Raw genomic sequence first — 144,179 nt, 5'->3', positions numbered from 1 at the left:
GCTAGCTGCCCCAGGATAGATAGAGGGTAGGTCTCTTCCGGGAGGGCACGTCATTGTCATGGAATCTGCGTGCAAACTGTTTTTAGAAGGTAAAGACTTACATTTGCTGCATCCGAATGCAAATTGTGTAATCTGCCCGTGTTTTGGGTTCTGCACATCTATGCAGCTGGTCAATTTGGGCGCAGCCTACATTTGAAACTGCTGCCATTTCCTCCTGTTGTACAAAACTGTCTACTTGTATCTAGCTGCATTCATGTGTATCAGTTTGCATTTAATTTGTCTAGACTAGGATTCAGTACATAGTTTACATCTGATTTGTATTCAAGGTGTGTAATTTAAGTCCCTGGGGTGCGCTGCACACCTCTGTTGGTTTCATTTCAGTTGCAACCTGATAGGAGTGCTGCCAATTTTTTTGTTGTTCTGTAGAACATACAGTATAGTGATCGCTAGCATCTTATAGAGGGAACAGCCCATAAATGTACCTTTTGGAATTCATGAATGGTTGCAAATTGTTAATTGAGCTGCAAAGAACATTTTTAATAACATGAAATTACAAAACGCATTTGGTTAACAGTGATGAAAGTTAGGTAAAATTTCATATTGGAGGTTAAATACCCATTTAGGCCTCGTTCACATTGCGTTACGCTTGCGCTCTCGCCTGCACTGAGCGATTTTTTTTTCAAATCGTTCTGCTCTGCATGTTATAAGTAGTGTTGGGCGAACATCTAGATGTTCGGGTTCGGGCCGAACAGGCCGAACATGGCCGCGATGTTCGGGTGTTCGACCCGAACTCCGAACATAATGGAAGTCAATGGGGACCCGAACTTTTGTGCTTTGTAAAGCCTCCTTACATGCTACATACCCCAAATTTACAGGGTATGTGAACCTTGGGAGTGGGTACAAGAGGTAAAAAAAATTTAGCAAAAAGAGCTTATAGTTTTTGAGAAAATCGATTTTAAAGTTTCAAAGGGAAAACTGTCTTTTAAATGCGGGAAATGTCTGTTTTCTTTGCACAGGTAACATGCTTTTTGTCGGCATGCAGTCATAAATGTAATACATATAAGAGGTTCCAGGAAAAGGGACCGGTAACGCTAACCCAGCAGCAGCACACGTGATGGAACAGGAGGAGGGTGGCGCAGGAGGAGAAGGCCACTCTTTGAGACACAACAACCCAGGCCTTGCATGAGGACAAGAAGCGTGCAGATAGCATGCTTTGTACCGCCATGCAGTCATAAATGTAATAAAGATAAGTGGTTCAATAAACAGGGACCACGCGGCAACGCTAACCCAGCAGCAGCAGACGTGATGGAACAGGAGGAGGCGCAGGAGGAGAAGGCCACGCTTTGTGAGACACAACAACCCAGGCCTTGCATGAGGACAAGAAGCGTGCGGATAGCATGCTTTGTACCACCATGCAGTCATAAATGTAATAAAGATAAGTGGTTCAATAAACAGGGACCACGCGGCAACGCTAACCCAGCAGCAGCAGACGTGATGGAACAGGAGGAGGCGCAGGAGGAGAAGGCCACGCTTTGTGAGACACAACAACCCAGGCCTTGCATGAGGACAAGAAGCGTGCGGATAGCATGCTTTGTACCGCCATGCAGTCATAAATGTAATAAAGATAAGAGGTTCCATAAACAGGGACCGGCAACGCTAACCCAGCAGCAGCAGCAGCAGCACACGTGATGGAACAGGAGGAGGCGCAGGAGGAGAAGGCCACGCTTTGTGAGACACAACAACCCAGGCCTTGCATGAGGACAAGAAGCGTGCGGATAGCATGCTTTGTACCGCCATGCAGTCATAAATGTAATAAAGATAAGAGGTTCCATAAACAGGGACCGGCAACGCTAACCCAGCAGCAGCAGCAGCAGCACACGTGATGGAACAGGAGGAGGCGCAGGAGGAGAAGGCCACGCTTTGTGAGACACAACAACCCAGGCCTTGCATGAGGACAAAAAGCGTGCGGATAGCATGCTTTGTACCGCCATGCATGCAGTCATAAATGTAATAAAGATAAGAGGTTCAATAAACAGGGACCGGGCGGCAACGCTAACCCAGCAGCAGCAGCACACGTTATGGAACAGGAGCAGGCGCAGCAGGAGAAGAAGGCCATGCTTTTTGAGACACAACAACCCAGGCCTTGCATGAGGACAAAAAGCGTGCGGATATAGCAGCAATGCTTTTTGCCGCCATGCAGTCATAAATGTAATACAGATGAGAGGTTCAATAAACAGGGACCGGAAACGCTAAACCATCCCAGATGTTCATTGGTCATGTTACTTGGTTGGGGTCCTGGAGTGTTGCGTAGTCGTTTCCAATCCAGGATTGATTCATTTTAATTTGAGTCAGACGGTCTGCATTTTCTGTGGAGAGGCAGATACGCCGATCTGTGACGATGCCTCCGGCAGCACTGAAACAGCGTTCCGACATAACGCTGGCTGCCGGGCAAGCCAGCACCTCTATTGCGTACATTGCCAGTTCGTGCCAGGTGTCTAGCTTCATGCCCGGTTTCAGGTCCAGCGGTGCCAGCCACAAATCCGTCTGTTCCTTTATTCCCCTCCAAATTTCCTCCCCTGTGTGCTGCTTATCCCCAAGGCAGATCAGCTTCAGCAACGCTTGCTGACGCATGCCAACAGCTGTGCTGCACTGCTTCCACGATCCTACTGCTGCTGGTGCTGGGTTAGCGTTTCCGGATGAGGTACAGCTTTGAGATGCGTTGGAGGAGAAGGAGTCAGAGAGGTAGGTGCTGCTGTTGTTATCCAGTGGGAGGGACGGCGGTGCAGCTGTTTGCGGCGTGGGCAACACCCGCGCCGTAGCAGGTGAGGAATCGCTGCCAGGCTCCACAAGGTTCACCCAGTGCGCGGTAAGGGAGATGTATCGACCCTGGCCGAACGCACTCGTCCAGGTGTCAGTGGTGAGGTGAACCTTGCAGGCAACGGCATTCTTCAAGCTTCGGGTTATTTAGCTGACCACGTGCTCATGCAACTCAGGCACTGCAGAGCGCGCAAAGTGGTAGCGGCTGGGAACCACGTAACGTGGGATGGCCACTGACATCATGCCCTTGAAGCTGTTTGTCTCCACCACTCGATATGGCAGCATTTCGCAGGCCAGAAGCTTGGCTATGCTGGCTGGCTGTTACTGCCACGGCCCGGGGGTCATTTGCTGGCAATTTCCTCTTGCGCTCAAACATCTCAGAGACAGACAACTCAACCGTAGGGCTGCACACCGAAGGGCTGTTGGTTGTTGTGTTTGATGAACACTGGGAGACCTCAAGAGCACTAGTCCGGAAAGTGACAGTGTCAGCATCGTCTGATGTTTGTGAATGTTGTGAACCACGCAATGGCTGGGCTACTGCTGCTGCTGAGGCGGGTCTGGTGGTGAGTCTGGTGAACCCAAGGGAGGCAGTGTTGCTGGTGGTACCCTGTCCTGCCGCGTATGCCCACAGAGTGGGATGTTTGGATAGAATGTGGCGGCTCATGCTGGTGGTGGAGAGGTTGTTAATACTTTTCCCCCTGCTCAGGCGGGTCTTGCACACCTTGCAAATCGCCATGGTAACATCCTCAGTGCAGTCTTCAAAGAAAGCCCAGACTTTGGAGCACCTGCCTTGCTGGCGATTTCTGTTTGCGCCTCTTTTGCCTCTCACTTGAACTTCCATGCTTGCGGTGCCTGAAATTGCGCGCCGCCTACCTTGTTTCACAAGGCGAACTCGTGCAGCAGTGGGTTCCTCAACAGACTCATCTGTGCTGCTGCTACGACGGCGATGTTCTCGTTCACAAACAAAATCTGGGTCTATGTCCACATTGTCCATACCCTCCTCTTCCATCTCCTCAAACTCGTCATATGTCATTGTGGGGGGCCGCCGCCGTGGAGTAGAGCTCCCCAGAACAACCTCTGCGCAGCTCACTCCAACGTCGTCTGGTTATCTGGCAGTTGTGTGCGTGGTGTCGCTGCCGGTTGTGTCAGCTTTGTGCCCACTGGCTCCTTGTAACTGGCTGAGGACTCGGACCTCGTGCGTGATGTGCTGGTGCTGCTTAACCCACTGCTGGACGCTTGAGAGGTCATCCAAGTAATTATCTGGTCCTGTTCTTTTGGATCTGTGAGGGTTGTTGTCCTGGACAACATGGGCGGTATTGAGTGGGTTTTCTTGGGTGCTCCCTTGTGGCCTGTACGTGAACCGTCAGGGGAAACACCTCTTCCCTTGCCCCTCCCTCTTTCACCGGATTTCTTCCTCATTTCACTTATCCTTAAAGTACACGCTGACTGGCAGCAGTACAGTGGCAGTACAGAAATGCTATACAGTGGTGGGTGAGCGGTGTACCACTATTGTCAGCAGCGACACAGAGCACAATGCTATACAGTGGCGGGTGAGCGGTGTACTACTGTTCCCAGCAGAAACAGAGTGGAAGTAAACACAATGCTATATAGTGTGGCTGAGCCGTGTACACAGAGTGGCATTAAACACAATGCTATATAGTCTGCTATATAGTCACCCCGAACAGGGTGATGTTCTGCAGAACCCGAACAGTGGCAAACACTGTTCGCCCAACACTACTGGGAGGGAACGCAGATTTTAGTACCTAAACACACGATACAACATGTTTTTCGGGGTCGGACTCTGAGGCACATACAGATGGTCCCGATCATCATCCTCATCATACAACTCTTCTCCTGAGTCTGACCCACCCACCACCTCTGCCACCCCAACATCCCCAGACACAGACCCCTTATCGTCCTCAACATTAACTTGGGATGCTGGCCTGAGCCAGACCTCCTCCTCCACATCAGGCCCCATCATCTCCTCAATGGCAGCCCTCATTAATCGCTCTGGCGACGGACCGATGGACACAACATTCTCCTCCGGGGAGGGCTGCTGCTGACCACTGGCTGCTGGGGTGGATGTTATAGCTTGCGTGGGGCGTTAGCTGTTGCTGTTGTTGGGAGTGCTGCTCACAGCGGAGGTCTCTGGGGAACTCATGTTGAGCTCATATAGTGGTTGACGGTGAGTGGAGTATTACTGATCCCAGCAATATACACACTGACTGGCAGAGTACGCAATGCTATATAGTGTGGCTGAGCGGTGTACACAGAGTGGCAGTAAACACAATGCTATATAGTCTGGCTGAGCGAGCGGTGTACTACTGTTCCCAGCAGAATCAGAGTGGCAGTAAACAATGGTATATAGTCTGGCTGAGCGGTGTACACAGAGTGTCAGTAAACAATGGTATATAGTCTGGCTGAGCGGTGTACACAGAGTGTCAGTAAACAATGGTATATAGTCTGGCTGAACGGTGTACACAGAGTGTCAGTAAACAATGGTATATAGTCTGGCTGAGCGGTGTACACAGAGTGTCAGTAAACAATGGTATATAGTCTGGCTGAGCGGTGTACACAGAGTGTCAGTAAACAATGCAATATAGTCTGGCTGAGCGGTGTACACAGAGTGTCAGTAAACAATGCTATATAATCTGGTTGAGCGGTGTACACAGAGTGTCAGTAAACAATGGTATATAGTCTGGCTGAGCGGTGTACACAGAGTGTCAGTAAACAATGGTATATAGTCTGGCTGAGCGGTGTACACAGAGTGTCAGTAAACAATGGTATATAGTCTGGCTGAGCGGTGTACACAGAGTGTCAGTAAACAATGGTATATAGTCTGGCTGAGCGGTGTACACAGAGTGTCAGTAAACAATGGTATATAGTCTGGCTGAGCGGTGTACACAGAGTGGCAGTAAACACAATGCTATATATAGCGTGGCTGAGCGAGGTGCACAGTGGCAGTACACACAATGCTATATAGTCAGGCTAAGCCGTGTATACAGAGTGTCAGAAAACACAATGCTATATATAGCGTGGCTGAGCGAGGTGCACAGTGGCAGTACACACAATGCTATATAGTCAGGCTAAGCCGTGTACACAGAGTGTCAGAAAACACAATGCTATATATAGCGTGGCTGAGCGAGGTGCACAGTGGCAGTACACACAATGCTATATAGCCAGGCTAAGCCGTGTACACAGAGTGTCAGAAAACACAATGCTATATATAGCGTGGCTGAGCGAGGTACACAGTGGCAGTAAACAATGCTATATATATAGTGTGGCTGAGCGAGCGGTGTACTACTGTTCCCAGCAGCGACACACAATGACTGGGGGGGACCATGGCTAGCGTGGCTGGAGAGCGAAATACCCTGCCTGCCTACCCAAAGCTAAACCCACAGAGAAATGGCGGAGATATGACGTGGTTCAGGTATTTATTTACCCGAACCACGTGACCGTTCGGCCAATCAGAGCGCGTTCGGGCCCGAACCACGTGACCCGTTTGGCCAATCACAGCGCTAGCTGAACGTTCGGGGAACGTTCGGCCATGCGCTCTTAGTTCGGCCATGTGGCCGAACGGTTTGGCCGAGCACCGTCAGGGTGATGTTCTGCAGAACCCGAACAGTGGCGAACACTGTTCGCCCAACACTAGTTATAAGCGCTTTTGTAAATGCTTTAGCAGAGCAATTATGTAAATCACTTCCTGACGTCAACATGTTTACTTTGCCGCCGGGAATGAATAAATACAATGTATTTATTCATTAAAGCACTGGGAAATCGCCATACAAAGTGCTTTTTCAAGCGCTTTAAAGAGACACTGAAGCGAAAAAAAAAACTATGATATTATGATTTATATGTGTAGTACAGCTAAGAAATAAAACATTAAGATAAGATACATCAGTCTAATTGTTTCCAGTACAGGAAGAGTTAAGAAACTCCAGTTGTTCTCTCTATACAAAAAAGCCATTATCTCTATGACTTTCAAAAGTCGTGGAGAGGGCTGTTTTCTGACTTTTATTATCTCAACTGTTAGTTAACTATTTACTTTTCCTCTGGCAGAGGAGAGTTCAATAGTTCACAGACTGCTCTGAAAGAATCATTTTGAATGCTGAGTGTTGTGTAATCTGCACATATTAGAGTATGATGCAATGTTAGAAAAAACACTATATACTTGAAAATAAAAATATGAGAATATTTTCTTTGCTGCTAATCTTCTAGTAACTATTCATAGTACACAACCAATTCATTATATCATATATTTTTTTTCGCTTCAGTGTCTCTTTAAGCGCTTTGTGATTTCCCTATGCCTTTCATTCAGGGCAAATCGCGCTGAAAATGGTACATGCAGCGCTTTTGTCAGCGGCAAGCAAACGCAAAGCCCCAATGAGAACAACTGTATCTCATTGGAAAGCATAATGTAAGCGCTTTTAGGGCAATTTGTACTAATTGCTTGCACTTAAAAAATCCAAAAACCCCTTTAGTGTGAACGAGCCTTTAAAGGGACTCCAAGCTCTGAATAAAACAAAATTGGTACTCACCTGGGGCTTTTTGCAGCCCACTGTAGGTTGGGAGGTCCCACGGCGTCCATCCGGCTTTTCTCCCATGGTCTGGCCAGAAATAGCTGCCCGGTGGCTCCCGGCGACACTGGGCCCGAGTGTCGGGCTCCTTCTTCTGCATATGTCACGTCTGACGTCACCACGTCATCCGCCTTGCATCATCACGGCGGCCGGCGTGACAGTACGGCGCATGCACAATTAAACCGCGCATGCACAGTACTGTTACGCCGGCCACCGTGATGACGTGAGGCGGCCGACGTGGTGATGTCAGACGTAACGTTTGCGGAAGAAGGAGCCCGACACTCGGGCCCAGTGTCACCGGGAGCTGTTTCTGGACAGGCCCAGGGAGAAGAGCCAGATGGACACCGTGGGACCTCCCGACCTACGGTGGGCTGCAGAAAGCCCCAGGTGAGTACCAATTTTGTTTTTACTCAGAGTCCCTTTAAGGATCAGTTAGTCAGATTTTGGAGATTAAACTTTTTTGTACTTGTTTCTCGATTTATCTTTGTTTCCATACATCCCTTTTATTCTTGTATTTTTATATACTGTATGTATGTATCTTTATGGGGAGAAGACATGAACAATGATAAAAGTTGTCATGTGTGTACGAGGCTTTGTTATTCAAGTGCATGTCACTAGCAGCATTTGACTAATCTTTGATATTAAAGTGGTAAGTGGGAGAACTTACTGTTTATTATTGTGGATAAGCTGACTTTTTGACACTCATATTTTAGGTACAGAGTGGGGAAATGGACATATCCACAAAAGGATATAAGGGGTGTGACCAATCAAACAGCAAAGTTAATTAACTCTTTGCACACTCGCACACACATTTACTCATTCAAACATAATGATAACCACTATATCTAGAGCTAATGAAACGCAGTTTTTGGCTTGTGTATGTGACTAACTATGTGGAATAATGCATCGTTTTGCAAACCAAAACAGTGTGAATGAATATTTGTGTGCAAGTGTGCAGAGTGTTAATTTAGTCTTGCTGTACTATCTACCCCAGGAGAGGAGCAATAAACATATGTCTGTTTGATAGGTTGATGCACTATATGTTTGCATGCTGCATTATGGTTGCATGCTGCCTGTCTCTATGACGTCAGAGCCATGTGAGTCAGTCAGGACCCGATTTCATTGGCTCCTGCTGTGTCTATCAATGTAAGCCACTCCTATTGGCTTACATTGATAGACACGGTCAGGAGGAGCCAATGAAAGCGTCTCCTGACTGACTCATGTGACTCTGCTGTCATAGAGACGGCAGAGTGGTTGTCAGGAGGATTGCGGCGTGCAGCGGTGACGGCGGTCCTTAAGGGGGCAGAGACCCCTGGTATTCAAGTGGTTAAAGGACCCCAATTGTGAAACATTGTAAAATTTGAAATCTGCGTGCACATACACAACAGGTGTACATTTCTCACTGAATCAAATGCACCATAAATTATTTTTCTCCTATGTTGCTGCCACTTATAGTAGGCAGCAAAAAATCTGCAGAGCTGACTGGTTTTGGACTACCCCATCTACTAATTGGGGATTCTTAGGGCTCGTTCACACTAGGGGCATTTTCCAGCCTTTTTTCAAAGCAATTTTTAAAATCGCCCCCAAAATGCTTGTGCAATGAATCTCTTTGAGAAGGTTCACATCAGCATGTTGCGCCCGTTTTGTGGTCGGCAAAGCGGTGCCTGTACCATTTTGGTTCCGCTTTAAAAAAAATCTGTAATGAAAAAAACTCCTCTGGGGTGGGGGGGGGGGGGGGGGGGGTACTCACCTCGGGTGGGGGGGGGGCCTCCGGATCCTATTGAGGCTTCCCCCGTCCTCCTGTGTCCTCCCGGAGCGGCGTCAATGTAAATATTTACCCCTTGGGCTCCAGCGCAGGTGCAGTATCGATACCGATTTCCGTCGGGCCGCTCTACTGCGCAGGCGCAAGTCTCCTATTTATAGAAATAGGAAAAATAGGTATAGAAAAAATGCAAAACGCTCACAAAATCACTTTGTGCAATGATTGCGCTCACGTTTTTAAGAATGAATACATTGTATTCATTCTTTTCCGGGTCGTAGACTTCACATCCTGACTTGCGTCAGGAAGTGAATGAAAAAAAAACGCTCTGTAAAAGCGCTTACAAAGGCGCTTTTAACATAAACACAGCACCCAGTGGAGTGCCAGTAGGCGCTAACAAAAAACAGTGCACAAAAATGCTAAATTCTTGCGTTTGCGTTTTCATTTTTAGGTGTGAATGAGGCCTCAGTAAATATTTTATCATTTACAAAAGCACTTTATAGAAATAATCTATGTAAGGATGAATTTTATAGCAAAATGATTCAGCGCTGACAAAGAGGTAAATAAGTGATAAATAAATAGTTAAGGTAGAAATTTTCACTATACCGGTAGTGAAGCTTATGCAGAGCGCTCTCCCAGACAGTTGTGAAACTAGCAGAAATTGAGTAAAAGCAGCAGTAAGGAGACAAAAGCACTAGTTGCAACGTATTCAAGTCAGTTCACACCAACTAATGCAATTCAACGTAAATAAATGCAGTTCAACATTCAAGTCCTGTTCAGAAAACTTGTGCTGGCCACACTGGTAATCTGGGGCTAGTTATCACCACACCCCCCTTTCCTTCCTGACTCACCACCAGATGTTGCAGCCTAAGATGGGCCCGTGATCGCCTCTGGAGTATTGGCCACCCTACAGCCTCTCTGGCGAGTTGGCAACTTCTTTCGGAGGTGGCCCATCCCCACCTCCCAAAAGATAGGACCTACCTCTTTAAAAATTTTGCGATGAGTTAGTTGGCAAAATCCTGCATATCCTGGCATGCAAATGCAGATTTGCTTGAGCGGTGTCTCATAAATAAGCTAATTAGGCCTTATCTGCAGAGCCAGGTATATAAGGGTTCGCTTGGTGTTTGAGCACACAACCTTTTTGCAAAAAATAAGGCTATGTCATGCCTTATTTTGGTTTAACTTACTCTTCTGCTTCTTCTTTTCTAGGACTCTTGCTAACACCCCGTGGCAATGCTACCTCTGATCTTATTTCCATTCTTCCTCCCGTTGGCATTGTCCACCATCACTCCACCCATCCTCACATCAGGCTGTAGGCTTGGGACTAAAGCAGAATGCGAGAAGGCCATGTTTGTTCCAGGCCACACCCTTCTTGGAGAAGGTGTTAACATTGTGACAATGAAGACCACTGGTAGTTTCTTAATTGACATGCAGCACGTAAAAAGGAATTGCACATTGTGCAATAACCCATTCAGCAACAATGTTATGCAAAAGCTCCCTAGGGCCATGGTGGACTGGAGGCCTCAGACCTCTTGCTCCAGAAACATTGCCAGCTCTACCTCTCACTCTAAAGTATCAATGGCCAACGAAGCATCATCTGAGGTGACAAATGACTGGAAGACTTCGCTGGATGTAAACGTCCCTACCCAAGGTGGTGGATCAGTTTCTGTAGGTGGTTCACACTCAGATTTGGCAAAATTCGCTGACAGCAAAACTGTGACTGACAAGTATACATTCTACAGTCAGAAGATGCATTGTACTCAGTACAGGTATGGATTTTATTGAAGTCCTGGTGGATGCTTTTCTGATTGAACTCAGTGGATATGTGCCTGCTTCAACCCAACTATGTGTATGTAACTATTATTTACCATAAATGTGAAAAAAATGGACCTCAGAGTTGTCAATGAGATGCAAATGATTCTGATTTGCATGAAGATTTCAGATTTTAATGCAAATTGCCTGCAGCTTGAAATTGGACCAATCAGATTTACTTCCTGTAAAACATGATTGGTTCAGTTTCAAGCAGCATACAGTTTACATGGAATCGACATGCAAGCTGAAACTACTTGCCTCTCATTTACCAACTCTGATGCACATACTACTTCCACATTTTTTGTTGACAGTGGCAGGGCAATGCCTAAAAAAGAGGGAATCTCACCAACATACAGGGGTTGGACAAAATAATGGAAGCACCTTGAAAATCAACAAAATATATTTTAATATGGTGTAGGTCCACCTTTTTTGGCAATTACAGCCTCAATTATCTGAGGTATTAATTCATACAAATTGTGAATTGTTTCCAAGGGAATTTTAGCCCATTCTTCAGTTAAAACACCCTCCAGTTCTTTTAGAGACGATGGCGGCGGAGATCGACTTCTTACTTGAATCTCTAATAACGACCATAAATGCATAATAATGTTGAGGTCTGGGGACTGTGGTGGCCAGATGAGATGCTCAACTTCATTAGAATATTCCTTGTGCCATTCTTTAACAATTTTAGCTGTATGGATTGGGGCATTATTATCTTGAATGATGGCATTCCCCTCCGGAAACAGTTCTTGAACCATAGGATGAACTTGGTCGCCCAAAATTCCTAAATAGTCTCGGCTGTTAATTCTTCCATGAAGGGAAATCCTTGGCCTGGTGGATTTCCAAGAAATAGCACCCCAGATCATCACAGAACCCCCGCCATGTTTTACGGTTGAGAGAAGGCAGTCTGGATAAAATGCTTCTTTCGGCTGTCTCCAAACATACACTCAGCCGCAGGATATTTTTCCACTGCTCGAGGGACCAATTCTGGTGGTTTCTACACCACTGTAAACACTTTGAAACATTTGTCTTTGAGAGCAGAGGTTTTCTAATTGCAGTCCTTCCGTGAAATCCAGATTTTTGCAGCTCCCGACGAACGTGGAAACTGGGTTCTGTAGGTGTTCATTCAGCTCTGCAGTGATTTTAGGAGCTGTGGTCTTGCAAGCTTTTCTAACAATTCGATTTAGAGTCCGACGGTCTCTCTCAGACATCTTCGACTTTCGGCCACAACTGTGCTTTGGTGAGGACATTTTTTCTTCTCTTTCAAAGGCAGTCATTACTTTTGAGACAGTACTTCTTGAAATGCCAAGCATTCGGGCAGTTTCTGTTACAGTAGTGGCTGCCATATGAGCACCAACAATTTGGTGATTGAAAGTCTGAGAGATCTGCCATTTTTATAAATTATAACCAACTTTAGTTTAAATATCTGTAAAAAAAAACAATTATTTTAATTAAACATATCAGATACCAAAAATAATAAACAAAAAAAAATTAACATTTGTCAAGTTTTGATTACTTAAATCATGTTCAAAGATTATGATTCCAAAATGTTAGGTGTTTCCATTATTTTGTCCAATCCCTGTATATTCCACATTATAAACAACCAGTAAGTTATGGCTTGATAGGTCAGTTATTAAAGAGGAACTTTAACCAAGGATTGAAATGTATTCCAATCAGTAGCTAATACTCCTTTTCCAAAATAAATCTTTTCCTTTTCTCAAACGGATCATCAGGGGGCTCTGTATGGCTGATATTGTGGTGAAACCCCTCCCACAGAGTGATGTCATGATCAAGGTCCTGACAGTTTGCTGTCTGTGAACCTTGTTGAATTGTGGGAAATTATGGCTTTTTCCAACTGCCAAGAAGGCAATATCTCCCTAGGCGCATAGAAATAACGAACATTCTGTACAGATCACTTGGCAGAACTAAATATGTCACCCTCAGTGATACATTCCTGAATGTAAATCAGGGAGAGGAAAGATTTTACAATGGGCAAACACTGACTAAAAAAAAATCTGTACATGAATATGGTAAACAATAAGACATATTATTTCACTATGCTATTTTCACTACAGTTCCACTTTAAATATATTATACAAAAGAGTGTTTAACCCACTTTTTTGTGTTGTGTTAACCTCCTTGGCGGTAATCCCGAGCTAGGGTTGGGGCGGAAAACCGCAGCTCTGAGCGGTAATCCCGACCTGTGCTCGGGGTAGCCGCCGGAGGCTGTGTGCAGAGCAATGTGCGCAGCGGGCATTTCAACATACCGCAATCTGAAGTGTATCTGCCCGCCTCAGGAAAAATTCAATTATGTTGGGGAGTCCTATCAGGGTTAGAGGTCCATCACTCCTCTTAGAAAATCCAAACTGCAAACGACATTCCCAGTAGGACTCAACCCAGCACGGATATATATCCAATCTTTATTGCATGTGGGTATATCAGTAGCAGTAGTACAAAAGCATCACAACAGCATACATGACGTTTCGGGCAAAGGCCCTTTGCCCGAAACGTCATGTATGCTGTTGTGATGCTTTTGTACTACTGCTACTGATATACCCACATGCAATAAAGATTGGATATATATCCGTGCTGGGTTGAGTCCTACTGGGAATGTCGTTTGCAGTTTCAACATACCGCCCAGGGGATCTCGACGTCAGCCGCCGTTCTTCTTCTTCTGCTCCTCCGAGGCTCTGCTTCACCCTAGTGAGATTGCCAGCTGTTGTCATGATGACAGCCGGCAATCTTACTTAAAGTGGAACTGTAACGGCAAAACGTCCTCTGGGGGGTACTCACCTCGGGTGGGGGAAGCCTCAGGATCCTAATGAGGCTTCCTACGCCGTCCTGCGTCCCTCGGGGGTCTCGCTGCAGTCCTCCGTACAGCCGTGACGTAATATTTACCTTCCTGGCTCCTACGCAGGCGCTCTGACGGCTGTCGGCTCCGAAGTAGGCGGAAATACCCGATCGCCGTCGGGTCCGCTCTACTGCGCAGGAGCAAGTCTCCGGCGCCTGCGCAGTAGAGCGGACCCGACGGAGATCGGGTATTTCCGTCTATTTCCGAGCCGAATGCAGCCACAGCGCCCCCGCTGGAGCCAGCAAAGGTAAATATTGAAATTACAGTCGGGCCTGTCGCCGGCTGTTCAGAGGGCTGCAGCGAGACCCCCGTGGGATGCAGGACGGCGTGGGAAGCCTCATTAGGATCTGGAGGCTTCCCCCACCCGAGGTGAGTACCCCCCAGGGGATGTTTTTAAAGTTACAGAGTCTCTTTAAGGGTTGCAGTGCCACTTGGAGGATGGAGGGAAAACTGCAGTGCTGAAGCCAGGGTGGTAAGTGATTGCAGAACTGCTGCAGATCTCCCTGGCAGCAGGATTTTTTCCAGGTTTTAGGGTCTGAAAGGGTGCAAAAAAATGGCACCGCTTTTAAACCCTAAAATCTGGAGAGAATCATACCGCCAAGGGGGTTAAACCAAAGGGAGTCCACGTGTGGTTATAAAACACCACTTAAAATAGCCACACCACAAGTGTTTCATACACACGTATGGATCTGCATCATGAATCACACAACTGGCTGCACGACAGCCATGCACGCATACTGCATCATACCAGTAGCACACTCCTAACTGACCCCGAGGTTCCCTATGCGTTCTGCCACATGATGTCCTCACTCATTAAAACCCTTTTTATCAGCACAAGAATTAAAAAGAATTATGGCAAAGAGTGATGCCATAATTATTTTTAGCCTCTTGAGGACCACAGTTTTATCCCCCCCCCCCCCCCCCCCGTGACCAGGAGAACACTCCGCCACTTTAACAATGTATTCTCAGTACACAACTTAGCACCCAAATGAATTTTACCTCCTTTTCTTGCCACTAATAGAGCTTTTTTTTTGGGTGGTCTCTGATTCCTGCTACAATTTTTATTTTTTGCTAAATTTAATTTTTTTTATAACCCCCCCCCTTTTTTTTATTTCCCTTCATCCCCCCTAAATTGGCCCTGACTGTGATCCATACACTACACTACGCTCTCATAGGCATTAGCCTAAGAGAGGGATTAGATGGTGAGTCACTCTTGGGGACAGTTAAGTGACAGGGCTGTCCTCTGTACAGCACTGCACTAGATTGCAGTGCTGTACAAATGTAAATAGCTTGTTTTTCTCAGTTAGAGCCTGCCAGCTCCGATCGCTGGCTGGCAGGCTGATCACGGATCCCCGCTGTGTTGTTGTGCAGGGAATGCGAGGCCGCATTTCCTGCTAATCTCGCCCACCGCACTCTGACACCAATCAGCGTTAGGCAGTCCCCAGCTAACCTCTCTCCCACCGCCCATAGGCATTAGGCAGTTGGGAGAGGGTTAATTCTTGTGCTATTAAGAAGGTTTTTAAAACCTACAATTTGCTTTAGCCTATAACAAACATTATATGTAGCCTGACCAAGTGACGTTTGAATGAGTAACAAGGTCTCCTCATCACAATCATCCTCATCACAGACTGTGGAATGTGATGGTTAACCAAACAAGTGGTCTTATCTTTTGGTCATAAATTAGCTGGCATCCCTGTGAGACCCTCTTCATGCTGTAATTAAGGCACCCAGTGAGATTTATTGCAGAACAATGGCACAATGTATCTCCGGTGTATATAAACTGTGTTCTAAATTTTGTCAGTATACAGGAACCATTCTGACAAGGGCTCTATAGCCGAAAGCTTACTTCTCTTCTTCTAATTTAGCCAAGAAATGGTATCATCCCGATCCAAATCTTCTTGCATTTACTGATGGCTAGCACAGTACAACACTCTACTGCTTTTACCATAGTTTTAGACATTAGTCTTTTTTAAAGGGGAACTTCAGCCTAAACAAACATACTGTCACTAAGTTACATTAGGTACGTTAATTAGAATAGATAGATAATATAATCTTTTACCCACCATGTTTTAAAAGAACAGGCAAATGTTTGTGATTCATGGGGGCTGCCATCTTTGTCATGGGGGCAGCCATCTTTTTGGTTGAAAGAAGGTGACAGGGAGCATGAGACACAGTTCCAACTGTCCTGTGTCCTGATAACCCCTCCCAGCTGCACACCCTAGGCTTCAAATGTCAAATTCAAAATGTCAAAAAAAAAAATTGCACCAAAACAGCAGAACGAGAACAACAACATCAGAAATCCCATCATGCTTTGCACAGCATCAGGGGAAAAAAGCCCGGGCAGTTTTCTTCTGTGCAGCTTGTATAAGAGAAACAAAGTTCTGATGCTGTGAAACTGTTAAAGAAACACCAGGCCTTTTCAGTGCTGCTGAGTCGATTTTTAGTCCGGAGGTTCACTTTAAGCACCGTTACTAACTTGAGAAAGGGACATTGTGGCTTACCAGTAAGTTTGTCTACTTGGTGCTGAATAAATTGGCATTGTGACAACTGTCAAATGTCATACAACTGGAGGTAAACCAACACTTGCCCCCATCCATCTTTATCATCATCATCATCATCATCATCATGCATCTCTTAGTGTTGTTTACCTACAGATTCTTATCATTCTTAGTCTGTATCAATTATACTTCTTATCATCCTTAATCATCATCCTAGTTCTTATAATTCATAATCCAGGTTTGTTAATACCTCTATTTTTTATATTTAAGATTTATCTTATATGGAGAACGTGAATTGCTTCCTGAGATAGATGATCTCATTGATTGTATGCAGTAGGGCTGTTTTAGGAGGAGGAAACAAGTTTTTTTCAAGAAAGAGCAAGTGTTGCCTTAGTTGCAAGACATATGTGACCTAGAAATATGTTCTGACCTTTAGATAAGGAGAGTATAGACTTGTGGAAAAGAGTGACCCATGGATCTGGGCTGATTATGGTGTCCAGAATCTCTGAGCCCAAGGAGATGATTCACCTAAAATCTTCTGTCGCTGGGCATGACTACAGCTATGTAGATGATCCACTGAGGAACCACAACCCCTAAAACATATGTCTGTAGGACAGAGACCCCATTGTTTAACCACTTCCGGATTCTCGGTGCGTATATATACGCCCCTGAATCCTGAAGTGTATTCCATGGAAACGGCCGCTCGTACGTGCGGCTGTTCCATGTCAGTTCACGGAGGGTGTCTCCGTGAACACCCTGCGAGCCGATCGGCGGCTCGCAGGGTAAATGTAAACATGCGGGGAAGATCTTCCCCGGTGTTTACATGTAAACGGCGCTGCTGTGCAGCAACGCCGTAGAGGAGATCGGCGATCCCCGGCCTCTGATTGGCCGGGGATCGCCGGCATCTGATAGGCTAAAGCCTATCCCATCAGGCGCAGGACGGAAATCCGTCCTGCGCCGCTCACAGGGGGAGGGAGAGGGAGGGAAGGGGAAGGTGGCCAGGAAGCGCTGCGGAGGGGGGCTTTGAAGAGCCCCCCCCCCCCCCCCCCCCCCCGCAAGCGCAAGCAGCCGGCGGCGATCAGACCCCCCCAGCAGGACATCCCCCTAGTGGGGAAAAAAGGGGGGAAGTCTGATCGGCCTGGCTGCTATCTGATCTGTGCTGTGGGCTGGAGAGCCCACGCAGCACAGATCAGCACAAAATTTAATGGTATAGAAGTGGTTAAGACATTCAGGGGTTCTGTACCAATCATAAAAAAAAAAAATGTATGACCCGCAGTTAGTAGTGACAAGGATTGTTTGATGTACAATATAGAGTGCTATGAAAATGTCAGCACTATATCACTATATAATAACAATGAGTAATTTCAGTGCTGATCAGGGAATGATTTGGCATGTTTATCTCATTTTTCCTTTTAGTTTTGGTACTTCCATAAACCCTCCATTGACAACTCATTTTAATCAAGCTGTAAAGCAGCTTCCTGCCTCCTATAACAGTGACACAAAAAGCGTGTTTAAAAATTTTATCAGCCTTTACGGTACCCACTACATCACTAAGGCAGAAGCTGGAGGTCGGATCAAGGAGGTCACTGCTGTGAAGACATGCCAAGTGGCTTTGAGCGGCATGAAGATGGACGATGTCAAGAATTGTCTTAATGCTGAAGCTTCCATTACAGCGGATAAAGGGGCAGCATCAGCAACCCTCAGCTCAGAAGTTGCACACTGCAAACAGAAAGCAGAACAAGCCAGCCGAGGCCACAGCTTCCACCACATGTACAATGAAAGATGGTTTGAGGTGAGGAGAGTGACACTTCTTGTTTCCCCTTTTTCAAATCTTGTGTATATCATAGTTTACATGATTACATGATGGATGCCAGATTAATGTGTCCTTGAAGGACACCCGAGGTGAAAATCAACTAATTCAATAAACTATTTGATCTATCTTCCTTCTCCTAAAAATGACTTTTTAAGATATTCCAAAGTTTTATTTTATATTGAAATCTACTTTTCAAGTTTTTATTGTTTTATTGTTTTTACTCAATGACACATTTATTGAAGTATGCCAGAGCTAAAATCTATGAACTATTAACCCTTTTATCTCTTTCCTGCGCTCAGAAGCCATTTTCTGTTAGCAAAGTGTTTTAAGTTGAATCCACACTATAGGCGATTTTCTGAGCACTTGCTGAGCACTTGTGATTGCCGAGCGCTTTTTAAAAATCACCCCCATTTACTTTCATTACAATCGAGGTAAAAATCCCATAAAAATCACTGTGATTGCATAAGGTGTGGTTTTTACCTAGTATAAGGGGTGAAAATCACCCTGTATGCAATTAGCGCATTCACAGTGATTTTTTTGTGATTTTTACCTTGATTGTAATGAAAGTGAATGGGAGTGATTTTTAAAAAGTGCTTAGAAAGCACTCAGCAAGCGCTCAGAAAAGCACTTATAGTCTGGATCCACCCTAATAGTTGTAATTTCTTATCAGCGAGGATCACACTGTAGTCTGACCCAGTCCTAACAGGAACTGCCACTTACATACCGGATGTTTAACTCTTTCAGGCAGAGAAAGAAAAAAAGGAACACAGCATAGTTATTTGTGTGCTAGGCACTGTACATACACACGTCTATCTCATCATGTCACCTCGGGTATTCTTTAAGATAGCCATACATCTAGCGATGAAGGGAAGATTTGACCAAGAGACCAATCTCTCTCCGCTTAAATCTGATTAAATAGAGATCTGTCGGCAGTCCATGCACCCGATTTCATACTGAAATTGAACCAGAATTGACCTTGTGACAAAGCATCCGCCACCTCGCCAGCCATACACTGTCCCCTTCCAATATTCTCCCGTCACACACCTTTTCAGGCCTATAGCTAGACCTCCGTGCCGGTGCCCACCTCCTGCAGGTACACCACTCCTGCACAATCGTAGTACAATAGCACAAATGGAGACGGCACACAAATGGCTTCAGTAGAAAACTGTATTGAATAGAATGCAGAGGCACACACATGACATGTTTCGGGTGGAGCCCTTCCTCAGGTGTGCCACACCCATCACCTGTGAAACCTAAATACCCAAATACCCATCCAACAGGAATTCATGAGACCCACACAGTCACATGACCCATAGTGCAGATACAACAAGAATATAATAATTTCCATCTGGAAAACTACACTAAACAGTGTCTACCCCAGCTAACTGAGGATTAGGTCACCCAGGTACTGTCATAACAACATATACATTTTAAACTACTCATTAACAAAGTCTTAAATATAATTTTTTTCTCAAAACGACACCACTCTTGAACAAAGTCCTGTTTCTGTGCAGATTATTTGAAACAGGACTTTGTTCAAGAATGGTATGGGTCATGTGACTATGTGGGTCTCATGACTTCCTGTTGGGTGGGTATTTAGGTGTCACAGGTGATGGGTGTGGCACACCTGAGGAAGGAAACAGGTTGTGTGTGTGCCTCTGCATGTTATTCAATACAGTTTTCTACTGAAGCCATTTGTGTGCCGTCTCCATTTGTGCTATTGTACATACACTGTCCCCCCTAATGTTAAATGTGCCCCCCTTACTTAGTGACTTACTTTCTTGAAAATCAAGGTGCTCTTGTAAAGGCAAATAAGTATTTTCCATTATATGGAGAACATTTTTGAGAAAATAAGTCAACATTCTAAAATAATTATTGTGTCTGTATATCTGTATATTGTATTATTGTATCTGAGACAAGCTTTAGGTTCTATGGGAGAAAAGTGCTTTACAAATGTTTTGTTATTGTTGTTATATTTGAATTTAACTTTTTTTTTTGTTGTCAAAAATGTACGTTTGCATTTTACATCAAAGTCAATGGCCACCAACTTTAGCGGTTAATAGCAAAGTCCCCCATATGTGCTAGAAACACCAAATTTGCAGGGTATGTTTAAGGAGGACAGTGCGAATAAAAAGTAAAACCTTTTCAAAAAGATCTTGTAGTTTTTGAGAAATCGATGAAGTTAGAGGAAAAAAGTTGTAATTTAAATGTGGTAAATGACAGAAAATGTATCAACCTAACTGTAGTGTAAATTTACATATATTAAAAGAAAGAACAGTGAATTTCATGACAGGATTTCCAGGGGGTCAGTATGCAGTGCTTACAGACCCCCTAGAAACCCCATGGAAGTGGCAATACTTTGGCCAGGGATCGCTATATAGCCACAATGTGGCTGTATAAGGATCCCTGGCAACTGTACCTATTTTTGGAACATTGTTTTTTGTTCAGAGTGTGGGAAATCTAAAAGAAAAAATAGAGTGCTGTGGATGCTTCTGGGTGATGGCATGGGTGAGCGCTATAAGTGCGGTGGGCGGGTAGGAGAGCGAAAGCCATGCAAGAGCATGGAGTGGAGCCCTTAGAGCAAAAGGCATCTTTAAATGGGAATCCTACAGATTCCCATTGGTCTGGTAATAGACCAAAGGGGAGCCTTGAAGCCAAATTTAAAGATGTTTTTGGCAGAGCTCCTGGGACACTGGATATGGGAAGAGCTAATGGTCCATAGATCGGACAAGGGCTCTGTGGGAGAAGGGGAGGCTTAGCCACCCCTCCCCCCCAGAGCCCCCCCATACCATAGACCATGCAGGCTGGTATAGCTCAGGGTGCAATGCTGCAGATGGCCAGGGCTCCGAATTCTAGCTATCATCAGCCTGCATTGGGGACAAGGAGTTAAATAGACTTGGGAGGGGTGACCCCACAGAATTATTTTTTCAAAATTTCACACACTATGAAAAAGTTTCAAAAAAATAGGCAAGTTGCCAGGGATCCTTATACAGCCATATTACAGGTATAGCCCAGGGTGCAAAGCCCCACTCAGCTGGTGCACCACATTTTGGCTATCCCAGCCTGCATAAGGGACAAGGGATTAACAAATCTTGGGTGAGGGGACCCCACATCATTTTTGTTTATATTTCCCACATTCTGAACATATAAATATTAAAAATAAATATATTTATATACATGTTAAGACATTATCTGTCATTTTACCTTTCCTTTAACTTTTACATAGATTTTCTCAAAAAATGACAAGATCTTTTTGAAAACATATTTTCCTCTCGTTCCCATTGTCCTCCTTAACATATCCTGCAAATGTAGTGTCTCTAACACGTATAGGGGCTTTTATATTAACTGATAAATTTGGCCGCCATTTAACTTTAAAAATAACCATTAAAAAAGCTTTTGAGCAAAATATGTATTTTTTGGTGACTATTTCGCAGTTGATTCTCCTCTGCCATTCCACTGTCCAGGTTTTAGTACACTATTTATGCTTTTTTAAAAGAAATTGTGACTGCAGAGATGCCCTGAAAGTTTTAATGTTCAAGTGTTAATGCCCAAGTTTATGGAGCCCGACACGAACAGCTTGTTTGCAAACGTGTGGCAAAAATTTGCTTTCGTGAACACACAATTTGATGTTTGCTACATCACTAGTCCCTTCTATTAACCAGTACAGCAGCACTGTACAGGCTAATTAGATGGCATCTAACAGTCTCCAAGAAGCTATCGCTATCGCTGCTGGGAAACTGAAGGCAGAGCAGAACTCCGCCTACCAAGAGGAGATGCGCGCGCAGCAGCGCACACGATTCCCTGCAAAAACCAGCCCCAAGACTTAACGCTAATTGGCGTTAGGCGGTCCTGCCGCCACGGTCATACCCATTGGCGTGACACTGGTCCTTAAGCAGTTAAAGCGGTATAAAACCCTGACATAATATTCAATAAAAACACGTTTTCCTACTTTTTATATGCCATACGGATATTATATTTGCATTTGTGCATAAGTATAATTATTCATTTGGAAATTATACATTCCTAAAGTACACTAATTTTACTTTGAGAGTTGACTTTGCATTTTATTTATAACTGCTTTATTCATCCTCTAACTTAATCAGAAAGCATCAGAAAACATTTATGCGTGTCTGACTTTGTTTGTTTGTTTGTTTGTTTGTTTGTTTGTTTTTTGTTTTGTTTTTTGTTTTTATTTCATATATACAACACAAAAATTATTTTCTATTTTAGGTAAAAGGTGGAAAGGCTACTTTTCAACTTCTTTCTGGGGAACAAGACTCTGCAGCTTTCCAAAAGTGGATGGAGAGCCTCAAGACCGAGCCTGGTCTTGTGTCTTATGCCCTGGAGCCCATCCACAACTTGGTAAAACCTAGTCAGCAACAGAATCTCCGCAAGGCAGTAAGTGACTATATCAAGGAAATGGCCTTGACCATGAAATGTCCCTGTTCTTCGCAGCCATCTGCCAATGGAGATTGTTCCTGTGGCTGCACTTCTAGTAAATACACCAATTCTGACTGCTGTCCAACAAGGAAAGGAGAGGCCACCTTAGAGGTGACCATAAAATATGCTAACAATCTCTATGGGGATTTCACTTCTCAGACAGATGCTTATGTCAAAGTCGTATTTGATGTAGCACAACAACAAACTCAAATAATTGACAATAATAATAACCCAAAATGGAATAAGCTTCTCGGTTTTGGAACAGTAGAACTAGACTCCTTCAAAAAAATCAAAGTAGAGGTTTGGGATAAGGATATGCGATATGATGACCTACTTGGGATGTGTCAGGAAAAAGTGACGTCAGGCAGTGTGGATAAGACCTGCAAACTGAATTATGGAACACTCTACTATTCTATTAATGTCAAGTGTTCCTCTTATCTCATGGGAGAATACTGTCGGGATTATAGCCCTGTTCCTCCAAAATAAATGGAAACATATTTCAGTATGTTCCTTCCTATAATGTCATCCTCCACAAATGATGCCATTTTTATTTTCACGTTTTCAGATCTGTCTTATATAACCATGCTTCCAAACAACATGAGACATTGTTTAAAGTAAACCTGAGATAACAGAAAGCTGGGGCTTCCTCCAGCCCCCTTCAAGCTGCTTGACCCCTAGCCATCCTCCTGCACCACCTGGATCTTCCACAGTTCCGCCCAGTAATCCCGTCAGTTGACATGTGCTGTGCATGCACACGTCCAGTGGCACTCCCTTCGTGTGAGAGTTCTAGGCCGGCCTAGGATGCCGCAGGAGCACAACGGGGAGCGTGCACGGCCAGACTGTGTATGACTGGTGTGGACTGAAGGGATAACTGAGAGAATCCAGGTGGCTTGGGCGAGGGATAAGTCATCCTGAAGAGGGCCGGAGGATGCCCCAGGTATATATATATATATATATATATATATATATATATTTTTTTTTTTTTTTTAATATATTTTTTTTTCTGGCATCTCAGGCAACCTTTAAGAGGTAAGTAAAAACAGAATGCAATGATTTGCAAAGATTAAAGCGTTATTGTTTTTTCACATAAATAGACCATGACACAGGGCTTGATTCACTAAAGGGTGCTAAAACAGTTAGCACGCCTAAAAGCTTTGCATGTGCAAACTAGGGTGCTAAGTAGTTTACACGGCAAAGCTGTTACTGTTCGCGTGCTAGTTTTCTAGTTTGTGCGCTCTACTTAGTGTGCAAGATCAGCTGCTTCACATGCAAAGTATGCTTATCACGCTACTAAGCATGCGAAGCAGCTGATTTTGCATGCAAAGTAGTGCGCGCAAAACTCTATTTGTGCTAAACTTTATGCGCGAAGAGGCAGTTTGCACGTGATAAGCGGCTTTTCACTGGCATGCTAACAGTTAGCAATCAAGCCCATAATGTGTATTTCTAGTAGAAAGTTGTAATTTTCACAGAGTACACAATCTTACCATGTCATGACTCATCAGTGTTTTCTACATTATCCCTATTAGTGATTATTGTAATGTGTTCATTTAATGTACACAAAATTTTGCATCACATTTCTCACTTACATGGCCATCATAAATGTTCTTTTGTCTAAATTGCAAAAATGTGTTTGTGCAAACCAGAAGCAGGTAGGAACAAGCTAATATATATTTTTTTCAAAAACACCTTGAAGTTTTTGAGAAATTTAATTTTAAAAAATTTAATGAAAACATGTTTTTTAAAACTTGGTAAAATGACATTTTGCTGTGGTACACTTTAATATTAAACTGAGTTTTGAGTTCTGCATACACGTTATACATTGTAACCGCTTGCCAATTGCTGTATAGAACATAAACACCCCTCTAGACTTCACTTCAGGGGTGTAGATACAAGTATCCTACTGTTTATGAGCAGCGTGTGTATGCACACACAATCTCATGTGTTAGAGTACTGATCGGTGAATGGGAACATGTGTTCCCAAAGCCAACCATAGCGCCTGCAATGAATGATCACTGAGAGCAGCGAGATGCCCATGGGGATTTAAATGAAAATAAACACACATTAACATCCTGTGTACTGAATTGTACACCAAGTGCGGAGCCATTTAGTGGACAAACAGTAAAAATACACTTGCATACAATAACTTCTTGCTGCACAGCATGCAGTATATCTACACCCTGCAGGACTTCATCTGAAGTTCCAGGGATGTAGACATTCATCTGCCGATCTGCCGCTCTTCGCTTTCCGCTACACATGCTTCTACACGCGTTCTCGTTGTTGCCTGTTAGTGAAGAGATCAATGAATGGGAACACGTGTCAATGATCCGGACGGAACGGACGCATGTGAACGGATGCATAGACTTTCATTGCTATGCCGTGCGTCCGTTCCGTCCGTTCCGCATGCGGTCCGGCTCCGGCACGGCGATTCCGGACGGCGACCGCCAATGTGAACCGGGCCTAACCTGGACCTTTAAGAAAATGTTCAGACACCAATATCCTCAGAAATGCCTCACGCCAATGTCCTTCAATCTTGCAAGCTTGATTGTAGCTGAAGATCAAACACGTGCACGTGCCGCCTCACACCACCGATCACATCGCATCTTAACATTTTGGCTCCAATGCCTCCCATGGGTCTAGTAACAGACAAATGGGGCTTGGGGGGGGGGGGGTCATTTTTTTATGAAAATTTTCCACACCCTGAAAATTAAAAAAAAAAAAAAAGTTTCAAAAAATAGGTAACATTGCCAGGTATCATTATACAGCCATTTCAATGGGGTTTCCAGGGGTGAAATTCATTGCTCTTTCTTTTAGTATATGTAAATGTAAATTTATACTACTGTTAGGTTGCTACATTATCTGTAATTTACCGCATTTAAGTGCATTCTTTTTTTTTCCTGTTGCACCTTTAAAATCGATTATCTCAAAACCTGTAAGGTCTTCTTGATTTTGTTTTCCTGTTGTACCCACTGTCCTCCTCCACATACCCTGCATTTGGTGGTTCTAGCATGTAAGGGGGCTTTGCTATTAACCGCTAAAGTCGTTGGCCATTTGCCTGCCATACAAGTCTATGGAGCCTGTTTGCGATTATTTGCGGGAATTCACATTGGGTTCCCAAACAGAAAATTTGATGCTTGGGCCATCTCTAGTTAACTAGTTAAAATACATAATAACAAAATATCCCCTATTATCTAACACCTTCTATTTCCCCTGCCATAGTCACCAAAATAAAACAGCATTTAAAAATTCATAAATAGTTACCTTAGGAACTCAACTTTTTTAATATGGGCATCATGAGGCTATAGTACTGTTATTTTTGCAAATAAGCGCTTGTGATTAGTGTTATAGTATAAAGAAACACAATGGAAAAAATGTACCTTTATTACCAAATAATACATTGTAATATACTGTCACCATACATTATACTAGGGACATCATTTAAATGATGTAATAAACAAGTTGGCAAATAAAATGTGTAGGTTTTATTTTTAATAGCACTTTTTATTTTCAATCTATAATGGTTAGAAACAGAGAAATAATAAGGCTGCCCCCTCCCTGAAGATCACAGTTAACGTGAGTGTACTGAAACTGCTGTGTAAAGCGGACAACAAACTTTGTTTACACACGGCCGGAAGCTGTAAGTGTTACCGCTGTTGACCGATTCTTTTAGAGAAACTTTTTACTGAAGCAGCGAAGAGCTGAATGTGATCAAGTATAAGAAGCACAGTGAATTAAATGATGAATATCACTATTGAGTGATTGTTTTTAATGATCTTTTTTTAACCAGTTCGCATTCAGTCGTTTTTCGCTTCATGCATCCGAACAATGTTCACCTCCCATTCATTAGCCTATAACTTTATTACTACTTATCACACTGAACTGATCTATATCTTGTTTTTTCCGCCACCAATTAGGCTTTCTTTGGGGGGTACATTTTACTAAGAGCCACTTTACTGTAAATGCATTTGAAAAGGAAGAATAAGAAAAAAATGGAAACAAATCATTATTTCTCACTTTTCGGCAATTATAGTTTTAAAATAATACATGCCTCCATAATTAAAACCCACGTATTGTACATGCCCATTTGTCCCGGTTATTACACCATTTAAATTATGTCCCTATCACAATGTATGGCGACAATATTTTATTTGGAAATAAAAGTGCATTTTTTCCGTTTTGCATTCATCACTATTTACAAGCTTATAATAAAAAAAAAAAAGAAATATTTCATCTTTACATAGATATTTAAAAAGTTTAGACCCTTAGGTAAATATTTGTGTTTTTTTTTTTTTTTATTGTAATGTTTTTTTGTTTTTTTTAATTAAACATTTTATGTGGGTATTTTTGGGAGGATGGGATTGAAATTGTATTTTTTTTTTTGTAAATATGTGTATTTTTATTTTTATTTAACATTTAGATGTAGTTTACTTTTTGGCCACAAGATGGCAGCCATGAGTTGTTTACAGTGACGTCACTCTAAGCGTACCACGTACGCTTAGAGCGACATAGGAAGCAGAAAAAGCGTAGCTTCCGAGAGAAGCTGTCGCTTTTTCTGCGGGGGAGAGGAATCAGTGATCGGGCACCGTTGCCCGATTCACTGATTCACTGGCTAACAAACCGCCGGCCGGGAGCGCGCGTGCACGCGCGCGATCGGCCGCGTGGACGCGCAGGAGCGCACATGGCTTCCTGGACGTGAGTTTCACGTCCAGGAATGTCAAATAGTTAATGAACTTCCTATTGGAGCAGCAAGGAGCTGAGAATATAGGGTGCAATATACCGAGTGCAGCGCACACATAGCAGACCAGTGTATGATGAACTGAACCGCTGTGACTACATAGGGCTTGATTCACAAAAGAGTGCTAACTGTTAGCATGGCTGTTTTCGCGTGAATTTTCGCATTGTGCGTGGTCGTGAATTTTTGCGCGAAACAATAAAGTTTTCACGCGCAAACGCGAATTTTTGCACAAAATCGATATTGTTTTCGCATAAAATTTTGCATTTGCGTGCGGAAATGTTATCATTTTGCGTGAAAATTCGCGAGCGCTCGCAATGCGAAAATTCACGCGAAAATGCCCGTGCTAACAGTTAGCACTCTTTTGTGAATCAAGCCCATAGGATTAGATAAGACATCAAGCAGTAGAGTTGGGCCGAACAGTTCGCCTGCGAACGGTTCCATGCGAACTTCAGTGGTTCGCGTTCGCGTCCCGCAGGCGAACTTTTGCGGAAGTTCGGTTCACCCCATAATGCACCATGAGGGTCAACTTTGACCCTCTACATCACAGTCAGCAGGCCCAGTGTAGCCAATTAGGCTACACTAGCCCCTGGAGCCACTCCCCCCCCCCCAATAAAAGGCAGGCAGCCGCGGCCATTACGCTCACTCGTGTGCCTGTGTTAGTGAGAGTAGGGCGAGCTGCTGCAGACTGTCTCTCATAGGGAAAGATTAGTTAGGCTTAGCTTGTTCCTGGCTGCATACCTGTTCTGTGAACCCACCACTGCATACCTGTTCTGTGAACCCACCACTGCATACCTGTTCAGTGAACCCACCACTGCATACCTGTTCAGTGAACCCACCACTGCATACCTGTTCAGTGAACCCACCACTGCATACCTGTTCTGTGAACCCACCACTGCATACCTGTTCAGTGAACCCGCCACTGCATACCTGTTCAGTGAACCCGCCACTGCATACCTGTTCTGTGAACCCACCACTGCATACCTGTTCAGTGAACCCACCACTGCATACCTGTTAAGTGAACCCACCACTGCATACCTGTTCAGTGAACCCACCACTGCATACCTGTTCAGTGAACCCGCCACTGCATACCTGTTCTGTGAACCCACCACTGCATACCTGTTCAGTGAACCCGCCACTGCATACCTGTTCAGTGAACTCGCCACTGCATACCTGTTCTGTGAACCCACCACTGCATACCTGTTCAGTGAACCCACCACTGCATACCTGTTCAGTGAACCCACCACTGCATACCTGTTCAGTGAACCCGCCACTGCATACCTGTTCTGTGAACCCACCACTGCATACCTGTTCAGTGAACCCACCACTGCATACCTGTTCAGTAAACCCACCACTGCATACCTGTTCAGTGAACCCACCACTGCATACCTGTTCAGTGAACCCGCCACTGCATACCTGTTCTGTGAACCCACCACTGCATACCTGTTCAGTGAACCCACCACTGCATACCTGTTCAGTGAACCCACCACTGCATACCTGTTCAGTGAACCCACCACTGCATACCTGTTCAGTGAACCCGCCACTGCATACCTGTTCTGTGAACCCGCCGCTGCATACCTGTTCTGTGAACCCACCACTGCATACCTGTTCTGTTCAGTGAACCCGCCACTGTATACCTGTTCTGTTCAGTGAACCCGCCACTGAGTACCTGTTCTGTTCAGTGAACCCGCCACTGTATACCTGTTCTGTTCAGTGAACCCGCCACTGTATACCTGTTCTGTTCAGTGAACCCGCCACTGTATACCTGTTCTGTTCAGTGAACCCGCCACTGTATACCTGTTTGGTGTGTCAGTGTGAAGCAGTACCTTAATTACACTACCTGATTGATGTATACACATGCAAGATGTTTTAAAGCACTTTAGGCCTGTCATTTAGCATTCAATGTGATTTCTGCCCTTAAAACGCTGCTTTGCGTCAAATCCAGATTTTTCCCGGGGACTTTTGGCATGTATCCCACTCCTCCACCTGGGGGTCCAGGTGTTAGACCCCTTGAAACATCTTTTCCATCATTATTGTGGCCAGCATAATTTTTTTTTTTCAAAGTTCGCATCCCCATTGAAGTCTATTGCGGTTCGCGAACTTTTACGCAAACCGACCTTACGCGGAAGTTCGCGAACCTAAAATTGGAGGTTCGGCTCAACTCTATCAAGCAGCAGTAACGCTATCTAATCAAACACAGTTAGGGGTCAGTGCGCATGAGGTATGTGATTGCGTGTGGACATCTGGCCAGATAGGTAGCTGTGGATGGTATCAAATCCATTTTATGCAACTGTAATCTTATTCAATTTTAGTGAATACATTTGTGTGAAGATTGGTTCACTGGCGCAAGAAACATTTTTTTATTTTTGCACTGTCTATGGAAGCGGGTAGGAGTAAGCGCGGCAATTTAGTGTTATATCATATTCGTATGTGTTTACATGTGTTTTAAATTTTACAATTGTTTGGTCCTTTAAAATGCATACAATCTATATGCAGAACTCAGAACTTGATATTTATTAAAGTGTATCAGAACATCTCATATTATTGCAGAGCAGCTATGATCTTCATCTTGCTTTAAGCTAATTGTATATGTTTAAAAATGTCCTGCAATTTATTTGAGTAGATTTCAAGATTTCATGTTTGTGAAATTAAGAAGAGTTATTCTTTAACCAGAGCTAGATTGCAGATTAGAATGTCCCTTTATGTTCTTCTCTCCAGAAGCCTGTGTGTCTCCTAGTAGGCCATGTTTGTACTAAGATAGCACTGAAGAGATGTTTTGATTTCACTCAGTTCTTGCTGCAAATGCAAATGCTTAGCAAGGCACAATAACATACAGCAGAATGCTAAGGCTTGCTATGAGCTGATGTAAGGCTTATTATATGGAATACTTACTTATAGAACTATTAGTTAATGATTTCTATAGTTTAATGTGAATTAAAATGAATGGCTGTTTGCTACTAGCTAAATAAAACCACAATATCCCCATCAATTAGTGATGATGAACATACCAACTTCAAAGAACTAAAGATAAACTCTGGATATTACGTGATACTTTTTAGCTGACCTCAATTCAATTAAGAGTATCAGATCTAAATTGATGTTATAGAACATCACCTGTGTCATAAGATCTAATTCAAATGTTTATTGATGTCATTGTGACTAAACATTTTGCGAAGAAAATGTCAATATATACGCACCTGTTCCAATTATCTAATCATTAGAAATGTCACAATTTAGAGACTGTATCAATTAAAATTAAGTAACAATAACAATTGCCTGAGTCCTTCTCTTTTTGTGGCTATAATATCATATGATATACAAGTATTCCCACACAGCTTTTTGGGATCCTCCATAGTACCTTACAACCTCTATACTCCTTTGGGAACATTTATTAAGTTGTTATACATTTGTTTACTATATATTTGTTTGACATTGTTGCTTGAATGCTGATGTGACAGATATTTCTTCACCCTCGACCTATGTTGGTTTAGCCAGGAGCAAAGTCTATTGTAATCTGTATTCCTCTGCTACATAGATCTACCGGTACAATGACCAACAATGCAGATACATTCCTGTCATTCATACTGTCTGCTATCATTGAACACTAGTATTATTTTCTTTTTTCTGTTTCAGCTTGAACAAACAATTATTTCATGAGCTTATGTTGATGCATACGTTGATGCATCTTCTCTGTTATGTTTACAGAACATTAATAAAAACTGATAGTATTAAAAAAAAAGTAATAATTGTAATATATCACAGAAAATCCCCTAAAAAGCCACCATCTGTTAACCATTTATTATATAAGGCCTAGCAGCCTGGCTTAGCATTATTATTCAGCCAGAAACCCTACGAAGATCGACTAAGGCCTAACTAAAAGATTGACTACCTTCCACAGTGATTCCAGAATCCAAGAGAGGTAATATTCATTTTATTCTGGGTGACTTGGTGACTTCTCGGTGACTTGGTAAACGTATTATTTTAAGGCGTCAGCAGTTTAAGTCTTTATTAGATAGTATTTTATGTCATTTGTATGTATTTTTATTATATACCAATCAGTAAGCGCTATATAAGTGCAAATAAAAGCTTTGGGACAACTACCTAGCTTTGTCTAATTAACAGGGCCGGATTTGTACTCTTTACCACCCAAGTCCACTGTCACCAGCTGTCCCCCTTCAGTATAGGTAGTGAGATGACCCCTTCCAGCAAGTATAAGTAGCCAGATGACCCCTCCTCCGTTCTCTCCAGTATAAGAAGCCAGATGACCCCTCCCCTCTAGAATAGGTGGCCTAATGACTCCTTCCCCTACCCCTCCAGTATAGGTAGCTAGATTATATATAGGCAGCTAGCAGCAGAGTACCGCAGTCAGGCGCTCACCTGATCTCCCTGCACTGCTGCATGCAGCATTTGCAAGCTTGCAAATGCTGCATTTGTAAGCTTACAAATGCTGCACCGGTTTAGCCTGCTGCTTTGGTGCCCTTGCTCCTGTGGTGCCCTAGGCCATGGCCTTGGCCTTGGCCTAAATCCGGCCCTGCTAATTTAGAGATATCTACTTTAAGTTTTTTATACAAGAATAAAACTCTATATACTACTAGTAAGGATAAAGCTATATATTTTTGTACACCATTAATTTTACAATCTAGAAGTCAACTATTATCGATGGAGGTTAAAACCTATAGAAGTGTAGGTGATATTGATTTATTTTGCAAATAGAACTTTGACAATGTATATCAGATGATGGATAACAACTAAAGAGATGTAAATACATTTCTGTATATATGCTATATATATACACTGGCTTGCAAAAGTATTCGGCCCCCTTGAAGTTTTCCACATTTTGTCACATTACTGCCACAAACATAAATCAATTAAATTGGAATTCCGCATGAAAGACCAATACAAAGTGCTGTACACGTGAGAAGTGGAACGAAAATCATACATGATTCCAATCATTTTTTACAAATAAATAACTGCAAAGTGGGGTGTGCGTAATTATTTGGCACCCTGAGTCAATACTTTGTAGAACCACCTTTTGCTGCAATTACAGCTGCCAGTCTTTTAGGGTATGTCTCTACCAGCTTTGCACATCTAGAGACTGAAATTCTTACCCATTCTTCTTTGCAAAACAGCTCCAGCTCAGTCAGATTAGATGGACAGCGTTTGTGAACAGCAGTTTTCAGATCTTGCCACAGATTCTCGATTGGATTTAGATCTGGACTTTGGCTGGACCATTCTAAGACATGGATATGTTTTGTTTTAAACCATTTCATTGTTGCTCTGGCTTTATGTTTAAGGTTGTTGTCCTGCTGGAAGGTGAACCTCCACCCCAGTCTCAAGTCTTTTGCAGACTCCAAGAGGTTTTCTTCCAAGATTGCCCCGTATTTGGCTCCATCCATCTTCCCATCAACTCTGACCAGCTTCCCTGTCCCTGCTGAAGGGAAGCACCCCCAGAGCATGATGTTGCCACCACCATATTTGACAGTGGGGATGGTGTGTTCAGAGTGATGTGCAGTGTTAGTTTTCCGCCACCCATAGCGTTTTGCATTTTGGTCAAAAAGTTCCATTTTGGTCTCATCTGACCAGAGAGCCATCTTCCACATGTTTGCTGTGTCCCCCACATGGCTTGTGGCAAACTGCAAACGGGACTTCTTATGCTTTTCTGTTAACAATGGCTTTCTTCTTGCCACTCTTCCATAAAGGCCAACTTTGTGCAGTGCACGACTAATAGTTGTCCTATGAACAGATTCCCCCACCTGAGCTGTAGATCTCTGCAGCTCGTCCAGAGTCACCATGGGTTTCTTGATTGCATTTCTGATCAGCGCTCTCCTTGTTTGGCCTGTGAGTTTAGGTGGACGGCCTTGTCTTGGTAGGTTTGCGGTTGTGCCATACTCCTTCCATTTCTGAATGATCGCTTGAACAGTGCTCCGTGGGATGTTCAAGGCTTTGAAAATGTTTTTGTAGCCTAAGCCTGCTTTAAATTTCTCAATAACTTTATCCCTGACCTGTCTGGTGTGTTCTTTGGACTTCATGGTGTTGTTGCTCCCAATATTCTCTTAGACAACCTCTGAGGCCGTCACAGAGCAGCTGTATTTGTACTGACATTAGATTACACACAGGTGCACTCTATTTAGTCATTAGCACTCATCAGGCAACTGACTGCACTCAGACCAAAAGGGGCTGAATAATTACGCACAGCCCACTTTTCAGTTATTTATTTGTAAAAAATGTTTGGAATGATGTATGATTTTCATTCCACTTCTCATGTGTACACCACTTTGTATTGGTCTTTCATGTGAAATTCCAAGAAACTTGATTCATGTTTGTGGCAGTAATGTGACAAAATGTGGAAAACTTCAAGGGGGCCGAATACTTTTGCAAGCCACTGTACATACCTGAGGCTTCCTCCAGCCCCCTCCAGGCTGATCGCCCCCGAGTCATCCTACTGAGCCATCTGGATCTTAATGGTTTTAATGCATGTTAATGATTTTTTTAAACGCTCAGAAAGCTCAAATGGTCAGAAAAGCACTCAGAAAATGCTCACAGTGTATCTACAGCCTGAGGGCTCAAACCCTCTATCAGCCTTTTCTTCTAAGAGCTAGTCATTTGAAAAAGCCGTTGCTAATGCAATGCTATGGGGGATTGTAATAAAATTACATCGCTCAAGTGGGATCTCACCCATAGCTTTACATTAGCAAGAGCTTTGCAAATCACAAGCGCTTAGTAACGGACCTATGTAGCAATTTTGGTGTAAATATCATGTATGGGAGCTTTTCTATTCACTGCTAAAGACGGCACAAAATTACGCAAAATTTCGCAAAATTTTATGCGAAATTATGAATGACTACATGAAATCAATTGAATTTGCAAATCGTAATTACGTATTAGCGTAATTGCAGAAATGTATGTGAAATCTAGCGAAATCGTAATTTGTTGATTATGACATCACTACACTCATTGTTTTTTCTGTATGAGTTGTCTGAGGCTGGGAACACACTTAGCAGAATCGCATGTGTTTTCCACTATGTGCTATGGGAAAAATGCATGCAATTCTGCTAAGTGTGTTCCCTGCCTGACAGTTTTGTATTGCTGTCAATTGTTTTTCTGCATATGAAAAACGCATTCATGTGTGAACTAGCTCATCGATTAACATTGGTTGCAGTTTTCCTGTGTACAAAATGCACAGAAACACTGACGAGTGGAGGCAGGTCCTTAGTAATATATTGCTAGTAGGTTCCAGGCCTTAGGGCCTCATACCTCCCAACTTTTTGAGATGAGAAAGAGGGACACTTAAGCCACACCCATGCCACAACTGTAACCACACACCCCGACACACCCCTAGTCACGCATACTATAAAGATTGAAAATAAGAGACACATCAATTTAAAGGATTTGAATAAAGTTTACAGTTGAAACACATTTTTCTATAGAAAAATACATATATTCATATAGATCTGTACAGGAGTCCTGAAAGAGGGACACATGAGGAAGAAAGAGAGATGGAGGGATTTGGTTCCCAAAGAGGGACAGTCCCTCAAAAAGAGAGATAGTTGGGAGCTATGAATTAATCAGGGTTGCTCGTAAACTACGCCAGTGCGAATCTACGTGTCGTAGTCCGCAACTACGCATCATAGTTCATAGAAGAAGTTTAAAAACTTGCCATACGTATTTCCGCATAGTCATAGTCCCGCTATGCGAAGCTTCGCCCACTACACGTAGTTGACGTATGTATGGCGAAGTCAACTACGCGTGCAGTAACTGCGTCTATACGGATCATTGCGCATGCGCAGAAATATTATTGCCCTTCTATACATGTACAATTCCGCGTTGGAAGGTGGAATGTACGCATATATTAGTTCACCCATGCACATTTTTAGTGGATTATTGCGGAAATTTTTCCGCATAAGGGCATAAGCGTCCACATCAACTACGCTTTGCACTACGCGAAGTTTCCGTATTTTAACACATAGTCTACAAAATTCAAACGTAGCAAAGTTTCTGATTTCGTAGCCGTAGTTTGCGAAGCGTAATTTGCGGAAAACTACGCGTAGTTCCAGCGTAGCGAAGTTGGCTGACTACGACCATCCCTAGAATTAATATAGCGGAAAATTGATCAATAGGCTCAGCAAACAAATGTATCAAATAAACCAAGTGGAAAAGCAAAGATAAATAAGTGAAAGAGGGAAGAATTGTTCCAGAGAAGGGAGAACAAGGTGTCTGTGCAAAACAGAGAGGGGGCAATGAAAATGCCAATAAGGTGCTAGGTGAAAATTAGATAAGGAGTGTTAACAGGGCTATGCAGGACCTCAGGGACAACACAAAAGTAAGAAGCAGATTGCTGATAAGAGTAGAGAGCGAGCCGTATAATTACCCAGTGAGAGGATAATGATCAGCGAGGAACATCGAGCTGCGTAGAACCCCAGCCAGAATCAACAAGAAACAGACTCGGGCAGGAAAGTGTAGAAAGGAGAGAGAGCAAAGCAACAGCGAGACGACTGAGGAGGGGAAGTTATCGAGAGGAGCCCCTGATCTATGCAGGGTGAAGGGGACCTGCATGTCAGCTGATATTTCAGACTCCAGCAGCACAATCTGCCCACAGCTGCCTGCAGCAATAGCACACAGTGAGCAGAATGATGCGGTCGGCGGTAGTCGGTCGTTTACTCCTCCTGGTGGGGTGGCAAGCCGGGATTCTGACAACAGGGGGCGGGACCCGGGATAGAACGCCCAAAAAAGGTAGAATCCCACGAAAATCGGGACTCTTGTGGCCTATAGGGCCTATCTCCACTAGTGCATGTGAGTGATGCTGGGAATGCGCTGCCAATCTAAATAGTCACTTGCCAACCAGATCACGCTGCAGTGCAATTCTGGATGGCATGCTGCAATTTTTGCAGCATGCAGCAAAATCCCTATGCCCTGCATGGCGCGGCTTTGCATATTTAGGCCATGGCTGCGCAGCACAACAGGAGCTGTGACCGTATCGGAAAAGGCTGTGGATCCCAGTGGAGAGTGGTCCTAAAGCTGGCCATACATGTATAGATTTCCACTTAAGGCTCCAAGTCGATGGATTCTTTTAAAAAAAAATAGTTTCAACAGGAATCGATTTCTACCATAAACTGCACATCAATTTCCAATAGATGCCAGCAGGGAATCTATTGAAAATGAATTTAACTGCAGAATTGAACGGTTCGATGCAGTGCAAAACTATAGGCCGTCAATCTGCCAATGCTCTCGCCCCACCCCCGATTGTTCTACATTTTCCATCCTGTCCGATCGATTCTTTCAATCAATTTTCTGTTTAAAATGAATCAAAAATCGATCAATCGGATGTTTTTGGGAATTGATTTCCAGCAGAGGAATCAAATGAGAAAATTGAATTGGCGACTTGGTGGCTGATCGACCATCCGTTTCCGGTTATAAGTGCATGCCCGACCCACATTGTGACCAATTTTGGGCCGAAATTGGTCGTGTTAGTCGATCGGACATGCTGCAAGATGTTGGGCCATTGCGTTCAGTCGGGTGCGTGGTGGAATGGCGAGCGATATTGGGACAAGCAGCAAAAATCCCAGTGCTGTTTATTATTATTATTTACTATTTATATAGTGCCTACATCTTCCGCAGCACTGTACAGAGTATATTGTCTTGTCACTTAACTGTCCTCACAGGAGCTCACAATCTAAAGGTCCGTACACATGCCTGATCAAAGGCAACGACGGGTCCATTGTCACCTACTGCTGGGCGTGTTTTCAACAGACAGTACAGCGTGTGTACAGTCTGTCGATGGACTGATAAGGCTGTTTCTGAGAGATCCGCCCGGCTGTACACACGCTGTACTGTGTGCTGAAAACACGGCCAGCGGGAGGTGACGATGGACCCATCGTTGCCTTTCATCAGGCGTGTGTACGGACCTTAATCCCTACCATAGCCATATGTCTATGTATGTATCATGTAGTGTATGTATCGTAGTCTAGGGCCAATTTAGGGGAAAGCCAATTAACTTGCCTGTATGTTTTTGGGATGTGAGAGGAAACTAGAGTACTTGAAAAAGGGATCCACACCCGAAACGTCATGCTTATCTGTATGTGCGATATAACCGCTGCAAATAAACTAAAATTCTTGGAGTACTTCCTGGCTTTGATTGATTGAACCTGAATTGGTATTGCAATTTGGACTTTACACTGGAGGTTTAATGGACCCTCTTTCCAATCTGTGACTCCCAATGATAAAGTGTTTGCTACCGAGGCCTGCAGACTATGTGTTTCATTGGTGCGGAAACTACAGTACCCAGAGGAAACCCACACAGACACAGGGAGAACATTCAAACTCCATGCAGATGTTGATCTGGCTGGGATTCAAACTGGAGTCCCAGTGCTGCAAAGCAAGAGTGCTAACCACTACACCACCATGCTATATATGTATAAATCTGTGTATAGGTATGTGTATGAGCATGTGTACATTACCTGTCCTGTGTCGCAGTGCCTGTCTTTTTCTGAGTCTGCCGATACACTTCCCATACCATTGCCAGCGTGCTTGTAACTTCACACACGGGCTAAGCTGCCCGGCGTGTATAGGGAAGAGCAGTGAATTTGAAGACAGATGGGCACCGAAGATGGACACAGTAGTGGTAATGTTTAAATCCAGTGCTGCATAATACGTTGGCACTTTATAAATACAATAAATAAATAAATTAAATAATAAATAAATAAATTCACATACACAGACATGTATATACACATTTACATAGGGGAACAGTGGCAAGGCGGCAAATGCTGCGGACAAATAGTTTGTGTATGCAGGCAGCGGCAGATACATACCTTCCGTGTGCTCCAGCGTGGACGTTTCTCCCTCTAGTGTCTGACGCGACTTCCTGTATAAACAGGAAGTCGTGTCAGAGGCTAGAGAGAGGTATTTCTGCAGGAGGGCCTGGTGGGACCATGTTACACCCCTGCCTGCAGCGTATGGACAGCTGACAGAACTCTCTCTTTAATCAGATTCGATCAGAGAGAGATTTGTCTCTTACTCAAATCTGTCCATCATCGCCTGATGTACGGCCACCTTATCTGTTTGCAATATATGGGAAACTGGAGTGCAGCAACATTTACTGGTATACAGAACCCAGCCTCTTGGAATATCCAGGAAGTGGGAGAGCAGCAATAGTTACTGGTATGCAGAGAGATAGTATCAACAAACTAAACTCTTCTAACCTTTGATTTGTTTGCAGTTAACTTCTGTTAAAACTTTGCTTACAGATGAAGATACTTAAGTTGTACAAACAAAAACTGTTTGGTAACCCTATAAAAGATGAAGAGGGACAGTTCACAGATTTAAAACTTTAGTCATTCAGTACTTGTGACAGGAATAGCTGCTGTACAACAGACAAAGGTTTCCAAAGCAGAATCATCACCTCTACAAGACAAATGTTACTCCATCACTGTATTGGGATGTTCGTAAGTGGATTCCTGGCATTTCTTACACTTTCTCTGATCTCTGCTCCAGCCACAGTGACTGGTGAGTGAGGGGGCTGATCCACAAAGCTTTTCTGTTTATTAATTATCTCACCTTACTTGTTAATTCACAATGTATCTCTCCTCAAATGACTTTTTATTTATTTATTTAAGTATTAGTAGAAATAGGGGGTACAGAGGTAGCGACCGCATCGGGGCCCTTTGACTAGAGGGGCCCCGAAGGGCCCACCCCTCAACCACAGTATTAGCTCTTTATTGGTCCTATGCTGATAATAATCACTTCTATAGATGATTAGAATAGCAGTGATCATTAACACACTGTTTCCCATACCCTTCTTGCACCTCTGACACTGTGGTTGTCCTTGATTGGTTTTGGTGTGGCGTATCAATTTTTATGTGGGGGGCCCCAATGCAAAACTTGCATGGGGCCCACAGGTTCTTAGCTACACCACTGAGCGCAGACATATTACGCAGCATTGTACTTATATATTTTCTTGAAACTAACTGTCAGGGTTGCTCGGATAGTCCTGATCATGAGTATGAGTGATCATTAGCATGACTCTGGGCAGCACGGTGGCGTAGTGGTTAGCTCTCTCGCCTTGCAGCGCTGGGTCCCTGGTTCGAATCCCAGCCAGGGCACTATCTGCAAAGAGTTTGTATGTTCTCTCTGTGTCTGTGTGGGTTTCCTCCGGGCACTCCGGTTTCCTCCCACATTCCAAAAACATACGGATAAGTTAATTGGCTCCCCCTAAAATTGGCCCTAGACTACAATACATACACTACATAATATAGCCATATGGCAATGGTAGGGACTAGATTGTGAGCTCCTTTGAGGGACAGTTAGCGACAAGATATATATATACACTGTGCAGCGCTGCGTAATATGTCGGCGCTATATAAATACTAAATAATAATAAAAAAAAAATGACTCTGCCCACTTCTGAATTGACTCATCATGATCACGAGTAGAAAGGGATATCCGACTCAAGTGTGGTTTTGAGTCGAATAATCGCATGTAATCTCTAATCACAAGTCGGTATTCGTGATTAAAAACCCGCCGACTTTAGAAGTTAATAGCAAAGCCCCTTTACATGCTAGAAACACCACATTTGCAGGGCATGTTAAGAAGAACAGTGGGAATAAGGGGAACTTTTTTTTTTCAAAAAGACCTTATAGTATTTGAGAAAATCGATTTTAAAGTTTCAAAGGAAAAAAGTATACATTTAAATGCAGTAAAAGGCAGTTGATGTGGCAAACCTAACGGTAGTGTTAATTTACATATATCAAAAAAAAAGAGCAATGAATTTCCTGATGGGGTTTCGAGGGGTCCAGACCGTACACAGTGGGTACGGACCCCCTAGAAACCCATCCGTAGCCGCAATGCTTTGGCCAGGGATCGCTGTACAACCTCAATATGGCTGTATAAAGATCCCTGACATCTTTTCCTATTTTTTTAAACTTTTTTTATGTTCAGAGGGTGGGAAATTAAAAAAAATTACTTAGGGTCCTCCCTACCAAGCATATTTAACCCCTTATGCCCCAGGCAGGCTGGAATAGCCAGAATGCAGAGCCCGGCCGACTGAGGCTTTGCACCCTGAGCTATACCAGCCTGCATGAGGTATGGGGGGGGGGGGGGGGCTCCGGGGGAGAGCGGGGCCAAGCCTTCCCCTACCACCCGGAGTTTTAATAAATAGGAAAAGATGCCAGGGATCTTTATACAGCCATATTGCAGCTGTATAGCGATCCCTGGCCAAAGCGTTGCAGCTCTGGAGGGGTTTTCAGGGGGTCTGTAAGAACTGTGTATGGACCTCCTGGAAAACCCCGTCAGGAAATGCATTGCTCTTTCTTTTGATATATGTAAATTAACCCTATCGTTAGGTTTGCTACATTAACTGTCATTTACTGCAGTTAAATGTATACTTTTTTCTTTTGAAACTTTGAAATCGATTTTCCCAAAAACTATAAGGTCTTTTTGAAAAAAAAAAATCTTCTTGTTCCCACTGTTCTTCTTAACATTTTGGTGTTTCTAGCATGTAAGGGGGCTATTAACCGTTAAAGTCGGCAGATTTTTAATCGCGAATACCGACTCATTATCTCAAGTAACTCGTGATCATGAGTGAGGTAACGATTGCAATCACGAGTGCAAAAAAACAGCTCGTGATCACGAGTTACTGGTGATCATGAGCTTGTGATGAGTACCACTGCTAACTGTCCCTCAGAGGGGCTCACAATCTAATCCCTACCATAGTCATATTTCTATGAATGTAACGTGTAGTGCATGTATCATAGTCTAGGGCCAATTTAGAGGGAAGCCAATGAACTTATCTGTATGATTTTGGGATGTGGGAGGAAACTGGAATGCCTGGAGGAGACACAGACACAGAGAGAACATACAAACTCCTTGCAGATGTTGACCTGGCTGGGATTTCAAAGGCAAAGGTGAAAGCGCTAACCACTAACCACTACGCCACCGTGCTGACTTAAAGTAAGCCTGATATGGGGCAGGAGAGAAAATGTATACTTACCTGGGGCTTCCACCAGCCCCCTCTGTCCTGATCACTCTTTTGCTGTCCTTTCACCGCCTCCTTGTTCATCCACAATCGGCTCTTGAAAGTCTGCCGGTCTGGGACCAACTGCACATGCGTGGCCTGGTGGCATGCGCACACCCATTGCACTCCTGTCACTGGGAGCATTCTGTGCCTGCGCAAGCATACAATGCTCCCGGCCGCAGAAGCATGACGGCCATTTGCTGGGGAACGAGGAGGAGGTGGAGGGTGGCAAGGGAGCGATCAGGCTGGAGGGAGCTGGAGTAAGGCTCGGGTATGTATACATTTTCTCTCCATCCCTCTCTATCTCAGGTACACTTTAACCAGCTCCCGGCCACCTCACATCGATGAGCGGTGGGAGTGTGGCTCTCTGGCGATTGCCTTACGCCAATTTTTTTATTTCTCAGACAATCAGGAAGAGAACTCTTTGACCTGAAACAGAATTTCTTAAATGTAATTTGTGAGAAAAAGCGCTCACAAAATTGCTTAGCCAAGTGCTTTTTAAAGTGCTTAACAATTTTCCTATACCTTCCATTGAAGCACAAATTCTCTGAAAATGGTGCAGAATCCGTGTTTTTGATTGTAAAGAAAGCTCAACGCTCATTGGAGAACCCTCACATGTAAAATCATTGCTCAAGCGTTTTTAAAGTACTTTTTTTTTTAAATTGCCAGCGTTTTAAAAAACTCAAAGCGCTCATAGGGGTTGATTCACTAAACTGTGCTATGACGAATATCACACCTTATCAAGGATATCACACCTTTTCAAAGTTAACATGCCTTATCAGAGTAGCATAGCGAGCGTTACAAACCCACAGGGGTTTAGGGCTGGATGAGTGCCATTGCCAATTAGCAGGCATAAGTTTGTAGCACTCGTTTTTCTACTCTAATAAGGCATGTATCCGTGTTTTTGATTGTAAAGAAAGCTCAACGCTCATTGGAGAACCCTCACATGTAAAATCATTGCTCAAGCGTTTTTAAAGTACTTTTTTTTTTAAATTGCCAGCGTTTTAAAAAACTCAAAGCGCTCATAGGGGTTGATTCACTAAACTGTGCTATGACGAATATCACACCTTATCAAGGATATCACACCTTTTCAAAGTTAACATGCCTTATCAGAGTAGCATAGCGAGCGTTACAAACCCACAGGGGTTTAGGGCTGGATGAGTGCCATTGCCAATTAGCAGGCATAAGTTTGTAGCACTCGTTTTTCTACTCTAATAAGGCATGTTAACTTTGATAAAGCGCTAATAGTGGTGCTTGTAAGGACTTGGTAATTAGGTCATTTTGTAATTGGCGATTTCGAGATTGTAATTGAAATTCATAATCAATCGGAATTACGGGTAGCAACTACAAGTGTACTCAAAATTACACTTGTTATTTCATTTATGAATCGTTATTTCGAGTGCGTTGAGTAATTATGGAAGTGCAATTTTTGATCAATCACAGTGCCTAGCATGTTCCTAGCAACCAATAGGATTGAGCTGAGTTTGGGCCCACCATTCCTATAAAGGCAGACGCCATTTTGGAGGAACACTTTGCTGTGTACTCAGTAGTACTGTGAGAGGTTGTATTGGAGAAAGCAGTGTGGTGTAGTTGTAAATAGCAATACCGTTGTTCTGTAGCTTATATGCACACAGGACCATTGCACAATCCAGAACAGCCAGTATGCTAGTGCAGCGCTGCTATTGGCAGCAAAGGCTGTTCAGGCAGGCTTTCAGAAATTCCCTACAAATATATACTACGTGGTATATGCTGCATGACAGACAACATTTTGGGCCAATCACATCTTGTGGTAGGAGCGGTCATAAATTAAAGGGAACACACGTTATTTAGGAGCGCGCGCTATGCTGCACTACCGCGCGTAGTATGTGGCGCTGTATTTCGCGGGAAATTGGTGTTACATAGTTATTTGGGTTGAAAAAGGACATACGTCCATCCAGTTCAACCAGAAAATAAAGCTCAGCGCAGCTTAATGTATCAACCCCTTAGTTTGTGACTGAGTTTCTTTAGGTATATTCTGTACACAGAGCCGGGACCAGGTCCTCCTGCACCCAAAGCTAAGACACCAAAGTGCGCCCCTCCATCCCTCCCACCCCAGCCGTCACACACTGATTGCTGTTAGACTAAGAGGCGCCACAGGGCCCACAACCTCCCCAACACCTTAATCTCTAGTTATCTGGCTTGCAGTCACTGCCATGTATCCCCTTTTCTTATTTCCCTCTGCTTCAAACACAACAGGGGAATGATAGCCGAGTGAGTTGGGCACCCCTTCTACACTGCACCCTGAGGCTGGAGCCTCTCTCGCCTCTGCCTCTGCCCGGCCCTGTCTGTACAGTTTGTGTTGCTATTACTTTAGACAGTACTAGTAGTAATCTAGTCACAGACAGTCACTGTCTCTATAGTCAGTGTGTGTGTCACTCCATATATTTTTTTTTTCGGTGTCAGTGAGCTAGCATAGTCAGTGTAGCACTTTGTGTACTAGCAGATTGCTTAGTGGTAATCAGTGACTAACTTAGTCAGTGTTCACATGCTAGGAAGGTTCTGTGTGCTATTTGTTGTTTGTCCGTTTCAGTCCGCTTTCTGTTTATCAGTTAGTGATTTTTTTCTTTTTATCTCTTTATTTTTGAAAGAAATCTTCTTCTGTATTCTTGTGCTTAGTGTGTCCTCTCTAGTCTCGTCTCTATTTTTTTTTCTTTTGCACGTGTTATGTGCGATTGTTTGTGTGCTAAGTGTAAAAACATTAAACAAACTCTTTTGAGCTACTTGTCTGGTTAAAGGAATACTATCGATGTATGCATTTATTCTTAAATGCTGTATGTTGTAGCACACATTAGGACAAGTACTAGGAGCAATTTGATTCCTCACACAGCTGTTCCTCTCAGCTGTAAAATCCTCCCTCAGTTTTGGCGTCAGTGTTGTATCTAAAAACTGAGGGCTCCCAGAGGGCTAAGACCATGTCTGCACAGGGGAGTTGCTATCAACTCCTCAGTTTATAGTTTAATTATCACCTTGCTGAAAGAATCTTGTTGATGTGGTGGTAAGGGGTTAAAGATTCTAGCAATGTGTGTTTATTATCTTTGCTTCTCTTGACTGATAAAGATACTAATAATGCTAATTGTAAACAGTGGTCTGCCCCTCTCAGCAGCTTGTAAAGTGGATGCAGCCTGGAGTGAATCACCTCAAGCAGGCAGCCAGTCTGAGTGTAAGCACAGACTCGTGGTATAGCTTGTTATATTCCAGCTCATTTAGTTACCTGTTACCACCTCAGATCAGCCTATTTCTCCTCATATCTGCTGCATGCTGTGAGTGACACAGTGAAATATATTTGTGAGCTGTGTGACAGAGTAACCAAGCAGCTCAGGGTGACCCAAACTACTATGAGCTGTGTGAGAAATGAATTTTTAAGCAGGGATAGCAAGAGAGAGAGACCTGGGTGAATAAATAAAGTGCCCCTAGCACTAGTAGCAATGTGTACACTAATATAGAGTATTAAAAAAAAAGTTGTTTCAATCAATAGTATTCCTTTAAGTACTTTTCTTCTCTTGTAAGCTACTTGCCTATTTTTTGCTAGTATTTAGAAGGCATATTTGCTTCAGTTTAAAGAACAACTGTAGTGAGAAGAATATGGAGGCTGCCATATTTACAGTTATTTCCTTTTAAACAATACCAGTTGCCTGGGAGCCCTGCTGATCAATGTGGCTGCAGTAATGCCTGAATAACACCAGACACAAGCATGTAGCTAACCTTGTCAGAGAGTTGGCAATAATCGACTCTATTCACAAAACTTCTCACAAATGATTTATGTATCACCTACTGTATTTTTGGACTATAAGACTCACTTTTTCTCCCCCAAAAGTGGGGAAAAAGGTCACTGCATCTTATAGTCCAAATGCAGGGAGTTCCTGACTTGTGAATGTCTGGCAATACGAACCTCCAATGTGCAATGTGCCCATGCAGAGGAGGACACGGGGGACAAACAAAGGGAAATGAGACACAGGAGGACACAAGGGGGACAGAGGAGGACACACAAAGAGGTACAAGGGGGACATAATCCACAAGATGCCCCTTCACCATGCATACACCAGGTTTAGTATATATATTTTCCCCCTGGCTTTTGTCCTCTAAACCTAGGTGCGTCTTATGGTCAGGAGCGTCTTATAGTCCGAAAAATACAGTAAAAATACGAAATATGAAAAATACGGTAATTGATAAAAAAATAACCTAATCAACAACATAATCACTCAAAGTAAGTTGTTCCTGATTAACTTAATTTCAATATTACTTTTTGTACCATAATTACATTATATTTTTGTTCTTTATGAGCTTAAAAAAGTTACATAGATAAGGTGAAAAGAGAGGAAAACAGCTGAAAAATCTTTGTGAATCATGCTCAATGTCAGAAACATCTGATCTGCTAGATGCTTGTTCAGGGCGTATGGCTAAAAGTATTAGAGGCAAATGATCAGCAGGACAGCCAGGCAACTGGTATTGCTTAAAAGGAAATAAATATGACAGCCTCCATATCCCTTTCATATCAGTTGTCCTTTACACGTAGATGATTAGTTGCGGTTATAGTATTATTTGTAAATATCTGGTGGGGCAGAGGCAGGTGACAGGGGTGTCACCTCCCTGGCTGATCCACCGCCAGCCAGTGGGCGCTCAGCTATGGTGGAAGGAGGTGGAAGGAGCTGAGAGGAGAGGCACAGAGGCGCAAAGCATTGCTTCCTCTTTTGCCCCCCCCCATGATGGTTGCCCCAGTGTGGAGAGCCGTGGCGTAAATAAAGAGCTTGGGGCCCCAATCACTTGATATGGTGCCAAAACCCCACCAAGGACAACTGCAGCGCCAGAGAGGTGTAAATAGAGTTTGAGTTAGAGTAAGGAGAGTTTGTTAAGGATTACCATTATGCAATGCACAATATATAGAGGTGTTCATTACCAGCATAGCACCAATGAAAAGCTAATACGGAGGAGAATGAAGAAGGGCCCCTTTCATGCTGGGGCCCTGGTGTGGTCAAAACTTCTGCATCCCCTATTGCTGCTAGTGTTGGGCGAACACCTGGATGTTCGGGTTCGGGCCGAACAGGCCGAACATGGGCCAGATGTTCGGCATGTTCGGCCCGAACGCCGAACTCAATAGAAGTCAATGGGACCCCCGAACATGCCCATTTTGGGGGCCCTATGGGGTCGCAGGCATAAGGGGGGAGCATGCCCCGATTGCGGGGGGGGTCGGAAATTCCCCCCACCCCCTCCGCTAGCGCTCCCCCCTCTGCCCGCTTCCCCATAAAAAAGTTTAAGGCAAGTTAAATAGTACTTGGTGGCTGGCCTGGCACTGGCAGTGGAGTGAGGAGGAGGAGGAGTCCGAGTAGCAGAGTGACGCTTTGAGGCCGGGCAGCGGGCGGTTCAGCGGTAGTACCCTTGTGGTACTTCCGCCCTTTCTCTGACCTCACGTCCTCTACGTGATGACGCATACGAGGGTACGCATGACGCGTACCCTCGTATGCAGAGGACGTGAGGTCAGAGAAAGGGCGGAAGTACCACAAGGGTACTACCGCTGAACCGCCCGCTGCCTGGCCTCAAAGCGTCACTCTGCTACTCGGACTCCTCCTCCTCCTCACTCCACTGCCAGTGCCAGGCCAGCCACCAAGTACTATTTAACTTGCCTTAAACTTTTTTTATGGGGAAGCGGGCAGAGGGGGGAGCGCTAGCGGAGGGGGTGGGTGGAATTTCCGACCCCCCCGCGATCGGGGCATGCTCCCCCCTTATGCCTGCGACCCCATAGGGGGGCCGTATTGCGGCATGTTCGGGCGAACAGGGCCCTGTTCGGCCGAACAGGGGCCCTGTTCGGCCCTGTTCGGCGGCCATTCAGTAGTTCGGGGCGAACCCGAACTTAAAAGGCCGAACACCATCAGGTGTTCGGCCGAACTCGAACATCACCCGAACAGGGTGATGTTCTGCAGAACCCGAACAGTGGCGAACACTGTTCGCCCAACACTGATTGCTGCACCACTGGAGGAGAGCTGATGTCGCAGCAACAGTCCTCCACCCAGGGCCGGGTTAACCATAAGGCACTGTAGGCACGTGCCTATAGGAGCCTGATGACGGAAAGGCGTCTCACTCTCCTCCCTGAGCACCTCCCTCCCTATGCAGAGTCCTGATGAGAGTGTAGATGAGAGGTTACTCACCCAGCTCTCAGCATTCCACTGACCAGATCTCCCTTCAGTCGGAGGTACTCCTAGCTACTTAACCACTTGAATACCCTGGACTTAAACCCTCCTAGTGGCCAGGCTATTTTTGACAAGATAGGCCACTGCAGTTTAGGCCTTGCTGCAGGGCTGTACAACTCAGCACACAAGTTATCCCCCCCCACCCACCCTTTTTTGCCCACCAACAGAGCTTTCTGTTGGTAAGGTCTGATTGCTCTCCAGATATTTGTGTTTTTTTTTGTTTAACCTATTTTGGTTCCTGGACGTAGTTTCTACGTCCAGGAACCATGCGCGCTCCTGCGTGCACGCGCACTCCCGGCCGTGGATTCGGTAGCCAAGGAATCAATGTATCGGGCTATGGAGCCCGATCACTGATTCCTCTCCCCCGCTGAAAAAGCGACAGCTTCTCTCGGAAGCTGGGCTTTTTCTGGCCGTCTCCTTCCCGTTGCGTCACTCTAAGCGCGTGCTACGCTTAGAGTGACGTCATGTAAACAAACTCATGGCCGCCATCTTGTGGCCAAAAAGTAATACTACACCTGAAAAAAAAAAAGAAAGAATTAACACATTTACATTATAAATCTATTGTTTACCTCCCACCCTCCCAAAAGTACCCAAATAAAATGTTTAGTATAAAAAAAAAACATTACAATTAAAAAACAAACAAACATGTAAATATTTACCTAAGGGTCTAAACTTTTTAAATATCAATGTAAAGATGAAATATTTCTATATTTTTTTTATTTTAAACTTGTTAATAGTGATAGATGCAAAATGGAAAAAATGCACCTTTATTTCCAAATAAAATATTGTCGCCATACATTGTGATAGGGACATAATTTTAACGGTGTAATAACCGGGACATATGGGCATATACAATACGTGAGTTTTAATTATGGAGGCATGTATTATTTTAAAACTATAATGGCTGAAAACTGAGAAATAATGAATTTTTCAATTTTTTTCTTATTCTTCCTGTTAAAAATGCGTTTACAGTAAAGTGGCTCTTAGCAAAATGTACCCCCCAAAGAAAGCCTAATTGGTGGCGGAAAAAACAAGATATAGATCAGTGCATTGTGATAAGTAGTGATAAAGTTATAGGCTAATGAATGGGAGGTGAACATTTCTCTCGTGAAAACCACGGAACCTGAATGGGTTAATAAATATTTATTTGTTTTTGTTTTTTTCATAATAAATATTACTATTTATATCTTTTTTTATCACCCCTCCCACTCTCCCCCACCCAGCCAATCACAGTGATTGGCTCTCGTAGACATCAGCCTATGAGAGCCAATCACTCTCTGTGCCTCTAAAGTGGACACGGCTGTCTGCAGTACAGCACTGCCATAGATAGCAGCGCTGTACGGTGTAAATAGACGGCAGTTTTGCCTCTAACAGTCTCCTAGCACGATCACCATTCAAGCGGAGATTCGTGCAAAACATGCCCCGAGGACTGCATGCCAATTGACGTTAGTCAGTCCTAGGGCTGCTGCCGCATCCACGCCCATCGGGGTGACGTGGTCGTCTAGTAGTTAATACTGAGGGTACAATTTAAAAAACACAAAATCCAGACTCCTCACCTTGAGCTAGGATATTTAAACACTTGCAGATTTAATGGGGAGGTGCTTGAAGGGAAGCAAAACAGCAAAATCAAAATGAACTTCCGCACACTCATGCAAATCCTCATGCAAATCCATTCATGAAAATCAAGCAGCAATCAATGCTGTCCCTACAGCTAAGTTAAAAGCTGGGATCCCAGCTTTTACCTTAGCTGTAGGGACAGCATTGATTGCTGCATGATTTTTGGGAATGGATTTGCATGAGGATTTGCAAGAGTGTGCGGAAGTTAATACTGAGGGTACCTCTGGCTACTTAATGCTAAGGGACACCTGTGACGGGCAAGGAAAGTAAGGGAGAAGTGACTGCTGGGACAGCCAGCACACTTGCATTGAGGTTGAGCAGGCGTTTGTAGCAGGCTTGCTCTCCAGGAATCCCGAATGCGAATTTACCCGAATTATTCGGGTAAATTTCAGCGTTCCTGAAGTCGAAGCCGAATGCACTGGACCCGAAGCCGAAGGTGGAAGAATGTACGCATTTGAATTCGGCCGGATGACGCGTTGGATTCGGTTTTGGGATTCGGGAGTGACGCGTGCCAAACAGAATTCCTCCTGCCGAGTAGAGTTGAGCTGAAATTTTCGTAATTTCGCATTACTAAAATTACGCATGCGAAATTTGCGATTACGATGCGAAATTACAGTAGCGTAATTGCCATTAAAATCGTAATTGAAAATACCGTAAGCGTAATTTTCAACGCGTAATAGCCTCGGAAATGTTCTATCAGTTACAATGTAACAAAGTTATTACAATGTAACAACTTTGTTACATTGTAACTACGCCGCACCCGACGTCACTCGCCGCTCAGCCGCCGCATACGCGTCTGCGCTGCACGGACCCGACAGAGCTCTGAGCTATATAGCTCAGAGCTCTCTAAAGCATCTTTGTATTTTGGCTCCAAGGAGCCCCATTGGTCCTTAGCAGACCAATGGGGTTCCTTCAAATCAGAAGGAACCCCATTGGTCTGCTAAGGACCAATGGGGCTCCTTGGAGCCCAAATACAAAGATGCTTAGAGAGCTCTGAGCTATATAGCTCAGAGCTCTGTCGGGTCCGTGCAGGACGCTAAGTCCCCGCAGCTCCCGCTGCCCTCCCCGCCTCTCCCACATGTCACCCACATGTCACTCACATGTGGGTGACAGATGTGGGCGGGGAGGACAGCGGGAGCTGCAGGGACTTAGCGTCCTGCACGGACGCGTAAGTGTATGCTGCGGCGGCTAAGCGGCGAGTGACGTCGAGTGCGGCGTAGTTACAATGTAACAAAGTTGTTACATTGTAATAACTTTGTTACATTGTAACTGATAGAACATTTCCGAGGCTATTTCGAGGGATCATTTATTTAAAGGGACAGGTAAGTATTAATGGTTAATTAAGAATATTAAAGGACTTTTTTCGTGGTTATGTTTTTTGTTCAATTAAAATACTTTTTCTAAGTGTTTGTGTGTTTATTTACTTTTAACTCTTAAAGGAAATGGGTAAGGGGTACAAGTACCTCTATACTCATTTCTCCTGGGAGGGGGGGTGGGCATCTGGGGGACCCCTTTTTAAAGGGGACTCCCAGATTCCACCATGACCCCCCCCCCAGGAAATCGCGGCCTCCACCTCCACCGCCCATCGGAGGTGGAGAAGAGCCCCTTGTCCTTGGATTGGACAAGGGCTCGGAGGGGGAGGGGAAAGCTTGGCTGCCCCTCCCCTTCCGAGACCCCCCAATCCATGGACCATGCGGGCTGGTATAGTCAGGGTGCGGAGCCCCACGCGGCCGGTGCTCTGCATTCTGGCTATCCCAGCCTGCATGGGGGACAAGGGGTTAAAGAGGTCTGGGAGGGGGGACCCCACGTCGTTTTTTTTTTATATTTCCCACACTCAGAACGAAGTAAGTAAAACTCTTCCCACTTGGGGGAATCTATGAAAATAATACACTATTGTTACCTGTGCAAAAAAAACATTTTCCGCATTTAAAAGACATTTTCGCCCTTGAAACTTAAAAATCGATTTTCTCAAAAACTATAAGGTCTTTTTGAAAAAAAAAATTTCCTCTTATTCCCACTGATCCCCTTAATATACCCTGGGGATTTGGTGTTCCTAAACTTTAAGCAGGCTTTGCTATTAACCGTTAAAGTCGGCGGGTTTTTAAATGTTTACATTTTTCCTTTGAAACTTTAACATCAATTTCCTCAAAAACTATAAGGTCTTTTTGAAAAAAAAATGTTTCCTCTTATTCCTTCTGATCTCCTTAATATATTCTCCAAATTTGAGGCTCTTAGCATTTAAGGGGGCTTTGCTATTAACCCTTAAAGTCGGCGGCTACCTAACATTGATCCATGCGTCAACTTTTCCACTTCGGGAGCATGGCCATACGCATTAATTTCGTAATACCCGTTGCAATGCGAAAATTACGCGAAAATTACGCTTACGCGAAATCTCGCGAAATCCTTCTTCATTACGATTATGTACTTACGGCCATAAATGTAATTACACTAATTACGCGAAATTTCGCAAAATCGTAATTACGCCATTACGCTCATCTCTACGAGTCCCTGGCAACGGTAGCAACCAATCAGAGAAGGGGAGCCTGGCCCTCCCCTCCTCTATATAAGGCGGCAGCCATTTTGCGGAGCTACGCACTTGTGTGACTGAGCTGGTACTGAGAGCATCTCCAGTGCTGTGCTGTGTGTCTGATCAAGTGTATTCTGTGCTAAACCTAGCGTTTTGCTTCGTAAACACCTCCTAAACACATTCATTGTACTGTTATATAGATAGATAGTAATTTGATTGTTTGTAGTCAGCTAGTGTGTACTGTATACTGTGCTAGGCTAGTGTTAGTCTGTGTGCAGGCTAGGCCTGCTAGCCTAGGTAGCCTTAGCCTACTACTAGCTTAGGTAGGTTAGGGATTCTAGTTAGTTGTGTACTATAGTAGTTTAGTTAAATTGTACTGCTGCTGTTTGCTGTAGTCTGTTAGTTTATAGCTTCAGTCAGGGGCGTAGCAATAGGGGTTGCAGAGGTAGCGACCGCATCGGGGCCCTTGGGCCAGAGGGGCCCCGAAGGGCCCTCCCCCAACTACAGTATTAGCTCTCTATTGGTCCTGTGCCCATAATAATGACTTCTATAGATACTTTGAATACAGGTAATCCTTAAGAAACTGTTTCCCATGCTTTTTTTTGCACCTCTGACACTGTAGTTGCCATTGGCAGGATTTGGTGCGCCGTATCAATTGTTATGTATAGAGTGCTTTGGGGGGCCCCATTGTCAAACTTGCACCGGGGCCCACAGCTCCTTAGCTACGCCACTGGCTTCAGTACTGTTAGTTAATACTAGTTAGTTACTGATTGACTGTGTACAGGCCAGCATCCCTTGTTGTCACCTGCTGTGATTGTCATTTGCCGGCGCACCCTATTGATTGCGTCTGACCGTGTGTGACCGACCGACTGTAATTGGTCACCCACTGTCTGGCTATTAGTTATATTGTTTACTGTTTAGTACAGCAGGCGTTTCATAGTTACTTACTACCTGCGCGTACAACCGTACTACTACTAGGTAGGTGGTAGTCTTCCACTACTACTACCACCACCCACCCCTTCATTTAATTTTTTCCATTTTTTACTGTGTGATTTATTACCTTTCTGTAGTAAATTGTGACATTTGCAGGCCAGCATCCCTTGTTGTCACCTGCTGTGACTGCCATTTGCCGGCGCACCCTATTGATTGCGTCTGACCGTGTGTGACCGACCGTAATTGTCACCCACTGTCACATGAGATAGTACTGTAGAGACTCACTGTTAGTAGTACTATTACTACTACCACTACTACTACTTCTACTATTACTCAAAAACATTTTTTTTTTCATTTTTTGTTGACACTTACCACCAGTCAGTCACCACCACCACCAGACTTAATTAAAGTTTACACCCTTTCCTGCCGTTTTCTACACATTTTTTTTTTTTTTTTTTTTTTACTGTATTCAAATATAAGTGCAAAATGACTGGTAGAGGTAGAGGACGAGGCACCACCAGGAGAGGCAGCCCCATTGCAGCAGCCACTGCCAGCAGCAGCAGCAGCAGGTCTGTGAGTGGTCCGCCGCCAGCCACTGACCGCAGAGTTGTGGAGGAGGGAGCAGAGGCGCAACAGCAGCACGCTGCGCCCATTTTTGAGACGGGTCGTCGCCCCTGGCCCATTCTGGAGAGTCAAGCGCAGGCTGTGGTGGAAATGATGGCGGCGCAGGAAGCCACCGTTTCCAGCCAGGCCTCCAGCACCAGCGAGACCAGTGCCACCATAACCAGCACTCCACCACCGCTTGAGGTCATGGTCACGGTGACCCCACCGACCAGCCTGCCCTCACTGAGCTCAGTCTTCACCCCAGTGACTGCAGCCGTGTACAGGGATGTTCTCGAGAATTTTGAGCAGGAGATCATGCAAGGAGGAGGAGTTGGAGGTGGAGCAGTTTATTGTTGGTGCTGATGAGGAGGGGCGTGATGCAGGGGATTTTGGGCCACCGGATGTGGTTGAGGCAGGCTCAGAGGACATGTTTGGGGATGATGATGACGTGCTGGATCCTTCCTATGTGCCACCACCAGTACCACCAGCACACTTGCTTGAAGGCAGCTCGTCATCGGAGGAGGAGGTGTCTCTGGTGCAGAGGCATGGCAGCAGCAAGGCGGCAAGCACAGGTCGTGGAAGGCAGGAGCCACAGCCTGCTGCTTCAGCCGCTACCACCACCCGCAGCAAACCTCCAACCAAACCAAAAAAGGCACAAGCCTCCAAGGGCACCAAAAAACCCCAGCCCTCAAGCTCAAAGGGCAGGTTGAAGTCCCCAGTCTGGCGCCTGGCGGTTCTTCACTAAGTGCACAGAGGACCCGACCCGTGCAATTTGCAACAGTTGCAAGGTCAGTCCCAGCAGAGGTCGCGATCCCCTCAAGCTGAGTACCTTGTGCCTGTCGACCCACTTACAGACCAGGCATTTTGAGGACTTTTGTAAGTATGAGAAGCTGATGCAAAGTGGCGCGGGCAGTGGTCAGAGCCAGAGAGCCACTGCACAGATTTCAGCAGCAGCAGCAGCATCCCACCCAGCAGCAGGAGGGCAGCAGCAGCAACTCACTCCTCACCTTCCCGGGCAGCCAGTCCTCAGTTGCCTCATCAGCTCCCTCCACAGTGGCCTCCTCATCCTCCCGCGCAGGCAAATGCCGACAGACCCTGCTCAGCGAGTCCTTTCCCGGTGTGACCAAGGTGTTGCCTCCCGCTCACTGGCGCATCCGGGTGCTGAATGGGTTGCTTGCCCGGGCCATGTGCTCCCAGCTCCTGACATATTCCTTTGTGCAGGAGGGGAGTGACATGAGAGAGCTGCTGCATTTTGGGATCCCAGGGTGGCAAGTCCCCAGCCGCCACTACTTCTCCCGCACGGCGATCCCAGCACTGCACCGGTTTGCCATGGCGAACGTGGGCCGCGCACTCGATCACGCTGTGAGTGCACGGATCCACATAACCATGGATTCATGGAGCAGCAGTTTTGGGACAGAATGCTATCTGTCCTTTACGGCACACTGGGTCAGCCTGGTGGAAAGCCCAAGCCAGGAAGCAGCAGGTCCACCCTCGGGCGCAGCAGCAGCGGCACCAGTCACCCACTATGTGGTGCCACCACACGGGGTCAGGGGAGAAGCAGTAGCTCCCGCCGCCAAGCGACAACGCAACAGCAGTGTGAAGGCCCGCCACTGCCAAGCGCTGCTGGAGATGGTGACCCTGGGGAAGAACAGTCTGACAGCAGCCAACGTGCTCCGCTACCTGAGGGAGCAGGAGAAGACGTGGCTGACCCCCAGAGGCCTCCGAGTCGGATTGGTGGTGTCCGACAATGCGGCCAACCTGCTGACTGCCATCAGCAGGGGACACTTATCCCACATCCCCTGCTTGGCTTACGTCCTGAACCTGGTGGTGCAGAAGTTCCTGCGCACCTACCAGGGGGTGAAAGAGCTGTTGGAAGCGGTGCGGAAAATTGTGCGCACTTTCCGCCGCTCAGCTGCTGCTACATCAAAGCTGGCAGAGATCCAGCAACGCAAGGGCCTGCCACCACACCGCCTTGTCATCGATGTGCCGACTCGCTGGAACTCCACCCTGGCGATGTTGGAGCGGCTGGTTGAGCAGAGGAGGGCTGTCAACCGGTACATCGTGGAGGGCACTCTCGAAGGCACCACCAAACTCCAGCTCCTCACCAACACACAGTGGGGGCAGATGCAGCAGGTCTGCTTGGTGTTGGCTCTCTTCCTGCAGGGAACCAACCTGGTGAGCCAGGAGCGGGCATCCCTCTGCCAGTGGGTGCCCTTTGTTTGTCTGCTGGACAGGGCACTTGGCGATTTGGTGGATTTGGGGGAGGAACCAGCTGGAACAGCAGCCGCCTGCGCAGTCCACTGCTGTGCAGGAATTTGAATCGCTGGAGGAGGGTGAGGAGGAGTTGGAGGTGCTGGAGGTCGCTGCTGAGGGGGAACAGCGGAGCTGCCATACGTCACTACTCCTCCTCTTCCTCCTCCTCCTGCTGCTGCTGCTACTACAGTTATCCTCCTGCCTGTCTGTGTTCCCACCGCCAGGGTCCACAGAATTATGCGCTGCTGCCATGCGCCACTAGCTATTACGCCACTACAATAGCTATACTGTTGTAAAAAAAAAAAATTCTGAGGTGTCTGGGTTGAAAACCGTGCTGTCTCAGTTGTGCATCGGGCACAATGTGGGCTGCACGACTGCTGTCCGGAACCTCCTCCTCCTGCTCTTTGCTGTTTATTTTCAGCCATGGTACCAACGCTAGGTACCATTGGCCTGTGACATTGCCTGCTGCCATTCGCCACTCCTCCTCCTGCTGAGTTTATCCTCCTGCCTGTCTGTGTTCCCACCACCAAGGTCCACAGAATTATGTGCTGCTGCCATGCGCCGCCACTAGCTATTGCACCACTACAATAGCTATACTGTTGTATAAAAAAAATTAATTCTGAGGTGTCTGGGTTGAAAACTGTGCTGTCCCAGTTGTGCATTGGGCACAATGTGGGCTGCACGACTGCTGTCCGGAACCTCCTCCTGCTCTTTGCTGTTTATTTTCAGCCATGGCACCAACGCTAGGTACCATTGGCCTGTGACATTGCCTGCTGCCATACGTCACTCCTCCTCCTCCTCCTCCTCCTGCTACTACAGTTATCCTCCTGCCTGTCTGTGTTCCCACTGCCAGGGTCCACAGAATTATGCGCTGCTGCCATGCACCACTAGCTATTACGCCACTACAATAGCTATGCTGGTGTTGAAGATAACATTTTACAACAGTACAGTTCTGTAAGGGAAAAAACAAAGAATGTTGGTGGTGGACGGTGAAGAAGAAGAAGAAGAACCATGTGAAGAAGAAGAAGAAGAAGAACCAGGTGAAGAAGAAGAACCAGGTGACGAAGAAAAGAACCAGGTGAAGACGAAAAGAACCAGGTGAAGAAGAACCAGATGATGTTGATGAAGAATAAGAAGATGAAGAAGAACAAGGTGAAGAAGAAGAAGAGAAGAACCTGGTGAAGAAGAAAAAGAGAAAAACCAGGTGAAGAAGAAGAAGAATAGAAGAACCAGGTGAAGAAGAAGAAGAAGAGAAGAACCAGGTGAAGATGAAGAAGAGAAGAACAAGGTGAAGATGAAGAAGAGAAGAACCAGGAGAAGAAGAAGAAGAGAAGAACCAGGTGAAGAAGAACCAGATTATGTTGATGAAGAAGGAGAATAAGAAGACGAAGAAGAACCAGGTGAAGAAGAAGATGAAAAAAAAATTGAAGATGAACCAGGTAAAGAAGAAGAAGAACTTAAAGAACCAGATGCCAGTGAAGAAGAAGATGATGAAGATGATAGTAATGAATGATTGATGACGAGAAACAAAAAGAGGGTAAAACAGAAAAGAAGATGATGAAGAAAAAGATGGAGAGAAAAAAAAAAAGAAGACGGTGATGATGAATAAACAAGAAATGCTGAAAAAAAAGTTTTCCATCACATTTTTTTTTTCAGCCATGGTACCAACGCTAGGTACCATTGGCCTGTGACATTGCCTGCTGCCATACATCACTCCTCCTCCTCCTCCTCCTCCTGCTACTACAGTTATCCTCCTGCCTGTCTGTGTTCCCACTGCCAGGGTCCACAGAATTATGCTGCCATGCACCACTAGCTATTACGCCACTACAATAGCTATGCTGGTGTTGAAGATAACATTTTACAACAGTACAGTTCTGTAAAGGAAAAAACAAAGAATGTTGGTGGTGGACGGTGAAGAAGAAGAAGAAGAACCATGTGAAGAAGAAGAAGAAGAAGAAGAACCAGGTGAAGAAGAAGAAACAGGTGACGAAGAAAAGAACCAGGTGAAGACGAAAAGAACCAGGTGAAGAAGAACCAGATGATGTTGATGAAGAATAAGAAGATGAAGAAGAACAAGGTGAAGAAGAAGAAGAGAAGAACCTGGTGAAGAAGAAAAAGAGAAAAACCAGGTGAAGAAGAAGAAGAATAGAAGAACCAGGTGAAGAAGAAGAAGAAGAGAAGAACCAGGTGAAGATGAAGAAGAGAAGAACAAGGTGAAGATGAAGAAGAGAAGAACCAGGAGAAGAAGAAGAAGAGAAGAACCAGGTGAAGAAGAACCAGATTATGTTGATGAAGAAGGAGAATAAGAAGACGAAGAAGAACCAGGTGAAGAAGAAGATGAAAAAAAAATTGAAGATGAACCAGGTGAAGAAGAAGAAGAACTTAAAGAACCAGATGCCAGTGAAGAAGAAGATGATGAAGATGATAGTAATGAATGATTGATGACGAGAAACAAAAAGAGGGTAAAACAGAAAAGAAGATGATGAAGAAAAAGATGGAGAGAAAAAAAAAGAAGACGGTGATGATGAATAAACAAGAAATGCTGAAAAAAAAGTTTTCCATCACAATTTTTTTTTTCAGCCATGGTACCAACGCTAGGTACCATTGGCCTGTGACATTGCCTGCTGCCATACATCACTCCTCCTCCTCCTCCTCCTCCTCCTGCTACTACAGTTATCCTCCTGCCTGTCTGTGTTCCCACTGCCAGGGTCCACAGAATTATGCTGCCATGCACCACTAGCTATTACGCCACTACAATAGCTATGCTGGTGTTGAAGATAACATTTTACAACAGTACAGTTCTGTAAAGGAAAAAACAAAGAATGTTGGTGGTGGACGGTGAAGAAGAAGAAGAAGAACCATGTGAAGAAGAAGAAGAAGAACCAGGTGAAGAAGAAGAAACAGGTGACGAAGAAAAGAACCAGGTGAAGACGAAAAGAACCAGGTGAAGAAGAACCAGATGATGTTGATGAAGAATAAGAAGATGAAGAAGAACAAGGTGAAGAAGAAGAAGAGAAGAACCTGGTGAAGAAGAAAAAGAGAAAAACCAGGTGAAGAAGAAGAAGAATAGAAGAACCAGGTGAAGAAGAAGAAGAAGAGAAGAACCAGGTGAAGATGAAGAAGAGAAGAACAAGGTGAAGATGAAGAAGAGAAGAACCAGGAGAAGAAGAAGAAGAGAAGAACCAGGTGAAGAAGAACCAGATTATGTTGATGAAGAAGGAGAATAAGAAGACGAAGAAGAACCAGGTGAAGAAGAAGATGAAAAAAAAATTGAAGATGAACCAGGTGAAGAAGAAGAAGAACTTAAAGAACCAGATGCCAGTGAAGAAGAAGATGATGAAGAAAAAGATGGAGAGAAAAAAAAAGAAGACGGTGATGATGAATAAACAAGAAATGCTGAAAAAAAAGTTTTCCATCACATTTTTTTTTTTAATATTAGACCTATTTACATGTGATTTCCCTTTAAAAAAAAAACCCATCCGAATTTGCGAACACGAATTTTTCCCGAATTCTTTTACGCAACTCGAACCAAATTCGAATCCGAACTGAATTCGACGATCACATCCGAATCCGAATTTTCCGTGGGTCTGAATTCGAATGTACCCGAATCGAATTTTGGTACATTCGAGCAACCCTGGTTTGTAGCTCCATGGAGGGTGAAGTAGAGGGTGCCAGGATATCTGTGCCTACAGGCTCTTGTAATGTAAATTCAGGCCTGCCTCCTCCTACTAGCAGCAGCAGGCAGCCCATGTTTGTTTCTTTTACAGCAACACAGAATATGTATATTGGTGTTTTCTAAAACAATTGTGTGTGTGTTTATTCTATATTTTACTATAAATGTACTCTATTTTTATATGTTGAACTATATTATTCTAGCTGAACAAACTTTTGTCTGCCTTTTATTTTTACAGGTGAAATTTGTAACACACCCGAAGTTGACAATGGCTTTTTCCTGTCCCATCTTTTCTTCCAAAGATCAAGTAAAAGTGGTACATACTGGTGTAAAGATGGGTTTGTAACTGCAAGCCGACAAGAACGTGTACAAACATCCTGTACAAACAATGTATGGAATCCTGAGCCTAAATGTTACAGTAAGTTTAAAAAATTTCCATTAACTACTTGACCCCTGAGGGGCTTTACCCCTCTATGACCAGAGCAATTTTCACCTGTCAGCACTCCTCCCATTCTTTCGCCAATAACTTAATCACAACTAATCACAACTACATGATCTATATCATGTTTTTTCCGCCACCAATTAGGTTTTCTATGGGAGGTACATTATTCTAAGAATTATTTTATTCCAAACACATTTTAATTGAAATAATAAGAAAAAAAATGGAAGAAATTAATTATTTCTCGGTTTTCGGCCATTATAGTGTTAAAATAAAACGTTCTACTGTGAATAAACCCACACATTTCATTTGCCCATTTGTCCCGGTTATTGCAACATTTAAAATTTTCCCCAGAACAATGTATGGCGCCAGTATTTTATTTGGAAATAAAGGTGCATTTTTTTCAATTTTGCGTCCATCACTATTTATAAGCCTGCAAATTAAAAAATAACAGTTATATACCCCCTTGACATACCTATTAAAAACAATCAGTCCCTAATGCAACTATTTGGGTATTCTCTTTTATATATATATATATATATATATATATATATACATACTAGCTGGTCGCCCGGCGTTGCCCGGGTATGTAATTGGCTAGTGTTACCTCTGCCCACTTTTTCTAATCCTAACACACAATTACTCAAGGATGACCTAGTTTGTGAGCTTTGCGGTCTTTGGCATCAATAATTGGCATTGAAATGAAATAAATCTAATTGGCTGTGGCTCCACTCCTTTGAAAATCAATAGGTAAATTTTGATTAGCTTTTGTAGGCTTCACCCACTTTTCTGAATATTAATCTCAGTCACCCAGTGACCAACTGTGCAAAGTTTAAGAAACCTGCCATTGACAGAGTAAGACAAACAAAACTTTGCTGTCTTAAAACAGAAAGAATTTGCAATAATTCAGGTTGGAGTGAGCTTGAGATGTCTCCCAGGGCATCACTGCTGAATATATGCAAATTAACCATGGTTACCCTTAAAAGCTTAACACACCTCCAGAACTGCTGGAATGCAATGATGTGTCAGTTTGTTAATTTGTACAGAGCCATAATAATCCAAACTGCATACAGACTGTTTTGGATTTTTTGATCATCATCAGTGCATGGCATGGATTAATTTGGCTCTATGCAGTAGGGCTTGTAACACCGAGAGGTACAGACTGACCCAGAACTCATTGGAGTGTGTAAGGGACTACAATGGTCCTAAAAGCCCCCTTACTAAGATGTTAAAAAAAACAAAAGTTTGCTTTCTTAAAACAGAAAGAATTTGCGATAATTCAAGTTGGAGTGAGCTTGAGATGTCTCCCAGTGCATCACTGCTGAATATATGCAAATTAACCATTGTTACCCTTAGAAGCTAAACACACCTCCAGTGTAACAGTGTAAGAATGGCTGCAGTTTACATTTTCCAGTGAAATTTGTATTTGTCTCCGCCCACTTTTTGGTTATGGGAATAAAAAGTATCCTATACTTTATTCCAGGCAATGTACTATGTGTGTGCCAAATTTCAGTTTACATTCCAGCAGTGTAATTTGTATTTTTCTCCACCCACTGATGTCCTAATGTTTCCCGGGTATGTATTTGGCTGCTGTTGGCTGTGGCCACTTTTTCTAACCCTAACACACAATTGTCAATAGTCAATGACCAAGTTTGTGAGATTTGTGGTCTTTGGCATGAATAATTTTCATTGAAATGAAACACATCTGATTCGCTGTTTGTGGTCCCACCCCTTTTCTAAATAATTAACCCCAGTCACCCAATGATCAACTGTACCAGGTTTGGGGCTTGTGCCATTAACAATTAAATATTTGCCTTGAAAATCAATAGGTGAATTGTGATTGTTTTTTGTAGGCTCCACCCACTTTTCTGAATATTAATCCCAGTCACCCAGTGACCAACTGTGCAAAGTTTTAGAACCCTACAATTAATAGTGTATGAATGGCTGCAGTTTACATTTTCCCAGTGAAATTTGTGTTTGTCTCCGCCCACTGATGACTTGGCATTGCCCAGGTATGTATTTGGCTGGTTTTTGGCTCCGCCCACTTTTTCTAACCCTAACACAAAATTACTTAATGACCAAGTTTGTGAGCTTTGTGGTCTTTGGCATCAATAATTTGCATTGAAATAAAATAAATATGATTGGCTGTGGCTCCACCCCTTTTCTGAATTTAAACCCCAATTACCCAATGGCCAACTGTACCAGGTACAGGTGATTAACAGTGCAAGAGGCTTGTGCCATTAACAGTGCAAGAATGGCATCAATTAAATATTCCCCTTAAAGATTAATAGGTGGATTTTGATTGGCTTTTGTAGGCTCCACCCACTTTTCTGAATATTAATCTCAGTCACCCAGTGACCAACTGTGCAAAGTTTGAGAACCCTACCATTAATAGTGTAAGAATTGCTGCAGTTTACATTTTCTCAGTGAAATTTGTATTTGTCTCCGCCTACCGAGTATGTATTTGGCTGGTGTTTGCTCCGCCCACTTTTCCTAACCCTAAAACACAATTACTCAATGACCAAGTTTGTGAGCTTTGCGGTCTTTGGCATCAATAACCTGCATTAAAGTGAAACAAATCAGATTGGCTGTTTGGGGCTCCATCCCCTTATATAAATTTAAACCCCAGTCACGCAATGATCAACTGTACCAGGTTTGAGGCTTGTGCCATTAACAGTGCAAGAATGGCAGCAATGAAATATTCCCCTGAAAAATCAATAGGTAATTTTTGATTGTTTTTTGCAGGCTCCACCCACTTTTCTGAATATTAATCCCAGTCACCCAGTAACCAACTGTGCAAAGTTTGAGAACCCTACCATTAACAGTGTAAGAATGGCTGCTGTTTACATTTTCCCAGTAAAATTTGTATTTGTCTCCGCCCACTTATGACCCTGCGTTGCCCGCTTATGTATTTGGCTGGTGTTGGCTGTGCCCACTTTCCTAACCCTAACACACAATTAATAAATTACTCAATTACCAAGTTTGTGAGCTTTGCGGTGTTTGGCAACAATAATTTGCATTGGAATTAAACAAATCTGATTGGCTATTTGTGGCTCCACCCCCTTTCTGAAATTGAACCCCAGTCACCTAATGATCAACTATACCAGGTTTGAGGCTTGTGCCATTAACAGTGCAAGAATGGCAGAAATATCCCCCTTGAAAATCAACCAACTGTGCAACGTTTGAAAACCCTACCATTAACAGTGTAAGAAAAACAAAAGTTTACTTTTTAAAAACAGAAAGAATTTGCGATAATTCAGGTTGGAGTGAGCTTAAAATGTCTCCCAGTGCATCACTGTTGAATATATGCAAATTAACCATTGTTACCCTTAAAAGCTAAACACACCTCTAGAACTGCTGGAATGCAATGATGTGTCAGTTTATTAATTTGTACAGAGTCATAATAATCCTGCATGCAGACTGTTTTGGATTGCTTGATCCTCATCAGTACATGGCATGGATTAATCTGGCTCTATGCTGTAGGGCTTGTAACACCGAGAGGTACAGACTAACCAGAAAGCTCATGGTGACCCAGAACTCATTGGAGTGTGTAAGGGACTACAATGGTCCTAAAAGCCCCCTTACTAAGATGTTAAGAAAAACAAATGTTTGCTTTCTTAAAACAGAAAGAATTTGCGATAATTCAGGTTGGAGTGAGCTTGACATGTCTCCCAGTGCATCACTGCTGAATATATGCAAATTAACCATTCTACCCTTAGGGTATCATTCATAAAGCATTTCCGCATGCGGAAATGCTAAAAACAGCTGACTTTACCGACCACTCGGCAAAGTCAGCATTCATAAAGGCTCTTTCCGCATGAAAAAAAGACATACCGATCAGAGTGATAAATCACCGCCTTGTGCGGTGATTAACGGAACAAATGTAGCAAAATGTTAATTCATAAAGAATACCGCCAGCGGTGTCAGGTCGGTCCGCTCCCTCTGATGTGGCGATACCAATGCAAGTGTATGGAGACACACAGACCTCCCAGGCAGCTGCAGCAGAGCGGAACACGGAGAATTGTATCAACTCGGCAGCTTCCGTGTCTCCGCCTGCCTACCGCCAGCCTAGTTCGGGGAATCTCCGCACTACCACCGCACCTACACACTTCTTTATGAATGCCCACCCAGAAGTCTAAAGTACCGGTTGCGGAGAAGAACGGTGGTTTCCCGCACTACCGACAGCCTCTTTATGAATGATACCCTTAGAAGCTAAACACACCTCCAGTGTAACAGTGTAAGAATGGCTGCAGTTTACATTTTCCAGTATTTGTCTCTTTTTGGTTATGGGAATAAAAAGTATCCTATACTTTATTCCAGGTAATGTACTATGTGTGTGCCAAATTTCATTTAAATCCGTTCAGCCGTTTTTGCGTGATCGAGTAACAAACATCCAAACATCCGAACTTTCCCATTTATTATATTAGTAGGATATCCTACTAATATAATAAATGGGAAAGTTTGGATGTTTGGATGTTTGGATGTTTGTTACTCGATCACGCAAAAACGGCTGAATGGATTTGAATGAAATTTGGCACACACATAGTACATTACCTGGAATAAAGTATAGGATACTTTTTATTCCCATAACCAAAAAGAGACAAATACAAATTTCACTGGAAAATGTAAACTGCAGCCATTCTTACACTGTTACACTGGAGGTGTGTTTAGCTTCTAAGGGTAGAATGGTTAATTTGCATATATTCAGCAGTGATGCACTGGGAGACATCTCAAGCTCACTCCAACCTGAATTATCGCAAATTATTTCTGTTTTAAGAAAACAAACTTTTGTTTTTCTTAACATCTTAGTAAGGGGACTTTTAGGACCATTGTAGTCCCTTACACACTCCAATGAGTTCTGGGTCACCATGAGCTTTCTGGTTAGTCTGTACCTCTCGGTGTTACAAGCCCTACTGCATAGAGCCAAATTAATTCATGCCATGCACTGATGAGGATCAAACAATCCAAAACAGTCTGTATGCATGTTGGATTATTATGGCTCTGTACAAATTAACAAGCTAATACATTATTGCATTCCAGCGGTTCTGGAGGTGTGTTTATCTTCTAAGGGTAATAATGGTTAATTTGCATATATTCAACAGTGATGCACAGGGAGACATCTCAAGCTCACTCCAACCTGAATTATCGCAAATTCTTTCAGTTTTAAGAAAGCAAACTTTTGTTTTTCTTACAGTGTTAATGGTAGGGTTGTCAAGCTTTGCACAGTTGGTCTTTGGGTGACTAGGATTATTATTCAGAAAAGTGGTTGGAGCCTATAAAAGCCAATCAAAATTGACCTATTAATTTTCAAGGGGAATATTTACATTTCTGCCATTCTTGCACTGTTAATGGCACAAGCCTCAAACCTGGTAGAGTTGATCATTGGGTGACTGGGGTTCAATTTCAGAAAGGGGTGGAGCCACAAATTGCCAATCAGATTTGTTTCATTCCAATGCAAATGATTGTAGCCAAACACCGCAAAGCTCACAAGCTTGGTAATTGAGTAATTGATTAATTCTGTGTTAGGGTTAGGAAAGTGGGCACAGCCAACACCAGCCAAATACATAAGCGGGCAACGCAGGGTCATAAGTGGGCGGAGACAAATACAAATTTTACTGGGAAAATGTAAACAGCAGCCATTCTTACATTGTTAATGGTAGGGTTCTCAAACTTTGCACAGTTGGTTACTGGGTGACTGGGATTAATATTCAGAAAAGTGGGTGGAGCCTACAAAAAACAATCAAAAATTACCTATTGATTTTTCAGGGGAATATTTCATTGCTGCCATTCTTACACTGTTAATGGCACAATACTCAAACCTGGTACAGTTGATCATTGCGTGACTGGGGTTTAAATTTATATAAGGGGGTGGAGCCCCAAACAGCCAATCTGATTTGTTTCATTTTAATGCAGGTTATTGATGCCAAAGACCGCAAAGCTCACAAACTTGGTCATTAAGTAATTTTGTGTTAGGGTTAGAAAAAGTGGGCAGAGCCAACACCAGTCAAATACATACATGGGCAATGCCGAGTCTTCAGTGGGCGGAGACAAACACAAATTTCACAGGGAAAATGTAAACTGCAGCCATTCTTTCACTATTAATTGTAGGGTTCTAGAACTTTGCACAGTTGGTCACTGAGTGACTGGGATTAATATTCAGAAAAGTGGGTGGAGCCTACAAAAACCAATTACAATTCTTCTATTGATTTTCAAGGCAAATATTTAATTGCTGCCATTTTTGCACTGTTAATGGCACAAGCCTCAAACCTGGTACAGTTGATCATTGGGTGACTGGGGTTAAATATTTAGAAAAGGGGTGGGGCCACAAACATCGAATCAGATGTGTTTCATTTCAATGAAAATTATTCATGCCAAAGACCACATATCTCACAAACTTGGTCATTGACTATTGACAATTGTGTGTTAGGGTTAGAAAAAGTGGCCACAGCCAACAGCAGCCAAATACATACCCTTGAAACATTATGACATCAGTGGGTGGAGAAAAATACAAATTTCACTGCCAGAATGCACACTGCAGCCATTCTTAAGGTGCGTACACACATGCGACTATAGTCGTTTGTAACGATCGTTCCCCGATCTTTACCAACGACGATCGTTACAAAAAACGAAGCACCGACTATTAAGGCAAACGACGAACGAGCCAAATCGCTACAAAAGAAAGTTCTGTCTCGGCGGATTTTAACCAACGACGATCGTTTGCAAAAGTAGTACATCGTTGGAAACGATCGTTCGTACTAGGCTTGACATGCGCATTTCACTATTTCTCCATGGAACTTCTCATTTTTATGCGCAGGCGCAATAGTTGCTTTCTGTGATGTAACGTTCGTTCTAACGATCAGATCGTTACACACATTTTAAAACTACCTTTACTTAGGTCGTTCTTTCATCAATTAAAAGTTCGTTCGTCGTTCTTAACGAACGATCGTTGTCGCATGTGTGTACGTAGCATGACACTGTCTGTCAATGGCAGGGTTCTTGAACTTTGCACAGTTGGTCACTGGATGACTGGGATTAATATTCAGAAAAGTGGGTGGAGCCTACAAAAGCTAATCAAAATTCACCTATTGATTTTCAAAGGAGTGGAGCCACAGCCAATTAGATTTATTTCATTTCAATGCCAATTATTGATGACAAAGACCGCAACGCTCACAAACTAGGTCATCATTGAGTAATTGGGTGTTAGGATTAGAAAAAGTGGGCAGAGCTAACCTTAGCCAATTACATACCCGGGCAACGCCGGGCGACCAGCTAGTATATATATATATATATATGTTTGTGTACTGTGGGGGAGTGTGGGAGGGAAATGGTTAATTTTAGAAGTAAATAATGTGTGGCAGTGTAACAGCCGGAAGATACATCTAATAGATGCCAGCGTTTATTGATTCAGGGACTTAGATTTATAAATGGGAACTATGTTCCCATTTATTCAACTATGTTCCCATTCATTCATAACCCTGCCAACCTGCGGCAATGGTAGTCAAATGACTTCAAATGAAGTTTCCCAGGGCATGATTATACTGCACCTGGTGCAGTAAGTAGTTACATTAACCACTTAAGGACCGGGCTCACTTTCAGCTTTCTGTGCTGAGTGGACTCTACAGCCCACAGCACAGATCGTAATTGAGCCAGGGCGACCAGACTTCCCCCCTTCTTTCCCCACTAGGGGGATGTCCTGTAGGGGGGGTCTGATCGCCGCCGGCTATTATGGTTTAGCGGGGGGGGCTCCTCAAAGCCCCCATCCGCAGCGATTTCCGCCCTCCCTCTACTTCCCTACCTCTCCCGTGGCTTGTGGGCTGCGCAGGACGGATATCCGTCCTGCGCCGTGTAGTATGGGCTTCAGCCTATCAGAATGCGGTGATGCATGTTTACATTACGCGTGCGAGCCGCGATCGGCGGCTCGCACACTGTTCACGGAGACACCCTCCGTGAACTAGCATGGAAAGGCCATGGGAAACCACTAACGACCCGCCGACGCCTATCGGCGTTAGACGGTCGTTAAGTGGTTAATTAGCTTCAGCATGCACAGAAGTATGAAGAACAAAAGTCCAAAGTAGGTTAGCACACCATGTTTAGTGCAAAAGTAGTGTAATGTATTTGTCAACATAAGTTTGACAATTGCTTCGGGGCCACAGAGGATTCCCTTCTTCAGAAAGTGCAGACAAGACATTTTGTCTGCACTTTCTGAAGGAGACCCTCTGTGGCCTCAAAACATTTGTCAATTGTCAAACTTGTGTTCAACTAAAAATCTTTGGAACCAGAGCTTTCTGTCATGCTGCCCCTATCCTTTTGGAAAGCATTGCCAAGCTTACACTGCACACCTCATCCTCTACTGCTTCTGCTGAGAATGTTGACTGGTCTTAAAAGCACACTCAGGTCAGGTATATCCCCTTCACTGCCCACTGAGTAAACCTGCTGATGGCTGGGAAGCATAGAATGCATGGCTCTACAGTGGAGTTGGTGTCACCACCATAAATTGCATGCAGGCCTGCTACCACCTTTTTCCTAATACTCCTTCTCCATCCTCTTCACAATCATCCTCGGCTAAGTACTCCTCTGCAGCTGTGCCTTCCTCTGCTACAACTGCACCATTAGAAGGAGCCTAGGGCTTGATTTACTAAGACAAATAGCATTCCTTATCCGAGTTAACATGCCTTATCAGAGATACCACACCTTATCAGAGTTAACATGCCTTATCAGAGATAATACGCCTTATCAGAGTCAGGATAACACGCCTTTTTAAACTTAACACACCTCATCAGAGTATCATAGCAAGCACTACGAACGTGCAGGAGCTCTGTGGAGCTTTCACCATTGCCAATTAGCAGGCATAAGTTCATAGCGCTCGCTATGCTACTCTGATAAGGCGTGCTAACTTCGATAAGGCGTGCTATCTCTGGTAAGGTGTGTTAACTAGGATAAGGTGTGTTATCGCTGGAAAGGCATGTTAACTTGGATAAGGCATGCTATTCGTCTTAATGAATCAAGCTCCTTGTCACCTTCTGTATAGTAATGTCAGAAAACAATTTCCCCCCCCCCAAAAAAAAACATATGTATGTATGTACAGTATATGCCATGGCAACATTGTTCTGGCCTCTGCTACAGCGGCTGCAACAAACAATTTATTTTCCAAAATAAATTACATTTATGCCAATGCCAACATCATTCTGGCTTCTGCTACAATAGCTGCTGATTTTTTTTCTTTTTTGTTTAAATAAACTAAATTTTTGTATGTAATGTACTGTATATGCCAATGACAAAAACATTCTGACCTCTGCTACAGCGGCTGCAACAAGCATAAAAAAATGTATGTAATGTATATGCCATTCCCAACATCGTTCTGGCCTCTGCTACAGCGGCTGCAACAAACATAAAAAAATGTATGTAATGTATATGCCATTCCCAACATCGTTCTGGCCTCTGCTACAGTGGCTGCAACAAATATGTTTTTTTTCAAAATAAATACATTTTGTATGTAATGTATATGCCAAGACAAAATCACTCTGGCCTCCACTGCAGGGGCTGCAACAAACAACATCTTGAAAAACAGATAAAAGTGTTTTGGCCTCTGCTGCTGCAGCTTCAAGATTTTTTTTAAATAGATAAACTAAATCTCTTTGTGTTTTTTTTTTGCTGTGCAGTAAACATGGCTTTTCATCTGTCAGTGTGAACCGAGCCTAACCCTTACACCGCCTGATCAACGTGTACACATGCTGGATGTTTTAAAACACTTTATTACATAAATTTAGGAGTGTAATGTGATTTCTGCCCTTTGCAGATGAACCACTTCACCACTGAGCGATTTTACATCTTGAGCACCAGAGCAATTTTCACCTTTCAGCGCTCCTTCCATTCATTCGTCTATACCTTTATTATTACTTATCGCAATGAAATGAACTATATCTTGTTTTTTTTGCCACCAATTAGGCTTTCTTTAGGTGGGACATTATGCCAAGATTTATTTTATTCTAAATGTGTTTGAATGACAACATAGAAAAAAATGTGGGAAAAAAATAATTATTTTTCAGTTTTCAGCCATTATAGTTTTTAAATAATGCATGCTACTGTAATTAAAATCCATGAAATTTATTTACCCATTTGTCCTGGTTATTACACCATTTAAAGTATGTCCCTATCACAATGTTTGGGGCCATTATTTTATTTGGAAATAAAGGTGCATTTTTTTCAGTTTTGCGTCCATCCCTAATTACAAGCCCATAGTTTATAAAGTAACAGTGTTATACCCTCTTGACATAAATATTTAAAGAGTTCAGTCCCTAAGGTAACTATTTATGTTTTTTTTTGGTGGGAGGTAATGAGTTAATTTATAGTGTAAAAGTAAGTATTTGTATATGAAAAATGTTTTGGGTGTAGTTTTACTATTTGGCCACAAGATGGCCACAGTAATTTTTTGTAAATGCGTCCTGTAAGCGTAGGAAGTACGCTTACAGGAAGTTCAACGAGGCTGGGAAACTTTTTTTTTTCACAATGATTGCGCTGCTTCTCATAGAAGCAGCCGATCATTGCTGGGGGCTGAGATCAATGAACGGGAATGGTTTTTCCCATTCACTGATCTCCGGGCGAGCGGCCGGTGGTGTGCATGAGTGCAGGAGCGTGCGAGCAGGAGCGCGGACAGCGGTGGAAGGTGCGTATATCTATGCTCCTGGTAGGCAAAGGGTGTTAAAAGGAGCGTAGATATACGCACCTGTGGTGGTAAAGTGGTTAAAACATGACTCTGTGTAAACTACATCATTTTTCGTGGAACCTTTGCCCTGGGTCCCCCTCCAGCATGCCACTGTCCAGGTGTTAGGGCTTTTAAAGTGTACCAGAGCTTAAATAAATAAAAAGATTTATACATGACTGGGGCTTCCTCCAGCTCCATCCATTCGGATCGCTCCCAGCGCCTGCTGGAGAGATACGTAAAGCACGCACTTCTGCGTAGACTGGCTCCGACTGATGAAAGTGACAGGACCAGGTATCGAAGCTGCTGGCAGCAGAAGAAGGTGGCGTTCAAGCGATCCGAGTGGATGGTGCTGGAGGAAGCCCCAAGTATGTATACATCTTTTCATTTATTTAAAGGACACCCGAGTTGAAAATAATCTAATGAAATAAACAACTGTATCTATCTTCCTTCTCCTAAAAATGACTTTTTAAGATATTTCATAGTTTTATGTTATGTTTAAATCAACTTTTTAAGTTTTAACTGTTTCATTGCTTTTGTATTGCTTTTGCTCAATGACACATTCATTGAAGTATGCCAAAGCTATAATCTATGAACTATTAACCCCTTTTTATCTCTGTTCTGCTCTCAGAAGCCATTTTCTGCTAGGAAAGTGTTTTATAGTTGGAATTTCTTATCAGTGAGGGTCACACTGTAGTCACTTCCTGCCCGAGTCAGGACTGAGTCAGCCACTTACATACCTGATATTTAACTCTTTCAGGAGGAGAAAGAAAAAAAGGAACACAGCATAGTTATTTGTGTGCTAGGCACTGTACATACACATGTCTATCTCATCCCATCACATGTCACCTCGGGTATGCTTTAAGCTTTGGTTTCCTTTAAACAATTTTTCCATTCGTTGTGTGGGCAGAAACAGCCCCTATAGGTGTTAGAATTTGCCTGGCCATTGAAGTCTACAGTGGTTCACACTGTTCACAAAAGTTTGAGGAAGATTCATTTTGCGAACCAAAAATGTGATGTTCGCGACATCACTACCCCGGGCACGTTTAAGTTAAAACTGAAAAGCCACCTGTTCAGTCTGGCATTTATGACCATATAACATTTACCCCTATACACATCACTATGTGCTGATCTGAGATAAGCTTCCACGCTTTAGGTCCTATGGGAAAAAAAACACTTTACAAATGTGTTGTTGTTGTTGCTGTAAAACTGCTTTTGCACTAAACATGGTGTGCTCATCTACTTTGGACTTTTGTTCTTCACTCTGAGGTGCATGCAGAAGCCAATTAATTTATTTAAAGACTTTTGATGATTACGATGGGCGACATTGACATTGAAAATGTTATGTAAATTAACAGGCTGCCTGTTAATCTATTCGGTGCTAGGTACACACAATGCAATTTTCTGTCAGGTTGGCAACCAAATAGATTATTTCTGACAGGTCTGATCTGATTTCCGATTGACTTCCTATTCACAAAATTTATCGGAAAACCAATCACAAATCAGATTAGACCTTTCTGAAATAATCATTTTGCCCGTCAATCACACAGAAAATTTGCCTTGCATGTACCTAGCATAAGACATTCCACATCACAGAACTTGCTGCTGACTGAGCCTGAACACAGAGCACATCACTTTGTTTGCCTTAAAGTGGACCTGAACTCAGAACTTCCTGCTTTCCTGGAAGCAGACAAAGGGTTAAAGTCCTGTGCTTAAAAATTAGCTGAGTCTGCCGAAGCTGTGGAGATTCCTGTGCTGACACAGCTGAGAGCTCAAATTAAAGTTGTGATTACTCACAGATGAGCAGAAATTAGACAGGCTCTTCTCTCTAAATACATACAGGGTGGATTTGCTTATGTTTTACTTATGTCCTGTGCATGAGTACAGGTCCACCTTAAAGAGACACTGAAGCGAACTTATTTTGAACATGTTACCTTATAAGTCGCTTCAGTGCTCTCATAACAAGTAATCTGCCATGTCCTCGCCGCTAAATGAGGGCTGCAGAGCCCCCAAATCCCCGGAGGGCAATCCGAACGGCATTTCCTCAAAGAGGCAGAGCTTTCACCTTTAGCTCTGCCCCTCCTGATGTCAATCGCGGCGCATCGCCACCTCTCCCCGCCCCTCTTACTCTTCCTTCACAGAGAGGGGTGGGGAGAGGCGGCGTTACACGCGGCGATTGATGTCAGGAGGGGCAGAGCTACAGCTGGAAGCTCTGCCTCTAAGCACAGCAAAATCCACGACCAAGTTGGTCATGGAAGTTTGCAGAGGGATTTGGGGGCTCTGCAGCCGTCGTTTAGCAGCGAGGACACAACGGATTACTTGTTATGAGAGCACTGAAACGACTTATAAGGTAACATGTACAAAATAAGTTTGCTTCAGTGTCCCTTTAAGGCCTGTACACATGCCTGACTTAAGTCATCTGAGGTGGCTGATGATGACTGCCTCAATCAAGGCATCACTGTTTTTTTTACTGATCTGAGGAAGTGGACTGTGAATCGCAAAACGCATCATCAGCTAAGTGTCCGCTACTCTATGTAATAAACGTGTTAACCATTTGTGGGTTTTCCCTTTGTTGCAGAGGTAAGCCAATTGTATCTTTCTATGCCATTATTTTTATTATTTTTGGGGTGCCTCCTCCCTCCAAGTGTTCCTGCCATTGAGGGGAGGGGACTTAAGTCAATAAAAGTTGGAAGACATTGCAAAGACACATAAAAATCTGGGGTCATACCATATAAGCTTTTTAGATCAGACACACACTACACATTTGAGATCTGGAACATGCTACATTTTTTGGGAGGGGCTACTGGAAAGCAGAAAAACACTTTGGGGCGTTGATAGAAAACTATACTACATCGACACATTGTGCTAAGGCTCACTGGAAGGGGTCTTTGGGGGTACCGCAATACTGACACAAATCACAGGGCACACTATAAAGCTGCAACGTCACATAATAGTGCTGTGAATTTACTTACTAAACTAACTCTTGGTTGATTTCTAATTTTACAGGTAAAAGGTGTAGGAATCATAGGGTAAACAATGGAACCTTCTACGGATTATTTCGATTCTATTTTTCACGTACCACAGAACTAGACCAGCATGCTACATATGGATGTGATGACGGTTTTGTAACTCCTGAGAGAAAACAACTACGACGATCATATTGTACAATCAATGGTTGGAATCCTGAGCCAAGATGTTTAAGTAGGTTTGAATAAAATAATATTAATAGTAATTCAATAAAAGAGTAAATATAAGAATAAGTAGGACCATTGGCTCTGTCGTGCTAGAACAGCCAGGAGACTTGTACTACTACTGACAACAATACTAACAACAACACAAGGTGTTCGAAGGCCAGATAATCTGCCAATGGTTGCCATAGCATTTGTAGATATTATTTATGACGTGCAATAACAGTTGATTTTGTTTTTTTGTTGAAGAACCACTTATCACAGCCCCTTCATCTTCAATCATTTTTATGGTCAACAAATGACCAAATGCACCGTATATACTTGAGTATAAGTCTAGACATTTAGGTATGACTCACTAAATATAAGTATTGGGGTCGACTTATACACGAGTCACAAGCAACACTGAGTAATGTGTGTACTATTAGTGACATTCCCATTTTCAGCAATGTACCCTGTGGTAAGTTTTTGATAATGAAAATGCCAGGAAAGCACAGGTCTGAACGTCCTGACCACAACAATTAACAAGGTAAGGAGGGGGGGGGGATACCAAGATGCAGGAAGGGGAGTGAAATAATGCTGCACTTGGGAGAGGAGGGGGGTCCTGGGGGAGTTATTGGCTGCACTTAAGGGACTGGAGGTGTTAATGGCTGCAATACTGTATGCAGTGCAGACATTAAGCCCTCCTGGGCCCCAAGTGCAGCCATTAACTTTGCTGGGTAGACTTATACTTGAGTCAATTAAAAAAAATCCAGCTTAAGAGAGTTGAATATTAAAGTTGACTTACACACAAGGTCGACATATATTCCAGTATATGCGGGTAATTATGTTTTGTTTCATTTGTTCAATCGGATTTGATTCATCTGCTTCTAGGACTTATTTGAATATGATGATGTGTTAAGACAGCCATATACTGTATATCTTTAGAGTGGGGTGAAACTCCATTAACTGAAGTAAAAAAAACATACAATGAGAAATTACTGATTTGGCTTACCTATCACATTGTTTTTAGTGTTTTAGGATAAATGTGATATGACAAAAAAAAGAAAAAATATTTCTGCCGGTTTACATCTTTACTGTTTCTCTGTGGTGCCATCACTTCTGCCTTTCTTTCTTTCTTTCTTTCTTTCTTTCTTTCTTTCTTTCTTTCTTTCTTTCTTTCTTTCTTTCTTTCTTACCTAGTTCAGTGTTCACCCACAGCAATTATTATTATTACTGATTTATAAAGCACCAACATATTCTGTGGTGCTGTACAAAGTAAGAAACAAACATGGTGTCCCTAATAATACTTAACTTAATCCTGTGTCTCCCACTGGAGCAAAGGGCTTCAACAAATGTGTGCCACCGGTTTCTGTCCTGGGCGATTTTTTTCTATCTCAGTCCATGTTGCCCCTGCCTTCTTTATTTCTTCCTCTACACTTCTTCTCCAAGTTATCTTTGGTCTTCCTCTTTTTCTGCTGCCTTGAGGATTCCATTTTAAGGCTTCTGTCTCAATTGACTTGTCCTTGCGAAGAGTATGGCCAATCCATCTTCACTTTCTGCGTTTGATCTGCAAGTCCACTTGTTGTTCTTGGGTTCTTTCCCACAACTCTTTATTTGAAATTACATTTGGCCACCAGATATTTAGTATTCTTCGAAGGCAGCGGTTTATAAAGGTTTGGAGGCTTTTTGTTATCTCTGCTGTCACCTTCCATGTCTCACATCCATACAGGAGGACTGTCTTCACATTACTTTGGAGTATTCTCAGTTTGGTTTTCGTGGAAATATCATGGGATCTCCAAATTTGGTACAGTTGTACGGAGGCTGCGTTTGCCTTTTTGATTCGACTTTTGACATCCGCACTGGCACCACCATTCATTGTCATCAGGCTGCCCAGATACTGAAACTCAGTCACAGTATCTATAGGTTTTCCATACACCTGGAACTTTCGTTTAGGATCAACGTTGCTGTTTAATCTCATCTCTTTAGTTTTCTTGCAGTTAATCATCAGACCTACCCTCTTGCTCTCCTCTAGTAGATGGGCTAACTTTATTTCCATATGTTGGAAACTTTGTGAGAGTAAGCAAAGATCGTCTGCAAAGTCGAGATCCTCTATATGTTGTGTCAGCCCCCATTGTAGTCCAGTTCTGTTTCCAAGACATGTCTTCGGCATGACCAGATCCATTACTATCAGGAATATAGTGGGGGAGAGGGCGCACCCCTGTGTTGACTTCTATTGGATTGCTTAGCATGCCATTGTGAACAACTTGACATGTATAGTCCTCATAAAATTGTTTTATAAGAATTATGAGGTTTCTTGGTATTCTGTATTTCTCTAAGGATTTCCACATAGACATTCTTTCTAAGGAGTCAAATGCCCTGAGAAAATCTATGAAGACCAAATACAGTGGGACTCCTAGTTCCAGACATTGCTCTATTATAACGCGCAGTGTGTTTATTTGGTCTGTGCAAGATCTGTTTTTGCAGAAACCAGCTTGTTCACTCCTGAGTTTTTGATCGAGGTGGTCTTTCAGTCGATCTAGTAAAATTCTTGTGAATACTTTGCTGGGAATAGATAGTAATATGATCCCCCGCCAATTATCACACACCGTTGTCACATCACCCTTTTTTGGCAGCTTCACAAGGACACCCTTTTTCCAGTCAGCGGGAATTTGATGTTCCTCCCAGATTTTCTCAAACAGTGGCTGTAAAAGTGCAGCTGAAATTTCAACATCTTCTTTTAACATTTCTGCTGTAATGTTATCAAGCCCGGGAGCTTTTCCGCTTTTCAGCTTCTCAATGGCCTTGATGATTTCTTATTTCCTTGGTGCTTCGGTGTTTATGTTTGGGTCGCGTTCCTTGCATTCTGGGTGTTCTTGTTCAAATTGTTGGCCGCTTTCTCTACAATCCTTATTCAAAACTTTCTGGAAGTTTTCCTTCCATCTTTGAAGCTGTTCTATCTCATTTGTAAGGATTGCTCCACCTTTATCCTTGACATGACTTCCTGTTCTGTCTTTCCTCTTTGAGAGAACTTTAGTTATATTGTACAGTGTTCTAAGGTCTCCTATTTTTGCTGCCTTTTCAGCTTTTTGGGTCTGTTCATCTACCCAGAGCCGTCCTTCTCTTCTGGCACTTTTTTTGATTTCTCGATCTTGTTCGTTGTATTTCCCTTGGAGGATTGCCTTTTGGCCTCCTGTTTTGCAGGAATTTAGTTACATAGTTACATAGTTATTTTGGTTAAAAAAAGACATACGTCCATCGAGTTCAACCAGTATAAAGTACAACACCAGCCTGCTCCCTCACATATCCCTGTTGATCCAGAGGAAGGCGAAAAAACCCTTACAAGGCATGGTCCAATTAGCCCCTAAAGGGAAAAATTCCTTCCCGACTCCAGATGGCAATCAGATAAAATCCCTGGATCAACATCATTAGGCATTACCTAGTAATTGTAGCCATGGATGTCTTTCAACGCAAGGAAAGCATCTAAGCCCCCTTTAAATGCAGGTATAGAGTTTGCCATAACGACTTCCTGTGGCAATGCATTCCACATCTTAATCACTCTTACTGTAAAGAACCCTTTCCTAAATAAATGGCTAAAACGTTTTTCCTCCATGCGCAGATCATGTCCTCTAGTCCTTTGAGAAGGCCTAGGGACAAAAAGCTCATCCGCCAAGGTATTATATTGCCCTCTGATGTATTTATACATGTTAATTAGATCCCCTCTAAGGCGTCTTTTCTCTAGACTAAATAAACCCAGTTTATCTAATCTTTCTTGATAAGTGAGACCTTCCATCCCACGCATCAATTTTGTTGCTCGTCTCTGCACCTGCTCTAAAACTGCAATATCTTTTTTGTAATGTGGTGCCCAGAACTGAATTCCATATTCCAGATGTGGCCTTACTAGAGAGTTAAACAGGGGCAATATTATGCTAGCATCTCGAGTTTTTATTTCCCTTTTAATGCATCCCAAAATTTTGTTAGCTTTAGCTGCAGCTGCTTGGCATTGAGTATGATTATTTAACTTGTTGTCAATGAGTACTCCTAAGTCCTTCTCCAAGTTTGATGTCCCCAACTGTATCCCATTTATTTTGTATGGTGCTAGACCATTAGTACATCCAAAATGCATGACCTTACATTTGTCAACATTGAATTTCATCTGCCATGTATGTGCCCATATAGCCATCCTATCCAGATCCTGTTGCAATATGACACTATCTTCCTGAGAGTTAATGATTCTGCACAATTTTGTATCATCTGCAAAAATAGCAACATTGCTCACTACTGCATCTACTAGGTCATTAATAAATAAATTGAAGAGCACTGGACCCAGAACAGACCCCTGTGGGACCCCACTGCTAACAGTCTCCCATTTTGAGTATGATCCATTGACCACAACTCTTTGTTTTCTGTCCATTAGCCAGTTCCCTATCCATGAACACAGACTCTTCCCCAGTCCTTGCATCCTCAACTTTTGCACCAGACTTTTGTGGGGAACAGTGTCGAAGGCCTTTGCAAAGTCCAAGTATATCACATCTACAGCATTCCCAATATCCATATTAGCATTCACTACCTCATAAAAGCTGAGCATGTTAGTCAAACAGGACCTGTCTTTAGTAAACCCATGTTGATGCTGAGAAATAAGATTATTTTCTACTATGAAGTCATGTATAGTATCTCTTAGTAACCCCTCAAATAGTTTGCATACAACTGATGTTAAACTTACAGGTCTATAATTTCCTGGATCAGATTTTTTGCCCTTCTTAAATAATGGGAAAACGTGGGCTGTACGCCAATCCACTGGGACTCTGCCAGTTGCAAGAGAGTCACAAAAGATAAGATAAAGGGGTTTATCTATAACTGAACTTAATTCCCTTAGGACCCGAGGATGCATGCCATCCGGGCCAGGTGCCTTGTCTATTTTTAATTTATTTAGTCTTGCCTTCACTTCTTCCTGCGTTAAGTATTTAATATTACAGTTAGAAGATTGAGACTCTTCCGCCTCTGTAGTTTGCAACAGTGCTGTTTCTTTTGTGAAGACAGAAGCAAAGAAAGCATTTAATAACTCTGCCTTACCTTGGTCATCCACCATTGAGTTCCCATCCTCATCCTTTAGGAGTCCTATACAGTCAACCTTTCTTTTTTTAGAGTTAATGTACTTGTAAAACTTTTTTGGGTTAGATTTGATATCCTTAGCGATTTGTTTTTCAGCTTCAATCTTTGCCTGCCTAATTTCTTTTTTACAATTTTTATTGCACTCCTTATAATTGCTTAGTGCAGCCTCGGTCCCCTCCTGTTTTAAGACCTTATAGGCATTCTTTTTCCTCTTCATTTTATCTTTAACCTTTCTATTCATCCATAGAGGCCTTTTTTTATTCCTAGACATTTTGTTTCCATATGGGATATACATACTACAGTATTGATTGAGTATAAGTTTAAAAGCTTGCCATTTCCCTTCAGTGTCTTCCCCTTGTAGTACATTATCCCAGTTCACCAAACTTAGTGCCTGCCTAATTTGAGTGAACTTTGCTTTTTTAAAGTTCATAGTTTTAGTGGTCCCGCTGCCCCTTGGCCTATCAGTCACCAGCTCAAACGTTATCATGTTGTGATCACTATTTCCCAAATGTTCTTGAACCTGCACATTTGATACATTATCTGGTCTATTAGAAATGATCAGATCCAGTAACGCATTCCCCCTAGTTGGTTCAGTTACCATTTGAGTCAAGTAATTGTCCTGTAGTGCTGCCAGAAATCTGCTGCTTTTACCAGAATGGGTAGCCTCAATACTCCAGTCAATGTCTGGAAAGTTGAAGTCGCCCATAATTATGACCTCATTTTTACCTGCAGCTTTTTCAATCTGCTGTAGTAATCTCAGTTCTGCAGCTTCATTAACAAGAGGTGGCCTGTAGCATACCCCAATAAGCAATTGGCAACTTTTATTTCCACCATGAATATTTACCCAAACGGACTCCACATCTTCGCAATCTTCCTCCATCTCATCGTTGAGGACAGCTGTAAGAGAATTCTTAACAAAGAGACAAACCCCTCCACCTTTTTTCCCTGTTCTATCCCTCCTAAACACATTGTATCCTTTTAAATTAGCTATCCAGTCATGGCTTTCATCCATCCATGTCTCGGTTATTCCCACAATGTCATAGCCTTTGTCATTCAGAATTAACTCTAGTTCGTCTATTTTATTTGCAAGGCTCCGAGCATTGGTTACCATGCACTTTATATTTTTACCACCACATTTACCAATTTTGTTTACATGAAATTGGCTACTTGAATTTTTACCAACCTCCTTAATCTTTACACTGTCCCCACCCCCCTCTCCACCCTCCATAATGATAGGTTCCCACTGTCTTTTTACCTCATCTTGTCTATGTATTGAGACTTTATCCTCCCGCCTCCCCCCAGATCCTAGTTTAAAATCTCCTCCAACCGTTTAGCCATCTTCTCCCCCAATGCAGCTGCACCCTCCCCATTAAGGTGCAGCCCATCCCTGCTGTAGAACCTGTAGCCGACTGCAAAGTCTGCCCAGTTCTCCAGGAACCCAAACCCTTCCTTCCTACACCAATTTCTCAGCCACTTATTTAACTCCCTAAGCTCCCTCTGTCTCTCAGATGTAGCACGTGGCACTGGCAGTATTTCAGAAAACACCACCTTGGAGGTCCTTGCTTTAAGTTTATCTCCAAGTACCTGAAAATCATTTTTGAGGACCTTCCATCTCCCACTAACTTTGTCATTGGTGCCAATGTGTACCATGACAGCCGGGTCTTCCCCAGCCCCACCCAGTAATCTGTCAATTCTTTCCGCTACATGCCGAACCCGAGCACCCGGGAGGCAACAGACTGTACGGCATTCGCGGTTTCTTCGACAGATTACCCTATCTGTGCGCCTAATAATTGAATCCCCTACCACCAGTACCTGTCTAGCCTTAGCTGCACTCCTATTCCCTTTCTCGTTACAGCAGTCTGCCCCTTGGTTGCTAAGGAGCACATCCTGCTGCAGCATTGCTACTCCTGAATCATCCTCCCCAATATTACGCAAACAAGCATACTTATTAGTGAGGGACAACTCGGGACTAGCCTCCCTGCCACTTTTTCCCCTACCCCTTCTAACTGTGACCCAACTAGCGGCTGCCTCTGCTTCTTGGTCTGGCTGTACTCCACCCTCCTCATCTTCAACGGTTCCATCCAGTGTCTGGATCGTGAGATCCAAGCTCTTCTCCATGTTGTGTATGCTTCTCAGTGTTGCGAGATGCTTATTTAGCTCTGCGACTTCCGCCTCTAACTGAGCAACACGCACACACCCAGGGCAACAGTAAACACCCTCAATCCGCTGATCAAGGCATGCATACATGTTGCAGGATGTACACTGTACAGCATAGTCCAACATGATGACTTTTGTGTGGGGAAAAAATTATTTAAAGTAAACTGTGGCGGTAAAAGATGAAATGGGAGAGTGAGTGTAGCTGGGGAGGAGGAAAGGGAGAGTAAGTGAAGTTGGGGAGTGAGTGAAGAGGGGGGGGGGGGAGGAGGGGGAGGGGGAGAGGAGGGGGAGGGGAGGAGGAGGGGCGGGAGGGGTGGAGAAGTGGAGGTGGAGTGAGTGAAGTTGGGGTGGAGTCCTCAAAATTTAAAGACTACACCACAACGTGCCTAGCACATTCTAACCAATGCAAAAAACCACAATATTGATTGAAGGTTTTTTTTTTTGTTTTTGTTTTTTTTTTTGTCCTTACCTACTTCCTCTCACCACTCTCTTTGTGCCTGTGTTGCAACGCCTGTTTTTAACGCCTATGCCACTTGTGTCGCAGCCACTTAGTGAGCAAGCCACAGACTGAGCAAGCTCAGTACTGAGTCCTGAAGCTGACCAAATACCTCCTATTGCAGCTAGTCCCTCCCCCTAGCCAATTGCCTGCTGCAAAACAAACTAGAGGGAAAAGAAAAAAAAATTTGTACTTTTAAAAAATGACACTTGCTGTTTAATATCAGATGAACCACACAGACAATCCACCAGATATTGCAGCAGCAAAAAACAATATACAAACAGCAATGTAATATAATTAGTGCTCACAATTCCCAGCAGTGAAGTGAAGCAGCCCTCCACCAAGATTAAAGGTTTGGCCTACACTTCCTGTTTAATTTAACACCTGTGTTGCAGCTAGTCCCTCCCCCTAGCCAATTGCCTGCTGCAAAACAAACTAGAGGGAAAAAAAAAATTGTACTTTTAAAAAATGACACTTGCTGTTTAATATCAGATGAACCACACAGACAATCCACCAGATATTGCAGCAGCAAAAAACAATATACAAACAGCAATGTAATATAATTAGTGCTCACAATTCCCAGCAGTGAAGTGAAGCAGCCCTCCACCAAGATTAGCTTTAGCTTTGTTTCTTTTCTTGCTTTAATTTTCTGCCACGTATCATTTGACATCCAGTCCTTCCTTCCCTGCTCCCTAAAGCCTAGTACTTCTTCACAGGTCTCTGTGTGCACTTCCTTTACTTTGGTCCATCTAGTCTTTGCAGTGTCGTTCTCAGCCACCTCCACCAACTCACGAAGTGCCTCAAATCGGTTATGAAGTTTTGTTCTGTACTCTAGCTTTTTGTCCATTGCCTGTATTATTAGGGACTCTAGGACAAAAAGCTAGATCAATACACAAAATACAGAGTAGGTACAAAATGTAGAATTGGTAATACAGCAACAAAATTAATATGAATCAATGTGTAACAAATTATAAGACACAATCTACAATCTAAAGGAATGGGGGAGCAAGTATACAATATTTATACCTGGAGACACAGTGTTTTAGGTTATCCAGTAGGAATACAACTTGGCCAGAAGTCAATGCTTCTTGAAAAAAGTGAGTCTTGAGGGCATGATTAACAATATCAAGGGTTGGAGAGTGATGGATGTGTTATGGCAGGGGATTCCAGAGGAGGGGTGGAGCACATGTAAAACCTTGTATACGTGAATGTGATGAGGTGATTCTAGAGGAGGACAAAAGAAGGTCATGTGTAGATCTGAGATTGAGGTTGGGTTGGTTTCTGGAAACTAGTAAGGAGATGTACGAGTTAAAAGTTTGAACTGGTTCCTCTGGTTAATTGGTAGCCAATGAAGAGCGTGACAGAGAGGAGCAGCAGAGGAAGAATGAGAAGACAGATGACTGAGACGAGCAGCCAAGTTCAGCACACTATGGAGCAGTCCCAGTCTATTGGTTGGCAGTCCACAAAGTAGAATGAAATAATAGTCCAGACACAATATTATAAAAGCATGTATTAATGTTGTAGTTGTGTCCTGAGTGTAAAAAAAGGTTACAACTGGCTTACATAACTGTGTTAACTCTTCAAAGGGAAGGGGCAGTTCAATGACCTTTTAATCAAAGTGTCTGTTTCTTATCTGAAATATGAAGTTTTATTTTACATTATTGCATGCTGAGATAAGCTTTTTACTGTAGCTAAAACACAACAAAATACTTCCCACAATCCTGCTGGCACTGTACTGTTCCTGCAGTTAGGCAAAGACATCCAGACCAGGTAAAAAATAAAAAGAATGGGGGCATATAGGGACCTATTTTAGAAAAACAAAATGTGTGTGTATGTGTGTGTGTGTGTGTGTGGGGGGGGGGGGGGGGGGTGGGGGTGGGGGGGAGGGGGGGATTAAATACATTTTGTTGCCACCATTTTTGGCTATTTTTATCTTTACTTATTATTATTATTATTATTATTTTTTTGGGGGGGGGGGTGTTACAGCCCCGCTAAGTTATAATAAAGCACCTATATTTCCAGCCAAGCCATCCAGAACAAAACAATCTTACAAGGTATTTAATAGTCATACATGTGGGACATACAGGGGACCAATTTTAGAAAAACAAAGGGGTGGAGGTAGATATATATTTGGGGCAACTAACTATTTTTTTGGGGGAGGGGGGCATCTATATCTATAATAGACTAAGTGCCTCAACCTTCAAGCAAGAAGAAGAAGTAGCGCCCTGCCCCCAGGGCCGGTCCAAGCAAGAAGGGGCTGGTCCAAGAAGAAGAAGTAATGTCATATCAAACCAAGGGTAAAGAGGGATCATTTGCATATTCAGTAGCAGTGCATTGTGGGTAACCACAAATGTTCACTTATAGCTGAATTATTGCAGATTTGCTTCTGTTTTAAGAAGGCAAATTACACCAAGCTTTTAGTAGGAGGTCTTTTTGGTCCCTTTTATCCCCCTATACATTCTTAGTAGTGTGGGTCACCCTGAGCTGCTTGGTTACTCTGTAGTACTGGTCCAAGCCCTATATCATACAGCCATATCAATCCCTGCTATGTACTGATGAGGACTAAAAGTCTGAGATAGGCTGCCACATGTGGGTTTGCAATGACTTTGTAAATTGTAATGCTATAGGCTTGCTATACACCAGTGATTATGGATGCATGCTTAACTTACCAAGGGTGAAAAGAAATAATTTGCATATTTAGTAGCATTGTATTGTGGGTAACCACAAATGTTTACATACAGCTGAATTATTGCAGATTTCCTTCTGTTTTAAGAAGGCAAATTACACTAATGCTTTGATTTTTTTAGTAGAAGGTCTTTTTGGTCCTTTTTATTCCCCTATACATTCCGAGTGTTTGGGTCACCCTGAGCTGCTTGGTTACTCTGTTGTACCGGTCCAAACCCTATCTCATACAGCCATATAAATCCCTGCCATGTACTGATCAGGACCAAAAGTCTGAAACAGGCTGTCACATGTGGGTTTGATATGGCTGTGTAAAATTTAAAGCTATAAGCTTGCTATATACCAGTGGTTCTGGATACATGCTTAACTTACCAAGCATGAAAATAAATAATTTGCATATTTAGTAGCATTGTATTGTGGGTAACCACAAATGTTCACATACAGCTGAATTATTGCAGATTTCCTTCTGTTTTAAGAAGGCAAATTACACCAAGCTTTGATTTTTTTTAGTAGAAGGTCTTTTTGGTCCTTTTATCCCCCTATACATTCCGAGTGGTTTGGGTCACCCTGAGCTGCTTGATAATTCTGTTGTACTGGTCCAAGCCCTATCTCATACAGCCATATCAATTTCTGCCATGTACTGATGAGGACCAAAAGTCCAAAACAGGCTGTTTACATGTGGGTTTGATATGACTGTGTAAAATTTAAAGCTATATGCTAGTCATACACCAGCGGTTCTGGATGCTTGCTTGGCTTCCCAAGGGTGGAAAGGGATAATTTGCATATTTAGTAGCAGTGCATTGTGGGTGACCACAAATGTTCACTTATAGCTGAATTGTTGCATATTTCCTTCTGTTTTAAGAAGGCAAATTCTACCAATACAGTGGGTGGAATTGCAGGAAGTGATGACAGTCGAACGCACGCTGGAACGCGGAAGAGGTGAGTCCTCCCCGTTCGATTCCTCTTACTAATAGTGGCGGCTGCTGCTGAGCTTAAACATGAGGGGGAGCGCACATGGGGGACCCAGGTGAGGGAGGGGGTTCCTGCTGAGCTTAAGCTGCAGGGTGAGCACACATGGGGGACCCAGGTGAGGGAGGGGGTTCCTGCTGAGCTTAAGCTGCAGGGGTTTGTGCACATGGGGGACCCAGGTGAGGGAGGGGGGGGGGGGGGGTCCTGCTGAGCTTAAGCTGGAGGGGGAGCGCACATGGGGGACCCAGGTGAGGGAGGGGGGTCCTGCTGAGCTTCAGCTGGAGGGGGAGGGGGGTCCTGCTGAGCTTAAGCTGCAGGAGGAGTGCACATGGGGGACCCAGGTGAGGGGGGGGGGGGTTCTGCTGAGCTTAAGCTGGAGGGGGAGCGCATATGGCGGACCCAGGTGAGGGGGGTCTGACCCCCCTCCCTGCCGCTGTGCCCAGTACCCCCTTCCTGCCCTCTACCCCCTTATGCGGCGTATACTACGCCGCTGGTCGGCTAGTTTTCTTTATTTCTGGATGTTACAGCCCTACAATGAGTTATAATAATGTAAACACCTTTATTTTCAGACAAACAGTCCAGAACATAAAAAATACAACTCACAAGGTGTTCAACAGGAGAAAAAAATGGTCATGCAAGGCACAATGCACTTTGCTTGTGTGCCAATCCATCTTCACGATATCTCCAGGGTCACTAGCTAGTGACCTCTATTTGTTAGTTTTTGACATCTACCAACCACATTGGCCTCAATTCACTAAGTTATCGAACACTTTATCGAACACTTTATCGAACGTTTGATAATTTACCTCATGAGTAAAATTTAAATTTGAATTCACTAAGGTATTATAGATGTATCAAATATTTTATCCATAAAACATTCAATAAATCTATAACACCGTAGTTAATTCAAAATTAGAATTTACTCATGAGGTAAATTATCAAACGTTCGATAAAGTGTTCGATAAAATTTAGTGAATTGAGGCCATTGTGTTCTGAAACGCAGTGACATCCTGTCATGGGCCTAATGGCACTCTCTACTGCACTGAAGTCCAACTCACTCCATCACCATCAGCAGACCAACCCAATCCAATCCAAAAAAGCTTTATTGGCAGGACCAAATACATTTTGCATTGCCAAAACAAAACAAAGCATTATCATGGGGAGGAAGGGGGATGGGGCTTGTGGGAATATGGGAAGGGTATAGGGGGTTTGGGTATATAGTCCATAGGGTGTGGAGGATGTAAGGGACAATATGGGGGGCTAGTATTTACAGTCCATATGGGTATTGGGGGTATACAGTCCATGTGGTATCATGTTTCTCTTGGTGGTTCCTTGGTGGCAGGCCGTGACATATCGGGCAGCTATTTGCACAGTTGTTTCCTCCTTCCCAGTAGAATGTAGGAACACTGTCCTTTAGAAGCTTCTTTGCTGCATCATACTTTTGCTGCCTCACTACTGTACAACCTATTGCCTCATGTGAGAAAGGGGGTGGAGTGATGATGAAGTGGCACCTATGTGATGTCATGCAGGGGGCGGGAGAGTGTGAGAACAATGGATTTGGCCATCGCTCAGGCAAATTGATCTGCTGGGCATTAGTGTTGGGCGAACAGTGTTCGCCACTGTTCGGGTTCTGCAGAACATCACCCTGTTCGGGTGATGTTCGAGTTCGGCCGAACACCTGATGGTGTTCGGCCGAACCGTTCGGCCATATGGCCGAACTAAGAGCGCATGGCCGAACGTTCCCCGAACGTTCGGCTAGCGCTGTGATTGGCCGAACGGGTCACGTGGTTCGGACCCGAACGCGCTCTGATTGGCCGAACTGTCACGTGGTTCGGGTAAATAAATTCCCGAACCACGTCATATTTCCGCCATTTGTCTGTGGGTTTAGCTTTGGGTAGGCAGGCAGGGTAGTTCGTGCTCCAGCCACGCTAGCCAGGGTCCCCCCAGTCATTGTGTCGCTGCTGGGAATAGTAGTACACCGCTCGCTCAGCATTCTGTTTACTGCCACTCTGTGTACCTCGCTCAGCCACACTATATAGCATTCTGTTTACTGTTCTGTGTCTGCTGGGAATAGTAGTACACCGCTCGCTCAGCCACACTATATAGCATTCTGTTTACTGCCACTCTGTGTACCTCGCTCAGCCACACTATATAGCATTCTGTTTACTGTTCTGTGTCTGCTGGGAATAGTAGTACACCGCTCGCTCAGCCACACTATATAGCATTCTGTTTACTGCCACTCTGTGTACCTCGCTCAGCCACACTATATAGCATTCTGTTTACTGTTCTGTGTCTGCTGGGAATAGTAGTACACCGCTCGCTCAGCATTCTGTTTACTGCCACTCTGTGTACCTCGCTCAGCCACACTATATAGCATTCTGTTTACTATTCTGTGCAGGGGCAAACGCAGGATTTTTAAGGGGGGGGTTCCTGAAAGGTCCAGAAGCACGTATGTCCCGAGTGCTTCCGAATACAGGTGGCTCCATACTGCCCATGCACAAAAGTGCGCTGGCGTATTACGGAGCTGCCTATCTTTGGAAGTACTCAAGGACACTAGTGTTTCTGAGGGCTTCTGGTAGCAGCAAATGTGAACGGGGTACAGCGCTGGAACAACTCCCGAAGAGAGGAACAGGAGATAGACTTAGTTTGGACAATTCAGTGGAATATGCTACATAGTTTCACATAGCGCAAGCGATACCCATATGATGCAGGGATATATGCATCTGCGGAAGATGTCGGCGCTACATAAATACTAAATAATAATATTTTGCCTCGCCAGGATTGCACTTTTATTTAGCTTTCCTGTAAGACAAGAACACACAGTCAGCTCTAGGGGAAGAGGGAAACAAAGGTGAATGAGGGAGGGCTGGTGCACTCCAAGAGGGCTTCTGAGCGTTTTTCAAATCAACAGTGATTTGAAAAGCGCTTGGCTAATGTTACCCTATGTGGGTGTTCCCACAGCAGCGTTGTGATTTTTTCAAAATCGCAGGTATACTGCATGTAGCATGTTTTTGAGCAATTCATTCAAAAATCGCTCTGAAAATCACTTCACAAAATCACACTCACAAATTGCTAGCGATTGCTATTGTCATTTTGGCGTGCACTAGCCCAGAGAGAGGAGTGGAGAAATTGAGAATAGCCTGAGATGGAGCAGAGAACTTATCTGTATTGAAGTCCCACATCACACAGGCTACTTGCCTATAATCGGACTCCTGTCCCTGTCAGTCTCTCACACAAGTCAGAAAGAAGCCCTCCTGGAGTCTAGGGACTGTCAAAAACTTTTCAGCTTGTTATCCACACCTTATCCACACATGCAGTCATTATAACAATGGGGAGAGACCAGACAGATGTTTGCCCACAGACCCTGAGTCCAGGCAAGCTCTGCATCATGCTGTGCATATTTACCAGCTTGCCTGCACTCTAATTTCATCATGTCTGACACTTGTGTGCTGTGGAGAGTCCAGGACTCCATAATCAACATTCTCTCACTGCAGGCTGCATCTTCTTGTGAGGGTCGTGAGGGAAGCTCGGCTGCCTCTCTCATTCTATTAGCTGGAGGGAGGCACCAGAAGTAAGAAGGGAGGGAGAATGAGGCTGTTTATATTATGCAGGCTTCCCTGGCTGAATACACAGCTCAGTGCAGGGGGGAGGTTCCAGACACCCGGAATAGCCCCCTGAGTTCGCCAGTGCTGTGTCTGCTGGGAATAGTAGTACACCGCTCGCTCAGCCACACTATATAGCATTCTGTTTACTGCCACTCTGTGTACCTCGCTCAGCCACACTATATAGCATTCTGTTTACTGTTCTGTGTCTGCTGGGAATAGTAGTACACCGCTCGCTCAGCCACACTATATAGCATTCTGTTTACTGCCACTCTGTGTACCTCGCTCAGCCACACTATATAGCATTCTGTTTACTGTTCTGTGTCTGCTGGGAATAGTAGTACACCGCTCGCTCAGCCACACTATATAGCATTCTGTTTACTGCCACTCTGTGTACCTCGCTCAGCCACACTATATAGCATTCTGTTTACTGTTCTGTGTCTGCTGGGAATAGTAGTACACCGCTCGCTCAGCCACACTATATAGCATTCTGTTTACTGCCACTCTGTGTACCTCGCTCAGCCACACTATATAGCATTCTGTTTACTGTTCTGTGTCTGCTGGGAATAGTAGTACACCGCTCGCTCAGCCACACTATATAGCATTCTGTTTACTGCCACTCTGTGTACCTCGCTCAGCCACACTATATAGCATTCTGTTTACTGCCACTCTGTGTCTGCTGGGAATAGTAGTACACCGCTCACCCGCCACTGTATAGCATTGTGCTCTGTGTCGCTGCTGGGAATAGTGGTACACCGCTCACCCGCCACTGTATAGCATTGTGCTCTGTGTCGCTGCTGGAAATAGTGGTACACCGCTCACCCGCCACTGTATAGCATTTCTGTACTGCCACTGTACTGCTGCCAGTCAGCGTGTACTTTAAGGATAAGTGAAATGAGGAAGAAATCCGGTGAAAGAGGGAGGGGCAAGGGAAGAGGTGTTTCCCCTGACGGTTCATGTACAGGCCACAGGGGAGCACCCAAGAAAACCCACTCAATACCGCCCATGTTGTCCAGGACAACAACCCTCACAAATCCAAAATAACAGGACCAGATAATTACTTGGATGACCTCTCAAGCGTCCAGCAGTGGGTTAAGCAGCACCAGCACATCACGCACGAGGTCCGAGTCCTCAGCCAGTTACAAGGAGCCAGTGGGCACAAAGCTGACACAACCGGCAGCGACACCACGCACACAACTGCCAGATAACCAGTCCGATGAATTACCTCAGGACACAATGGGGTATTCGCAGGAGCTATTCCCAGCCCAACAAACTTCCACCAAGGTCAATGGAGGAACACTGAGCATGTTACCATGGCGATTTGCAAGGTGTGCAAGACCCGCCTGAGCAGGGGGAAAAGTATTAACAACCTCTCCACCACCAGCATGAGCCGCCACATGCTATCCAAACATCCCACTCTGTGGGCAAACGCGGCAGGACAGGGTACCAGCAACACTGCCTCCCTTGGGTTCACCAGACTCACCACCAGACCCGCCTCAGCAGCAGCAGTAGCCCAGCCATTGCGTGGTTCACAACATTCACAAACATCAGACGACGCTGACACTGTCACTTTCCGGAGTAGTGCTCTTGAGGTCTCCCAGTGTTCATCAAACACAACAACCAACAGCCCTTCCGTGTGCAGCGCTACGGTTCAGTTGTCTGTGTTGGAGATGTTTGAGCGCAAGAGGAAATTGCCAGCAAATGACCCCCGGGCCGTGGCAGTAACAGCCAGCATAGCCAAGCTTCTGGCCTGCGAAATGCCTGCGAAATGCTGCCATATCGAGTGGTGGAGACAAACAGCTTCAAGGGCATGATGTCAGTGGCCATCCCACGTTACGTGGTTCCCAGCCGCTACCACTTTGCGCGCTCTGCAGTGCCTGAGTTGCATGAGCACGTGGTCAGCAAAATAACCCGAAGCTTGAAGAATGCCGTTGCCTGCAAGGTTCACCTCACCACTGACACCTGGACGAGTGCGTTCGGCCAGGGTCGATACATCTCCCTTACCGCGCACTGGGTGAACCTTGTGGATAGAGTTGAGCCGAAATTTTCGTAATTTCGCATTACTATAATTACGCATGCGAAATTTGCGATTACGATGCGAAATTAGCGTAGCGAAATTGCCATTAAAATCGTAATTGAAAATACCGTAAGCGTAATTTTCAACACGAAATTTCGCGTTTCGTTCATGCTGTAATTTCGCATTAAACGCTACCGTAATTTCGCGTTAAACCGCAACGCTGCGTATAATATAAAAAAGCCGCCGACTTTAAGGGTTAATAGCAAAGCCCCCTTAAATGCTAAGAGCCTCAAATTTGGAGAATATATTAAGGAGATCAGGAGGAATAAGAGGAATTTTTTTTTTTTCAAAAAGACCTTATAGTTTTTGAGAAAATCGATGTTAAAGTTTCAAAGTAAAAATGTATACATTTAAAAACCCGCCGACTTTAACGGTTAATAGCAAAGCCTGCTTAAAGTTTAGGAACACCAAATTCCTAGGGTATATTAAGGGGATCAGTGGGAATAAGAGGAAAAATTTTTTTTCAAAAAGACCTTATAGTTTTTGAGAAAATCGATTTTTAAGTTTCAAGGGCAAAAATGTCTTTTAAATGCGGAAAATGTCAGTTTTTTTTGCACAGGTAACAATAGTGTATTATTTTCATAGATTCCCCCAAGTGGGAAGAGTTTTACTTACTTCGTTCTGAGTGTGGGAAATATAAAAAAAAAAACGACGTGGGGTCCCCCCTCCCAGACCTCTTTAACCCCTTGTCCCCCATGCAGGCTGGGATAGCCAGAATGCGGAGCACCGGCCGCGTGGGGCTCCGCACCCTGACTATACCAGCCCGCATGGTCCATGGATTGGGGGGTCTTGGAAGGGGAGGGGCAGCCAAGCTTTCCCCTCCCCCTCCGAGCCCTTGTCCAATCCAAGGACAAGGGGCTCTTCTCCACCTCCGATGGGCAGTGGAGGTGGAGGCCGCGATTTCCTGGGTGGGGGGTTCATGGTGGAATCTGGGAGTCCCCTTTAGAAAGGGGTCCCCCAGATGCCCACCCCCCCTCCCAGGAGAAATGAGTATAGAGGTACTTGTACCCCTTACCCATTTTCTTTAAGAGTTAAAAGTAAATAAACACACAAACACATAGAAAAAGTATTTTAATTGAACAAAAAACATAACCACGAAAAAAGTCCTTTAATATTCTTAATTAACCATTAATACTTACCTGTCCCTTTAAATAAATGATCTCACGCAATATCCTCGGAAATGTTCTATCAGTTACAATGTAACAAAGTTATTACAATGTAACAACTTTGTTACATTGTAACTACGCCGCACCCGACGTCACTCGCTGCTCAGCCGCATTCTGGCTATCCCAGCCTGCATGGGGGACAAGGGGTTAAAGAGGTCTGGGAGGGGGGACCCCACGTCGTTTTTTTTTATATTTCCCACACTCGGAACGAAGTAAGTAAAACTCTTCCCACTTGGGGGAATCTAGGAATCTATGAACATAATACACTATTGTTACCTGTGTGCAAAAAAAACTGACATTTTCCGCATTTAAAAGACATTTTTGCCCTTGAAACTTAAAAATCGATTTTCTCAAAAACTATAAGGTCTTTTTGAAAAAAAAATTTTTCCTCTTATTCCCACTGATCCCCTTAATATACCCTAGGAATTTGGTGTTCCTAAACTTTAAGCAGGCTTTGCTATTAACCGTTAAAGTCGGCGGGTTTTTAAATGTATACATTTTTACTTTGAAACTTTAACATCGATTTTCTCAAAAACTATAAGGTCTTTTTCCTCTTATTCCTCCTGATCTCCTTAATATATTCTCCAAATTTGAGGCTCTTAGCATTTAAGGGGGCTTTGCTATTAACCCTTAAAGTCGGCGGCTTTTTTATATTATACGGAGCGTTACGGTTTAACGCGAAATTACGGTAGCGTTTAATGCGAAATTACGGCATGAACAAATACCCATTGTAATGCGAAAATTACGCTTACGCGAAATTTCGCGAAATCCTTCTTCATTACGATTATGTACTTACGGCCATAATCGTAATTACACTAATTACGCGAAATTTCGCGATATCGTAATTAGGTCATTACGCTCATCTCTACTTGTGGAGCCTGGCAGCGATTCCTCACCTGCTACGGCGCGGGTGTTGCCCACGCCGCAAACAGCTGCACCGCCGTCCCTCCCACTGGATAACAACAGCAGCACCTACCTCTCTGACTCCTTCTCCTCCAACGCATCTCAAAGCTGTACCTCATCCAGAAACGCTAACCCAACAGCAGTAGGATCGTGGAAGCAGTGCAGCACAGCTGTTGGCATGCGTCAGCAAGTGTTGCTGAAGCTGATCTGCCTTGGGGATAAGCAGCACACAGGGGAGGAAATTTGGAGGGGAATAAAGGAACAGACGGATTTGTGGCTGGCACCGCTGGACCTGAAACCGGGCATGGTTGTGTGTGATAATGGGAGTAATCTCATTCGCACTTTAAGGTTGGCTAAGCTGACACACATCCCTTGCCTGGCGCACGTGATGAACCTAGTAGTTCAGCGGTTCCTGAGGACATACCCAGGCGTGGCCGATCTTCTGTTGAAGGCGCGACGAGTGGCCAAACATTGCAGAAATTCCAGTACTGCTTCGGGGGCACTCGCCAAGATGCAGGAGCGCTTCAATCTCCCCCACCATCACTTGCTGTGTGATGTCCCTACGCGCTGGAATTCTACGCTGCACATGCTAGCCCGCTTTTGCGAGCAGAAGAGTGCAGTGGTCCAGTACATGACGGCGCAGTACCGAGGCGCATCCGGACAGCTGCCAAGCTTCTGTGGATCCGATTGGGCCAACATGTTGGACCTCTGCCAAGTCCTCCAAAATTTTGAGCAATCCACGTTGCTTGTGAGCAGTGACAACTCTTCAGTCAGCATTACCATACCACTGCTGTGTTTACTGAAGAGGTCGATGTTGAAAATCAAGGAAACAGCTGTCATGATGCAACTGGGGGAATCTGAGGGAGAAAATGATCAGCGTGATGGTACCAACATCAGGCCATCCGCCTCAGGAAACGCTGGCCCCAGCAGCTATGACGAAGAAGAGGAGGAGGAACAGCTGAAGTTGGAGCAGGAATTTCCTGCCACCACTGACGAGGGCCAGAGCGGTGCACGTTGGACTTCCACAATTCAGCGCGAATGGTCAGCAGAAGCAGACCAGGAAGAAGGTGACGACTATGATGCATCACAACAACTATCACAACGCTCACAAGAGGATGATGATGATTCTGGCAGGACTCTGGCACACATGGCTCAATTCATGCTAGACTGCATTGAACGCGACCCACGCATTGTGCGCATTCTGGACAACACCAATTACTGGGTTTATGCCCTTCTGGATCCACGGTACAAACACAATGTTCCAAAACTGCTTGAAGAAAGAGTCAGACAGGTCAAAATGGAAAACTACCAGCAGGCCCTTGTGGAGACTTTAGAGAGGAGATTGACATCCTCCCCCTCCTCTAGCCAGTTGTACGCCGACAGACTGACTTCCGCAAACCCAGGACGACCAGGAGGGCAGCAAACAACACAAGCCGCAGCTAGTGCCCAAAAGGGAATGGTATCGGCAGTGTCCTTGGAGTGGGAAAATTTTATGACACCCATGCAGCAGCAGCCCACAGAACAGCAAGCGTGCAGATCCACCTCCAACACCGATCGCCTGGAGAAGATGGTCAAGGACTACATGTCAGATGGCGTAGCTGTGTTGAACAATCCATCTGCACCCTTCAACTATTGGGTATCGAAGCTAGACACCTGGCACGAACTGGCAATGTACGCAAGAGAGGTGCTGGCTTGCCCGGCAGCCAGCGTTATGTCGGAACGCTGTTTCAGTGCTGCCGGAGGCATCGTCACAGATCGGCGTATCCGCCTCTCCACAGAAAATGCAGACCGTCTGACTCAAATTAAAATGAATCAATCCTGGATTGGAAACGACTACGCAACACTCCTGGACCCCAACCAAGTAACATGAACAATGACCATCAGTGATGGGTTAGCGTTTCCGGTCCCTGTTTATTGCACCTCTCATCTTTATTACATTTATGACTGCATGGCGGCAAAAAGCATTGCTATATCCGCACGCTATTTGTCCTCATGCAAGGCCTGGGATGTTGTGTCTCAAAAAGCGTGGCCTTCTCCTCCTGCGGCTCCTCCTGTTCCCTCACGTGTGCTGCTGCTGCTGCTGGGTTCGCGTTTCTGGTCCCTGTTTATTGAACCTCTCATCCTTATTACATTTATGACTGCATGGCGGCAAAAAGCATTGCTATATCCGCACGCTATTTGTCCTCATGCAAGGCCTGGGATGTTGTGTCTCAAAAAGCGTGGCCTTCTCCTCCTGCGGCTCCTCCTGTTCCCTCACGTGTGCTGCTGCTGCTGCTGGGTTAGCGTTTCCGGTCCCTGTTTATTGAACCTCTCATCTTTATTACATTTATGACTGCATGGCGGCAAAAAGCATTGCTATATCCGCACGCTATTTGTCCTCATGCAAGGTCTGGGATGTTGTGTCTCAAAAAGCGTGGCCTTCTCCTCCTGCGGCTCCTCCTGTTCCCTCACGTGTGCTGCTGCTGCTGCTGCTGCTGCTGGGTTAGCGTTTCCGGTCCCTGTTTATTGAACCTCTCATCTTTATTACATTTATGACTGCATGGCGGCAAAAAGCATTGCTATATCCGCACGCTATTTGTCCTCATGCAAGGCCTGGGATGTTGTGTCTCAAAAAGCGTGGCCTTCTCCTCCTGCGGCTCCTCCTGTTCCCTCATGTGTGCTGCTGCTGCTGCTGGGTTAGCGTTTCCGGTCCCTTTTCCTGGAACCTCTTCTCTGTATTACATTTATGACTGCATGGCGACAAAAAGCATGTTACCTGTGCAAAGAAACATGACATTTTCCACATTTAAAAGAAACTTTACTTTGAAACTTTACAATCAATTTTCTCAAAAACTATAAGCTCTTTTTCAAATATTTTTTTTCCTCTTGTACCCACTCCCAAGGTGCACATATCCTGCAAATTTGGGGTATGTAGCATGTAAGGAAGCTTTACAAAGCACGAAAGTTCGGGTCCCCATTGACTTCCATTATGTTCGGAGTTCAGCACGAACACCCGAACATCGCGGCGATGTTCGGCGAACGTTCGCGAACCCGAACATCCAGGTGTTCGCCCAACACTACTGGGCATCCAAAATCAATGAGTAAATAGTCACCAAAATGTATGCATTTTACACAATTTTGTTTTAATTTTTTTCCAAAAGAAAAGATCAATGGCCGCAGACATACACACTAGAATCACCAAATTTGCAGGGTATGTTAAGGAGAATAGTAGGAACAAGGGGAACTTTAAAAAAAAAATATGTTTTTTGACTTTTTAGTCCAACAAGGAGTATGATACTGTGCTAGTGACGTGAAAGGGGGCGCCGTTATGCATATGACCCTGTCGCCGCACTCTACCGCAGGGTCATATATGTGTCTTTTTTGGCAAGGCTGCCTGGTGATTCTTGCAGCCCCTAGAAGTCTGTGTGTCCCTCACCGCAGTTCTGCAGAGTCCCGCTGTCAACCCCATAGTCTTCCCCACCCATCTGGTCCTTAGCTTCTGCGCATGCACAGGCACGTGCACACCTCTCTTATTATGCCCCCCTCGCTGCCCGGAGCATTCTGTGCATGGACAGTAGCACTGCGCATGCACAGATTACTCCCGTCAGCAGAGCGTGATTGCAAAAGGCTAGGGTTGCACAAATTACTAATGAGCAAACTGCGATTATGTTTAATTACACATAATTTTCCGCAAGTACGCACAGCGGAATTACGTTTCTGTGACCAGCTTTCGCCTACGGTTGTCAAACGTAATTACGCATTAAATTACGCAATTATGAGTACACTGAACGTAGTTGTATGCGGACGCTTTTGTCTGCATGCAGAAAAATGTCTGCATTCATTTACTGTTTCTATTCGTAAATTCCCCTTGACAATGCGTATTTTTGTAAGCGTATATCTGATAAATACGTTTTAAGCACATGCCGATGCGTGGTATTCGCCCGTACACGTAAAAATGTACTCATATAGCACATTCGTAAGTGACCTCTCAATATACATGTGAACTACGCGTAATAGCAGTAATTACGCATAGTGGTAGATTTTACGTGTAAATTCGTAAGCGTAATTTACAAACTTTGCAGTACAATTACGATGCGTAATCATGAATTATAATGCGTAATTATGTTTAAGCATAGTTTCTGCTCACCCCTGCAAAAGGTTCATGCCTGCGCATGCACAGGATCCGCCACCCTGATCAGTCGGCAAGACTACGGGTCCAACAGCAGGACTCTGCAGAACAGCAGAACTGCGGTGAGGGCGGGGCACACATATTTTTAGGGGCTTGAAGAAAGTAAGGAATAATACCCTTGTGCCACTTCAGATGTCATTTAAAGGGAACAAGAGGCAAACCTTCTAGAAGAAAGAGGGAAGCCTCTGGATTCCCCTCGCCACTGCTTGCTGAGACCCTCTGGAACATCGGGGCCGCACTTCTCTTCTGGCACGAGCACAGCCATGCTGCACCCAAGCTAGTAGCATGGAGGTGCTCATGCCCGAGGGGTTCTGGCTTACTGTACAGGTCCGCACAGGTGCAGTATGGCTGCGGTCATGCCAGAAGAGGAGCATGCCCCCAATATTGGTAATCTTCTTGGGGTCCATACTCAGGAACAGGAGGCCGAAGGATAACATGGCATGGGAAGCCTTTATAGGATCATGAGGCTTCCCTCTTCTTGGGTAAGTATGTGTTTTGTAACCCAAGGTAAGGTTCATCTTGGGTACACTTTAAGGGACCACTATTGTGAAAATTGTAAAATTTGAAATACCTGTAAACACATACAAATAAGAGGTACAATTTTTTGCCAGTGTAAAATGAGCCTTAAATTACTTTTCTCCTATCTTGCTATCGCTTACAGTAGGTAGTAGAAATCTGACAGAACCAACTAGCCCATCTCCTCATGGAGGGTTCTCAGGGTTTTGCTTATCTTCAAAAGCACTTAGTGAATCACAGTTGCTCCACCCAACTGCCAAGAAAAGCCAACAGGGAGGATGACCAGCATCTTTGTACAAATACTTTTCAAGGAGTGTCTTTATAAAGAATAAAGGCCATGCTGAGCTTTCTCAAAACCTGTCAACATGAACATAAAGACAAATATCACATACTGTTCTTCTTTTTCTACAGGAATATGTAACAGTTCTTTAGATGGAGAGTTAAATGCAAACATTCATCCACGAGACCCTGTAATCATGGAAGGAGACAACCTACTATTTCATTGTTATAGAGGCTATGAAACCTCAGATGGAGCAACACACGGAGTAACTGCATGTCTGCCCAGTGGCCAGTTATCAGGACAAAGGTGTTTAGGTAAGATGTGTGTGTGTGTGTGTAGAGTGTGTGTGTGTGTGTGTGTGTGTGTGTGTGTGTGTGTGTGTGTGTGTGTGTAGAGTGTGTGTGTGTGTGTGTGTAGTGTGTGTAGTGTGTGTCTGTGTGCGTGTGTAGTGTGTGTGTCTGTGTGTGTGTGTAGTGTGTGTGTCTGTGTGCGTGTTTGTGTATGTGTCTGTGTTTGTGCACATGTGATAGTTATTTCCCTTTGTTGGGAATGTTGTCATTAGCAAGCCCCAGAATAGGAATACTTAACCACTTCACCACTGAGGGGTTTTACCCCCTGAACACCAGAGCAATTTTCACCTTTCAGCGCTCCTTCCATTCATTCGTCTATAACTTTATCATTACTTATCGCAATGAAATGAACTATATCTTGTTTTTTCCGCCACCAATTAGGCTTTCTTTAGGTGGGACATTATGCCAAGAATTATTTTTTTCTAAATGTGTTTTAATGGGAAAATAGGAAAAATGTGGGGAAAAAAAATTATTTTTCAGTTTTCGGCCATTATAGTTTTTAAATAATGCATGCTACTGTAATTAAAACCCATGAAATTTATGTGCCCTTTTGTCCCGGTTATAAAACCGTTTAAATTATGTCCCTATCACAATGTTTGGCGCCAATATTTCATTTGGAAATAAAGGTGCATTTTTTTTCAGTTTTGCGTCCATCCCTAATTACAAGCCCATAGTTTATAAAGTAACAGTGTTATACCCTCTTGACTTAAATATTTAAAAAGTTCAGTCCCTAAGGTAACTAATTATGTATTTTTTTTAATTGTAAATTTTTGAATTTTTTTTTAATTACAAAAAAAAAAAAATGGGGAGTGTGGGAGGTAATGAGTTAATTTTGTGTGTAAAAGTCATTTATTTGTATGTGAAAAATGTGTAGGGTGTAGTTTACTATTTGGCCACAAGATGGCCACAGTAACTTTTTGCTTTATTGCGACCTCCAAGCCTCCTTCCGGAAGCTTGGAGGAAGAATAAGGAGGCTGGACACGTGAGTTTCTTCTCACAATGATCGCGCTGCCCATAGGAGAGCAGCGGGTCATTGTGGGGCTTAGATCAACGAACGGGAATGGATTTTCCCGTTCATTGATCTCCGGGCGAGCGGGCGGCGGCGGTTTTACTAGCGGCGGGCGGCGTGTTTACGAGCGGGAGCGCGGACAGCGTCGGGAACGCGGAAAGTACGTGTTTCTCCGTCCCTGGTTTTTAAAGGATGGAAAAAGGGGCGGAGAAATACGTACGCGCGGGGGTAAAGTGGTTAAAGTGGACCTAAACTCAGAACATCCTCTCTGCTCTAAAATATATGTAACAGCATAATAACCTTTAAACAAAAAATGACTTTGTTGCAGCTGATAGAAATCCCAAAAATAAATCTGCACAGTTTCTACTTCCTGATTCATGGAAGCAGACATATTGTTAACATACTGTGCTTTTAAATGAGCTTATCTGCCATCTCTGCTCTCTGGCAGTCATGTGACACAGATGAGAGATCAAATTACAACTTGTGACTAGACAAAAATGAGGGGGAATAAAAAAGGCTCAACTCTCTAAATACATACAGAGAGCATTTCTCTACGTTTTCCTTCTGTCCTGTTGTTATGATCACTTCTGCAGCATGTACTGCTGGCTGCAGTTTTACTGAAGACAAGCAGTTTTTAATTTCTTTGCGTGCATTTTCTCGCATAGTTTTGCTTGCGTGCATACTGAGCATTGATTCCATCTGCAGTCGCTCTGAAATTAATGACAGTTTAATATGCTTTTGTGAAAACAAACATTGTCTGCTGCAATGGAGTGGCAATCCCTTTCCTGCAGGCTGCATATCATTGTCTGCCTTTTCCTGCTGTCAGCCTGTGATTAATTACCATTCACTTGTGTGGGAATCTGCATGTCTGCTCCCATTGGATGACCTCAGTATAAAGAACTGCTTCCTGCAATGCTCCATGGGGTACCATGGTCTCAGGTTCTGTCTGTTACTCTGTCCGGCCCCCACCTCGTTCCTAGTACGTGTGGACTGCGCTGACTCCTGCGAAGGGGTCAGCGAGTCCTCCTAGTCCTGCTTTTGTTACCAGAAGTTGTTACCTTACTTGTCTTGTGTCATATATTGGTTCATCGCCAATATATACGCATACTAGCACGTTTGTTATTTTCCTTGTATTTGTGTTATGTTAATACATCAGTGTCGCTGATATATACGTACTCGAACTGTTATATCCTGTGTTCAGTCAGTTAGTTTTCAGCACGTTTTGGTAGGTTGCGCGTATCGTGATCACCCATGCTAGCTAGTTCAGTCCTGCTCCTTGTCCTGCTCCTAGTTCTGCTCCAGTTCTTAGTCAGTGTTCCTAGCTTATGTCATATATCGGTTTATTGCCGATATATACATATGTCAGTCAGTCGTTTGTAGTTCATTGATAGCTGTAATCGTAATACGCTAGGAAATCACACCTATTGTATATTTGTGTGTATTACGTCTGTCTTCTTTGATCCTGTTTCCTGGCTATTCTGCCCTGTCCTTGTAAGGCACGCCACCGCTGCATTCGCATTGGCTGCCTCATTCCAGTCTGTCTTGTCTTGGACATTTGCTGTCACTTAAGCAGTGACTAGTTTAGCAAACGTTCATGCTGTTACCTGTCCTGACCTTTTGAGTTGTGGTTTATGCGCTCAGCGCTACTTTGCGCTGAGCCATTAAAGTGAAAGGATTGTTCGGATCTACGCCTGCTCTGTGCGCCACATCTCCTGTTGGAGCCAGTCCTCTCCTCCACTTAACTGGGGATATCCTGGTCCCTTGTGCTAGTGTGTGTACCTCCTCCTCGTCAGGAAATACGCTACGTACTGACTGTGGAGGATATACCACCAAGCGTAACACCTGTACAAGAGTTCTGGTCAACAAGTTATGTTAACGAAAACCCAAGGTGGTGTGGCGGGGGGGGGGGGGGGGGGAGGCAGATGGGACACATAGGCATGTTCTTTGCATCAATTCCCTGCTCAAAACATCCACTGGAGGCATTCTTGCAGGCTTTCCCCAGTGGCCATTGGGCAGCCGTCTCTCCCTGGTTGCTCCCCCTGCCGCTCCTCCGCCTTCCTGCATGCTGAGAGAGAATCTCTCTCTCCTTCCACTGTTGTGACCTCAGCGGTCACCAAAGTGAAAGCAAGGAGTTGCGGGACATGGCTACCAGATCCCCCCGCCGAACATCACGCCCCCCCCCCCCCCCCCCCCCCGGATCAGGTAGCATTGTTTTGTTTTGTTTTTTATGTGCCCACCTCGGGCTCTCTTTAAAGAGAATCTGTTCTCTAAAATTCTTACAATAAAAAGCATACCATTCTATTCCTTAAGTTCTCCTGGGCCCCTCTGTGCTGTTTCTGCCACTCCCTGCTGCAGTCCTGGCTTGTAATTGCCAGTTTTAGGCAGTGTTTACAAACAAAAGACATGTCTGCTAACCAGCATGTGATAGGCTGAGAGAAGCTTAGTCTGTGACTCATACAGAGCCTGGAGGGGGCTTGGAGAGGGTGTGTATAACTTCTGCCTATCACAAGCAGAGCAGCACATTCCTGCCTGAGCCGACAAAGCCGGAAAAGGAAATAAGATTAGATTATGTAACAGAGATAATACAGCCACTGTGCAACTAGTAAAGGCTGCAGTAAGACAGAACACATTAGAACAGGTATAGGAACTTATAGGATAGAAGAAATAAGGTTGAACATTTTGCTACAGAGTCTCTTTAACTTTCCTCAGTATGCAGCATTGGTCTTGTTATTACTCAGTATGATTACTACAGATGTAGTGAGACACAAATAATTCACAGAGGAAAATGTAAACATGTGCTGTCCATATACCAGACAATGAAGTTGGTGCAGATACACAACAGATTGTTTAGTATTCTCGTACTATACAATGTGGATATTTGCTAAGTGTACACCCATAAGAATGTGAACAAACAATTACAAAGATGCTAACCTTTCCATGTTATACACTGCAGTTATTTGTAGAGTCTCACAACAAATAATAGAATGGACATAAACAATCACTAAGGTAGCAGGAAAAAAAGGGCGCTAGCGGCTAGTGGACGAAAAGGGCTCCACCATAGACTCGAATGCAATTATCGTTAATACGGCAAATAAAGCAGAAAAAAGGGAGCCCGATAAATATCGTTAACAACATTAGAACATTAAAGTTTTTGAAGTATGTTATCGTTTTAGAAGCTTGCAACGCTATAGTTTTTGTCATAATATTTTGTATGTACAGATTTAAGTTATCAAAGATATTATCATTTCTATGTGTAAAGGGTGTTCCTGCAGAGGAAGTGGTTATGGTTAGGCACCACCAGGGGGAGATGTTGGGGTTAGGCACCACCTGGGCGGCGGTTATTTTTAGGCAACACCAGGGAGGGAGGTTAGGGTTAGGCACCGCCTGAGGGGGTTAGGATTAGGCACCACCAGGGGGTGGTTAGGGTAAGGCACTGCTGGAGGGTTAGGGTTAGGCACTGCCGGGGGGGGGTTTAGGGTTAGGCACTGCTGGGGTGGTGGTTAGGGACCACAAGAGGGGTGGTTAGGGTTAGGCACCCCGGGGGGGGGGTTAGGGTTAGGCACCGCTGGGAGGATTAGGGTTAGGCGCCACCGGGGTGTTAGAGTTAGGCACCACCAGGGGGATGATTAGGGTTAGGCGCCACCAGGGGAGTGATTCGTTTTAGGCACCACCAGGGGAGGGTTCTGTGGGAGAGTAGGGTTGGGTCAATCTGTATTGTTGAATTACGTAATGATATTCAGCATTAATATCTTTTCGAAATTATCTTCCATCTGTTTGTAAAACAATATTGATAGTTAACCAAGTTTGACAACGATGTTTATCGTTATTAAAGGGATACTGTAGGGGGGTCGGGGGAAAATGAGCTGAACTTACCCGGGGCTTCTAATGGTCCCCCGCAGACATCCTGTGCCCGCGCAGCCACTCACCGATGCTCCGGCCCCGCCTCCAGTTCACTTCTGGAATTTCTGACTTTAAAGTCAGAAAACCACTGCGCCTGCGTTACCGTTTCCTCGCTCCCGCTGATGTCACCAGGAGCGTACAGCGCAGGCACAGACCATACTGGGCCTGCGCTGTGCGCTCTTGATGACATCAGCGGGATCGAGGACATGGCAACGCAGGGGCAGTGGTTTTCTGACTTTAAAGTCAGAAATTCCAGAAGTGAACTGGAGGCGGGGCCGGAGCATCAGTGAGCGGCTGTGCATACACAGGATGTCTGCGGGGGACCGTTAGAAGCCCCGGGTAAGTTCAACTCATTTTCCCCCGACCCCCCTACAGTATCCCTTTAAGATTTCATTATCTACCAGCACCATTTTGTTATTCAGCTGGGCCCCTTTTTCCTGTGGCCCCTTTTTCCATGCAAACATCACTAAAAGTCTTAAAGGAGTCACCAGGCAAACAGTGCTAGGGAAAACACACATGGCTGCATGTTACCTACGTTAGTAGGATCGCATCCTCTTTTCCTTTCTGCAGCTGCTCAGTTTCTTATAAATTGTTTCCGGTCGGGGATCCGACCTCGAGGTCGGGCTCCCCCGCAACACGGAAATAATTGCAGGCACTGTAGGAGTTTCCCGTATGGAACGCTGGCACTGTTGGCTCACATAGCATCCATATGTACACGTACATTTGCGCACACACAATAGAGCCACCAGAGTCATGTTTGAGCTTGCTGTCCTCGCTCGCAACCAGATCCTCCAGCCAAACCCTCCTCTACATCCTCCGCCTCATTCTCTGCCCACCAAACACTCCCTTCAGCCTCCAGCAGCTCTATTGCGCAAGTGCAGATATACATAATAAGCACACGTATGCACGCTAACCTGCGTGGTAACTAGAGTTGGGCCGAACCTCCGATTTTAGGTTCGCGAACCCTGTTCGCGAACTTCCGCGAAAGGTTCGGTTCGCGAAAAAGTTTGCGAACCGCAATAGACTTCAATGGGGAGGCGAACTTTGAAAGTTTAAAAAAATTCTATCAACTGGAAAAATGATAGAAAACATGTTTCAAAAGCTCTAATACCTGGAGCCACACCTAATTGAGTAAAATACACATCACTGCTGGAGGACCCGCCCACCCTCCCTCCTCCTAGCAAGGTCCTTTATACCATTTGCCTGCCTACACTAATTAGTTATGGGACAGCTGCTACACACTCTGCTAGGGAGATTTTAATTGGCCTCCACCCTCCTCCCGGAGGGAGGAGGGTCTCTTCTGCCAGGGAATTATACTATTTTAAAAACCAGTATACATCATACCATAGCTGGGAATACATACATGAGTATACATCATACCATAGCTGGGGATACATACATGAGTATACATCATACCATAGCTGGGAATCAAACCCAGATCTCACTGTGTGGTGGGCACGTCACCCTAAGCACTGTACCACTACAGAAGTAAGTAAAGCTAGCCTAAAATTTAACATTTATGCTCAATGCAATAGAACCATTAGGTTGCTTAAAGGAGAACTGTAGTGAGAGGTATATGGAGGCTGCCATATTGATTTCCTTTTAAGCTATACCAGTTGCCTGGCAGCCCTGCTGATCTATTTGGCTGCAGTAGTGTGAATCACACCAGAAACAAGCATGCAGCTAATCTTGTCAGATCTTACAAAAATGTCAAACACCAGATCATACCATAGCTGGGAATCGAACCCAGATCTCACTGTGTGGTGGACACGTCACCCTAAGCACTGTACCACTACAGAAGTAAGTGAAGCTAGCCTAAAATTTAACATTTATGCTCAATGCAATAGAACCATTAGGTTGCTTAAAGGAGAACTGTAGTGAAAGGTATATGGAGGCTACCATATTGATTTCCTTTTAAGCAATACCAGTTACCTGGCTATCCTGCAGATCCTCTGCCTCCAATACTTTTAGCCCTAGACCCTGAACAAGCATGCAGCAGATCTGGTGTTTGACATTTTTGTAAGATCTGAAAAGATTAGCTGCATGCTTGTTTCTGGTGTGATTCACACTACTGCAGTCAAATAGATCAGCAGGGCTGCCAGGCAACTGGTATAGCTTAAAAGGAAATCAATATGGCAGCCTCCATATACCTCTCACTACAGTTCTCCTTTAAGCAACCTAATGGTTCTATTGCATTGAGCATAAATGTTACATTTTAGGCTAGCTTCACTTACTTCTGTAGTGGTACAGTGCTTAGGGTGACGTGCCCACCACACAGTGAGATCTGGGTTCGATTCCCAGCTATGGTATGATGTATACTCATGTATGTATCCCCAGCTATGGTATGATGTATACTCATGTATGTATTCCCAGCTATGGTATGATGTATACTGGTTTTTAAAATAGTATAATTCCCTGGCAGAAGAGAAAGGTAGAAGGGTGGAGGGAGGAGGAGGGTGGCCAATTAAAATCTCCCTAGCAGAGTGTGTGTAGCAGCTGTCCCATAACTAATTAGTGTAGCCAGACAACTGAGTCAAATGGTATAAAGGACCTAGCTTGAAGGGAGGGTGGGCGGGTTCTCTAGCACTGAAAGCAGTGTGTTTGACAGTGAAATGGAGGCTAAAAATTTTGCTCAATACAGCATTATGGGGCGAATCGAATCTTCCGCAAAAGTTCGCCTGATGCAGGCGAACGCGAACCCCCAAAGTTCGCCTGGAACCGTTCACCGGCGAACCGTTCGGCCCATCTCTAGTGGTAACTATCACTTCTGAGGCACAGGGATCTTACCGGCCTGAATTACGGGGAATCTAACGGTTTCATTTTGTAACATCACTCAACCTCCCTGGCGGTAAGCCCGTGCTGAGCACGGGCTATGCCGCCGGGAGGCACCGCTCAGGCCCCGCTGGGCCGATTTGCATAATTTTTTTTTTGCTGCACGCAACTAGCACTTTGCTAGCTGCGTGCAGTGCCCGATCGCCGCTGCTACCCGCCGATCCGCCGCTATACGCGTCGCCGCAGCCGCCCCCCCCCCCCCCCTAGACCCCGTGCGCTGCCTGGCCAATCAGTGCCAGGCAGCGCCGTGGGGTGGATCGGAGTCCCCTTTGACGTCACGACGTCGATGACGTCGGTGACGTCATCCCGCCCCGTCGCCATGGCGACGGGGGAAGCCCTCCAGGAGATCCCGTTCTTTGAACGGGATCTCCTGATCTCCGATCGCCGGCGGCGATCGGAGGGGCTGGGGGGATGCCGCTCAGCAGCGGCTATCATGTAGCGAGACCTCGTCTCGCTACATGAAAAAAAATAAAAAAATTTAAAAAACGTATTTGCTGCCCCCTGGCGGATTTTGACAAACCTCCAGGAGGGTTAAATATTCTGGAGCCAGCAGAGAACTGAGACTGTCTTTCATCTTAAATTAACTTTTAAACAAAGGAACTTTCTTGGACTTTTACAAAGGACTCATACTTCTCCCCCCCTAAAAAAAAAACAAAGTATTCATTTTTTTCATTTTCTGCTTTTTATCTCATATTCTGGCTACTGTATTCATGATTTTTATTCATAATCATTTTTCTGTAGATATTAATTATATTCCATCTATATATATAAAATTGGATGTATGTGTGTATGTGTGTGTGTGTGTGTGTGTGTATGTGCTGCGATCACTCGAAAACGGCTTGACTGATTTGAATGTAACTTGGTATACAGATCCCTTACTACCTGGGATGATATGTTCTGGGGATCTCGCATCCCCCCTGCACACATGGGCGGAGCTACAAACAGCAAATCAGATTTCACCAATTCATGTCAATGGAAAAAATGGAAAAGGCTGCCATTCTCACAGTAATAAAGCCAGAGTCCCCACACTTGGCACAGTTGGTCGCTTGGTGACCGAGGTTACAAATCCAGGAAAAGTGGGCGGAGCATAAAACAGCCAATCAACTTTCAGCCATTCATTTTGAATGGGAAAATGTAAACTGCAGCCATTTTTAGACTGTTAACGGCAGGGTTCTCAAACTTGGCACACTTGGTCACTGGGTGACTGGGACTAATATTCAGGAAAGTGGGTGGAGCCTACAGCAGCCAATCAAAATTCACCTTTTGATTTTCAAGGGGAATATTTACATTGCTGCCATTCATACACTCTTAATGGCAGAGGCCTCAAATCTTGTACAGTCAGTGACTGGGAGACTGGGGTTTAAATTCTGAAAAGGGAGTGGGCCAAAAACATCCAATCAGATTTGTTTAATTTCAATGGTAAAATGCAACTTATTGATGTCCCCAGCTCATAAACTTGCTCATTAAGTGACTATGTCAAGGTTAGAAATAGTGGGGAGAGCCAAAAACAACTAACTTTTTTACATGGGAAAATATAAATTGCAGCCATTCTTACACTGTTAATGGCAGGGTTCTCAAATTTGACACAGTTGGTCACTGGGGGACTAGGAGTAAAATTTGGAAAAGTAGGTGGGGCCTACAAGAGCCAATCAAAATTCACCTATTGATTTTCAAGGGGAATATTGAAACTGCTGTCATTCTTACACTGTTAATGGCAGAGGACTCACACCTGCTACAGTCGGTCATCAAGTGACTGGGGTTCAAATTCACTAAAGGGGTGGAGTCACAAACAGCCAATCAGATTTGCTTTTCTGGATAAACTGCTTCCATTCACACAATTTTGATGCCTGGAACCCTAAAGCTCACAAACGTGGTCATTGAGTAGTTACTGTGTGTCAAGGTTACAAAAGTGGGTGGAGTAAAAAAAAATCTCCTGTTGATTTTCAAAGGGAATATTTAAATTTCTGCCATTTTTACACTGTTAATAGCGGATGCCTCAAACCTGGTACAGTTGGTCATTGAGTAACTGGTTATCAAATGCTGGAGAGGGGTGCAGCCACAAACAGCCAATCTGATTTGTTTAATTTCTATGGGAATATACAAATTATTGATGCTAAAGACCCCAAAGCTCACAAACTTGGTCATTGAGTGTTTGTGCGTTAGGGTTAGAAAAAGTGGGTGGAACCAACACCAGTCAAATACATACCCGGGAAATGCCGGGTCATCAGTGGGTGGAGACAAATACACATTTCACTGAGAAAATGTAAACTGCAGCCATTCTTACACTGTTAATGGCAGGGTTCTTAAACTTTGCACAGTTGGTCACTCAGTGAATGGGATTAATATTCAGAAAAGTGGGTGGAGCCTACGAAAGTGAATAAAGCTTCACCTATTGCTTTTCAAGGGAATATTTAATTGCTACCATTCTTGCACTGTTAATGGCATAAACCTGGTACAGTTGGTCATTGGGTGACTGGGGTTCAAATTCAGAAAAGGGGGTGGAGCCACTAACAGCCCATCAGATTTTTTCATTTCAATGCCAATTATTGATGCCAAAGACCACAAAGCTCACAAACTTGGTAATTGAATAATTGTGTGTTAGGGTTAATAAAAGTGGGTGGAGCCAACACCAGCCAAATACATACCTGGGCAACGCCGGGCAATCAGCTAATTTGTTAATAAAATAACTAAAAGTCATTTTATGGCTATTTACCGGATTTGAGTACCACAGAGCACATTCTTGCCTTAATCAAGATAACACTACCCTAAGAAGCCACATCGGCCTCAATTTACTAAGATCATGCTGGAGATAATAAGGCAAGAGAAAACTTACCTCCACACAGTGAGAAAGTTATCTTATCTCTTCATTTTTTAAGTTACCTCCTCTGTAGTTAAGTTACCGCCTCTGTAGTTATTTTCACACGCAGTTAATTAACAGCCTGTCTTTAACCTTAGAATTCTGGAGTTATTTTAAGGATTGAAGAGTTAACGTAAAGACAGAAGAGTTCACTTTAGGTTTTCCTGAGGTAAAATAATTCCTGAATACTACATGCCTCATCACTATGGTGATAACTCTAGAAGTGTAAAAGACAGGAGATAAGCTTAGTGAATTGAGGCCATTGTTTCAATCAGGTTGTGCTAATCATTTTTATCCGCAGGCTTAGAATAGTCAGAAGAGACATATTACCATTACAATTGAAAAGTGATGGAAGCTTAACCATAAGAGTGTGCGTAGTAAAGAGTTTTTTTTTTCACACTTTTCCTCCTGGCCTGTCTGTTCACCCAATTCCAGATGCACCTGCAGATTGGGAGGTATTAAGCAATCTGACAAGTAGGGGGCTGGTGACACATATTGACACCTGTTGAAAACTTTATTTCTTTTATATAATTTACCATCCCTCCTTGGTTGCGCCTAACTCTAAGAAACCACATGATGGTGCCTAAACCTATGGCCTTAAGACCTCCCACCGGTGGTGCCCAACACTAAGAAACTCCCCTGGTGCCTAAACCTTAGACTCCCTCCACCCCCCATCCCCCCCCCCCCCGTGCTAAGCCTAACCCCCTAAACCTACCTCCCCCAATCCTTAACCCGCCCTGCCGTAAAGCCACAATATGCAGCAAGGAAGCTAAATATCAGCATCGGCAGGCGCCTGATTAGCACTAGCAGCAGTGACAGCATCATGGGCATTGGGGCTTGCAGAAATGCTAATGGCCTGATAGCTATGCCTTTGGGTTACTCACACGGTACCTTTTTTATGTATTTATTTTTAATTATTTTATTTTTTACTTGTAGGTGTCTGTAGACCCCCAGCAGAAATTTCAAATGGCAAACTTAGAGAACAGACAAAGACAAAATACTTACCAGGTGACCGTGTGTTTTACGATTGTGACCCCGGATATACCACTGGACCGGCCAATATAGATTATATCACTTGTGAGGATACACGGTGGACAGATCTCGCATGCAGAAGTAAGTTCTCAATGATGTGCCATACATGAAAAGTTCTTTGAAGTCATCTCCTTTTTCCAATTTTAGAGGATTTTCTGGAAGTCCATTTGACAGGTACATAGGCATTAAAGTAGGGATGGTCAAAAGTGCCGATTTTGGATTCTGCTGGAAACTCTGATTTCTGTGAATACTGGTTACCGATTCCACATATTTCCCCCCAAATCATAATTTCCAATTCTGATTTATGCGGAAAGGTGTTTTTTTGCCATTTTTGTTAAAAAATGCATATCATTTTAAGTAGGTCACCACTGAGGGTTTTTTTTCCCCTTAAGGACCAGACCAATTTTCACCTGTCAGTGGTCCTTCCTTTCATAAGTCAATAACTTTATTACTACTTATCACAACAAATCAATCTAAATCTTGGTTTTTTTTCACCACCAATTACGTTTTCTTTGGGTGGTACATTATGCTAGGAATTATTTTATTCTAAATGCATTTTAATGGGAATAATAAAAAAATGGAAACATTTATTATTTCTCATTTTTTCAGCCATTATAGTTTTAAAATAAAATGTTCTACTGTGAATAAACCCCACACATTTTATTTGCTCATTTGTCCTGGTTTTTGCAATGCTTAAAATATTTCTAGTACAATGTATGGCGCCAATATTTTATTTGGAAATAAAAGTGCATTTTTTTTAGTTTTGCGTCCATCGCTAGTTAAAAGCCCATATTTACAAAAGTAACAGTAATATACCCTCTTGACTTAAATATTAAAAAAGTTCAGTCCCCAAGGTAACTATTTATTTTTTCTTTTATTTTAAAGCAAAAGTTTTATTTGGGTAACTATGGGAGATTGAGGGAGGTAAGGGGCTAATTTTAAATGTATGTGTATGTCATTTTATTCAAATAAATGTATGTGGATGTAATTTTACTATTTGGCCACAAGATATCCTCACTCATTATCTACCTGAGCATACTATTAGTACGCTAACAGGAAGTAATGTGTGTATGTATTACTTTCAATGATCGTATGTATTACTTTTACAATGATCGCACGCTGGGGATCATTGAAATGATATATAGATATAATGCTCTTAGTGCAGCAAGTAGTTTTTCTTTTTCTTTTTTGTGGAATCCGCTATATTTTGCAGATGTCCGCTATTATGTGGACATCCTTAACCACTCTACGACATATTACCGCAGATTGGCGGCCACAGAGTGGCTCCCCCAGGACTGCCTAATGCTGATCGGCATCAAGTCCTGGGGCAGAGATTAGCGGGGATTGCATGCAAGCTGTTAAAGCTGCAGTGTGCTGAATTGTAAAAAAAATGGCCTGGTCACTAGGGGGGTGTAAGCCTGTGCTCTCAAGCAGTTAACACACTACAAAATGATCTTATTTGCCAAAAACTTCAGAGTCGGAAATATTGGACCACACAGAGAATGCAAATGTTTTCCCTGGAAATTGAAATACTGAAGAGATTTTAGACCAATCACAAGACTCAGATACTACCGTGTTTCTCCGAGTCTTGTGACTGGTCTCAAATGTTCTTGGTATTCTGATTTCCATGGTATGCAGAGTTTAATCTGGGAAATCCGAATACCACAGACATTTTTGACCAGTCACAAGACTCAGAAAAATTTGGTAGCATCCGAGTCTTGTAATTGGTCTACAACTTTTGCAGCATTCTGATTTCTGCAGAAATATTCTGCATGCTGTGATTGGCCAAATGCTTCCTGGTTCTGTGGTTGGTCAAAAATTTCCGAGTTGCAGGAATGCAGCATTTCCGCGGCATTCCAATTTCTGCAGGCAATTTCTGATTAGCCGATTTTCAATTGAAACTCAGAAATCAGTATTCAGAGGAAATGTTCCGACCATCCCTACATTAACCACTTAAGCACCACAGGCTTAAGCCCTCCTAGTGACCATGCCATTTTTACAAATTAGGCCACTGCAGCTTTGAGGGCTCACTGCAGGGTCGTACAACTCAGCACAAAAATGATTCCCCCCTTTTTCTGCCCACCAACAGAGCTTTCTGTTGGTGGGCTGTGATCGCTCCCACAATGTTTCTTTATTTATTTTTTTACAAATATTGTTTATTTTTCCAATTGATTTCACTATTTTTAAAATTACTTTTCTAACCCACCCTCCTTCCCACCACCAGCCAATCAGCGTGATCAGCTTTCATAGGCTTCAGCCTATGACAGCGGATCGCTTTTATGCCGCCCAGGGGGACAGCTGTACAGCGCTGCTGGAGATCGCAGTGCTGTACAGAGTAAATAGACAGCGGTTTCGCTGTCTAACAGTGTCCTAGCGGCTATTGCCCCTGGAAGACTGATGGCGGAGCTCCATCATTCAAGCGGAGATGCGTGGGCAACAGCGCACAATCTCCTGCAAAACCCCATCCCAGGTCTTCACGCCAACTGGCATGGAACAGTCCTGGGGCTGCCGCCATGTTCACGCTGTTGGTAAAGTGGTTAGTGGATAGAGGACTGTGCCAATAGTGATATGTGATACAGCCATTCACGAGAAATTCCCTTTGGCAAAGTCACAGTGATCCCTCCAGCAAACATTGAGCTGGCAGCAGAGGGAGTATTCCCATCTAGTAACAGCTCTCACTCTGTAGCTCCTCTCTGTGCTGTTGAAAGATTAATTGTTTGTGGTAATCACTGCAGCACTGCAATAACACTGATTTGTATATAAGTATTCTTATGAGATTTAACCAGTTCCCATGGTGAGGACAGTATATTTACGCCCAGCAGGACTTCAGTTTCTGCACAGGGGTGTAGATATTCGTCTTTTGTGGAAGCCGCATGCGAATGCGTAGCAGGTGTGCGCATCGACTGAGCCTGTTACCGGGACTCACCGCTGCTGAGCGGCAGACCGCGGGAGGACGGCATGGGACTTAGACGTGTTTATGGGGTGGGAGGAAGCCCTGGGTAAGTATGAGAGCTTTAGTTTAATTGATCTCTCTGAGTTTCTTTTAGTACCACCAACAATACCTGTTTTTCAAGCAATTGTTTATATGCACTGGTCGGTTAATGAGCGTCTCAGTTATATGGATTAAGCACGTACGCGGATGTTCACAAAATATGTGGTATCAGTGGAACCCGAACACCTCCTTATCCAAATAACATAGCTGTAACTGAGCTGAATATTACATGTGTTCATTTAGCCATTCTTGTACAATGCTCAGAAATAGAGAAAAACAATTCAAACTATAATTCATATGTTTTTGTGTGTGTGTCTTCAGAGAACTGTGAGGCTCCACCAGTGGTACCTAATGCAGAAGTCGCAGGAAGTATAAACTCAACCTATAAATCAGGTTCTTCAGTGAAGTATCAGTGTGTAACCATCTATACACTTGAAGGCAATGGAAAGATCACATGCATAAATGGAACTTGGGAAAAGATGCCGATTTGTCGAGGTAATGTTATTTAAATTTCACTTTTGTACATTTTATTTATTTTTTTAATATTATTATTATTATTATTATTTGAATAATAAGTGCACACATGCTTAACTGGCCATGTAAATATTTCCCCAAAAATTACAAAATAATATTTATGCAGGCCATGTGTTTGTTGTTGAGGAGGTCTCTTATGAAGCGTTGTAAAAACAGTGCCGGAGATTTGGGCGCAGCCGGCGCCCCCACAGACTGTAATAGGAATTACGGCTAGTGAGTAATTTGGGCACCGACTGAAGACGGAGCACAAATTACTATAAAAACACTGTTATTCAACCGCCAGCAATAACTGGAAGCCAAATGACATCTATCTCCACTATCCACGGTGACCTGGAAGGGAAAGGTACAGGTAGTCCCCAACTTACAAGTGACCCGCCCATACGAATGCCCGCTGATGCACCGCGATGACATCAAAAAGTCAGGGACTACCTCTTTTGCCCCCTCTCCTAAAGCAGAGTATGCTCAGCAGAAGCCGCAACTAGTCTCACCTCTTCCATGGCGGCCCCGGGCCAATCAGCAACGTCCTCTCTCCCTTCACCGTTCCTCCCAGCGACCTGTATTGCCCAGCGTGAGTGTACATTATTTTTAGGTAGTATAAAGTATAGCGAATATATAGTATATAGGATAGAATAATGTTAGTGTACAGAGTAGCACGATTATACTTAGGGCTCGATTCACTAAGTGGTGCTAACCTAGTTAGCACGCCTAAAGGGTTTGGGCATGCTAACTAGGGTGTTAAGCAGTAAGCAAGCCCAGAGATCGCGCGCTGTGCGGTGTGCTAAAGATGTCGCACAGTGCGACATTAACGTTGCACCCTTTGTGCGCTAATTCGCCTTCGCGTGAGATGTGGCCCTCAGTGCCCTGGAAATGTCGCACCTGATGCACCTAAAGGGTTGCATTCTATGCCCCTTAAAAAAGTCGCATGGTACTGTAAATAACATGGAATTTTTTAGGCACACCGAGTGCCATTGAAAGAACTTTGTGCATGATGCCATGTTTTCGGTGCGCAATGCAAATTTTTACACATGATTTGACATTTTACACGCGACTCAATAGTTTACACGCGATGCAAAGTTTTACATGCACAAAATGGGCTTTTCACAGCCGTGCTAACAGATAGCACCGGTTAGTGAATCAAGCCCTTAGTATACTTTAGAATATGCAGTATATAGGTAGAAAGTTAGTATACAGTGTGTACAAAGATAGAGAACAATCACCAGCATAAACTGCACACTGCTCAATCTAACAAAAAACAATGGACTGGCACAATCCTATTACTATTCAGATGTTTTATTTGGAAAATATTAAATACTAGCCAAGGCGCGGCGTAGCATACACCGCATAAGGGGGTAGAGGGCAGGAAGGGGGTATTGGGCACAGTGGCGGGGAGGGAACCCCCTCACCTGGGTTCCCATGTGCGCTCCCCCTGCAGCTTAAGCTCAGCCGGACCCCCCTCCCTCACCTGGGTCCCCCATGTGCACTCACCCTCCAGCTTAAGCTCAGCAGGACCTCCCTCCTTTACCTGGATCCCCCATGTGCGCTCCCCCTCCTGCTTAAGCTCAGCAGGACCTCCCTCCTTCACCTGGATCCCCCATGTGCGCTCCCCCTCCTGCTTAAGCTCAGCAGCAGCCGCCACTATTAGTAAGAGGCAGTGGGCGGGGATGCCTCACCTCTTCCACGTTCCAGCGTGCGTTCCACTGTCGTCACTTCCTGCAATGCTACCCACTGTATTGGAGTAATTTGCCTTTTTAAAACAGAAGGAAATCTGCAATAATTCAGCTATAAGTGAACAGTTGTGGTTACCCACAATGCACTGCAACTAAATATGCAAATTATCCTTTTTCACCCTTGGTAAGCCAAGCAAGCATCCAGAACCGCTGGTGTATAGCAAACCTATAGCTTTAAATTTTAAACAGTCATATCAACCCCACATGTAGACAGCCTGTTTTGGACTTTTGGTCCTCATCAGTACTTGGCAGGGATTGATATTAGTGTTGTCTGGATCATGAACGATTCGGATATTTGATCCGAATCTCTTTTGTGAGTTGAATCATCTGGATCACCAAAATGAATGATTCGGATCAAAAAAGGGGCGGGGCCAGGAGCAGCACGCCCCCCTCTCAGCGGGCAGCAGGGTCCTGGAAGCAGAGCAGAGATGGATCGCTCTGTTGGAGGGGAGCCAGCCTTGCAGGGACAGGTAGATGAGAGAGAGGGGACATCGGTGCCACTGCCAGATATGTGTAGAGCACACTGGCTGCAATGTGCTGCTGATTTTAGGCTGTCTGTTTTGTAGTGTCGCATAGTGAACAAATGGGAAAGTTTTGGCTCTGAAGCACAGGTGCTGGGCTACAATGACAGGCACTGTGATTGCTGTGCAATATGATCCTCCTGCACTCTGCTCTAAACAGCTGCACTTCACTTCTCCCTACATTTATGAGGCGTGTTGGAGGTGAAAACAGGACACATTGGGGTGGGGAATGCTTTCTTTCACTGTGAGCATATGATTGCAGCATGTGGGTAATGTGTGCAAAAAACATTTCTGCTCTCTGCTCACCCCTCTTAGTCCACTTCCTCTCTTCTCTGTCCGTCCACCCCCTCCCCTTCTCTGTCCGTCCACCCCCCTCCCCTTCTCTGTCCGTCCACCCCCCTCCCCTTCTCTGTCCGTCCACCCCCCTCCCCTTCTCTGTCCGTCCACCCCCCTCCCCTTCTCTGTCCGTCCACCCCCCTCCCCTTCTCTGTCCGTCCACTCCCTCCCCTTCTCTGTCCTCTGCAGGGAAAGTCCTGTCCTGCTAGTCACTTTACCCCCAAATGCTTCCCTAGTAAAAATGATTCGAGATTCGGATCAAAGATCCGGATCTTTTCAATGATCCGATTCAAATCATCCGAATCATTGAAAGGATCCGAACTTTCCATCTCTAATTGATATGGCTGAAAAAAAATCTATTAACCCTTCACACTCTCGCATGCAAATGTTCAAACAAATGCATTCACAGATTCACTCATTGACGTGGATGTATGAGATAGGGCTTGGACCAGTACAACAGAGTAACCAAGCAGCTGAGGGTGACCCAAACCACTCGGAATGTATAGGGGGATAAAAGGGACCAAAAAGACCTCCTACTAAAAAAAAAACAAAGCTTGGTTACCCACAATGCACTGCTACTAAATATGCAAATTATCCTTTTCACCCTTGGTAAGTCAAGCAAGCATCTAGAACCGCTGGTGTATTAGTGTTGTCCGGATCATGAACGATTCGGATCTTTGATCCGAATCCTTTTTGTGAGTTGAATCATACGGATCATCACAGTGAACGATTCGGATCACAGTGGAAGAAACAGGAAGTGCAGCGAAGAGTTAGGGATGGAGTGAGAGAGGCAACTCCTCCCAGCTGAGCTCACTGAGGGATCAGGTTACAGGCACCACAGGCAGCAGCTCTTGGTTACAAAGTTAACTCCTTGTCTCACACATATCACTGCTGGCAATGTGTACTACTACTCACACACCAAATACCACTGCTGGCAATGTGTACTACTACTCACACACCAAATATCACTGCTGGCAATGTGTACTACTACTCACACACCAAATATCACTGCTGGCAATGTGTACTACTACTCACACACCAAATATCACTGCTGGCAATGTGTACTACTACTCACACACCAAATATCACTGCTAGCAATGTGTACTACTACTCACACACCCACTATTAGGCCCAGTGCACACCAAAAACGCTAGCAGATCTGCAAAATGCTAGCATTTTTTGAAACAGATTTTCAAAGCAATTCTAGGCATGTTTAGAGACGTTTTCTAAACATGCCTAGTGGTTTTAGGAGCGTTTTCGGGTAGCAGATTACACATATTGTTACGGGCCCATTCACACCTACAATCGCAAACCACCGGCGATTACCGCTGGCGTTTTGCGGGAGTGATTTTCCCGCGATTAACACGGAAAAATCACTGGACTTTGCGGCGGTTTTGGAGCGATCGTGATTAGCGTGCTTAGCGCGCTAATCACAATCGCTAAACGCAAATCGCCGGCAAACTGCTGCATGAAACGCGTTTGCGGTTATCGCTAACTGCAAACGCGGCAGTGAGAACACTGCCATTTGCAACAATGTGTCGCGGTTTTTACTAAACCGCTAGCGGTTTGCCATGAGTGGGAATTGCGCGATTCCCTCTCAGGTGTGAATGGGCCCTAAAAGCTGTTACTGAACTGCTTCTGTAACAAAAACACATGGCAAACCGTTCTGATGTAGCGTTTTCCAGAGCGGTTTGCGTTTTTCCTATACTTTACTTTGAGGCAGAAACACTTCTGCAAACCGCAAACGTGCTGCAGGACCCAGGTTTGCAGTTTGCCTCAAACCTCAAACCGCTGGTGTGCGCCATCCCATTGAAATACATTAGCCAAGCGGTTTCACTGGCAGATGCGGTCGGCGGATCGCTCCTAAAAATAAATAAAGCTCTGATTTACAGAATATCCAGCATGCTCAGGGAGAATCACATGGGCAGGTCATAAAATGTTGACTTAAAGGACATCCGAGGCCAAAATGACGAAAATGACACTTTACCTTTTTATCTGCAGAATCCACAGAGGACGCCCTCCGCGTCCTCTGCTCCGTACCGCCGTCAATCTAGACCTTTTAGTTCCCCCAGGGCTTGTCCCGACTCCACCGAACGGGTCGCATCCATTCTACCCCTAAGATGGCCGCCGCCTTGATCCGCGGCTGCGCAGTACGCTTTGCCGCGAGTGCGACTGCGCAGCCTTTAGCCCGCCTCCAGCCGCGCCTGACGTACACTTCAGGAGGATGCCGGGAACCACTACGCGGCTGGAGGCAGGCCAAAGGCTGCGCAGTCGCACTCGCGGCAAAGCATACTGCGCAGCCGCGGATCAAGGCGGCCATCTTAGGGGTGGAATGGATGCGACCCGTTCGGTGGGGTCGGGACAAGCCCTAACTAAACTAAAAGGTCTAGATTGATGGCGGTACGGAGCGGAGGTCGTGGAGGGCGTCCTCCATGGATTCTGCAGATAAAAAGGTAGTGTCATTTTCGTTATTTTGGCCTCGGAAGTCCTTTAACTCTGGGGGTGATAAGGCCCCTTGCTTGCTAAACCTTTCTCTTTAGGTGGGGAAAGGTTATCTTATCATTCTGCACAAGTCTACATATCATGTCTTTAAACAGAACTAAAAGTAAAATATATCAAAGAAGTTGACACATAGCTTGCCTTGAACTGAATGTACAGTGCAGGGAAAGTCCCGTCCTGCTAGTCATTTCATCCCATCTGCTTCACTAGTAAAATGATCCGAAAATTCAATTCAAAGATCCGGATCTTTTCAATGATCCGATTCAAATCATCCGGATCATTGAAAAGATCCAAACTTCCCATCTCTATGGTGTATAGCAAATCTATAGATTTAAAGAGAAACTCCAACCTAGAATTGAACTTTATCCCAATCAGTAGCTGATACCCCCTTTTACATGAGAAATATAATGATTTTCACAAACAGACCATCAGGGGGCGCTGTATGACTGATTTTGTGCTGAAACCCCTCCCACAAGAAGCTCTGAGTACCGCAGTACTCTGGGCAAACTGCCACAATGTAACAATGTTCACAGACAGGAATTAGCTGTTTACAGCTGTCTCTAACAGCCCAAACAGCTAGGAGCAGCTGCATAACCTGCCCACAGTAAAAATGTCACCATGTAATACATGTCAGAATGTGAATCTGTGAGAGGAAAGATTTTACAATGAGCAAACACTGACTAAATCATTTATCCATAATTATGGTAAAAAATGAAGCACTTTTTTTTACTACATTATTTTCACTGGAGTTCCTCTTTACATTTTACACAGTCATATCAAACCCACATGTGACAGCCTATTTCTGACTTTTGGTCCTCATCAGTCCACAGCAGCAATTGATATGGCTGTATGAGATAGGGCTTAGACCAATACAACAGAGTAACCAAGCAGCTTGGGGTGACCCAAACTACTAAGAATGTATAGGGGGATAAAAGGGACCAAAAAGCCCTCCTACTAAAAAAAAAAAAACAAAGCTTAGTGTAAATTGCCTTCTTAAAACAGAACCAAATCTGCAATAATTCAGCTATAAGTGAACATTTGTGGTTACCCACAATGCACTGCTACTAAATATGCAAATTATCCCTCTTCACCCTTGGTTTGATATGGAACTACTTCTTCTTCTTGCTTGGACCAGCCCCTTCTTCTTGCTTGGACCGACCCTGGGGGCAGGGCGCTACTTCTTCTTCTTGCTTGAAGGTTGAGGCACTTACTCTATTATATATATAATGATCTCATATAGAGAATGGTACAGTACCACATTCCAGCTTGCTGTGTTATATCAGAAGCCCACTCCCCCACCAATTAATATAGGTCTCCTGTGCCTGCGTAGTAGAGCGGACTCGACAGAGATTGGCTATTTCTGTCTATTTCCATGCTGAGAGCCGCAACAGCACCTCCACTGGGCCAGAGAAGTTAAATATATCAAGCCTTGTCAGGCTTGTCGAGCCCGGATTGCGGGACGCTTCGGGGGAGCCCGCGCTGGATTACCTGCAGCTACAGCGATGGGGGAAGCCTCATTGGGACCCTGAGGCTTCCCCCTCCCGAGGTGAGTATCCTCCAGGGGAACGTTTTCGTTACAGAGTCTCTTTAATAATCATATTGCCCAATATATACTCCTCTTCAATTTGAATATGAGGTATTTAGGTACAATAAATAACTGGAGGGTACTATCCTCGGGAGGGGGAAGCCTCAGGGTCCCAATGATAGGGTGATGTTCAATAGTAAACTGTATTTATGTGATGGTCTGACCACACCACTGGGGTTACTGTTATGTTATTAATGTCCATTCCAAGGTGGAACAGTAAGTCTAGGGTATGCCCTCATCTGTGGGTAGCAGATTTTTCAACTTGTGTGAAGCCTAGTCCACCCATGAGATGTATTCGTTCATTTGCATCTTGTGATTGAGTATCATCAACCCAGGTGTTGAAGTCACCAAGGATGATCCATCTCGGATAAGACGGAGTCAGCATGGCCAGAAGTTCAGAGAATTCCTGTAGGAATGGGTCAGCATCTCTGGGGGGATGATAAACCACTAAAATTTTGAAGCCTTTACCAGCTGAGATCTGGGCACCTATACATTCAAAGGACTTTGTTGAACCATCATTCAGGGCTCTGAGCTGCAGGGTTGTTTTGCCACAAATTGCTATAGTATATAGTGTAGCGTGTATAAAGTAAATAGGTAATATATAGTTATTATATACCTTAATTAGACCCCATACTGAATATGTTGTGGGAGAGGGGGTCTAGTTTTCTAGGGGTCATTCAGGGTTTTTGCACTGCTATAAATGAAGTATGATGCAAAAAAATATTTGGCTTAAAATTAAAAGTCCATAAAAATGCACTCAGTTGATTCTGGGCCAACCAGTTCTTTAACAATGTGATCGAGGCATTAGTATTCAGTATCTCCATCAGTTATCAAAACTGTAGATATTGTTATTGCATTAATTTTCCCAAAAATTATGTTAAATTCGACTTCTGAGCAAAAATGCCATTGAAAATCATTTTGTAATAAGTTTGTGATTTTTCAAATTTGTTTGCAAATTTTTGCACAAACATGCAAGCTATTTTGTGCTTTTTGTGAATTTCCGCAGTAAAAATAAGGATTTTTCATGGTTCCTTTAAATAACTTTGTGAAAACACAAAGGGCTTGATTTACAAAACGGTGCTAACTTTAGCACTGGCCCTTAGCACGTCTAAACTCAGTTGAAATGTGAGAAGTAGTGATCGTGTGCAAAGTACCGCGCACAAAGTTTTGCGCGCGCACTGCACAGAGCGCAGGGCGCTCCGTGCGAAGTGCCCACTAAAGCCTATGGGACTTAGCGCGTGCATAGGACTTTACGCGTGTAAAACTTTGCGCGCGGTGCTTACCACACAATCTGATTGAGAAAACTAGTGCTAACCTACTTAGCACCCTGGTTAGCGCGCCTTAAGACTTTAGACATGCTAAGTAGGTTAGCACCTCTTAGTAAATCAAGCCCGATGTATTTTAGCAAATGTTTTCTCAAAAAAAAAAAAAACACTGATCTCCATGCATGGAAGAAGTAAATAATGAATGTGGTATTTTGTGATCTACAAAAAAACATGTGTGCATTATGTACTTAGCATAGAGCATTTGCAGTATTTAAGGCTATGAGTTATGCTTCATACACACTTGAGATAAAAGTCTTTGGAAAATGAAAGATCACAGACCAATCTTACCCACTTCCATGTAGTATGAGAGCCATACTCTACACAGTCTATTCTATGGAGCTGAACTCCCCATCAGACAGAAATCTTTGCAGGATGCTGCACACAAAGATGCCCGTACACACTCAAAAGATCATTATCTGCAAAAGATCTGTTCCTGCAAAATATCCATTCCTGCAAAATGCATTCATAGTCTATGAGATCTGCAGATCCTCATACACACTTGGTTTAACAGACTTCATCTGCATATCTGGCAATCATCTGCAGATCTAAAAATCCATCCTGGTGGATCTGATCTGCAGATGATCTGCAGATGATTGTCTGTTAAACCAAGTGTGTATGAGGATCTGCAGATATCATAGACTATGAATGCATTTTGCAGGAATGGATCTTTTGCAGGAACAGATCTTTTGCAGATAATGATCTTTTGAGTGTGTACGGCATCTTTGTGTGCAGCATCTTGCAAAGATTTTATCTGATGGGGAGTGCAGCTCCATAGAATAGACTGTGTAGAGTATGGCTCTCATACTACATGGAAGGGGGTACAATTGGTCTGTGATCTTGCCTTTTCCAAAGACTTTTATCTCAAGTGTGTATGAAGCATAAGGCTGTTTAGTCCAAAACATGTCAGCCAATATTTGGCTGTACCTGTCATTTGTCTTGCCTGTACCTGGGGGGAGGAAGTCCAGCTTTCTAGATGGGGTTGTTTGTGGGGATATGTAATGATCTTGTATCTTTTTGCTCTGCTATAAGTGTAGTATGGTGCAAAAAAATCTGCTTTGGATTTTCAGCTCATAAAAAATGCAAAATGCTCTGAATTGATTCTGGGCCTTCTAGTTCTTTAAAAATGTGGGTGAAGCATTAGTATTCGGTACTGTCATGCACAGGAGAAGTTAATAATTATAATCATAATTATTACATACATTATGTTTTAGGATGTATCTTGTGGCCTGAAAACAACATGTGTGCATTATGTGCTTTCAAAGCAGAAATAAATTATTATTTTTTAAAATAATTCTACCCCTTTCTCTCAATCAACATGGAAAAAAGACCAGAGTGCCAAATCCCTGATTATATTACTTGTTGAATAAATGGGGGGAGGGGGGGTTGTCTAGTTTTCTAGATGAGGTAATTTATGGGGATTTTCAATGATCTTGTACTTTTACCCTGCTATAAATGAAATATGGTGCACAAAAAAAACAAAAAAACTCGCTTTACATTTTTTGACCCGATTGCATACAATTTTTGTCATTTTGATTGACATCCAATAATACTAAATTAGAAGAAAATACAGAGACATTAGTAATTGAAAAAAATGATTTTAGGAAAAAAAATATGTTGATTCCTTTAAAAAAAAAAAAAAAATTTGCATCAAAGTTAAAAATAAAATATAATTAAAAAAAATGATTCATTTTTATGCATTTATTGTATTTATTTTACTGTAATGTGTGGGATTGAATGTATAACAGTAGAAAGAAAAGCCCTATTCATCTTAAAAAAAAACAATACCAAGATCCTCTATATCGGACAAAGTACAGCTAAACCATAAGTGGAAGTGTAATACTCCTAAAGGCAAAAAATGCTCCGGCACTGAGAGCTGCTTTCACTGGCGGTAGCAAATAGTGTTGGGCGAACAGTGTTCGCCACTGTTCGGGTTCTGCAGAACATCACCCTGTTCGGGTGATGTTCGGGTTCGGCCGAACACCTGATGGTGTTCGGCCAAACTGTTCGGCCATATGGCCGAACTAAGAGCGCATGGCCGAACGTTACCCGAACGTTCGGCTAGCGCTGTGATTGGCCGAACGGGTCACGTGTAGTGTTGGGCGAACATCTAGATGTTCGGGTTCGGGCCGAACATGGCCGAACTCCGAACATAATGGAAGTCAATGGGGACCCGAACTTTCGTGCTTTGTAAAGCCTCCTTATATGCTACATACCCCAAATTTACAGGGTATGTGCACCTTGGGAGTGGGTACAAGAGGAAAAAAAATTTAGCAAAAAGAGCTTATAGTTTTTGAGAAAATCGATTTTAAAGTTTCAAAGGGAAAACTGTCTTTTAAATGCGGGAAATGTCTGTTTTCTTTGCACAGGTAACATGCTTTTTGTCGGCATGCAGTCATAAATGTAATACATATAAGAGGTTCCAGGAAAAGGGACCGGTAACGCTAACCCAGCAGCAGCACACGTGATGGAACAGGAGGAGGGTGGCGCAGGAGGAGAAGGCCACGCTTTGAGACACAACAACCCAGGCCTTGCATGAGGACAAGAAGCGTGCGGATAGCAATTTGCATTTTGTCGCCATGCAGTCATAAATGTAATACAGATGAGAGGTTCAATAAACAGGGACCGGAAACGCTAACCCATCACAGATGTTCATTGTTCATGTTACTTGGTTGGGGTCCAGGAGTGTTGCGTAGTCGTTTCCAATCCAGGATTGATTCATTTTAATTTGAGTCAGACGGTCTGCATTTTCTGTGGAGAGGCGGATACGCCGCCGATCTGTGACGATGCCTCCGGCAGCACTGAAACAGCGTTCCGACATAACGCTGGCTGCCGGGCAAGCCAGCACCTCTATTGCGTACATTGCCAGTTTGTGCCAGGTGTCTAGCTTCGATACCCAATAGTTGAAGGGTGCAGATGGATTGTTCAACACAGCTACGCCATTTGACATGTAGTCCTTGACCATCTTCTCCAGGCGATCGGTGTTGGAGGTGGATCTGCACGCTTGCTGTTCTGTGTGCTGCTGCATGGGTGTCAGAAAATTTTCCCACTCCAAGGACACTGCCGATACCATTCCCTTTTGGGCACTAGCTGCGGCTTGTGTTGTTTGCTGCCCTCCTGGTCGTCCTGGGTTTGCGGAAGTCAGTCTGTCGGCGTACAACTGGCTAGAGGAGGGGGAGGATGTCAATCTCCTCTCTAAAGTCTCCACAAGGGCCTGCTGGTATTCTTCCATTTTGACCTGTCTGGCTCTTTCTTCAAGCAGTTTTGGAACATTGTGTTTGTACCGTGGATCCAGAAGGGTATAAACCCAGTAATTGGTGTTGTCCAGAATGCGCACAATGCGTGGGTCGTGTTCAATGCAGTCCTAGGCCAAAGAGGTCATAGCCTAGGGTCACAAAACCTGTTTATTGGGCAATTTCAATGGTGGCGAGTCTGACGTACATAAATCGCAGCAATGGCCGTTAGCAACGTCTGAATCTCACGAAATGTCTCATGCAGGTAGAAGACATATTGTTAGACTTGGGCTCCAAAGATGGGTTCCCTACATCTCTGCAAACCAGAGTTACAGGGCTCCAAATTTGGTAAAATCCCCCATAGGCTTTCATTGGGCCTCCTATTTACAGTTCCAAAATCTCACATCTTTTCAAAGGGCAATTACTCAGCAGTGGCAAATTTTCTAGCATTGTAGGGACCCTTAGGGGGAACATGACTGGTGAGTTTCGGGCCCCTAGGCCAAAGAGGTCATAGCCTAGGGTCACAAAAACCTGTTTATTTGGGCTATTTCAATGGTAGTGATGGTGACGTACATAAATCGCAGCAATGGCCGTTAGCAAAGTCTGAATCTCACGAAATGTCTCATGCAGGTAGAAGACATATTGTTAGACTTGGATTCCAAAGATGGGGTCCCTACATCTCTGCAAACCAGAGTTACAGGGGTCCAAAATTGGTAAAATCCCCCATAGGATTTCATTGCCTCCCTATTTCACTTTCCAAAATCTCACATCTTTTCAAAGGGCAATGGCTCAGCAGTACCAAATTTTCTAGCATTGTAGGGACCCTTAGGGGGAACATGACTGGTGAGTTTCGGGCCCCTAGGCCAAAGAGGTCATAGCCTAGGGTCACAAAAACCTGTTTATTTGGGCTATTTCAATGGTAGTGATGGTGACGTACATAAATCGCAGCAATGGCCGTTACCAACGTCTGAATCTCACGAAATGTCTCATGCAGGTAGAAGACATATTGTTAGACTTGGATTCCAAAGATGGGGTCCCTACATCTCTGCAAACCAGAGTTACAGGGGTCCAAAATTGGTAAAATCCCCCATAGGATTTCATTGCCTCCCTATTTCACTTTCCAAAATCTCACATCTTTTCAAAGGGCAATGGCTCAGCAGCACCAAATTTTCTAGCATTGTAGGGACCCTTAGGGGGATCATGACTGGTGAGTTTTGCCACTGCTGAGCCATTGCCCTTTGAAATGGTGTGAGATTTTGGAACGGTAAATAGGAGGCCCAATGAAAGCCTATGGGGGATTTTACCAATTTTGGACCCCTGTAACTCTGGTTTGCAGAGATGTAGGGACCCCATCTTTGGAATCCAAGTCTAACAATATGTCTTCTACCTGCATGAGACATTTCGTGAGATTCAGACGTTGCTAACGGCCATGGCTGAGATTTATGTACGCCACCATCACTACCATTGAAATAGCCCAAATAAACAGGTTTTTGTGACCCTAGGCTATGACCTCTTCAGCCTAGGGGCCCAAAACTCACCAGTCATGTTCCCCCTAAGGGTCCCTACAATGCTAGAAAATTTGGTACTGCTGAGCCATTGCCCTTTGAAAAGATGTGAGATTTTGGAAAGTGAAATAGGGAGGCAATGAAATCCTATGGGGGATTTTACCAATTTTGGACCCCTGTAACTCTGGTTTGCAGAGATGTAGGGACCCCATCTTTGGAATCCAAGTCTAACAATATGTCTTCTACCTGCATGAGACATTTCGTGAGATTCAGACGTTGCTAACGGCCATGGCTGAGATTTATGTACGCCACCATCACTACCATTGAAATAGCCCAAATAAACAGGTTTTTGTGACCCTAGGCTATGACCTCTTTGGCCTAGGGGCCCGAAACTCACCAGTCATGTTCCCCCTAAGGGTCCCTACAATGCTAGAAAATTTGCCACTGCTGAGTAATTGCCCTTTGAAAAGATGTGAGATTTTGGAACTGTAAATAGGAGGCCCAATGAAAGCCTATGGGGGATTTTACCAAATTTGGAGCCCTGTAACTCTGGTTTGCAGAGATGTAGGGAACCCATCTTTGGAGTCCAAGTCTAACAATATGTCTTCTACCTGCATGAGACATTTCGTGAGATTCAGACATTGCTAACGGCCATTGCTGCGATTTATGTACGTCAGACTCGCCACCATTGAAATTGCCCAATAAACAGGTTTTGTGACCCTAGGCTATGACCTCTTCGGCCTAGGACTGCATTGAACGCGACCCACGCATTGTGCGCATTCTGGACAACACCAATTACTGGGTTTATACCCTTCTGGATCCACGGTACAAACACAATGTTCCAAAACTGCTTGAAGAAAGAGCCAGACAGGTCAAAATGGAAGAATACCAGCAGGCCCTTGTGGAGACTTTAGAGAGGAGATTGACATCTTCCCCCTCCTCTAGCCAGTTGTACGCCAACAGACTGACTTCCGCAAACCCAGGACGACCAGGAGGGCAGCAAACAACACAAGCCACAGCTAGTGCCCAAAAGGGAATGGTATCGGCAGTGTCCTTGGAGTGGGAAAATTTTCTGACACCCATGCAGCAGCACACAGAACAGCAAGCGTGCAGATCCACCTCCAACACCGATCGCCTGGAGAAGATGGTCAAGGACTACATGTCAGATGGCGTAGCTGTGTTGAACAATCCATCTGCACCCTTCAACTATTGGGTATCGAAGCTAGACACCTGGCACAAACTGGCAATGTACGCAATAGAGGTGCTGGCTTGCCCGGCAGCCAGCGTTATGTCGGAACGCTGTTTCAGTGCTGCCGGAGGCATCGTCACAGATCGGCGGCGTATCCGCCTCTCCACAGAAAATGCAGACCGTCTGACTCAAATTAAAATGAATCAATCCTGGATTGGAAACGACTACGCAACACTCCCGGACCCCAACCAAGTAACATGAACAATGAACATCTGTGATGGGTTAGCGTTTCCGGTCCCTGTTTATTGAACCTCTCATCTGTATTACATTTATGACTGCATGGCGACAAAATGCAAATTGCTATCCGCACGCTTCTTGTCCTCATGCAAGGCCTGGGTTGTTGTGTCTCAAAGCGTGGCCTTCTCCTCCTGCGCCACCCTCCTCTTGTTCCATCACGTGTGCTGCTGCTGGGTTAGCGTTACCGGTCCCTTTTCCTGGAACCTCTTATATGTATTACATTTATGACTGCATGCCGACAAAAAGCATGTTACCTGTGCAAAGAAAACAGACATTTCCCGCATTTAAAAGACAGTTTTCCCTTTGAAACTTTAAAATCGATTTTCTCAAAAACTATAAGCTCTTTTTGCTAAATTTTTTTTCCTCTTGTACCCACTCCCAAGGTGCACATACCCTGTAAATTTGGGGTATGTAGCATGTAAGGAGGCTTTACAAAGCACAAAAGTTCGGGTCCCCATTGACTTCCATTATGTTCGGAGTTCGGGTCGAACCCCCGAACATCGCGGCCATGTTCGGCCTGTTCGGCCCGAACCCGAACATCTAGATGTTCGCCCAACACTAGTAGCAAAGCAGTATGAAATAATGATTTTCTTTTTATTGTCTGCAGCACCTTGCACAGTGACAGAAGCTGCTCTACGACAAAACAAAATTCAGCATAAATCAGAAGAAAATAAATACCAGAAATTATATCTTCCACATGTTCATTACACAACATTTGAGTGTTCACCAGAATATCTGATATCGGACTCAAAACTCCTAACTGTTCAGTGTTTGGATGGTGTGTTGAAGTATCCAAGATGCTTAAAAGAAGGTGAGATCCATAAGCAGAACGGTGCTTACTGTTATGTGCTGTTGGGTCACCACCATTGTGGTAATTTGGTGGGTAGAGTAAGGGGTAGGGATTGTGAGTTTTAAAAGAGTAAAATTATTCTTTTATTATTTTGGCACTAAACATTTGTGTCCAAATGTAATACCTAAACTGGATAGGCTTGACTCTGGGTTAATGCCACAGGGGTTAATAAATAGAGATGGAATTCACCGGGGCATGGGTACGCCAGCTGTGAACCATCTCATAATACTCAGCATGACCCGGCTCCGACCTGAAGTCAGGTGGCACGTGATGTTCATGAACCAGGGTTTCTAGCTGTGAACGAGTGCTCGTGGACACAGTCACAGTGGTGAACCTCATGCCTATTGGCCAGCTGACCACAGGTCAGCATTTATGCTGAGCAGTATGGGATGGGACTTTCTCATGGAAAAACCCACGCAAGATTGAATTCCATCCCTAATCCCTATTAATAAAATCAGTTTCTCTCTGCATGGAGTTCATATGCTCTGCACACATTTGCCCGTGCTTACTATGAGTGTTCCTCTTTCGTTCCATAACACAACAATATGAAATAATAATTCTACTTTCTTGTCATCTAGGGCAATGTCTGGCTCCTAAGATCGGGCATGGTTTGGTTAGCCCCAACATTGATGTCTATGATTCTGGATCATTATTAGTCAATATTATTTGCGATGCAAATCATGTTCTTACTGGAAGCAGTAATGGAAGATGTGACAGAGGTCAATGGAGTGACCTACCACAATGCCTCCGTAAGTGTCACTAATTAAATTAGAACAAAAAAACAAAAACTTTGAAACAAAATATTAAAACTTCAATATTTTGCAGGGCCTTGTATAATATCCTCCATCAGTTTGAATGAAAATAACCTTCATCTTGAGACACCAGATGACATAAATAAGATTCACAAACATCTCACAGAAGTACATGTGAAATGTAAAGAGAATTTTAGAAGCTCGGGACCCATTACTGCTTCATGTCGTGATGGAAATATGAAATATCCAAGATGTTTCTCTTAACGTAAGCATTACCACGTTTCTCGTAGAATGTTTCTGCTGTTGCTGTAAGATGATATCCTGTAGTTGAATTTAGGGAACATTTAGACATTGGTGTGTCTATTACAGAGATCTAAATAGTGCCCACGTTACGTACTCCATGCTATGCCCATGAGTCTAATTTTAACCCTTACCTTATGCTTAGCCTTTTTACGGACTCTAACCTGAAGTTGAAAGTAACTACGATGGGTCACTGAAAACTTAATTCATGGTAAGGTAGCACAGTGTTAAACATTATGACATTGGAATTGGGTGTCTGAGAATCTGAAGCTGAACTGATCAAACCCCTTCTCCTACATATGCTACTACTAAATGACCTCAGTATTTGGACCAGAGCAAAACTATTATTTTGTGAAATGTCAAGAGAGGTAGGGAATGGGAGGAAGTATAATTAAAAATACAAGAGGACTGAACATGTGAAGGAGAAAACATGACAGAAGGACATCTGATCCAGGTAGTCCACCAAAATCTGGAGATCCCTTATGGTATGCAGCTTTAGCTCAGAATATTGTAGTCTTCCACAGGATAAAATAATGGCCACAGTCCACCAGAAAAGTGGCATGTTCTTGCCAGAGCATGAAACATGTTATAACCTGCTTAAGCAAGGGTTGCTTGTTTGTGTCTAGGGATTGAATGAATAAAGGGCCAGGGGCATGTTGTTTAATTGATGGTGCCAGTGCCACATCAGCATGCCATACAATGTAACCAAAGACTGCCTTACCATATTACTGCTTAGTATGAAAAAGGGAGAGGAAAAAAAAAACAATGAAAAAAAAAAAAGAAGAGTTGCCACAAGGAAAAAAAAAAAAGAAAAAAAAGCTTTAAATAAGTAACCAGTTAAAGGGAATCAGAAATGAAAATAAACGTATGATATAATGAATAATGATTTGTATGTGTAGTACTGCTAAGAAATAAAACATTATTAGCACAGATATGAGTCTCATATTGTTTCCAGTACAAGAAGAGTTAAGAAACTTTAGTTGCTATCTGTGCAAAAGAGCTTTTGTGAGCTCTGTGACTTTATAAAGTCATGGACAGCACTGTCTTTTGAAGCATTTATCTCAACTGTCTCTCATTGTTTCTTCTTTGTTTATGTTTTTTCTGCAGATAAAAGTTTAAAGGATCAATAGCCTGCTCTGTGCAATCATTTAAAATGCTGAGTGTATTGTGGAAACTGCAATTATTAGAGAATGTTGTAATGTTATAAACAAAGCTATATACCTGAAAATAAAAATGACACTATTTTCTTTGCTCCTAATGTTCTATTAATTATCTGTATAACACAACCAATTCATTATATCATGAGGTTTTTTTTTTCTTCAGTATGTGCAAACAAGTATTCAGTCCTTAGCAATGAGAAATACATCATAATACAAACAGAACTATCTAGTGGGCAGAGAAAATATATATACATGCACAATACTGCCAAAAGCATTGGAAGGGCTGCCTTGAAACACACATGAATTTTAATAATATCCCACTGATAAACTATAGGATTTAATATGGAGTTAACTCATCCTTTGCAGCTGTAAGGCCTTAAACTCTTCTAGGAAGGTTATTCACAAGGTTTGGAAAAAGTATTCATGCAAATTTTTCATAAGAGCGTAAGATCAAAGGCATTGATGTTAGACGAGAAGTCCTGGATCGCTGTCTCCACGCTAATCCATCACAGGTGTTCAGTTGGATTGAGGTCAGGGATCTATGCAGACCAATCAAGTTCTTCTCCACCAAACTACATCTTAATGGACCTTGCTTTGTGTACTGCTGCAGTCATGTTGGAACAGGAAGGAAACATCCCCCAAACTGTTCTCACAAAGTTGGAAGCATGAAATTGTATGTTTTTGTATCCTGAAGCATTTAGAGTTCTTTTCACTGAAACTAGGAGGCAAAGCCCAACCCCTGAACTCCCAACTTTACACCATAATCCCTCTTCCAAACTTTACACTAGGCACAGTACAATGAGACGGGTGTGGTTGCCCTGGTGTCCCATAAACCCAAACTCATCTATTGAATTGGCAGAAAGAGATGCAGGATTTGTTACTCTAGTCGAACTCTAGTCCTCAAGGGCTTAGATCCTCACACATGATAAAGGCACAACCTAAGGGTGGCCTGACAAAGGGTCCCACCATGCAACCCAAAGAAACCTCCTTGGCCAGTTTCTGAGAAATCACATCTGGGCGAAGGAAAACTGATTTTAAGTTGCGGTATGGGGGGGAACAAACTTATGCACAGGAACTGGGGATTATGAAACCATCAGAAAAACTTGAAACAACAAGGTTGCCGCCGCCGCCGCCGCGTCGGGATATCTATTTCAAAATCGTTCCATCTCTTGCACCATCACCGGCATCCTCCCTTTGTTAGAAGGACGACCCTTACCTGACCTGAAGCACCTGGAGGCTGGGTGACTTCCACCGCAGGTTGAACACTCATGTTTAAACCTGCATGACCACCAAATTTACACGCCCCCGTTAAACTGCCAACACATCCCCTTCTTCTTGGTGGCCAGCTGTCACCGAGCATGAGCCCAGGTCAGTTGATGCTCCAGAGCCATCAGGGGGATCCGATCCTTCACCCTCTAAGGAGGAGCCTGAGCTCTGCCTGGGGCAAACCCCAGCGACTCCTCGAGGAGGGCATCCCGCTTGTTCACCCCCCCGGAGGGGGCCTTTGGTCTTCACCATGTGACCCTTGATTGTCACCTGAGGAGGGGGCTTGAATGCTCGCCTGCTGTGTAGCCGCTGTGGAATGCGAGGATTGCCCAGGTGCTGCAGCCTGCCCAAACCTGGAGGCAGCCGTGGAGGGCTCAGCCGAGCCTTGTGGTGAATGCCTATAAGCAGTGGCCTGCCGACCGGAAGTGGCAGCTGTCTTCCTGCGGGCGGAGGCACCCACTCCTCGTTTACTCTGGCGCTGAGCAGGCATGGTCCCCGGGCGGGAACAAGCCGCCGAGGAGGAACCACTTGACGCCAGCGGTGCGGTCAGGGAGGGATTTTGCGGTGCACCGCCAGGAGAGCTCCATCCACGATGGGGATTCCTTCCAGTCACCTTCTTGCCAGAAGACTTGCAGCGCTTGGCAGAAGGGGCTGAAGGGTCCCGTGAGGGGCTCCCAGGAAGCTCTGAGAGAAGAGTGCGGGCTCAAGCGCTCCGGCAGGCGGAATGGCCGAGTGCGCATTGACACTCCCGCTGCGATGGAGGATGGACCAGCAGCTAGAACTGCCATCTGGCTGGTGACCCAGCCATTGCCCCGGGTGGCAGCTTCATCCCAGACCATCCTGATCAGGGCTTCTAAGTCGGCCATGGTTCAGGTATTGATTCTCCAGCCAGCAAGCTAAACTTCGAGAAGAATCCCTGGGGAGGAAACAGCTCCACACCCCAATATATATATGCACCTTGCCCCTTCCTGGCTTACCCACTTGAATCCCACTGGCCCAGACTCCCCATGGCTACTCCCTTAGGGACTAGCACCTTCCCACTGATCAGCTTGGCTAGCCCTATCATGGGAGCCCTACCCAGGCCTGTCAGTCCCCAGTACGTGCTCTACTTTAATTTTGATCAGACTGAATCAGAAAAAGATGTGATTAATCAAGTAGAAAACATTTCTCCATTAGTCATTTTATCCTAAACACTGGCATGGATTTGGCCCTTAAGGACTGGAGTTGACACCTGTGATCTAGAGAACATGGTTCCACTCCTCTAGACTCCAGTGGCAGCATGCTTTACACCACTACATCTGACACTTTGCATTGCACTTTGTAACACAATAACCAAGCAGCTCGGGGTGACCCAAAACCACAAGGAAAGTATAGGGGACTAAAAGCAACCGAAAAGCCCTCCTACTAAAAAGCAATGCTTTGAGTGGTTTGCCTTCTTAAAACAGAAGGAATTTACAATAGTTCAGCTTTAAGTGAACATCTGTGGTCACCTACAAATGCACCACTACTGAATATGCAAATTACCTCTTTATTCCCCCGTAGCCAGGCTAGCATTTACAACTGCTGGTGTCTAGCAAGTCTATAGCCGAGACAGACTGTCTGCATGTGGGATTAGTATGGCTCTGTAAAACTTAAAGCTATAGGCAACTGCGATAAACATATGTATTCTTTGATTGGCCTAAAATTTCCATGGTAAACCAATTTCCGTGGTACAATACTTATTCTCTGAATGGCCCAATGTTTTTGAGTCTTGTGGTTGGCCTAAAATTTCCAGGTCTAGGTAATGGAGTAATTCTGTGGAAGTCTGATTTCCACATGCTGTTTCTGCCACGGAAAACCAATTTCCAATCAGAAACTTGGGAATAGGAATTCTGCAGAATTTGGATGCCCATCCCTAATGGAAACCCATTCTATGATGTTCTCTATGCTCTTGAAACTGGAGCCATACCAGAAGTAGACCTTTCTATGTTCTTGAATAGTCTGAAGGACGTACAATGTTTGGTGGTCTGAAGCTATTAACTCTCCAGAAAGTTGGCAACTTCTGTACAATGCATCCATTAAAAAGTATGTAGTATAAGAAATTATAAGTGATCCAACACTAGTTTCTAGATCCAGGACTAGATAAATTAAAAGTAGTATGCAAAATGGCTGAAGCTAGCCTGGGTTGTATGAGAGCATTGTTTTTTTGTTTTTTTCCCCACATCAGACTTCAGTTTTGAAAAATGTATTCACCCATCTCCTGTGTTGATTCTTGTCAGTCACATAGCGGAATTCTCCTCACTCATAAACATGTTCAGTTAACTAGTCCTCTTTTTCTTTTCCTAGGTGGATCTTCTCTTTGAAGGGCAAAAGAGCTTTCATGGGCATCAAAAACTACTAGTAAAAATCTTGGTAGAATTTAGTCAAGAAAATACCTAAAATCTGATATTTGATGGTAGATGATGGCCAAAATTACATACTTCCTCTGAGAGATGTATTTTTTATTGTCGTTGCTGTGCACGGTGCAGTGTTTGGCATTTTATTACTGTTTTAGATACACTTTTTAACATGTTTTTATGATTAAGGACCATAGTGGTCTAAAACATGTCAGCTATGTGTGCTGCTGGTGTTCTTATTAGATATGTCCTGAATAAAGATTTATATTAATGTCAGATCCTTAGACTGTCGCTGAGTAGGCTCTGATGTTTGCCTTCACAGGATGCCGAGGAGGGAACAGTGGAGTGAGCAGAGGAGGCCACTAAGGACTGGCTGCCCTCACCAGTCTCAATGTCGGTGGTGAGTGCACTGGAGGAAGCAGTGCGTACACGCGCTCCTGCTGCTGGATGAGCAGGAGGGTGGGATGCTGCTGCTGATGGGTGCGCATTTCCACCAGCCACCTTCCTAAACTCGTGTTGGCTCTGCAGGTGGGTCTGGAGGGCTGAAGTACCCATCCTGGATGGATTACAACCTCTAATCAAAGTCGTTTTGCATGAGTTGCAGACTGCAAAACTCTCATCCAGGGTGGAGACATGAAAGTAATTCCAGATTGCCTATGTGAACACCCCCCTACGACTGGAAGGATGTGCCTGCTGTCTCCTTCTGGTTGTGGGTTGGCTGGTGGTGGTGGTGGTGGCTGAAGCAGCAGGCTGTGGCTCCTGTCTTCCAAGCCCACTGCTGGCCCTGCCCCTGTCCGCCATGTTGTCCACCCACCGCACCTATCTCACCCACCCATGCTGGCACCCTGGAGCACTGATAGCATCCTGTTGTTCCCACTGTCCTCCTTAACATACCCTGAAAATTTGTTTTTTTCTAGCTCGTATGGGGGTTCCGCTATTAACCACTTAAATCGGCCACATTTAAACTTTAAAAATAACCATTAAATAAGCATTTGTGCAAAATATGTATTTTTTGGAGACTGTTTTCCACTTTATCCTCCTCCATCATGCCACTGTCCAGGTTTCAGTACACTTTTTTACACCTTTTTTAACTACTTGCCGACTGCTCCACGCCAATTAGCGTGAGCAGTGCTGCTGCCCCAGGTCGTTTCACACCGATTGGCGTGAACTGACGTCTATGGGACTAGCAGGAAATTGCGCACAGGCTGTGCGCACATCTCCTGCTTGGAAGGCAGAGCTCCGCTCTGCCTTGAGTCTCCGAGCGGCCACTCGGAGACTGTTAGACGGTGAAACCGCCGTCTATAAAAATTCTACAGTGCTGCAATCGGCAGCAGCGCTGTACTGGGGACAACCGTGCGACATGGCTGTCCCCCTGGGACACAGAGAAGCAATCCGCTGTGATAGGCTGACGGGGGAGGGAAAAAATTAAAAGAAAATGCACAATTTTATTAGAAATAAAAATATTTGGCAAAAAAAAAAAAAAAACACTGGGGGAGCGATCAGACCCCACCAACATGAGCTCTGTTGGTGGGGAGAAAAGGGGTGGGGATCACTTGTGTGCTGAGTTATGCGGCCCTGCAGCTTGGCCTTAAAGCTGCAGTGGCCAATTTCAAGAAAAAGGGTATGGTCTTTAGGGGGGGTTAACACTGCGGTCCTCAAGTGGTTAAAGAAATTGTGGCTGCAGAGATGCCCTGGAAGTTGTAACGTTCACCTGCCCATTAAAGTCTATGTAGCCCGCCTCGAAAATCCAGTTCGCAAAAGTTTGAGGAAAATTTGTGAATGCTATCGCGAACACAGAATCTAATGTATGTCCAATCATTAGTGCCCTCACTGTATAGTACAAGAATGGAAAACAAAATTATTCCAGTAAAGCTGGACTGGATTTTGAACGTTGTGTATTAGATGTGAAAGGTTTCCAGTCCTCACCTATATCAAATCTGATCATTGTGGGGATTGCTGATACATAAGTTAAATAGAGCTTGTACAGTTGCAACACTTGCAGTGCCCACAACAAGATCTTATCTTTGAGGTATTCACAACAAGGATTTAAAGTGCCCATAAATCAGACGATGGGCGGGCAGATGAACCAAGAGACAGATCTCTCTCTGATTGAATCTGAGATCTGTTGCCTACCCATATAACAACAGACCGATGCGGGAATCAGCCTAATGACACTGCCTCATCACCTTGCCAACCCGGCCACAATCCTGCAAACAATGAGGTTCCTCCCAGGTGCCTGTGCATGAATACTTTACCTGTCAGTGTTCGCCACTGTCACTCATTCTTCCTCAGAGTGCGTGACACCAGGGCGGGGGCACATTTTACACTACGGGAGAAAGCACACAAGTTTCCTCGCTCATCCTGATACCACCCATTGTTACTGCCACGCACCCAATCGAGCATGATGCATGATGGCCCGACATCTTGCATCATGTTCAATCAGGGCCTGTGGCAGGAAATGCCCTTGGTGGCCATAGCACTCCAGGCTACCACCTTCAATGTCTTTGCTCTTTGCCCTTCAATGGCTGTGCACCACTGTGAAAGTAGCCTGCTGATAAGTTCATTTACATTTGGCCCCACCCATGATCACTCCCTAGAGTGACCAGATTTTTCTGTGTTCAACCTGGGACGGGAGGGGGGGGGGGGGGCGCCCAAAAAAGGCTAGGGGGCGTTTGCGCTGAAAATTGGGGGCGTATGCACGCGCAGCGTGCCGTGCCGGAACATGGGCATGGCCATGACATTGTGTGGGTGGAGCTAACAGCGAAGGATTAAGAAAGCAGTGTTTCCGCCATGATGTGGTGAAACTAGGATTCACATCATGGGTGTGCAGAAACTGTGTGATGCTATTTATTAGTATACCGTAACCCCAAAGCAGCAAATATAGCCAACTATGGGCTTGATTCACAAAGCGGTGCTAACTGTTAGCACGCCTGTGAAAACCCCCTTAGCACGTCTAAACATGCTTTTCGCGCATAAAACTTTACGCGCGCAAAACTTTATGCGCGTAAAACTTTACGCGCGTACTGCACAGAGCTCAGGGCGCTACGCGCGAAGTGCCCATTAAAGCCTATGGGACTTAGCAAAGTTATCGCGCGATCTGATTGAGAAATCCGGTGCTAACCTACTTAGCACCCTGGTTAGCGCGTCTAAAGACTTTAGACGTGCTAAGTAGGTTAGCACCGCTTTGTGAATCAAGCCCCATGACTGTTAAAGAATAAATGCAGCAACAGTTTCCTGAGACACCAGAAAATAAACGCAATGTGGGCAACATGTCAGCAGGAAATAACGCACTGTGGGCAACATTTCACCAGAAAATAAAGGCAATGTGGGCAACATGTCAGCAGGAAATAACTCAATGTGGGCAACATTTCACCAGGAAATAAAACGCAATGTAGGCAACATTTCACCAGAAAAGAAAATGCAATGTGTGCAACATTTCTCCAGAGAATAAAACGCAATGTGCGCAACATTTCACCAGAAAATAAACTCAATGTGTGCAACATTTCAGCAGTAAATAAACGCAACGTGGGCAACATTTTAGCAGTAAATAAACGCAATGTGGGCAACATTTCACCAGAAAATAAATGCAAGGTGTGCAACATTTTAGCAGTAAATAAACACAATGTGGGCAACATTTCAGCAGTACATAAACGCAATGTGGGCAACATTTTAGCAGTAAATAAAAGCAATGTGAGCAACATTTTAGCAGAAAATAAACGCAAGGTGGGCAGCATAACACCTGCAAAAAAAAAGAATGTACTCACCTGACAGAAGTCCCCTCACACGGCCGGCCTCTGGCGCGCAGCTCCTCCGAGATCTTCCACCTGCAGTCTTTCATGGTGATGGAATAGCAGGGCTACAGGAAGATGGCGCCCAAAGCCCTGTACTGGAGACACAAATAGTCTCCAGTACAGGGCTTCGGACGCCATCTTCCCATTGCCCTGCTCGCCTGCTGAACACTATGCAGGCTGGAATTGGCGTGGCGTCTAATGGACGCCGCTGCCAGTTGAAATTACGGTGGCCAGAGTCCCGAGGCCGGGACGTCCCACTGAATAAAGCGGGACGTTTCCCGGGACGCAAGGCATCCTGGGATAGCGGACCCCGAAGGCGGGACGCGTCCCGGGTAAAGCGGGTAGTCTGGTCACCGTACCACTAGAGATGTCACGAACGGTTCGCCTGCGAACGGTTCCAGGCAAACTTTGGGTGTTCGCGTTCGCCTGCACCAGATGAACTTTTGCGGAAGTTCGATTCGCCCCATAATGCACTATGAGGGTCAACTTTGACCCTCTGCATCACAGTCAGCAGGCACATTGTAGCCATTCAGGCTACACTAAGCACTGGAGCCCCACCCCCCTTATATAAGGCAGGCTGCGGCGGCCATTAGCCTCACTCATGTGCCTGTTAGAGACAGACTAGGGACAGCTGCTGCAGACTTGTTCTTCTAGGGACAGATTAGTTAGGTTCTTGGCTGCTTAGCTTGCTCCTGGCTGATTATTATTGCTTTTATAGCACCCCTCAACAGCTCTTTTCAGAGCTCATCCTGTACTTTTTTTTTCCTGTGTGTCAAACTGACACTTTTGTTGCATGCACAGCCTTGCTAATTGATAGTGTGTGTGCCACTGCCAGCAGCCCAGCACATTCAGTGACTACCTGTGTGTGTGACAGGGAGCTGCACATTGTACTACCCAGTACTGCATATACCCAGTACCTGTTGTGTTTACTTAACCCCCTCATCACTGCATATAGCTAGCTTTGTGTTGAGTGAACCCAGCTCACTGCATCTAACACTACCTGTTGTGTTGAGTGAACCCACCTCACTGCTTCTAAGTACCTTTACTGTTCAGTAAACCCAGCTCTCTGCATCCAACTACCTGTTGTGTTGAGTGAACCCACCTCACTGCATCTAAGTACCTTTACTGTTCAGTGAACTTAGCTCACTGCATCTTACTACCTGTTGTGTTCAGTGAACCCACCTCACTGCATCTAAGTACCTTTACTGTTCAGTGAACCCAGCTCACTGCATCTTACTACCTGTTGTGTTCAGTGAACCCAGCTCACTGCATCTAAGTACCTTTACTGTTCAGTGAACCCAGCTCACTGCATCTTACTACCTGTTGTGTTCAGTGAACCCATCTCACTGCATCTAAGTACCTTTACTGTTCAGTGAACCCAGCTCACTGCATCTTACTACCTGTTGTGTTCAGTGAACCCAGCTCACTGCATCCAACTACCTGTTGTGTTGAGTGAACCCACCTCACTGCATCTAAGTACCTTTACTGTTCAGTGAACCCAGCTCACTGCATCTAACTACCTGTTGTGTTCAGTGAACCCACCTCACTGCATCTAAGTACCTTTACTGTTCAGTGAGCCCAGCTCTCTGCATCTTACTACCTGTTGTGTTCAGTGAACCCAGCTCACTGCATCTAAGTACCTTTACTGTTCAGTGAACCCAGCTCACTGCATCTAACTACCTTTTGTGTTGAGTGAACCCAACTCACTCCATCTAACTACCTGTTGTGTTGAGTGAACCCACCTCACTGCATCTAAGTACCTTTACTGTTCAGTGAGCCCAGCTCTCTGCATCTTACTACCTGTTGTGTTCAGTGAACCCAGCTCACTGCATCTAAGTACCTTTACTGTTCAGTGAACCCAGCTCACTGCATCTAACTACCTTTTGTGTTGAGTGAACCCAACTCACTCCATCTAATTACCTTTACTGTTCAGTGAACCCAGCTCACTGCATCTAACTACCTGTTGTGTTGAGTGAACCCAGCTCACTGCATATACCTAGCATCCCCCCGAGATGGACAAAATGGACAAACCAGGTAGAAGAAGAGGTAGAGGCAGACCCAGAGGTAGGCCACCAGGCACCGGCAGGTCTGTGCGAGGTGGTGTTGCTGTGATTTCGTGCGGACCTGTCCCAAAATACAGTGCTCAGAAGAAGGCACGTGTCATCACTTCCCAAAATTGTGAGGACGTGGTTGAGTATTTAACACAGAACACCTCATCTCCCGCAGCCACCAGCGCTACAACAAGCACCACATCCGCTGCATTTGACACTTCGCAGGAGTTATTTGGTGGTGGTGGTAAAATCACTGATTCCCAGACACTACTGCAACAACAAGAAGAAGGTGCAGGTACACCACCTCATACGTCTGAGTTAGGTGGCGATAGTATGGACGTAACGTGTGAGGAGGGGGATGATGAACCACCTGAAGTTAGTGCAGTTGAGGAGGTGTCTGAGGAAAGCGAAGCTGGGAAGGAGGATTATGATGACGATTATACGGATGCCACGTATGTTCCCGGTAGAGGAGATGACCAGGGGGACAGTTCAGAGGGGGAGTCAGAGAGGAGTAGGAGGAGACGAGTCCATGATAGAAGCAGAGGGAGCTCGTCCTCAGAAACAGCTGGGGGCAGTGTCCGGTGCCATGTATCGCCAGCTATGGACAGCCTGCCAACATGCCCTTCAACGTCAGCTGCTGATGCCACCGTAGCGCCAACCCCTCCGGGGGGGCTCAGCGGTTTGGAAATTTTTTAACGTGTGTCTCAGATCGGAGCAAAGCCATCTGTTGTCTCTGTCAGCAAAAATGGAGCCGTGGAAAGGCCGACTCTCACGTAGGGACAAGTGCCTTACGAAGGCACCTGGAGAGAAGGCACAAACAGCTATGGCAAGAACACCTGAGGAAAAGCAGCACACAAAAGACAAGCCACCCTCCTTCTCCTCTTCCTACTTCAGGGGCATCGTCTTCATCCGCTTTCTCCCCTTGCACCTTCACAGCCACCCTCCTCCACACCGCCTCTTCCCTTCAGCGGTTCCTTCTCCTCTGCCCACAGCAGTACCCAGCTGTCCGTGAAGGAAGTATTTGAACGTAAGAAGCAAATGTCTGCCAGACACCCTCTTGCCCGGCGTCTGGCAGCTGGCGTGGTGGAACTATTAGCTCGCCAGCTATTACCATACACGCTGGTTTAGTCAGAGGCTTTCCGTAAATTTGTGGCCATTGGGACACCGCAGTGGAAGATACCAGGCCGCAATTATTTTTCACAAAAGGCCATACCCAAACTGTACCGTGCAGTTGAGAGGCAAGTGGTGTCATTCTATTGCGAAGAGCGTTGGGTCAAGGGTCCACCTGACCACGGATGACTGGTCTGCCAAGCACGGGCAGGGCCACTACATTACATACACAGCCCATTGGGTCAACCTGGTGACCGATGGCAGCAAGCAGGGAGTACGTGGCTGCGCAGCAGGCCAACTTGTCACACCTCCACGGCTTGCAGGAAGGCCTCCAGCCACCTCCTCTCCACCTGCTACCACCTCTTCGCTGTCGTCAGCTTCCTCCTCCTCCTTGGCTGGTGCCGCGATCCCCTCTCCAGCTACACAGCCCCAGCACCCCAGGGCCTATGCTGCATGCCAGGTACGACTGGTGTCACGCAGTATTAGACATGTCTTGCCTCAAAGCGGAGAGTCACACTGGAGCAGCTCTCCTGGCTGCTCTTAACAAACAGGTGGAGCAATGGCTGACCCCGCACAAGCTTGAGACTGGCAATGTGGTGTGTGACAACGGCAGCAATCTCATTTATGCGTTGAATTTGGGAAAGCTGACACACATACCCTGCATGGCACATGTGCTGAATCTGGTCGTGCAAAGATTTGTGTCAAAGTACCCAGGCTTAGAGGACGTCCTGAAGCAGGCCAGGAAGTTGTGTGGGCATTTCAGGCGCTCTTACAAGGCCATGGCACGCTTTGCGGACATTCAGCGTAGAAACAACTTGACGGTGAGACGCCTGATTTGCGATAGCCCAACTCACTGGAATTCCACCCTGCTGATGTTCTCTCGCCTGCTAGACCAGGAGAAAGCCGTCACCCAGTACCTGTATCATTACAGTACAAGGACACAATCTGGGAGGATGGGGATGTTGTGGCCCAACAACTGGACACTGATGCGAAATGCATGCAGGGTCATGGAGCCCTTTGAGGAGGTGACCAAACTGGTGAGTCGCGCTGAGGGCACCATCAGCGACTTGATCCCCTACGCCTACTTCCTGGAGCGTGCCATGCGTAGAGTGGTGGATACAGCTGTGGAGGAGCGTGAACGAGAACAGTTACAGCAGCAGGATTACATCCGAACCCGATGTTTCCACAACACCTGCGGCAGCACAGAGGGGGAGAAGGAGGAGAAGGAAGAAGAGGAGTCGTGTGGGGAAGGAGAGGAGTCAGACTCTGATGATGGTGATGAGGAAGGTGTTTCTGTGGAGGAGGAAGAGGCGGCGGAAGAAGAACAACCGCGGCAGCCGTCACAGGGGACTTCCGCTGCTCCACGTTCCTGTGGTATTGTTCGTGGCTGGGGGGAGGAAGAGGAGTTGCGTCCCGTCACTGAGGAAGAGCAAGAGGAGATGGAGAGTACGTCTGCATCCAGCTTTGTGCAGATGTCCTCTTTCATGTTGTCCAGCCTGTTGAGGGACCCCCGTATCAAAAAACTCAAGGCGAATGACCTACATAGCGTGGATCCGGGGGGTTGGCCCTAGAGCTATGCGGACTGCGCAGCCGCGGGCAAAGGATGCGGCCATCTTAGGAGAGGCGAGAGAGCCCGACCAGGGCCGTGGGGCCAGCAGCCGGCCCGGGGGGCTAATGAGCGGGGGGGCCCGGCGGATCGGCACGGAGGGCGCGGACGGCGTCCTCCGTGCCTTAAAACATGAGGCAAGTGATTAACTTTTTTTCCGCGTTTCACCTCGTAAGTCCTTTAAAAGGTTTCATTAAGATAAGATTAAAAATAAATAAATGTAAATGCAAAGGTAAGCCTCAAAGAAACCGCACCAAACTGTTATATAATTAAATATCAAATAGCATTTTTTATTGAGCAACGAAAAATGTGTTAAAATCCCTTAAAATAGCAGAGTGGGGCAAACAATAATGTAATCTCGATATAGTAATGACAATATGACGGAGTACACCTGGAAGGATAACCAGAGTGATAGTGCATGAATCTTATCTGATTGGAACTGTCCATAAAATCCATAATGTTTTGGATCAGGATAAATATAAGTATTGCATGGATAGCAATAAAAAGTGCTAGTACATGTATGATGCTGGAGAAAAGGGGGAGGAGGGAGCAAAATGAGAGAGGCAGTGGCAAATGAACTCAAGGTGGAATAAACATAGATCAGTGGTGTCGTCTATAGAGATGTCGCGAACCTCCGATTTTTGGTTCGCGAACCACATTCAATGGGAAGGCGAACTTTGAAAACTGGAAACACTTATGCTGGCCAGAAAAGAGATGGAACAGATGTTTCAATGGGTCTAACACCTGGAGGGGGGCATGGCGGAGTGGCATACATGCCAAAAGTCCCAGGGAAAAATCTGAATTTGATGCAAAGCAGCGGTTTAAGGGCAGAAATCACATTGAATGCTAAATTGCAGGCCTAAAGTGCTTTCAAACATCTTGCATGTGTATACATCAATCAGGGAGTGTAATTAGAGTACTGCTTCACACTGACACACCAAACTCACTGTGTAACGCACCGCAAACAGCTGTTTGCGTAGTGATGGCCGTGCTGGACTGGTGCGCAACATGGCCAGAGTGCAGGCCGTGTCGGTTTTCCAGTCCATATGGTCGCCGGGCTGTGGTAGCTCAATGATAGAACAACAGTGACTGTCCAGCTGATCAAATTTGGTCTGACCACAATGAAGCAATGACCTTATTATCTTTGGTGTACCACCCCCACCCGAGACACTCATATAGCCGGCGGTCATTGCTTCATTGTGATACGCAAGCCCCTTCACCGCGACAAGGTAATGATCATGAAGGGGGATGGGCACATGTACATGCCTTTTGTTTTCTTGTTGCACCCGCCCGCAGTGCAGCCAGAAAAATTAGGCAGGCATGTACACGCACCAGAAAAATTAGTATAGCGGCTGCTGCTAGCAGCGACCTTAAAAATCCAGGAATCCGCCTAGAGTCCTGGACCCTGTTGGTGGTGGCGGAGAAGGCAAGCGGCCTGCAGGCAGAGATGTGGGGAATGACTTAGTCTTCGGTCGGGCAGTAGACCTCCGGGATCCATGCCTCATTCATTTTGATAAAGGTGAGGTACTGAACACTTTTGTGACTTAGGCGACTTCTCTTCTCAGTGACAATGCCTCCAGCTGCACTGAAGGTCCTTTATGACAGGGCGCTTGCGGCAGGGCAAGAGAGAAGTTGGATGG

General features: G+C 44.4%; 2 protein-coding genes across 4 annotated transcripts; both read left to right on the top strand.

Moving 5' to 3' along the window:
* Positions 1-8,697: 8,697 nt before the first annotated feature.
* Positions 8,698-23,050, top strand: LOC137525993 (perforin-1-like). The gene is made up of 4 exons (XM_068247203.1): positions 8,698-8,782; positions 10,363-10,922; positions 17,728-18,103; positions 22,355-23,050. The coding sequence occupies exons 2-4, from the start codon at positions 10,387-10,389 to the stop codon at positions 23,048-23,050; spliced, it is 1,608 nt and encodes a 535-aa protein (XP_068103304.1). The 5' UTR covers positions 8,698-8,782; positions 10,363-10,386.
* A 15,452-nt stretch (positions 23,051-38,502) lies between these two features.
* On the top strand, positions 38,503-134,257 carry LOC137524286 (complement factor H-related protein 1-like). 3 transcript variants are annotated; one of them, XM_068243972.1, is made up of 10 exons: positions 38,576-38,795; positions 59,367-59,546; positions 73,273-73,467; positions 97,690-97,872; positions 109,443-109,619; positions 112,852-113,025; positions 127,886-128,089; positions 128,707-128,877; positions 128,954-129,145; positions 130,288-130,438. In XM_068243972.1, the coding sequence occupies exons 1-9, from the start codon at positions 38,705-38,707 to the stop codon at positions 129,142-129,144; spliced, it is 1,566 nt and encodes a 521-aa protein (XP_068100073.1). In that variant the 5' UTR covers positions 38,576-38,704; the 3' UTR covers position 129,145; positions 130,288-130,438. The 3 variants fall into 3 exon arrangements, with proteins under 3 accessions (XP_068100075.1, XP_068100073.1, XP_068100072.1); XM_068243971.1 differs by lacking the exon at positions 130,288-130,438 and adding an exon at positions 133,932-134,257 and having other exon boundaries at positions 38,577-38,795; XM_068243974.1 differs by lacking the exons at positions 127,886-128,089; positions 130,288-130,438 and adding an exon at positions 133,932-134,257 and having other exon boundaries at positions 38,503-38,795.
* Positions 134,258-144,179: the final 9,922 nt, after the last annotated feature.

This window comes from Hyperolius riggenbachi, chromosome 7, assembly GCF_040937935.1.
Source record: "Hyperolius riggenbachi isolate aHypRig1 chromosome 7, aHypRig1.pri, whole genome shotgun sequence".
In the NCBI taxonomy this organism is placed as follows: domain Eukaryota; kingdom Metazoa; phylum Chordata; class Amphibia; order Anura; family Hyperoliidae; genus Hyperolius; species Hyperolius riggenbachi.
Note: the sequence above shows the minus strand (reverse complement) of the source record. Positions and strands in the feature narration are given on the sequence as shown.

What these genes read in the sequence shown, in the direction of transcription:
- LOC137525993 (XM_068247203.1), top strand. Translation starts at nt 10,387, where the DNA reads ATGCTACCTCTGATCTTATTTCCATTCTTCCTCCCGTTGGCATTGTCC. An exon ending in ATGCATTGTACTCAGTACAG is followed by an intron (nt 10,923 to 17,727) that starts GTATGGATTTTA and finishes TTTTCCTTTTAG; the next exon opens with TTTTGGTACTTCCATAAACC. An exon ending in ACAATGAAAGATGGTTTGAG is followed by an intron (nt 18,104 to 22,354) that starts GTGAGGAGAGTG and finishes TTTCTATTTTAG; the next exon opens with GTAAAAGGTGGAAAGGCTAC.
- LOC137524286 (XM_068243971.1), top strand. Translation starts at nt 38,705, where the DNA reads ATGTTACTCCATCACTGTATTGGGATGTTCGTAAGTGGATTCCTGGCA. An exon ending in TGCTCCAGCCACAGTGACTG is followed by an intron (nt 38,796 to 59,366) that starts GTGAGTGAGGGG and finishes TTATTTTTACAG; the next exon opens with GTGAAATTTGTAACACACCC. An exon ending in TCCTGAGCCAAGATGTTTAA is followed by an intron (nt 73,468 to 97,689) that starts GTAGGTTTGAAT and finishes CTTTTTCTACAG; the next exon opens with GAATATGTAACAGTTCTTTA.